Genomic DNA, 106,756 nt, shown 5'->3' with positions numbered 1-106,756 from the left:
CAAACTAGAAGTGGCAGGGTCATTAGAACAGGCTTTATATCGTACGGGCTTAATCTTTGTCTTCTGCTAATGAGGGTCGAGTTTAGTTATACTTTCAGGCAATAATTCGAGCTCCCCTAATAGGACACGCGGGCCGTGGCAATCGCTCCGGCTAACCCACTTTAAGTACGATTCACACGATACATCAGGCTTCCGTCACCGGTACGGAACGTCAAGATTAGTTACATGCAGTTAAATGGAAACATTCACACACAACATCAACGGCACGGAACGTTTTGACGTACGGCACGTGTGAACGGGCACAAGAAAAAAATATTAAACTTATCCTGACGGAACGGTGACGTTCCGTTTACGTTGACGGAAGCTGATGTATCGTCTGAATCGTCCTTTATTCCATCCTATAATCTCTTTTACTTCAATATGTTTCATCAGCATTCAGAACTTCATCTCTTGCGGGAGACAACTTAAGAGAGCAGAGGTTTAGTTGTTCTATTCTATTCTATTCTAACCCTTACACAGCCAGCATTGAAAAGCATCCTGGAAAACACTGCAGTTAGTCTGTAGTGTTTTTCTTGTGAATATTAGTATTTGAAGTATATTTTCATATGTCGCAAATATTAAAACGGCCAGGCCTACTGTGCAGAGTTGGGTTTGAAGATGTTTCAAAATTAGACGGCAATTAAATTATTCATTTAGTGAATATTTTTATTAACGAATTGTTTTGAATCTTACAGGAGGAAGAAACGAGGACAACGGACCATTTCAGTTTAAAGGGAATACAATAAATCGTTGGGAGTGACTTGGCAAAGAAGATTAATGTCACTCCTTTGATCCTTTGGGATGGGACAGAGGTATTTACAGAGGTATTATTTGCTCTGGCTAACGAGCCTAGGTTAAAGCGCCTTTACTCATTTTTAAACTTACCGTGCCGGATTAATTGCGTATAACGATCCTTATGGATATACTGCAGATAGTGAAAATAAAAAGTAATCCAATACTTAGAAGTAATAAAATCACTAACACTACAGAAAAAATTACATAACCATTTGAAAATATAAACAATATAATCAGAACGCTCTCACCGGTAATCGCAGATATATGACACTGCATTGTGGCCCTGTCGGCGTAGGTTGTGGATTGATGTCTCGCTTCTGATGACGATGATGAAGTGTCAGTTTTGCTGCTGGATCTTGCTAGCTGCGATGTATATTGTAGCCACAGTTGGGTCTATCAGTGGCGTTGATTTCGCTCTCATTGTACGATTACCGATGAAGCGAACAGCTCACTGCCATCCAGCAGTGGCCCGCCGGTGTCCGTATCACGCACCATCACGTCGAATCTACTCGAATGCCTTTCTAGTATCCTGTACGCTGAGATCACTTCCGAACACAGCCAGCCGCTGCTGGTTCTGCTCGTACGAGCAGCACAATGACGCCAAAATCGTTTTATTGAACTAGCTATTCACCGTATAGCACTTCGTGTTCCACCACCGAGAATTCGTTGGAAGTGGTCCAACTAATGAAGCTTCTGAAACTGCAGCAAAATGGTGCAGTGAAAAAAATTCCAAGAGAGCAGAGGCTTAGTTGTGAATACAAAGTATGTTTCCAATTTTGGATTATCATCAATCCAGATTCGGATTGGGACGAAGTCGAACCGGAAATCCCTCGACTAACTGTATTTATGGTTCTTTAAAAACTTGCACTTGATGATGAGATAAAAACTGTAACAACCATGTTTGTCCGTGCAGGGTCACGGCAAAGCAAATTGTTTACGCCTTCAATCCGTTGTTCGAAATCTGGGCAAGGCGACGTTAGGAGTGGAATAACTAAGTTATAAATGGCGGGCCATTTTTTTTCTAAGCTGAATGTTGTTAAGTACTAAAAGTAGCATGTATGTTTTTCTTCGACCAAAAAGAGATCAAGAACACCTTTTTATTTCATTTCGTTATATTTTTTTTTTTCAAAAGTGTACAAAATAGTAACTTTTCAGATCGAAGAATATCGCGACTAATCTGTGTCTTACGACCATTTCATTGCTAGTTAGTTCATTAAAATCGGTCAATTAGGTCGCCCATAGATTTTTTTAAATGCCAAACACTACCAACAATTTGGATCTTCCATCAAAATTGTTATTACTCTTAATTTCGGTGACCTGTTTGAGAAATTTTGACTCATTTCGTTACTATGGATAAACCACCACGTGTCGCAATCGATTGCCCAGCAGATGGCAGGGGTCATTGACTAGCAACCCCCTCGTTAACTATTTAGAACAAATCATTTCACCCATCCATCATTTTATATTTGCTAGCCATAGAAACTAGTGCTAATATTAGATACGACTAGGTTTAAACAAATTTATCAACCAAGTCATCGCCATTCTTGGCCCAGCAATAAAGTGCTCTGAAATGCCCTGCAAAGGTGTCGCGTGATTATTACTCCATTAGCGGCGTGGTTCCATCGTGGAGTAGCATACCACTTCCCCTTCTGATGTGTGCTGAGGCATAGTTTCGCCAAGAAAAGAAGCTCGTAAAGGATGGCAAGCCAGAATTAGAAAGCGAAAAACGCTTCACTTCAGACCCTATAGCACCGGTTATTACTGGACATCGCAAACGTTCGGTAAACTGCTTTCGCCATTCTTGACGTTCGTGTCTAACGGCAACAATGCTATCAATCTAGCTACAATATGTAGGGCATGGGCATATAGCTGGTTCCGCGTGCGGAAGCGGCCACACATACAGCACTCACATAACCATTTTCCAAAAGGGTTTCGCTTTTTAAATAGGCGTTCTATGATGGAACTGCTTGGGGAGTTTGGGGAAAGATGGATAAAAAATGTGATACTGGCAATTAAAAAAGCTGCCCTGCGGGAAGTATAATATCCACGTTAGCACGCAGACGTTACTAAGGTGGTCAAGCGACTAACCAATGAAGATTGGTTCTGATACTATTCCTTTTGATGCGATAAAACAAATAATCGTGCGACGCAAAAGGAATCGACCAAGAACATGTACTGGAAACATATTGTACCCTGAATTGAGACTGGTGGCGATAAAAAGGAAGACTTGAATTCCCAACAATAAAAACAATCAGATCTCAAATCTAATGGTAGAACGAAAATATCACCACAGCTTGCAAACACACCATCCAACCCCAAATTCCTTCCTAATCCACGGCGTCATCGTTTCTACCCCGACGTTGTTGTCGGCAGCAAGTAATTTAATGCTCCGACAAAGGCATATTCAGGTTATGTTCTTTCTTTGGCTACTCGATTCAACATGTACCTGTATACATGCAAAAATGGGAAACAATTTACAATCACAGAATGTTACCCCCCGGCGGCCAACACTGGGTGGATTGGATGGAAAATGGGATGTTCTAGGAAAATATGCTTCAGTCGCTTGATGCAGCTAGAAGTGTTGAAAATGTTTGCCACCGAGATTGAACACAAATAGGATCGAAATTAAAATTTTATTTAAATCCTAGAGTGCACAAAGACCCCCCCCCCCACCTGCTATGAGCTACGAATCAAGAATCAAGTGGTCCCTTCCATCAACGCAGTACAATCAAATGGTTTGATTTGTTCGGAACGGATGTCGGCGACGACATCCAGCAGCGTTGCCGTGTGCGGACTGCGGGTCTAACCAACACACGAAAGCCCATCACCGCGCGCCATAGCTTTGGTTCTTTGGTTTGGGATTCGCTGGCTGTTATGACTACCCGGGTGTGGTATTTTTAATGCCCTACAATAGCTATCCCCTGCACCACCCGATCCCCCGCCCAACCCAGGACTGATGGTGGCGTGGGGTGGCATGGACAAAGAAGTTGGTGGTCAACAAGTGTGATGGGGTGCCGGCGGGGAAAACGTAAATTAAGGATCCAAGTTCCGCTTCCAAGTGGGGCCGACTGTAACAGTTTAGTCGCGAGTTTCGTGTGGACTTTGGTCAGTTTTGTTGTGACCGCGATTCGAAACGGTAGTCTTGAAACAACGTTCTCCCTCGGGAGTGGGAAATATTCAGGGCCATTAGTGCTGCTAAACTAGCTAATTGACTCTGGAGGAGAAAGTGTTGTGTCTCGATGCAGTTTATGGTTAATTAAATTCAAGTTCATGGTGAAGTACATGCCGTAGTCCGGAAAAGAAGGTGATTTGAAGGTAATTCCGTTCGATTTTATAATTTAACAAGTTAAGGGCCTCTGATTGCTTCTGATAAGTACCGAACCATTTTTGTTAGTCTTACTCATTAAGTCATAAAAAAGTTGTTGCTTCCCTTCGGTAGAATAAATTATTTTTGATATTGGAGAGGGGGTGAATAAGATTAATCTAGCGAGAAAAAGCTTTCTGAATTCTATTGGAGTACATAGAGTGTTAGTACACTCAGTGAATTTCCATGCAGAGGTGTAATAGTATTTTCTTTAATTTTCATTTCAATCCATAGTGGCTTTTGCCGAAACCGTGCGATATATTTATTACACCTAAACTGTCGAATTTGAGCTAATAACGACTTCGTAGAAATTTTTATCATTTTTATTACTTTTTCAATGTCATTCTGACAAGCTGGGTATGTTCCGTAACACGGCTTGAATCATCAAAATGAACCACTTTCTATATTACAACATTGGCTGATCTTGTGTATTTTCATAGTAATTCGGCAATTTCTGAAAAATATAGCATGGCTGGACAGAGAATGGGCAAAAATCTGAAACGAAAAAAGCAGTTTTTTCCACACCGTGTGTTAGATCTTCATAAAAATCAATCAGCTTATGTAGAATATTGTTACAGTACTGCTATACACATTTTTCATAAACGCATGATTTTTCCCATCTCGAGTATTTTCAAAGATATTGGACATTTATTGAAAAACAATAGTTTTTTTCAAATCATCTATAGCTCTACTGGAGACAACGAAATTATTATTATTGAGGTTTTTGAGGATAATATAGCACTTCCAATTGCAACTAGAGGCTCTAGTCTAGAGCTGGCTGCCCGTTCAAAATTTATTACATTCGCGAATTTCATCAAAATTTACCCAATAACTTCTAAGTCGCATGAGCTAGTCCAATCCTATGATACGTAGACAAATAACTTTCTGGAGCATGCTGAAGCTTTATTTACAATATTTAAGAAGTTATGTGAAAACAAGTTTTTAGGGCGTAATTCACAAACATCCTTCGAGTGTACTACAAATAGTAATTTTTGGTCTTCAGTTCCCTAACATTTCCGGAGACTTCATCTTATGTTTCGTTATTTGAAAAAAATGTATCAAATATCTCACTTGAAGGGGGAACAATTGAACAATTTTTCGTGCGATTTCGGCGATAAAACCACTGTGCAATCTATTGAAAATTAAACGAGTGACAGATGATCTTCTGAGGCCTCTCGAAAAAACAAAACTGTTTATCTTCGATATTTCAATTTTTGTAGCATTTAAGAGCCAAAAACACAACATTCGTTGAGCAGGTAAACTGCTTTTATAAAATGAATAATTATTCAAAATCTTCTCTCAGAACTATTTCAAGAAACATCTCTTCCAATGATTTTTTTTGTTATTTTTGTGTACAATTTTAATCATATTTACACTAAACCACTGGGCATATGCAACGTATTGCTAGTATAGAAGTTTTGTTTTTGATTAGAAACATAATAAAGTCAAAACGTGGCTTCGTTTAACGAAATAATGCATATAATCGAAGACTCCATATCAAGAAGACTGGCAACTCTGTCCAGAATCCGGAGACAGTAACAGCAACGCCACTTGCGGGTAAAGGTGGTACTTTCCATAGTGATGCACACACACATATACATTTTTACATAAAGCTTCCTCCCTTCTTCCAGTAGAGGCGCTGTAACCTCTGTCGCTTCTCGTTTGTATGGGGGAAGGAAAGAGATATCAGTCTTCTTGATATGGAGTCTTCGATATAATGCTAAGACTCGTGACTAAACGATTACCTTTTAATGTAGGGGCCCCTTTTTCCTAACGAGAACATCGAAATCAAGCCATTATGAATGAATAAATGAATGTTCTTTAGAGCACAATAACTAATTAAGTGGAAAGGGGCCATACACTAATTACGTAAGGGCATATGGGGAGGGGGAGTTTCAAAATATCTTACAAATTCTTATCTGAGGGGGAGGGAGGGTTTGTTATTTCTTACGTAATATCATAAAAAAGTTTAAAAAATTAAATCCATAAGGAAAATATTCTTTTTAATAAGAACAAGGAATTATTTTCATTTGTACCATATAATCCTTGTATATCAAGCAATATAAGTAATTTTTTGGCCTTACAATTTAAAAATGTTGACACCCTTCGTGTTGTTAAACCGACTTTGTTATTTTCAAACGTTCGATTCAAACCCGAAAGGTATCTGGAAAATGTTCTAACATGCGATTGTCAAAGATCTTGAATGTCGAATATTTCCAGAGTGTGAACTGTATTTTAATTCAAGAAAATTCGAAGATGGTTAACTCGGAGCTATGCGTACGATAAGCGTCACAGCTGGAACTCAGAATAAATTCATGCCAGAAGAGGTTATAAATTCTTTTAAATTCTACATCACAAGAAAATAGATTCAAAGCAAGTGGAATATAGCATAGCAGGTGATGTGAACCAAATTGGAGTTACTGAATATCTGACAACAGTTATTCTTTCTACTGGGCGAGATTGGCATGCAATTAAAATTCTGCAGATGATTACAGTTAAATTTTGTCATGAGTTTTCTTGTAATAATTCCATATATATCGTTTTCGCTATCTTATTATTTGATGAATTAACAATTCGAATTTTTAATTACGATAATCATGATAAGATCTTATGTAGGGAGAGGGGGAGTTCACCAAAATCTTACGAACTCTTTCCTGGGGGGAGGGGGAGGTTGAAAAGCTCTAAAAAAGCCTTACGTAATTAGTGTACGGCCCCTAAGCGGAGGGATTTTTGTTTCGACTTCATCTCACTAGTACCTGGCATTGAGTATTCTGTCTAAGAATCGAAGCCTACCAAATTAAAAACCTGTTTTAATCCACCTAGTGGTGCAATTGGGGCTTTCTCATTTTTGACATAGATGGTTATGAACAATATAAGGGGAAATGTCTATTACATTCTTATTACACTTCGCACACATTTACAAGGGCACGACTGCCACGAACTTAATGAGTAAAATGTCGTCGATTACGCACTTGCAACAAAAAAAACGCTTTTAATCCACCTAACAGTGTGATGAGACATTTCTTATAACTCTAATCCCTCTCTTCGGATATATAACATTTAGAACTTGATGCTTCGCGATGTTTTTGATAACACATACTACATGGGATAGTGGCAGGACTCAGAGAATCGCTCAAATCAGCATAGGACAACATCAGTGCTATAAAATCTCAAATCAAATTAATGGGAAAGCGAAAAAATGGTCCATAAAATAGACATACAAACGAATTATTGCTAATGCTCTGTTTATAAAATATCTAAATTCCTAAAAGGGTTATGTATATTGTACTAAGCCAAAAAATCGATTTTTTTTTTGAATCGATTTGAAGTTTATACTTTACTCAAATTTCCAACGCGACTGAGAACTAAGAAATCAACGCTTTTTCTTGAAAAGGGCGATACTAGCAGGGACACCATCCAAAGAAAATCAACAGTGAATATTTCCAGACTATTTGGTTTATTTCCTTTTTCAGAACTATTGTGTTTTGTACATCCTAGATTGCATGATTCAGTGATCGAAACCCAAAACTTCATGAAGTATTTGAAATTATTAAATTAAAATTTGTTTGCTATTGAAATTGACAAAATGATAGTATCGCCCCTTTGGCGATTGTTTACTTTTTCGGTCCCACCTATCAGCATTGAAGTATCGCCCTTACGTTTTTTTTACAATACCAATTTTACAGGTGGTGGGGTGAAAATAGATCTTACTGTCCAAGCAGCATAATTCCGAAACTGTAATTTTTGAAGTTTTAAAATTCTGCAGAGTTAATTTTTCAGAAAATAGTAACAGAGTTCGTGTCTAGCGAATTTGTTGAGACTTTATTGTAGTCATGAATATTAACCTGAGAAAATTCACCATAAATACTTCATGGACGATATACCGTCAAAATAATTTTATCAAATGATGCGCTGTTTAACGTTTGTAAAACTCATCGAAGATACTAAACCTCCGAAATTGGCGGTTTCAAAATGATGCTATCTTGACCTTAAATTACTATTTTTGAACATTTGACCTATACATATAATTGGTCATACAACAAATCGAACAGGACCTGCTAGAATAGAATGGAAATCGTCATTTTTCATAAATTTCTTTCTACATTCGGAAAGTGTTATCCTCGTTATTATATATTACGTTTTCGTCTCAACTCGACGCATTCCCAAAATAAAAACCTGTTTTAATTCACCTAGTCATGCAATTGTGCTTTTCTCATTTGTCCAGACTACGATTCCATGGCTGGATCGACAGCCACGATCTTGAGATACTATGTGATACTGAAACATCACTTGAAACCAGCGGCGAATCATGGAGAAAGATCCGGGAGGTCCAGGTCCAGCCGAAAATTTTCAACTTGTTAAGAAATTTTAAACTAGTTTTAATTTTAAAGTAGCAACCCCTCACTGCATACTCGCTCCGGGCTGGTATGATTGACGATTTTTAGAGTGATTACATAACCTTTCTATATGAGAAAGGCAAAAATGCACCAAAGTCCAAAAAATCAATTTTTGTCAAACATCTCCATGTTTCATGCATTTTAAAGTCTTTTGGCATCAAAAATACAAATTTGATTTTGAAAATTTTTCATTTCAGTTTATATGGGAATTTGCTGCGTGATCGCACTCTTCAACTCGTAACTCCGGAACCGGAAGTCCAATCAATAAAAATATTCAATAGCAGCCGATGGGAAGGTTGTACCTTTCATTTGAGACTAACTTTGTGCAAATCGGTCCAGCCATCTCTGAGAAACAGAGGTCACATTTTTTTCCATATACACACATACACACACAGACATTTTCCGATCTCGACGAACTCAGTCGCTTGGCATATGACACTCGGCTCTCCGGGTCGGGATTAGATTGACGAATTTTAGAGTGAATGAGAAAGGCAAAAACATTGTTAGCAAATGTTGAAAGTTATGCATTTTTTTGGTGAGCAGTTCTATGTTTCATAGACATTAAATCAATTTTAACTTCACTTCCTATTAAATAAAGACCCTTACTACAGTACATTTCTACAAAAGCGAGCTCAATTTTAAAAGAAATCTGAGGATTATGATTGATTACAGAACTCTGGAATTTTCTATTGGAATGTTTTCAGGCAGGAATTTGATATTGATGCTATTAGACAACTGTGAAATCAAGACCAATAGATCAGTTACATATCAGGACCCCATTCCGACAATTTATCAAAAGTCCTCATGATGTTTACAACAACAGGTTATTAATCCACGGATCAGATAATTGTTATTGTAAAATTTAATTAAATCAGTCTGCATCAATAAATTTTCAACTTCAATCCAATATTTTTTTTTGGGTGTGGTGGGGGTTAAACCCCAAAACCTTCTTTTGGCTACGCCGTTGCTTGGAGTTATTTATTTCGATTTTCATTTTCCGATATGTTTCAGGTCGATACGATGGTTATAAGTTAGAAAAATTGCAGTCAGAGGGTTCGCACAAATGAACATTTTTGTACTGATAAGTTATCAAGTTCCTTCCAGACAACTTGGAAGTGTTCGGTGATTTTTTCTAACGGTTATAGATAGTAAAATGAAATACAAAATTAGTTTTATCGAAATAATGTTTAGCTTATTTCAATGGATTATTACTATATTGAACAATAAATAGGCGACAATGAGTAATCAACAAACAACAAGCCATAACTTTTAAAGTATTCAAAATAGATATTTAAAGTCTTTAGTAAAGTTATTCGCAAAAGTAAGAGCTACAAATTTGCTGAAGACATCATTTCGATATAATCACTTCCAAGATAATTTGTGAAAATATCTCACTCATAGGGGGATTAATCAGCAAAAGTACAATACCAAAAGAAAGGGCATATTACCTCCATTAAATTCTCCGAAGATATTATTGATCTAAAATAAGCCGTTTTGGCGTTAATAATAGATTACATTTTTTGGTCATATTTCTGGCAATGGGAAATGATGAAAATCTTTCGTCCGCATTTAATGTTAAATATCTATTTTGATAATAGTCCGATTTCAACAATCTATAGCTTGTTCGAAAGGTGTTCGTTAAAGCTATCTAAAAATATATAAATTGTTAATCTATATTGTCAATTTCGGCAGATAATTTAAAAAAACTGCAAAAAACGCCATTTCTACGCATTCAAACATTCATATCTTGGAAACTAAACATCAGAATCAAAAATAAATTAATAGCGTTCATACTGTTTTTTAGTTCTTTCATTTAAAATTGGTTTGGATAAGATCGGTTCAGCCATTGCTGAGAAACACGAATGAGAATTTGTCCGTTACATACACACACACACAGACACACACACACAGACATTGTCCCAAATCGTCGAGCTGAGTCGATTGGTAATTGAAAGTTTGAGCGAATTCTATACATTTCTTTTATAAGAAATGTAAAACCGTGCAAAAAATGTATAAAAACCTTAATGTATACGAAACGAAAAAACGGAAATCTTTTTGAGCGAATCAGTTACAAACTTGAAGAGGTACGAGAGTTTTTAATCGTGATTTCTGACTCATTTTCAATTTTTATTTTCTCGAAAACATGAAGGCAATTGTATTGCGGTGTTTCATCTATGGAAAACACTCTTTAGTCTTGAAAAATAATTTTTAATGAAATACAAAGTTCTCTTTAAAACTCTCCACCGCCTCCAGGAAGTTGACAATTCAAAAATAGATGGAATGCGGTATCAAGAATTGGCACTCGTAGGACCGCCGGAAAGGAAAAATTCAAATTTTTTTATTGTAAAATGGCGTTAATCATCAATTTTCGTAATCAATTGACTAGTTCCTTTCAAATGATATTCATACCGATAATGGTAATCCGCGTTTCGTGGATAACGGAAATCCTTATCTTGTATTTCAAAATGGCACCAAAATCAATTTTCGTTTACTGAATGGCTGGCGTCCAAAAAGGGCTAACCCGAGCAAATTCTCGTGGGTTTAAACACCATACAACCCCATAAAAATACCATTAAGATGGTTCACGCCAAATTTTACAACCATCAACACACCGTGAAATGGTCTCAAAAACCCATAAATACACCAGAATATGGTTTTTAAATGGGATCTTCCGGACCATGGTTATGGTGTTTTCGTAGGTTAAACCCATTCCAAACACTATCAATCCACCATGCAATGGGGGTGAATTCGGATTATGATCATGGGGGCATTATGGGCTTTTCGTTTGTTCAGGATGTTTACAACAACAGGTTATTAATCCACGGATCAGATAATTGTTATTGTAAAATTTAATTAAATCAGTCTGCATCAATAAATTTTCAACTTCAATCCAATATTTTTTTTTGGGTGTGGTGGGGGTTAAACCCCAAAACCTTCTTTTGGCTACGCCGTTGCTTGGAGTTATTTATTTCGATTTTCATTTTCCGATATGTTTCAGGTCGATACGATGGTTATAAGTTAGAAAAATTGCAGTCAGAGGGTTCGCACAAATGAACATTTTTGTACTGATAAGTTATCAAGTTCCTTCCAGACAACTTGGAAGTGTTCGGTGATTTTTTCTAACGGTTATAGATAGTAAAATGAAATACAAAATTAGTTTTATCGAAATAATGTTTAGCTTATTTCAATGGATTATTACTATATTGAACAATAAATAGGCGACAATGAGTAATCAACAAACAACAAGCCATAACTTTTAAAGTATTCAAAATAGATATTTAAAGTCTTTAGTAAAGTTATTCGCAAAAGTAAGAGCTACAAATTTGCTGAAGACATCATTTCGATATAATCACTTCCAAGATAATTTGTGAAAATATCTCACTCATAGGGGGATTAATCAGCAAAAGTACAATACCAAAAGAAAGGGCATATTACCTCCATTAAATTCTCCGAAGATATTATTGATCTAAAATAAGCCGTTTTGGCGTTAATAATAGATTACATTTTTTGGTCATATTTCTGGCAATGGGAAATGATGAAAATCTTTCGTCCGCATTTAATGTTAAATATCTATTTTGATAATAGTCCGATTTCAACAATCTATAGCTTGTTCGAAAGGTGTTCGTTAAAGCTATCTAAAAATATATAAATTGTTAATCTATATTGTCAATTTCGGCAGATAATTTAAAAAAACTGCAAAAAACGCCATTTCTACGCATTCAAACATTCATATCTTGGAAACTAAACATCAGAATCAAAAATAAATTAATAGCGTTCATACTGTTTTTTAGTTCTTTCATTTAAAATTGGTTTGGATAAGATCGGTTCAGCCATTGCTGAGAAACACGAATGAGAATTTGTCCGTTACATACACACACACACAGACACACACACACAGACATTGTCCCAAATCGTCGAGCTGAGTCGATTGGTAATTGAAAGTTTGAGCGAATTCTATACATTTCTTTTATAAGAAATGTAAAACCGTGCAAAAAATGTATAAAAACCTTAATGTATACGAAACGAAAAAACGGAAATCTTTTTGAGCGAATCAGTTACAAACTTGAAGAGGTACGAGAGTTTTTAATCGTGATTTCTGACTCATTTTCAATTTTTATTTTCTCGAAAACATGAAGGCAATTGTATTGCGGTGTTTCATCTATGGAAAACACTCTTTAGTCTTGAAAAATAATTTTTAATGAAATACAAAGTTCTCTTTAAAACTCTCCACCGCCTCCAGGAAGTTGACAATTCAAAAATAGATGGAATGCGGTATCAAGAATTGGCACTCGTAGGACCGCCGGAAAGGAAAAATTCAAATTTTTTTATTGTAAAATGGCGTTAATCATCAATTTTCGTAATCAATTGACTAGTTCCTTTCAAATGATATTCATACCGATAATGGTAATCCGCGTTTCGTGGATAACGGAAATCCTTATCTTGTATTTCAAAATGGCACCAAAATCAATTTTCGTTTACTGAATGGCTGGCGTCCAAAAAGGGCTAACCCGAGCAAATTCTCGTGGGTTTAAACACCATACAACCCCATAAAAATACCATTAAGATGGTTCACGCCAAATTTTACAACCATCAACACACCGTGAAATGGTCTCAAAAACCCATAAATACACCAGAATATGGTTTTTAAATGGGATCTTCCGGACCATGGTTATGGTGTTTTCGTAGGTTAAACCCATTCCAAACACTATCAATCCACCATGCAATGGGGGTGAATTCGGATTATGATCATGGGGGCATTATGGGCTTTTCGTTTGTTCAGGAACCCACATTTTTCCGAAATCGATATTTTTGCATTTTTCGATAGTTCTAAGTAATCTACGTGTACCGCCAGTTAGGAATTTTGAAAATAATTTTTAGATTTTTTGCTATTACCAGTCAAAGTTGACCATGGAGGTACCCTGACTTTCAAAAGGGGCTAACCCCCCATGTAGTCTTATGGAAATTCAAGTTTTCTCGTTCGTTTCCGAGGTTTTAAGAAAAAAAAGTAGTCAATCGAGGCGCAATCATTAAATTTTATGTTGTAGCTCACATATCGGTGAACTCTATATAATACTGGTTTTAGTTAGATTGAATTATACGTTGACGTTTCGACATAAATAGTCGTTCCTGAAGTTAGGGGCAGTTGGCTGTTTTCTATCTAATATATATTTCTTGAACAATTGTATATTATTGAGCATATTTTTTCGAAAATCCCAATGAAGTTGTCATGTCTCTACATTGAAAGTTCACCGAGCAATAGGGGATTAAGAGAAAAACGGTACATTGTGGTCGGAAAGTTTAAAAACGTCGAATCAATTATCATCTTTCGTTATAGAGTTATGGTGTCTTCGGAATAGTTGCTGTATGGCACTTAGTTCTGAATTCAGTCGCTAGAGCGGCGATGTTATCAACTTTTTAATGAAGCTAGATAGAAATGTGGTGTCTTCGAGAAAGTTGTAGGTGCTATTATTTTAAATATATCTCCTGAAGATGCAAACTTTGTAGGTCCTGTACGTTTTGAGATAGAGAAGGTGTTAGTTAAAACATTTACTTATAGGTTATGTTTTCAAAAATGCGGGATATTTCAAAACGTCTAGGACCTACCAAGTTGGTTTCTTTAGAAGATATACGTATAATTACCTGGTATACAACTTTGCATTAAACGCTATCTTTCTATCTCGTTTCATTAAAAATTTAATAACGGCGCCGACCTAGCGGCTGAACTCTGAACTAATATGAAATGATCAAATAAAGCGCTAGATGTCACATAGCAACTTTGCCAAAGACACCATAACTCTAAAATGAAATATAAGAAAAGGATTTGTGGATTGTGGGTTGGAGTCTTTTTTGGAGTCTAGGTACTCCTGGGGTTAGTTCCTCGAATTCCGAAAATCCTCGAATTACGAAAATGCTGGTGAGTAGTACATGTAATAATCTTTTTTTTCTAGACAACATGAGTCAATGAACTACTATTAAAATAATGTATTTCTACAAAAAAACAACGTTAATTTGGAAACGCAGAAGTTTTTTTCCATCTTCTGTAAAAAATGCAAAATGTTGGACGCCAATCATACATTTGCTGAAAATATATTTGTTGGAAATTACGTAGAGTTGAGACAAAAACCTAATATAACCAAGAAAAAAATAAAATTTCGGAAAGTAGATGGAAAATAATGAAAAATAACGTTCATAGATTGCCTCTAGTAGGTTAGGGTCGGTTTTTTCGAGCATTTGATTGTTGTATTATCAATAATATGAGTAGCCGGTAAGCAGGATTGCTGTTAATAAAAAAATTAATATATTTTAAGCTATTAATGGTGTATATTTGAGTGCTGAAAAATGTTGTGTGTTAGTGAAGAATAGTGAAGAAAAGTAACATAAATGCTCGATAACTTTTTATGGTCATGATCACTTTCATTCGAAGCTGTCAAATTTCGATGTAAAGTATCATTGAAAAAATTTACAATGGAAAACAGCACGTCTTCTGATAATACAATTTTGGTGGGTTATCCTTCTAGAAGTAATTATAGATAATTTAATCTTAAACAAAATTTAGCTGGTGACTTAATGTCTTCAGCAAAGTTTTCGAAAATTCTATTTCAAACAACTTTGTTGAAGACATGAATACGCTATATATTCAGTGTATCGAAATATAGTTGACGATATGTAAAAGAAAACCTTTAGAATGAATTAATTTCATATTAATGTATTTGATAAATCCTTCTGCAGCTTATAAACAATACGATTCACATTGAACTTAAGGTATGAGTCTCTGAAGCTTATAAAAAAGTGATATCGAAGAGAATTTGAAAAAAATTGCTAAATGTTGCTTTATTTTTCGATATGCTGCATGCATGTAGCCTTCATATTTTCAACAAAATTGTTTAAAATAACATTATCAACAACTTTGCTGAATGTACCAAGTCTCTTACTATGTGTGAAGAGTTCTCCATAATTCTCCATAATTACTTCTAAAAGCATTAACCACTAAAATTTTTATATCAAAAAATGCGCTACTTTATGTTAGAAAACTTTCAAAGTTGATTTTTTCAAAATTGTGTGACTTTGACCGTTGAAAAAAAATCGAATATTTATTCCCCTTTAAAGGTTGCATTTTTTGACTTCTTTGACATATTATACAAGAAAATAATTTATAGAGGTTTGAAAACTGTTCTATGTTGATTTTCCTTGTTAGTAGACTGGAATGGCACTTGTTAGACTACTTATGGATCCAAATTTTCAATATCAAACTAATATTAAATTTTAACATTTTCAAAAAATCAACGATTTTCATCAAAAACCCCCGAAACTAAATTTCTGTCTGTGTCACTGGATCTGTATATCTTCAAAACCTTAATGAAGTCATGGTTGCAGTTTGACTTCGTCTCAACTAATTTATTGCAGGAATAATTTAGCGCAAAAAAAATCGTTCTAGGGAGAACCAAAGAAATCAACTTTGGGAGCAATTTTGGTGTTTACTCAATTTTTTGTTCTTAGGGGGAAATATAGCATAGTCCAAAACTTTGGTCTCAGTAGTATTAGGACTTCAAACTTTTTAGTAACATTTGCTAACTTAGTAATCTCTAGGCAATGAAAGGTCGTTTTAACCAAGTCACATTTTCCCTGAAATTAGCACTATATGCATCCGACGAGACAGGATTCCCATAAAAGCGGACTAGGGGAATCGATCGTGCTTTCCAGTGATTTCTGCACGCAAACTAGCCGTTCCAAACGCGGACTCGAATTTCTATTTGTCACACTAATGACTAAGCGCTTGTCAGGCTTCTGGGTTTATCCGTCGGAGGTCATTAGTTGCGCCCACTTGATTGGGCTCTCATTTCAAACTAACGAACCACCGGGTTTCTCTATCGAATGCACAGGTTGGAAGCCTTCCTTGGTCAATCGGCATAGTTTTTTTCCGGTGACTCATGGGTTGCGATAAGATTTTTTTTTCCACCCACCATACTTTGGCGAGTTGCAAATATTTTGATTGCATTGCTCAGGAAAATTGCGAAGTATAATTAAAATTCCGTTAATTACCTTTCTTTTATTTTCTTTCCAATGATTCTAGCTTCTGCAAACTTCCAGTAGCCAAAGGGGAAATTCGAAAAAAAATATCACCAACATTAAACAAACAGCAATTTATTAAGTGTCAAACAAGCGAAAAAGTAACAGTGAAAGTGAATTAAATTGCACTTTGATTCGAAATTTGCCAGAAAAGGTGAAAAACTTTCTGCCAACTGTGTAAAGGGAAAAGCAACCGCGAGAAACGTTATTCCGACAGGCGAAGGAAAAGTTCAGCGAAATAACAATCGACCGCACCAGGAAACGGCAATGGGTTGCGCCAGCAGTTCACCACTAATCAACGGAGGTGGTCCCGGCGGTATTGTGGAAACGGTGAAAGAAACGGCTGGCAAAACGGCCACCGAAGTGCTGCAGGCCGGGGAAACTGCTATCCACGGTAAGTAGCGATTTGAAACCGGCGCGCGGAAGATCCGGACTCAGCGGAAGGGATGTAATGTAGGTTTAATAAATATTCTCACGACTGAGCAGCACGAATGGTGCTGGGGGAAAAGGCAATGAGAATTAGATTTGAATCGTGGGCATCAGACCGACGGTTGGGATGCAGATTTTATGTGCGGGTGGTAATTTGCTCGAATCTAATAAATTGTTCCAAATTTCTATCCACCGATCCAAATCGTGTGTTATCGTAATACTTTTCTTATGGGAATAAAGTGAGGACCCATTTTAATCGCGTGGAGGAGTTTGAAAGTATTTTTTGTAGGCATTTTTTTACCTTATATTAATGTTTATTTCAAGGAACTTGGAAGAAAACATATACTGAATTCGCTTTTGGATTCGAGTGGACTTAGATTCGCTCTAGTGTTTACGAAATCGAAATCAAAATAACAGTTCCGTATGAACCTAGAGCTAATCGGATCCAAAAATTAATTCAGCAATAGTTTATTATCTATTTAACCGGCCGAAGCATGTCGAGTGCAAAGAGTGTCGTCTACAATCGTGCAGCGAATTAAAAACGAACCATGAAACAACTTAGAAGAAACCGCGAAAATAAACATATCCAGATGGCAAAAACAATTGACGAAGTTCGATTGTGTGGTAATTGGCGACGGATCCTTCAATCAGTTTCTTGGATAGATGTTGCAAATGTATAGGGAAAGATGACTGACAGTTTGAGCATATCAAACTGTCGAAATTAACTAAGAAATATCTATATTGGTTTGGCAGACCATTTGTACCTACAGTGATAACGTTCAGTTGGCACCCAAAGACAACAACTACTCAACACGCCACAGATCCGCCCAATCCAGGCCACGATTTGTCCGTTTTATATTTTGTACGTTACTTAATTTAAATAAAAATCAAGTCGGACTAAACTTTTCCGAAAGGTCTTACTCGGCTGCAGTGTCAAGATCGATGTAATCAATAACGTTTCAAGGTCGCCAATGTTTTTACAGTCTTCAAAATTAAAAGTGAAAATATGTTGTCTCAAAATACACAAATTTAAATTCAAAATCTATTCAGTAGATACTTTGCAATTCATTCCCCAAAAACAGCTAAATTTCTGACCTCGCGAGTAGAGGACCCTCTGAAACCGTGACATACAAATCATGACATTCATTTTTATTATCGAGATACCAGCTCAGCAAAGCTCTCGCTTAGAATATTATCAATCAAAAACAAGCCAATATAATCATTCACTCCTGGAAACCTGGCAGTACAGTTGTTCCAACGAGGGGACCGAACTATGTTATCTCAAACCTCAACAATGACCGCAACTGCTAAAAAAACAACCAAGCGTGCGTAATTCACATTTTTCCACCAATTTAACACGTTGAATTACCTTCCATTTGCAGCGTTCATATTTAAACAAAAGCTTTCAAAATTAGCCTCCCCCTGGGACAAATCATTCGTTTCAGAGGATATGGATAAGAAATAAAAATAGCACGGTCCTACGCTACCCACCCCGCCATCCGGTAGCTTTACTTGCGTGTTCGCTTTGGCGGTTTTTTTCTCTCGCTTGGATGACTTTAATGTACCCGCATCGTCCCCGTGAATTACGCCTTACGAATCAATTTCGCACACGTGCTGAGAGGAAAGGGAAGTTGGAAAAAGTCGTAGAAATAAGCACAATAATGTTTGGGGCTATATACATATACATATACATATCCAAAGAAAAGTTTGTTTGTATGGATAAGACTCAAAGTTCTGCGGTTGCTGAAAAGGTTGCTCTGTCCTGTTATCGGTGTTTTGGCGCTTGCCTGCTCAAATCGATAAGTATTGCCCGGGGTGTTATAAGAAGGAAATGAAAATGAGTTGTGTACTCTTTAAGACGATACCAGACTGGGACAGTTATAGTGAAGAAAGTTTGCTTTGCTGTGATAGACATGCAATTTGGAAGCATTTTTCAATGTTAAGGCAAATACTAGGCTCACTTTGAATTAGGTATTACACGATTTGATGTGCATGTGGTACGCTTGTAGGATTAACCTTATTTCGGCACAAATATTTTTTTTCTGATATAAGCTTCTGCATCGACTGCTTTAAATCTAAGTACTAAGTGAAACTGAAACACACTTCTAAGAAAGGGCTTAAATTTTTTTTCCAACATATTAATTATTTCAATATTATCAGTGTAATAACTATCGTTATCGCTTAATTTTTGGTGCGAAAATGTAAAGTGAGAATAACCACACAAAAATCCGTATGAGCAGACGTTTTTACATTTCTTACAATAGAAATGTATAGAATTTGCTCAAACTTTCAAGTTTTTTTCCGAGGCAAGGTCCGCAAGGTCGAGTCCAGGGCCGGCGAAATGCGTGGGCAGTATGGGTAGTACTACCCACTCGAAAATTACCAATGGAAGAATTACCCACTCGAAAGTTTGGAAACAACCAAAACCTGAGGTTTACCACGTATGTGTCTTGCGCACAAAATTCTTGAAATCCTCGATAAAAAACAATTTCATATTTTTATTCATATGCAAATTTATTTGCTTTACAATTTAAATTTCTTGAGAATATGGGATAATAATGATTTGTTTGAAATTTGGAATTATTTTTTATATTTATACTCATGGGAATACATTTTGACACATCTACATCCTAAAACGGGTGTACCCCATTAGGCATAAATAAGTTAGGCATACGGACGTTTGGCATACGTACGTTAGGCATAATGGACGTTAGGCATAAAGACGTTAAGCATAATGGACGTTAGGCATAATATACGTTAGGCATAATAGACGATTGGCATAATGGACGTTAGGCATAAATTATCTTGTCGAAGTATCGATTCAGGAAACTTTTTTCTTAAGGTGATGGCCTCGAGTGGATGCGTGAATGTTTGAACTTTTTGATGTTGTAGAAATACTCTGGAAGCTGATCCAACTTTATCAATATTTATTCTGCTGTATATACTTGAACAAATCTTTGCTCAAATACATGAAGTTTGGCATGCGGAAAGTAAAATAGAATTACAAAGATTCCATTGTTAAGGCCTGAATACAGCGGCATAGCGTCATGTGAAAATTTCCAGTATATGGGTATACATTTGGCATCCCACAATGAGTGCATTGCGGCTAAAGCGGTATTGTACTAAAAGTTGGAACTAACTCAGATAGCGTTAAATAGCAAATAAATTGCATATGACTAAAATAGGCTCAACACGCTTGTTTAAAAACAATTTCATTTGTATTAAGGCATGAGTAACGCACATTAACTTAGATTAGTTCTTAAATTCATGCATAGTGTAATTTTCCAAAAAAAATATGCCTTGAAGAACAGCTCATGAAAGAAAGAAGGGTGCATTTTATCATTCATTCAACGAATATATTCATATTGCTGTTTTTATATTATCAAATATGGAATATAATATAGAAGAAGCCATATTAATATATTCATTGAACTGTATAATATGGGATACAGTTCAATGATTATACTCTTGAGGTCATCAAACGTAGAATTACGGAAACTGTATGATACGAGAGAATTTTTTCGTGTACTGTGACGAGTTACCGAAACAAAAAAGGGATCACCACAAACGTAACAACCTTAGCCTAATGCGGATGCTGCCCATAATACTGCAAGTTTCCATAGCTCCAAAACTTAATTTTTGATAATTATTCAGACTTTTCGATTACAGTTATATTGGTAATATATCCAATAGACTTGGAATGTGATTAAACCAAAATTGTTGATTTAAATGAAGAAAGCATCCAACGTACGTAAAAAATAGAAAGAAATCTACACTTGAAAGGGATAAATAAATGACCAGACAATATGCTTAATGTCGCGATAGCTGTCACCCCAAGCACAGAGAACGCTCTCCATGATCCCAATACGCCGGAGATGCGCATTCAACGTATAATGATTAGACATAACCCGAGATGCCACCCAAAGGAAGTCACGACCTTCATCCTTCCTTTTTAATCAAGGTTGGTTGATGCCTTTGGTATTCCAAAACTTCCTTTATCCCATGAACTTTGCCAATTTTCGAGAGTCCTCTGACAAGAAATATTGAAAAATTCGTTAAAGCTGCCCGATCTTTCACAAATATTACCTTCTAATGCCTAAGTGTCCGCCTTCTCATTACCATTCTAATCTAAGTGCCACTTTTCTCATTGACCGGAATAGAACAATGCGAAAGAACTCAAACTAATATTTGTATCAGGTAATCGGGAACGATTTTAACATAAAAAATCTAGGAACACCCGTATTTTCTCCAGAAAAAAAACAAAGAGTGCTTTCCATGCTCCAATGAGCGAAACACTTATATGGAACTGTAACGATGTGGACATGGTCGTAGATAAATATAAAACGATAAGTTTTGTGGGGAGAATGCTTAGGGCGAGTATCTTTCCTTTCAGATAAATTTTTGTGTTTGAAGAACAATTATTACGTTTATATACATTATTATAATTTCATCGCGAAACGTCTATCATGTTGTCGCCAATAAAGGATTCTTAGTTCCGTGTATTACGATCAAGGGTCGAATTGAGTACACAACGTAGGGCTCAGCTACCAGACGAAATACTGTTTCTTCGTTAATCCGTTGACGAACCGGTGCCAATAACCGCGTTTTTCAGTTTTCATCAAGTTATTCATTTGCGTTTCTATCGTCGCGTATATTCGGAAAAATTTGGGCGATGCGACGTTCAAAAAGTCCTCATAGGACTTTTTCGCATACAATTTTGAGCACTCTTTGCCCACATCGGAGTGGGAAACCGTCGACGGTTGTTCGCGCTGCCCGTCGTGATTTCACACAATTACCATCGCCGGGTTTATGGCTTTAACTTCTGCCCATTGATTTTGTAATAGTCTCCTGCAAGGTCGAGTTGCTAGTGATGGAATTCTTTTTCGGCTCGTGAAGCATTTCATTTTTTTGGGTATGCCTGATTCTTACCACGTTTTCCCCTAAATCCTTCAGCTTCAACTCTCTGACCTTCTTGAGCAGCGCTTCGAAAACCCTTGGCGCCTTCTGACGGGCTGAGGGTTTTCCTTTCCACTTCTGCTCATCTTTTTGCTCCTCCTCCTTTTTTTGCTGCTTTCCGTGTTTCTCCTTCCGACCTATAACGTACTTCCTGTCGGGCGACGTACTTTCCTTCGGAAACAACAGCATCCTCGAGCGTCTGCCTCTTTGGCCCGCCTGGTCTTTCGTCTTCTGGTGAGGATCTTGTCCTCTCTGGAGTCATAGGAACTGGCGTGTTTTCTCCAAACTGCTCCTCCTTACCCTGTTTCGGAGGGGCTAGGAAGATAATAGCTTTATAGCCAATACTCGCCCAGCTGCTTCCGCCCTTCACGGCAGACAGTTGCGCCTTTATGATTCTGATGACCATCACCTTAATGTCCTTATGGACATTGTTTTTCTCGTCCACAAACTTGTGGAGCTCCTCCACCAAGTACTTCGCTGCCACTACTTTTGGCGCTTGTGGGGTGAAACTCATCCCGCTGTGCTCTGGCTGCTGCTATTGCTGCTACTTCCTCTCTTCCTGGTCTTGCTGAATGATTTCAGCTGCTCCTGGTGGTGGTGACCTTACCAAACCACCTCTGGCGAACGGATTCGCCACGCATGTTCGGCATGTATGGGTTGCTTTGTTTTGCTCAATTTTATTGGGTCTCAACTCCAGGCTGCTATTGTACATAGTCGCTTCTCGTCATCCCATGATTGTCTATACTACTAAAATCTTTGCAGCAGAGAGGTTATGCTAGGGTTGCCACTATCCTTCATAGGGAGTAGTGTTCAGAGCCGGATCGGCGTAATATCGGGAATGCTCCGACCGAACCTAGTACCACTTTCTAAATGGTGACAAGTTTTGAACGTACCTGGAGTCCTGCCAGGGTTTTGTTGGGATGGAAGCAGCAGCGCTGTAATAGGGCTTGGGCGGGGGTGTCGTTAAGGCTCTAGACTCCTGTCCTTCCTATCACTGCTGCCCCCAATGTATGTTGTGTATGTGGAAAAAATTGTAACCTCTGTTTCTCAGAGATGACTGAACCGATTTGAACAAACTTAGTCTCAAATGAAAGGTACATCAGCTGCTACTGATTTTTTTTATTGATTGGACTTCCGGTTCCGGAGTTATGGGTTGAAGAGTGCGGCCACGCAGCAAATTTTCATATAAACTGGTACCACCGTGATATCCAAATGATGCAAAACTTATTAAAATGGATGCAAAATCACTTGGATTGATTTCGATCACCCCAATACCTCTCCCTAAATAAAATCAAATCTATATGCATGAGTAAAGGTCAATTTACAAGTAGCAATTTATAGAGGAATGTACGAACTAGGTTCTACCGTGATAAAAAACGAAAATGCTAAATCAAATATCATGTTGGGGTAATTTGCGGAAACAAAATATAACATGAAATTGCATTCATATTAATATTTTCATTGTGCTATATTTCTCGGTTCTCAAATATTTTTGTGCTTCATTTAAATTTGCGGAACAAATACACTACCCGTTACATTGAACCAGATTTAAATTCAATGATTTACATTCATATCCCATAAACATTCCGTGTATTTAAAAATATTTGGAAGCATGAAGTTGACGCTACGTGCGACATTCTTACGATATACCGAAAAAGAAAAATTAGATTAAAGGACAGCGATTACGCTATTTGCAATAAAAAATACAACGCGCTTACACCAACCGAAAGCTCAATCCATCAATTCCTGTTTCATTTTGCTCTGACGTCTATCGGAACAATAACATGCTATCGAAACTTTTCCACACCAATTGTAGGGATTATTCCACAACCACCAAACCAATTTCATTCTATGTTGCTCTGTTGGATAAATTATTTTCTCATATTAAATTTGCATATCTCCAGGATCCAGCCGAAATACGGCTCGAACCCGGTCAACAATATAGCACCGTCTGGCATAATCTCATGGACCAGACGGGTGGAATGCAAATCGTTGACGAGCCTCTCCTCCCCCCCCCCCCCCCCTCCTTAGAACCGGTCGGCGCCCCCTAACCCGCGGAGAAATCGTCATCGACAAACGTGACATCCATATCCGAATAAGAAATAGAATCGAACCGACTTCAGCGAGTGCTCCCTTCGTATCGTGTGGGTGGAAGTTTGATTGATCGGTCTCTGCGGTCGTTTCCCCATTTTCATGCTCACCGAGCAGAGTTCATTATTAGCCCGTAAAACCGACAAAGGGTCAATGCTTTTGCGTCTTTATTTTTAGCACCGAGCTTATCAACCGTCTGCTGGCTGGTTCGAAGATTCATAAGTATAGTGTTGTGCTTACGTGCCACCCTTCTTTTCATCCTTCGGTTTGTTTAGGGAAACCGGTGGAGAAACGATGAAATAGCGATCGAGATATGGACCACGTTAAACATATTCATTTGGCATGAAAAGGGTTCCAGAAAATCCATGCCATCGCCCACATATACATAGCGTTCTGGTGTTCGATTAATTAGCTGGTTCGATATTTCGTTGAAAAAGAAAATGAGAAGCAATTAGAGTCAGTCAAGGTATTCGGATGAAAAATAATGGATCCAAGTCCAAATTTGATTGATTTTATTGACCGGGTTTTAACCTAATAGTAGCAGAGTTAAAAATAATCGAAGCTCTTTGTTGACGGCTGAAAATGAACCTGTTGCGACTCGCGGTGAATAGAAAAAATATTCATTCAACTATCCATCTTATTCGTTCAGTTGAATATCGTACAATATATTCATTAAACTAATTATCTAGGAAAATGTTTTCAAATGTCGATAAAGCATATGAAACAACAATCATCATCGCTTACATTGTGCCAGGGCCTACTTTGATGCGTTTGATTCGTTGCTGCACGGTCGCTTCGTGTAATAATCGGAGCCGAATGAAAATCTGCATGGATGAATGGGCGGTTTGTTCGTTTGACATTTTCAGCTGCGTCACTGAATATTGAAAATGAATGCAGCTGAATATCTCGCGTGTTTTTTGAAAAGGGCCAATAAGCATGCTGTCAAAATTCACTTTGAGGGGAAATTCCGGACAAACCATTAGCCGCAGACTATAAATCTTAGCAGTAGACGAAAGAGAAAACTTTTTCCTTCCATAAAATGTTAATATCCGTTCTCGGAGAGTTACGGTTTGGCCGCAATTTTCTCTCAAAGTGAATTTTGACAGCATGCTTATTGGCCGTTTACAAAAAACACGCGTGATATGATCAATTTTCATTCAATGAATTTGAATATTTATTATTAAGCACAATTAATTGATTGTTTGACTCAAATGCTTGCTTGTTTACTGTTTACAAATTAGATTTTTAGCAGACAATAAAAAGTGCCGTAAAAATAACAATTCTGCTACAACATTTTTCAGAGAACTGCATGTAGTTAGTAAGTTAGTTAGTAAGAGTATGAACCTCTGCTGACCAATCACGCCTTTTGACGGGGTACTAGAAGCTTGTAGAATATTTAAAACCCATAGTATGTTGGCATAGTATGTTTGTACTACTGGCCAGATTTGACTATCCGTAGGGTGCAGAAAAATTTCACTTCGGATAATCGAATCAAAACAAATGTTTTTTTTATTCGTGTTTGTTATTTGCTGAAAAACAGTATCTAAGGATTTTTTTTGTCAAACTGTTCTAATAAGTGAAACGAGTATCGATCACTTTATATTCTATTGTGGCGTGTCCGACATTAACGCCACCATACTGAACATGAGGGTAACCCTAATAGAATCCAACACATACACATTATCAATTACACATCACACGATACTATATATTGTAAATATATTTTAGTTCTGATAAGACAACCGAACGCGACAGTCTATATCGTCCGAACGAAGCCCGTAAACCCTTCGAACCGTATACCTACACTATAAAGTAATAATAAGACATGTAAGACAAATAAGTTATATACTACGCATGATCGCATATGTGTCCCATTTTCTATAGGATTTCCTATCTTTATGGGACTGACTTGCGATCATAGGCAGTATAGCCAACTTATTTTATTTTAAAGTATTGTATTCGATTAAATTGTATCAATATATTTTGGTCTAATAATCAAGAGGCTTGAAACTAAATTCTCTGCGTGAAACTTCAGTCAACTTAATGCTAGTTTCGGTAAATTCAGACAGAAATAACAGCTGAACTTTAGACTACGTACCACTGGTTTGTATACAACAACAAAACTTTGCGAATCCTCTAAGAGAAGCAACACGCTAGAAAATTTGCCCAAAAATAGTTTCAAAGCCATCCAACACAGATCCAAAAATGGACATCTGCTGAACGGTCAGCTGGGCGTCGCTCAACGTTGGTCCAACAAAGGACCACCATTGGACTATTTTAAAACATTTCTTAGGAGTATTAATTTTGCACACATTACAAGTAACAAAAATGCACAACTTTTTATGGGCACGACACGACATCGAGGATCGTGTATTGTTTAATCAGCAGCAACATCACCCTCGTCAACATGCGCTCTAGAACTTTAGCGAGCAAACCAGAAACTATCTGAACCTTAGTTTCTGAAAAATTTTAGCTTTAAATATGCTTGTTCAATCACATTGCTTCAGTTTGTCATACATCGTCGTACAGTAAACTTTTTTCTCTTGTTTGCTTGGTGGAAACATCACCCAGGATCTTCATTTGGCCATTGTTCAGTGCTCTACGTAACCGGGTCGCTTAAGGTCCAACTGAGAACGCCTCGATAAGCGGCTATATTGGAAAACGAAAGAAGCATTTTTTTGACTCTGTTGGGAAAATTTTCATGAAAATGAATCAGTAATACTCTACCAATGGACCCGAGTACATTAATTAATTTTCATTGGAGAAAAGAACTTCATTATTCGTTTTCCAAGATGGCCGCTTATTGAGGCATTCTCAGTTGAATCTTAAAGGCTGTATCTACTTCGTAAAGAATTATTAGCGCTGTTCTCTTCAGATCGGCGCAATGTACTGACCACAGTGAAGATCCTGTTTTATTAGTCCCGTGTTTGTCCGCCTTCGAATTTTTCTGCAACAGATTTTGTCAGCTTTTTGACCCGTTTTTTGCAACCAAATTTAAGACAAATTAATTCTGATTTAATTCTCCTATATTACATGATGGAATTAAAGCGTGAACATTTTGCTTAAGTGTGTTAAGAATTCAAAATGTCTTGAAGTGGCCTGTTCTTAAAGTGATTAAAAAGTTTCGATTTTTTTTTAAACTGATGCGATAATAGACGGACTCCTAAGATTTTGTCAGTCTTCAATACATAGTGGAGCTGACAAAATCGGTCCTTGTATTCATTCTAAAAATTACAGAGATAAGCACAGATTTTAAAATTTTGTTCTTCCAGTAATTATAACTGGCATTTACGGGAAATTGTAGCTAATGGATTAGGTGCATGAAATTATTACAATTTTTATATGAGTTTAAAATTTTGTGCTTCCAGGAATTGTAGCTGATATCAATTTCTGTCGATTTTTGTCGAATTCAAAATTTTATGATAAGTATGTCAAATTTCTGTATTTCATTATTTTTTAAAAATATTTATTCTTTCAGAAACTGTAATTGGTATCAAATAATAAATTATAGATGTGTAATGTAGCTTGAGAAAAAATAATGTGCGGAAAATCGAAACAATTTCTTTGGATGGTCGGACTACGGATCGAGTCGTTTTCTACGGATAATCGAGTCTACGGATAATCGAGACTAAGGAAAATCGAATATTGCCTGTACTACGAATACCTCTTCACAACATTACCACTTACCATACAACAACTTGTTTACTTATTAAATTCATTTTGTTGAATATATCTGACGTTGAAATTTAAAATTTAACCCCCTCATGCCCATGTCTTTTGTGCACAACAACGTTTTTAAACAGCTATAACTTTTGATTGAGGCAAAATTTGCTCATAAAAGCAAATAAGGCTAATAAATGTCACAATTGGTTTTCATTTTAACATTAACAGTTACAAGGGTCAGCTCTTGAACTGAACTGTAATTACAACTAGTCTGATTAGATTTCGTTGGAGCAGTGCTGCCAGGGACAATATACGTTGACGGCGGAAAATGAATTTTTCATGTATCTTCGCTATGGTGAAATGTTATTGAAAACTGAAAAAAACTTATCAATTTAGACTGTCTTTGGCTACGTTTACCGCGCAATTGGACTATTGTAAATATTCAAGGAGAATTGTATTGAACATTTGAAGTTAAAAATTCAGCAGCGTCAAGCACTGCAAGGGAAGCACCGATCTTTATGAAGAAGGGCGTTTCGTGTTACTTGATTCCACCGTTTTCAGAGGAAAATAATTTTGATGCCCTATATGCACTAGAAAAAAATTGGGCATGAAAGGATGAAGGAAATCGTGAAAAAAAAAAAGATGGGTGGGTAATGTCTGCGACATAACCGGAGAGATGTAGAATACATAAGGAACACGTTCTTCAAATATGTTGATATTCATTGGAATTTTCGGACAAAAGGTGATTTGGGCGAGGAATATTTCAAATTATTCTTTACAAAAATGATGGTGGTCCTGACAAGGACCGTTTTTGTTGGCGTTGTTGGCCTTGGTGGGGAGATGCGCTGGCTTCGATTTTCGTTGGATGCTTCTGACTTCTTACTATTTCCGGGCTTAGCTGTTGTCCAGGAGGTGATTCTGACATGATTGGTGTAGGTGTAGGTCGTCAACCGGTTATAATTTTTCAAGCGTTGTTTACATTTGAAATTAAACCACTGGATCAATTAAAAAAAGTATTGGTCTGTGATATGAAAAGTACGAAATATATCTTCGGGTTTCTGCATTGACGTTTTTGACAAATACAAGATCAATGCATGTGCCTGCAAGTGTAGTTGCTTGTGATGGATCAGAGATCAAACGAAGCTTGAAACATTCATTCATAAAATAAACAAATTTCAAATTCTCTTGTTTTGAAACATCTATGTTGAAGTCGCCTGAAACGACCATTGGAACATTCTGATTTCTAGACTAAATATTCTACATTAAAAGATGGGTGGGTAATGTCTGCGACATAACTGGAGTGTCGTAACTACACTTGTGACGTTAATCCAAATCTAATGATATGCAACGAAATTACGTTTGCATGTGAAATTTTCAAATGATTCGTTATAATTATGGTTAAAAATTCTAATTGGGAATTCTTTTCCATCACCAACTATTTTTCTTTTTTTCGAATCTACAGCATTCTTTGAAAATATTGTTGAAATGTTATTGATGAAAAACTGAAAATGCGTTTGGCAACACTGCTCACTAAATGGATGGTGGGAATACGCACATTCGTTTTGATTATGCTAGTATTAGTAGCAGGAAAGAATGAAAAGGAACATAGCCCGAAAACGAGCAAGCGAGAGAGCGATAGTAATTCGTATTCGCTCTACTAAACTAAAAAAAGATGGGTGGGTAATGTCTGTGACATAACCGGAGCATCGTGACTTCACTTCGAGACGTTAATTTAAATCTAATGATTTATGCAGTTAATCAAAGGAGGCTGCCAAAAAGTTCGAATAAAAGCACGCGACTAGTGTACTTTGCACGTTCTATATTTTATCAACACTAGAGAGAATCGAAAAAATAATTCAAAGTGTAATAGCAACATGCAATTGTGGCAACACTGGCCATGGGATGGTGGGGAACACGCACATTCGTTTAATTTATGATGTATTAGCAGCAGAAAGGAATGGAAAAGCAGTGCGCGAAAACGAGCGAGGATAATTTAAATTCTCTTTCTATCCACATATCGTATTTCTAACCTACTTGCTGAAAATTGTTAAACACCTCAAATGGATATTTCAGTTTAACTCTTATTAGAACACAATTAATTGGTCCTGAAAAGAACCGTTTATTGTTTTATTGCGGGAGCATAATTCAGACGCACTCCCCGCGACACGGTGAGCCAGTTTAATATATTTGGCCTGAAAGTTATGCGTTTGGTGCAGTATTTTGCATTCTCGAACAAACCAGGCGCACTATTTTGCATTCTCGAACCAGTAGGCTCGTTGGCTTCTCGGGGCATCATTACGACTGAGGTTTGTAAGCATAGCTCGACTTTGCAGTCCTGTACAATCTCACGAACCAGACGCTGGAACGATAGCCTACAGATTAGTTGCCCTTTAGTTGGGGCGAAATTCTTGCAGGGCGACAGTTCCGATGAGTCACCAGTAGCTGGGGCACTGTTTTCGTCCATCGCCATTGCCAACTGCTTTCCTTCGGTGGACTGGCTGCTTGCTAGTGCTTGAACGAATACGAATGATGAGAAAAACCGACTGACCAATATTCATATATAAACACACGAGAAAGCACTACTATCGCTCTCTCGCTCGTTTTCGTTCCATTCCTGCGCCTTTCCTTTCCGTTCGGCTACCAATACTAGCATAACCAAAACGAATATTCTGTCTTTCCATCGCCTTCAATGTAGTGGCCAGTGCTAGCAAACTTGCATGTTCAGTTTTTCAATAACAACATTCAAACAATATTTTCAAAGAATGTTACAGATTTGAAAAGAAGGAAGGAAAATATTTTCACAAATTTAAATTCTTTTGTGTTATTTGTTAGCGCTGATAAAGGCTATTTAGTTTGCTACTAGCAAGGAGCTGCACAAACAAATCGATTTATGCAGTTAATCAACGGAGGCTGCCAAAAAGTTCGAATAAAAGCATGCGACTAGTGTACTTTGCACGTTCTATATTTTATCAATACTAGAGAGGATCGATAAAATAATTCAAAGTGTAATAGCAACATGCAATTGTGGCAACACTGGCCATGAGATGGTGGGGGAACATGCACATTCGTTTAAGTTATGATGGTATTAGCAGCAGAAAGGAATGGAAAAGCAGTGCACGAAAACGAGCGAGAGAGGATAATTTAAATTCTCTTTCTTTCGTTCCACACATCGTATTTCTTATATAGACGCTGGAACGATAGCCTACAGATTAGTTGCCATTTAGTTGGGGCGAAATTCTTGCAGGGCGACAGTTCCGATGAGTCACCAGTAGCTGGGGCACTTTTTCGGACCGTCGTCATTGCCAACTGCTTTACTTCGGTGGACTGGCTGCTTGCTAGTACTTGAACGAATACGAATGAGAAAAACCGACCGACAGATATTTATATAATCGCGCTAATATGCACTACTATCGCTTTCTCGCTCGTTCTCGTGCCGTGCGTGAGCCTTTCCTTTCCGTCCGGCTTCTAATGGCCTAACCAAAGGAGTATGCCGTCTTTCCCCCACTAACTGCTCTCGTCAAGCAACCAAATACGAATAATCATAAAACAAACATGTAGTGGACCTATATATAAACTTTTCATTATTTTATTGTTCGGTTGGTCCACCATTTTGACGGCTCTGTGCGGGATGGGCTGAAAATTTTCACTTTTCCGAGTCGTTTTCGAAAGATTTTTCAAAACACAATTTTTTGTTATTAGTGCATGTTATACATACTTAAAATTTTAATACAGCATAGAGGAACATATTTTCAACAAATTGGCCTAAAAATCAAATCATTCTGTTAAGTATGATAAAAGTTATTAACGTTCAAAATCTGACGCGGTGCCGCAGCCGATATTTTGAAACGGGACCCCTATATTGAAAGCTTAAATGTATTCTACATTAAAAATTTGTCTTCCCTCTGGTCGCACAAATCTGGGACCGCGCATGCGAAGAGGATCTTCTTTATTTTTTAATTTCGATTATAGAAGTTTTAACCTTAAGGTCATTCGCCTCTTCGGTTTAGAAAAATCTCTTATGAAAAATTTCTAACCCTTTGTGCGGGGTCGGGACTCGAACCCAGGTGCGCTGCGTACAAGGCAATCGATTTACCAACTACGCTACGCCCACCCCTTGGGGGTCTTTTTTTCCCTCCAAATATTCATGTTATTTTGCAGGGGAATATCCACTTGCAAAATAATTTCAAGAAAATGTTGATGATAGTGCTGTGCCCATGCGGCATAAAGTTCTGCGGATAAGGTACTGATTTGTACCGAAAATAATGGAGTGCAAACATGACACGAATTATGTTATCGTTTGTATGAGCTGTGTAAAACAATATTAGCAATAGCAGTTGAGCAGAATCAAAAAATTTAACGTGTCGTCGTTGCATTTTGCGTATTTGTTTCTGCATATAGGAGACACTTTTCTGGGTTACCACAAAACCAATAAAATTATAATTTCTACGCAGAATTCTTCTTCAGAAAATTCTTATCAGGGCTTAATTTTGTCAGCGCTTCAAAAAATTAATTTCATTAAAAATTATTGATTGCAAAACTTGGAAAACAAAATGACTTCATCTAGGCACTGCGGGTAAAACCGACACCCATAGCGGTAAGATCAACACCTCCTTTAATTTATTTTCTGTTTAATTTATTAAAAATTTTATCTTCATTAAAAATGTGATATATGTCTGAAAAATAGAGTGTGAATAGTTGTGATGCAAATATGTGCTTTTTGTATCTTCATCATGTAGTGAGTGGAAAAGAGTTCGAAAGCGTAGTGTTATAAACAAGAGTATTTTATGCTCTAGGGTTATTTCGTGGTATGAATGTTTCCAAGTAATCCTTACGCACATCATTGCTACCTTTAGTGTCATTTTATTTCATAAGAAAAGATTTGCAAGTGTTATACATTCTGCTAATAGGATTCATTCACTTATAAGTGACACACACTTTTTAGTTAAACTACCTGCTAAAAGTGATCCTCAACGTTTTACCGGGGTCAGTGGCGGATCCAGGGGGAGGGTCTTGGGGGTCCGGACCCCCCCCCCCGAAAATTTTTAAGTTCTTGAGAAATTTTAAAATGGTTTCTATTTTAAATTCATTCCAAGTTCAAAATCATTCAAAACTAGATTCGATTACCAAACCTGATTTTAATTAAATGAGGGTATTTCATATTACGTATTGCACAATGAACATTTCAAAGTTGAAATTTTGGACCATATCCGAAATTTTTTTCTGGATCCGCTCCTGACCGGGGTATACAAAAGATCATTATCTCACTGTGATAAAGTTCATCTATGACAAACCAAGAGAACACTAGAAATTCGATTTGAAGAGCTTTTTGAAGAAATAGCAAAATCTTCGAGAATCTTATAAGCAAAAATTCTAATTTTTTAAGGAGACTTATAAGAAATGAGCACAATAAAAGTATTTGTATGTATTTCTGCTATTACTATAGTGTGCTAATAGTGTAAGTGAAGTGTCACACAGATCCGCAGCCTTTTGCAATGAATAGCAAATAAACACAACCAACATAACAGCGTGTCAGTTTTACCCCAACCAAAGGGTGTCGGTTTTACCCCAACAGCGAAACTTTTGTTTTTAAAAGCAATAAAAAATATTGAATCCCTCAAACTGCACCCAGTTGATCATAGGACAGGCAGATAATAATTGGTGCTGAAAAAAGTGGTGATTTGAAACATCCCTAACGATCTAACATCCCGACGATTATGAGCGCGGTTGTCGCATGTTTTGATTATTTTTATGACATTCGACGTACTAACGTAAATCCAATTTGTCTTCAAATGCTCTACATAATCGTACTAATAATAAAGTGTCATTATGAAATGAATAATTGATGATTTCTAGGGAAAGTTGTGGCGTGTCGGTTTTACCCAAAATCATCCTATATTCATCTAAGCAAAATGTAAAATATATTTCCCTGCCTGCTAATTCGGCAACTACTAATTCGGCGTGATAAAACTCGGTTGCGGCACGCCGCAGAAAAATTGCCACCAATAACTACCATGTCTCGAATTTGATCTCCACGCAACGCTTCCTTCGCTCCAATCGATTAAGGTAAACTGAAGAGAAATTAAAATTTCCGTAGCAATCAATGTTTCAATTGATGACTGTAATGCTAAATTTTACCTCCATGATTGAAGAATTTCAATCTGTGTAGGAATTTGCAAATAAAATTTTAATAAGTTTAAATTAAATTGTACTAACTTAAAATAATCATTTTAATTTTTTTAAATTGGATTACTCGTTTATTAAAATCGTGCGAAGACGAATTTTTCAACTTTTTGAGGGTATATAATATGCATATTGTCGTTGTGACCGAAATGTGTTTAAAACCCAATATTAAATTGAATTGTAACCCCACTTTTGTTATTCATCGATTTGTTGGATTAGGCGGATGAATCACAACGGCGCTTAATCGCAGAATCACATATCACGTTTGCCCTCTTTTGAAACTAAAGTTTGGGTAATGAAGTTAACAACCGATCTAGGTATGATTGTTATTACTGCAGCGTATTTGCCTTTTCAAGGAACAGCTGAGCAAACTAATTTTTTGAAAGAAGACTTACAAAAACTTACAAGAAATCGGTCGAAGTTCTTTATAATCATTGATTTATATTCAGTGATTTAACTAACGGATCCTGGAATAATGTGCAAAGTAATTCCAACGGCAAACTACTTTTTAATGATTGCTCTGCTGGTTATTATAAGGTTGGTTATGGTAAGGAATCCATCAACAATTGACTTGGTTTTGACAGATTAAAGTCACATTTGTAGCGAATAAATTACACACGCTGACTGTGATTCTGGTTATGATGTGTGGAGGTCGGTCAAAAACTTCAAAATTCTTTATTCTTTTATCTTAAAGTATATATTATCTTAATTTTTTTTCATAGAGATCCAAGCATTACAAGTAAAGTTTTATCGTTATTTATTTTGCTACTTTACGGTGGTGTGGCTTGAAACTTTAAACACGATTATCTCGAAAGAATATTTTTCCAAAAACGTCACACCATTTTTTCGGTTGTTCGTAATGTTACTGCCGTGTACTAGAACGATTCCATTTTTTTGTTTAAACTTTCATATCAATATTATGAAATTTTTATTTTATTTTTTCAAAATAGTGTCTTTTTTAGAAAAATCATCTCCTATAAATTATAAGCAATTTCCGGCCAAAATCGTAGCAATTATCAATTGCAACAATTTGCTCTCTTTAGAGTTTATGAGCTAGTTTTTAAGATTCGTTGGCAAGTAGGCTTAAAAATGTCTACCGCCAAAATCTCTTAACTTCGAAAGCGTATCTTATCTAAATAGTAATTAACCGCATTGTATACGAAATAGGAATCACAATAGGTTTCTGGCGTGCCATCGAGTACAATACGTTCGAGCAATTCGTCGTTTCTTTTTTTTTTTTTATTCATTTCGTTTATTTGATAGGCACAAATGCGTTGGCTTGGCGGTGCCAAATGCTTTTGTTTTTACATTTTGGATATCTTAAAACTAGGAGGTTACAATGTTGAAATATTTTTTTACAAAGGAAAAAAAGTTTACAGCTATCTTAAGACTAGAAATAAGATTCAATATACAAGAGAGGGCCAAAAGATTTTTTTATGAAAAAATTTAAAACAAGGGATTCACTTTGATATACAAGAGGGGGAGTGATAGTATTTTACGAAATATTTTACGGTTATCTTAAAACTAACAATATAGTTTAGTACACAAAAGGGGGAACAAATATTTATGAGAAACTTCACAGAAATCTTAAAACTAGGGATTCAATTCTATTTACAAAATGGAGGACAAGGGTTTCAATAAAGAGTAAAAATTATAGCTATCTTAAAACTAGGAATACAGAATACTAATTTGATTTTTTTAACTAAAACTTATGCTTGGTCAAGATATTCAGAGGGTGGCTTATTTCCGCATCAGTGTAGCAGCAGTTGTATCAAAGACAGGGGAGAGACAGGGAAAGAAGAGCAAAACTTGCAACTTTCACTCGAACGGGGGGGGAAGGGGGATCAGCGAAACAAATTTGCGCCTCAGTCTAGTAAGTCGTCGAGTACCGGATTGGCGGATGGTATTCTTCGGACCCGCGGGGAATCCTTCAAAAGTCATCGGACCTCGAGTCGCTCTCGCTTCAGTTTCCTTCTATGCAGGCGTAGTGGTAAGGGCGACGGCGGTTACATAGTGGCACTCTGGAGCTGATCGGTTCCACAAGGCAGGAGGAAACTCTAAAAACGAGAAATAAAAGAGAGGGGCTAAATTGGGATATTTATCGTTTTTATGAAGGTATAAATAAGGGACATATAGGGGAAATCACGAGTTGCCAGCATATCTCGGACTGGTACATTGGGTGGTCTACCTCGGGCCCGAAGGGATTCCTTTAACTGAGACTTGGCGTCACAATACCCGGCGCATACCCAGACAATGTGTTCGATGTCGTGATAGCCCTCGTCACAAGCGCACAGACTACTCTCCGCAAGCCCAATACGCCGCAAATGCGCATCCATGGTGTAGTGATTGGACATAAGTCGGGACATTACGCGAATAAAATCCCGACCCACATCCATCCCCCCGAACCAAGGCTTCGTTGATACCTTTGGGATAATCGAATGTAGCCATCGTCCAAGTTCCCCATTGCTCCACGAGGTTTGCCAACTGTTGAGCGTCCTCTGACGACAAATACTAAAAAATTCATTGAAGCAGATTGGTCTTTCGTATATGTCACCATTTAATGCGCCCACCTTTGCTAATGAGTCGGCCTTTTCATTGCCCGGGATAGAACAATGAGAGGGGACCCAAACAAAGGTAATCTGATAAGATTTTTCAGATAACGTACACAAGGACTCCTGTATCATCCCCAGAAAATACGGGAGTTGCTTTTTAGGCTTCACCGCACGAAGAGCCTCGATAGAGCTGAGGCTGTCCGAAACGATGAAGTAGTGATCTGTGGGCAGAGTGTCGATGATCCCAAGGGTGTACTGAATTGCAGCTAACTCTGCGACGTAAACTGAAGCGGGATCATTGAGCTTGAATGAAGCGGTGATAGTATTGTTGAAGATACCGAAGCCAGTGGACCCATCGAGATTTGATCCGTCAGTGTAAAACATTTTGTCGCAGTCGACTTCTCGGAATTTATTATAAAATATATTGGGGATCACCTGCGGGCGTATATGGTCCGGGATTCCACGAATCTCTTCCTTCATGGATGTGTCGAAGAATACAGTAGAATCAGAAGTATCTAGGAAACGGACACGGTTGGGATTGTACGAAGAAGGATTGATGCTCTGTGCCATGTAGTCGAAGTACAAGGACATAAAACGGGTTTGAGAATTAAGCTCGACGAGCCTCTCGAAATTTTGAATTACCAACGGGTTCAGAATGTCGCATCGGATGAGCAATCGATATGAGAGTTCCCAAAATCGATTGTTTAGCGGAAGAACGCCCGCCAGCACTTCGAGACTCATCGTATGGGTCGAGTGCATGCAACCCAAGGCAATGCGCAAGCAACGATACTGGATTCTCTCCAGTTTGATGAAGTGTATGTTCGCAGCGGAGCGGAAACAGAAACACCCGTACTCCATCACCGACAATATCGTTGTTTGGTACAACCTGATCAGGTCTCCTGGGTGAGCACCCCACCATGTTCCAGTTATTGTTCGGAGAAAATTGATCCTTTGTTGGCATTTCTGTTTCAGATACCTAATGTGACATCCCCAGGTACTTTTAGAGTCGAACCAGACCCCGAGATATTTAAATGTGAAAACCTGGTTGATCGTTGCACCCATTAATAAAAGCTGGAGTTGCGCCGGCTCACGCTTCCTAGAAAAAACAACCAACTCAGTTTTCTCCGTGGAGAACTCAATACCCAGCTGAAGAGCCCAAGCAGACAAATTGTCCAAGGTATTCTGTAATGGTCCTTGCAAGTCGGCAGCTTTGGGCCCTGTAACAGAGACCACCCCGTCGTCTGCAAGTTGCCTTAGCGTGCATGAATTGGCAAGACAATCGTCAATGTCATTCACGTAGAAATTGTAGAGCAGGGGACTTAGACATGAGCCCTGGGGAAGACCCATGTAGCTAAATCGCGATGTTGTTAAATCGCCATGCGAAAAGTGCATGTGCTTTTCAGACAACAGGTTTAGCAAAACGTTATTTAAAATTGGCGAAAGACCATGCTGGTGCAGCTTCTCTGACAGAATGTTGATAGAAACTGAGTCAAAAGCCCCCTTAATATCCAAGAAGACTGATGCCATCTGCTCTTTGCTAGCATAGGCCATTTGAATTTCGGTTGAGAGCAACGCAAGACAATCGTTCGTTCCTTTGCCTTTGCGAAAGCCAAATTGTATATCTGACAGTAAGCCATTTGCTTCGACCCAATTGTCGAGGCGAAACAAGATCATTTTCTCGAACAACTTCCGAATACAGGACAGCATTGCAATCGGCCGATACGAGTTGTGGTCGGAGGCTGATTTTCCTGGTTTTTGGATGGCGATGACCTTCACTTAGGTCATTAGGGACAATGTTACCCTCAAGAAACTTGTTAAATAAATTCAACAAGCGCCATTTTGCAGTGTCAGGCAGATTCTTCAGCAAGTTGAATTTGATTCTGTCTAACCCTGGGGCGTTATTGTTGCACGATAAGAGAGCAAGTGAGAACTCCACCATCGAAAACGGTGTTTCGTTCGCGGTATCGTGAGAAGACGCGGCGCGGTACGTTTTCTGTACCGGGACAGAGTCCGGACAGATCTTCTTGGCGAAAGCGAATATCCAACGGTTTGAATATTCCACGTTCTCGTTGGTACTATTATGATTACGCATACGTCGAGCCGTACCCCAAAGAGTGCTCATCGCTGTTTCTCTCGTTAACCCGTCGACGAACCGGCGCCAATAACTGCGTTTTTTGGCTTTCATTAGACTCTTCATTCGCCTTTCTAACGACGCGTACTGTTGATAGCTAGCGGGTAACCCGTCTTCCCGGAAGGCCTTATATGCAGTGGACTTTTCCGCGTACAGCTCTGAGCACTCTTTATCCCACCACAGGGTGGGAGACCGTCTATGGGTATTCGCGCTGGGTACTGGTTTAGTCTGAGCTTGATTCGCACTGTCGAGAATCAAGCCAGCCAAAAACCTGTACTCTTCCTCCGGAGGAAGTTCTTGAGTGGATTCGATTTTAACGGATATCGCGGTCGCGTAACTCTTCCAATCAATGTTCCGTGTGAGGTCATACGATACATTGATTGTTTCCGATGGTCTTGAACCGTTAGCAATTGAAATCACGATAGGCAAATGATCGCTACCGTGGGGATCAGGGATCACCTTCCACATGCAATCTAACTGTAGCGATGTCGAGCAAAGCGATAAATCCAACGCGCTTGCGCGTGCTGGTGGTGTAGGAATCCGCGTCATTTCTCCCGTGTTTAAGATGGTCATGTTGAAATTATCGCAAAGATCTTGGATTAATGTTGATCTATTATCATCATGAAGACAGCCCCATACCGTACCGTGCGAGTTAAAGTCTCCCAGAACTAGCCGCGGTGCCGGTAAGGATTCCGTGATATTACAAAGCGTTCGGTCCCCTACCGAGGCTCTAGGAGGAATGTAGATGGAAGCAATGCAAAGGTCTTTACCTTTGATTAAAACTTGACAAGCGACAATTTCAATGCCTGGTGTCGAAGGGAGGTTAATTCGGTTGAAAGAATAGCACTTTTTGATCCCCAAAAGTACTCCTCCATAGGGGTTTTCTCGATCCAGACGAATTATATTAAAGTCGTGGAAGTTGAGATTTATATCGGAAGTTAACCAAGTTTCACATAATGCGAAAGCATCACATTTTAAACTATTTAGTAAAAATTTAAAGGAATCGATTTTCGGGAGGATACTTCTGCTGTTCCACTGTAGAACAGTGATCGAATCGGTGACCTCGTTCGATGACTTAGCCATCGAAGGATACGATCGCTGCAAGGAGGGGCCATTTAGTAGTCAACTGCTTCAAAAATGTTTGCACTATAGGGAGAAAACGTATCAGAAGGCTTTTAAGAGGATCAGTAACATTGAAAGCTGTGAAAATTAAGTCCACTATGTCAGAAAATTTCATTAGTCCGCTACTGGACTGAGTATCTGTTTGAAAAAAGGGGACACTTGGGGTTTTGGATGTCCCTGGAAGTGGTGGGTACTCCTTGTTAGAATTAATATTTCCAAGTCCTGGAGCAAATTGCTTCGGCTTTTGTGCATCACTTCCGTTGGATTTATTGGTTGTAGATGGCGCACTCTGAGTGGACGACACCTTGGCACCCTTACGAGGCAATGTAGGGGAGGCTGGATTTCTCCTCTTCCTGGATTCCCCTGGGTTAACCAAAGATGTTCCCTCTCGTGGGTCGTCAGATTCTTGCTTAACGTTAGCCAAACCAGCATAGGGATTTTCGGACAGGACAGATGGCGAAGCATTCTTTAGCATTTCTGCATAAGAACGCCTTGAGCGTTCCTTAAGGGAGCGCTTAATTTTTTTTTTTTTTTTTTTTTTTTTTTTTAATAGCCCGCCTCTTACCCCCACACCAAAAAGCTCACAAACGGAGCCCCCTGGTAGTGGACACATCAGTTCTCAGCGTACAAAAAAAAAGGTCAGCACAACAAAACAAAGTTACGAATCGCGGAAACGCTGAGAACAAAAAAAAAACAATACGAGACCGACAAAACACAAAATTTGACAAGAAGCTACGGCGAGTACCCAGCGGAAAAGAATCCTTTTAAGGGTCCCATCGTAGCTTTGCAGGAAGCTCATAATAATTTAAATTTATTTATTACTTATTGCTATAAAAAATGCATTTATCAATTGTTTTTATTTAAAAAATGTTAACCAATTATAGCTAAAGGAATAAGCTCGATTGGTGGTGAACGAAGTTTATATTAAAAATTCTCCTATTTTATTTTTTAATTTTAATTTTATCCCCGCGCTGCTTGTACGCAGGACACGATTTAAGAGCATGTGAAGGGCCCCCGCAGCAAATACACTTTTCAGTTTCTTTGTCGCAAGAGTCATCCTCATGCTCTCCTTCGCATTTGCCGCATCGTTTCTTATTTCCACAATATGTGGCTGTGTGGCCCAACTGCTTGCAATTGCTGCAGCTCATGACCCGCGGTACAAACAGGCGAACTGGTAGGCGAACCTTGTCAAGGAGGATGTAGTTGGGAAGAGAGGACCCGGCGAATGTCACCCGAATCGAGCCTGATAGAGAGTAGGTAGTCTTACCTCCCTCGGTGTTTGCGGTATACAATTGTTTGCATTCCAAGATCTTAATCTGTTCAAGTGAGGGGTCCTTAAAGCAGCCAACCCCGTGCTCCAACAGTTCTTCGCATTTCAGGCCCGGTTCGGACTCTACCCCATCGATTTCACAGGCCACACAAGGCACATATGCTTTAAATTCCCGCGTAAAGCGCTCACAGCAAGCAATCGCGTTTGCCTGGCCGAGATCACTCACTAGAACACGTATCTTGTTTGCCCGAACACGTGTTATCTCTACGGTCCGAAAATATACCACCCATGGCCCAGAGGAACCTTCTGGGTACTGCTTTATACGGGGAGCAATGCGAGTATTAGGGGGATCAGGGACTTCCATGATTACATCAGATGGTATTTCGCCCTCGGCCATTTAAGCACGAGGGCAGAGCGTTATATAAACGGGAATGTGTCTTATTATTTGATTACAAGGTAGAGTAAAAGTAGGGAAAAGGAAAGAAAGCAAACGAGGAAAAAAAAATAAAGCAAAACTTATCTGCAAACAACGTCGATTGTTCCGCACCAGCGAAAACAATGTACTGGATTTACTGCCGGCACCAGCAGAATGACAGCTAACGAACGAACAAAGGATGACCTTCAATCACTGAAATTTACACAACGAGCACCACTGTGAAATATAACGATCCGTTCCGTTCAAAGGTTGGGAGACGTATGATTCGTCGTTTCTTGAACAAAGCATAACAGACATGCCATCATCGAGATTACATCTACAAACTCACGCAGCGCTGCCATCGCCGGGACGTCTGTTATACAGTACTACAGAAGGCCCCGAGCGCTCCGACGCAGTCGCACTACTAGCCAGCGACCAGCTCAATCGTCCCCGAACTGCGTTAGGAGGTCGTGAGGGGGTCTTCAGTGCTCCCTTCTCCGGAGAGTATTTTGCTTTACATGACAGTTCGCTTTCTGAAAACCACTCGGATTCTAGCGTGGCATCGAGTACAATACGTTCAAGCAATCTGTCGGTTCTTCAATAAAGCATAACCAGTCAACTGAGGAAGAACGTTCCTGTTTCATCAGATGGTTGCCGACATCAACAACTTTAGATAATGTCAACGGTTACTAACCATCGAAATCGAACCCTGGATCTTCTGTTTGTTAACGAGGAAGCTTCACCAAACTGCACTGTTTTGGAAGCACACGAACCATTAGTTGGCATTTATTCACATCATCCTTCGCTACTAGTTTCGCAGACATGTCTACCGCAGGTTCGATTTGGCGAATTGACTGAAGACAGAGAGTTTAACTTTTCGAAAACCGACTTTACTGGGCTTCTTATTGCAGACAATTGACTAGGTGTCTCTGTTAAATCATGCAACTGATATGGACCTTGCAGCTAAGGAAGATTTTCGCTTGTCTTAAAACAGCATTTCAGTGTATATATTCCTGCACATCGTGCACGACCAAAACGACCATGGTCAAATCGACGACTACGAGAACTAAAACACTCAAAGGCAGCTGTACTCCGACACTACACTAATCGACGCAACCCCACGACAAAGCGGAAGTTTACACACGCCAGTAACAACTATACATCGTACAACCGCTTCTTTTACTCTAGACACGTATTGCAGACCCAATCAGACTTCAAGCGGTATCCAATACGTTTCTAGTCATTTTTGAATGGAAAACGTAAGGAAAGTTGGCTCCCCACCACTCCTTGCAAATAATCAATCAAGTACATCTGGTGCCATATGTGACCTATTCGGCATTCGCGAATCATTTATCAAATGTATTCAAAACAGCTTCGGCTGACTACAACCAGATAGAATGCGGCCTTCGCGATGTTCCCTGCGATTTCATGAATCTTGGAAGTATTCATTTCTCAGAAGAAGACGTTCTTGTTAAAATTAAAATCTTCAGTGTCAACTGGCCCAGATGGGATTCCATCTACAATTATAAAAAGATGCGTGAGTACCCTGTGTGTCCCTCTTCAGCCCATCTTAAACCAATCGCTATCGCAAGGGAAGTTTCCTACGCATTGGAAAAAAAATCGGCCATGTTTCCCGTTTTTAGGGTTGCCACCTCTGGAGAGGCTTTGACCCGGAGATTTTCACTGATCTGGGGGGTGGTGGATTTTGAGTGGAACGAGACAGACATTGGAATCAAAGCGATTGCTATGCATTTAAGAGCACTTTAATCACTTTTTATTACCACGTTAAAGTAAAACTGTAAATTTTTCACGCTTGAGAACGGTTTTTTCGGTTTAATATGGTGTAGTATTTCACTTCCCCGACTAAGTACCAAGAATACAAAAGCACCAGCTACTCTCACTGTGGAGGTCGAACGAGCATTGCTCTCCTCCACAACTAACAGGAAAAGGAGAGCAAAGGAGGCAGAGCTGCGACATCACACTATGTGGTGTCGGTTATTCGTCACCAACAAATTTTAATTCCGCAGCAAAGGGGCAAAACTCACCTCCCTAGCCCCTGTTAAGGATCGCTGCTGGAGTAGCAACAACACCGCAAGAACTCGTTTGATGTTGACCTAGTCAGTTGAATTAGAACAAATCTTCCAGACCTTTGTGCAGCTGGTGATAAGCACCACCAGCACCAAAGTGAAATGATTTGGTAAAATTGCAGTAAAATAACTTTTTTACACCATTTTGAGCGACTTAGTGGAATGCAACATTTCAATTGTAGCACATAGCGAAATATTACTTTCCTTATCCCTCCGAAAGTCGCGCATATGGCTTACTGAACGAGCAGCCGCTGGTCCCCTAAGACGATTTCGCTAGATTTTCAGAGCAGCGTGCACTCAGTGTACTAGCGCGACTTCCGGAAGGTCAATTTGTAGTAAATTTTATTTGTTTTTCAGTTTCATTGCTTTGTGAAAGAAATTAGCAATATTTGGTGAACTCTTCGCCACCTTGAAACGAAGGGTTAGTCGGGAAAAATAAATCTGAACCAGAGTAATAGTTAATTTAGACTTTTTAAATATGTTGTAAAGAATCAATTAAATCCAACAAAATTAACCTATGCTTCTTCCAACCAAACCCAGAGAAATTGATGTAAAATCCGGAGACTCGGAGATCGCCCCCGAAAACCGGAGTCTCCGGGTCAAACCCGGATGGGTGGCAACCCTACCCGTTTTCAAAAAAGGAGACAAACAAAATGTTACAAATTACAGAGGCATAACTTCGCTTTGTGCTGGATCGAAACTGTTGGAGATCTTAGTAGGAAATGTTCTTCTTCGCGAAACTTAGGCATACATCTCAAGTGAGCAACGTAGTTTTTTTTCCTGGTAGGTCAACAACTACTAATTTAGCTCAGTTCACTTTGCATTGCATTAAAAACATAGAAAATAGTGCGCAGGTGGATTCCACATATACTGATCTAAAAGCGGCTTTTGATTCTGTTGATCATTCTCTGTTGTTGGGAGAAATAAAGCGGCTATGAACATCGCCTAATTTCATCGAATGGCTTGAATCGTACCTCAGAAACCGTTCCCTTTCTGTGAAATTAGTACACAAAGAGTCATATACCTACACCAATTTTTCGAGAGTGACGCAAGGAAGCAATCTTGAGCCTTTGCTGTTTACCTTGTTTTTCAATGACGTTTGCTTTGTTATTCCGGCTGGAGGCAAACTTGTGTACGCTGACGACCTCGAACTGTTTCTCATTATACGATCCACAACCGACTGTATTGAGCTGTAGAGACAACTAGATGCCTTCTGCAACTGGTGTACTAGAAATGTACTGACTATAAGACTATCTAAATGCTCTGTGATTTCCTTCCCCCGCAGGAGAAACCCAATCTTATGGAACTACATCATCAATGAGGAATCACTCAAAAGAGTGTCAGTTGTCAGAGATCTTGGTGTTCAGCTGGATTCTCAACTATCTTTTCAAGATCACTATTCCCACATTATAGCACAGGCAAACAGAAACCTTGGTTTCATTATGCGAATTGCTAAAGAATTTACTGATCCATACTGCATTCGAGCGTTGTACTTCTCGCTTGTCTGTTCTGTTCTAGAAACTAATTGTATCATCTGGTACCCCTATACTGAAATTTGGACTGATCACCGTACGTTGATCGTTGTCGTTTATTGGATATGGATACCGTAGCCAAAAGATGAGAAATATCTCGAGCCGTCTTTGTTGGAAATCTTTTAATTGGTCAAATCGATGCTCCTTGTATTCTCTAACAGATCAATGTAAATGTGCCCCCTAAAAGTCTAAGATCATGGGCTTTTTTGAAACTTATGGCCAGAACGAACCCATAAGGGCAATGTGTGATTTATTTAACAGATTTTATGATATGATTTTGTGAATCTAGTAATGCTTTTAAAAATAGTTTTAAACGAGTCAAGACTATAAGATGTGATTTGTAATGATGTTAAGTAGAAACTAAGATGTACTGATGTGTAATTTAAGACTATGTAATTGATGTGTAATTTACGGCTAATGTACTTTGTCACAATAATTTTGTAAAGCACTGTCTGTACTATCGCAAAAGATGGCTGGGTTTTGACGCGCATTTGAGGAGTTCCTCAAATGGGCTTTTCCCGACCAAAAAATTTCATGGAGACCATCTTAGGTCAGATGAAAAATAAAGTAAATAAATAAATAAATAAATAATATGAATAAGATATATAATGTAAACTACATAAAATAACCAAAAAGGACGACAATATAATAAAAAGAAACTTTCACTATAAAATACTTTGCTCGAATTGGATAGTTGGTTTAGGTTTTTTTCCAGTCCTACAAGTAGAAACATAATTGCTGAACTCAAAAAGTTTGTTATATTGACTTAAAATAGTAAAACATCAAAAACTTGTCTATACTCTCACTAAGTTTTAATGTCAATGGACCCTACTTGCCTTTTACCGTTACAACTTTAACTAGTCGTCACAAACTCTTGTGAGTTCAACAGATCCCATTTCAACTTCAAAACCCCTCACAGCACCGGAAATAAATTAGTGAAATTATACAACTTGTGATTCGAATAAATTCTGCAACCACCCTACGAAACTGTCACTTTCTGCGATGAAATCCAACCATTTGTAGCCATGTCAGTGTTCGTGGTTATCAATTTGTATTGTTCTATACCAAATCCTACCGTGTCCTTCAACGCATGATGAGCCAAATAAAAAAAGGAAGGCACGGCAAATAGCGTGTCCAGGGGAAATTGAAAACACCTGATCAATCTATTATTGATTCATTTGGGTAGACCATTTCGTGAGTCTGAGCGTCATTTCTCCGATTCGATTTCTATGCTGTTGACCTGTGTTGACGTTGGGAATTTTCGATTAGGTTTTATTGATTTCCTGCAATCGTAACGATGTATGGTATTAGTCGGTATTGGATTCAAGGGCACGTAAGAATGTAAAGTATGAACGGTACTTTTGAGCAAAGCAGTCACAACAAAGTTCGACACATGTACTTTAGTTTTACTTTTTAACAAAATACAGAATGACAAATAATTCACTACAAGGAGGTTTTATGGAAAAAGATATACAACTCAAAATTTAATATTTTTGAGATTTCTATGACAAATTATAGTTAAAAATTCATCCTGCCGTAAAACGGGGCATATTTGATCGGTGTTAAGTCAGACCGGACTAAGTCGCAAAACATCAAAAAATGAGATAATGATAACACTGGATAAAGAATTTCTTCAGCAACATTCGACGTTTGCCAGATTTGAAATATGTAACCGTAAACAAGAGTAATGGCAAAAAATAATTTCCAATTATAACGTAGAGGATGCTGCGATTCAAACTTTAAACCCGTTTTTCTCGAAATCAATATTTTGTCACTTAGTCCGGTCTGACTTAACACCGACCATTTGATCGTCGGTGTAAGATGAAACTTTTTTCAGCAACGTACGATAAGATGATTCTCTGTACCCAAATCATCGAAACAAAATACAAACCATACTCTAAGCATCTATCGGCAACGATTATTTTGTCATTCAATGTACCTTTCATGAACACAAATTCAAATTGAAAATGATACGACTCTCATGCATCGTTTCAATCTGTTCAAACAATCACTTATATGTTAATGATATCAATCAACTTCAACTCAACTGGTCACTTTTTTAGAAACCGTGAATATTTTTATATAATAATACTATTTTAAAATCCGAGATTTTTGTTATTAAATATTTGATTTCGACTATTTTGCTGAAAAAGTTTGATAAGAATCAGCTGTATCCTTCTAGCCAATTTTGTTCTCGTTCGAAACGCCACAATATCAGGCCTTGAAATTGACTGCAGATATGCAATTTACACAACATTTGTAGCGTCATTTCTCATCTAGATACACAAATTTTGCTGATCAAACTTACCCCGAAAACAACGAATGAAAATTTACAATTATAATTATTAAAATACCCATCTATTTGATCATTTACAATCTATGGGTATCAGTTCTTAGATTTGCTGGAATTAAAGATAGTTATGCGAAAACTTTTCGAAAAAGTGATCAACGCTCCCCCATTTTACGGTACCAAATTTGTTTCGACATTCATTCCGCAATACATTAGTATTTGACTTTTTATGAAAATGTTTACAAAAGGGGAATTAAGGGCGCAACCTAAAATTACTTAAATTAAGAACATTACCTTCGCCAGAGCAAAGTTAGGCATTTATAATAGACATAAATAATTTTGTTTTTTGGTCTGTCCTTTTATTATCGGTTTTGAGTTAATCAAACATTTTTTTCTCTTTTATGTTATAACGACATTCAAATAGCAAGGGATGCGCGTTAAGTTTTCAGTTATAGGGAAACTCTAAGTTTACTCATATGACCGTATTCGATGCTTTTCTAAAAGTGTCTTCCTTCTCCTTCATGCTCTTCCTTGAGTACTATGGCTCTTAATATTAGAAATATATAGAAAAAAAAACTACATATTATTTGCACCATGTAAAAGTTTTGGAATCTTAAGTTTTAAACTCATTCATAAATGATTAAAAACGATTTCACGACTCATGATTTCACGATTTGATTAAAAACGTTTTCACACTTCATAAATGATTAAAAACGATTATATAATACTATTTGTTACTTAAGTAGTAAAACAACCAGTATTTAAACTGGTATTGTCACGAGTCACTTTTCCACTAACCACACAAAACCTAACGAAACGTTAATGGCTACCGTACACTCGGGAACAAATGTACCCCACGCCAACTTTGGCACCTGCTTCCACGAAGGCTATAATCAAACTGGCTATACCACCTTTTCCCACTCTTACTAGGAACTCTAAATTGAAGTATGGTTAGGGTCCCAGGTCGATAAATGCCGAATTCTCGTCTTCACACGGCTCCAAATAAGGCATGGTGTACATTTATACCCCAGTGCATACACACACAGTATACAGCATTTCAATAACTTTACAGAAATATTTTACCTTAATCTTATAAACTAATTCAATCCTCTAAGTCTATTCTTGAAAACATCTTAAGTTTTAATCTCATTCGCAGATTTGATATAAGCGGCTCCGTATACCAACATATACGTTTGGCTAAGAAAGTAAAGAAAGCTAGAATCATAACCCTCCGTGAAATCCTGTTGGAGATGGGGCTTTTCTTTTACTAACCATTTCAACATAGCGTGAAAATCTCCCACTCATTCAAAGATTCAGGATAATTATGTGATTATCTCATATAGGGGAAGATAGGGAAAATGTGTTCCTCACAAAGATAAACTATTAATCCTTAGTTTCAGAATACGATTCGCGAAAATTTAATGAACATTTAGTTTCTTACAATTTCTAAAAGCAACTGAAAATTCTTTCAGTAAAGGTGGCGCAAAATACTTCAGTATAACCCTCGAGATAGAAATAGCAGAGCTATTTCGGTCTTGAGGGTTTCACGAGATATGTAATAAACAATGTTTAGAATAGTAATTGTAAATCCTAGGATTTATTTTCCCGAGATAAATTTGTTACAAAAAAATGCAATTCAAAATTATTTGAAAATTTCACAATGACGCGACAGTATCACCAACTATATTAAAAATATTTAGCACTTAGAATCCATCAGTATAATGGTAGTAAAATCTTTTATATTCAAATTTATCCAAAACCACAAACACATCAGCAACAAAAATTTAAACAACAAACGTGTTGGTATTGCTCTTATTATAAACTGCATTTCGGTTGTAAAGTTTTGATATTAAGGTTCAACTGAGAAAGCTTGGAAAAGCGGCCATCTTGGAAAACGAAAAAAGCAGTTTTTCCCTAACCATTCGGAAAATCTTCAGGAAAATGAATCAGAGTATTCGAGGCACTGCTAGAGTACTATTGATTGATTTTAATGAAGATTTTTCCAAAGGCGTGAGAAAAAACTGCTTTTTTCGTTTTCCAAGATGGCCGCTTTTCCAAGCTTTCTCAGTTGAAGCTTGAAGTTGCTACCTATAAGATAAAAAGTAAATTAATAAAGATACAACGATTTTCTGGTTGGCATCATTATTTTAACCAAAATTTCAGCCCCTTTAAAAAACAGTGATTGCAGTTTGCCCAAGCTACATTGTACCCAATCTACCCGTAAATGACTGGTAATTACACTGGATCGTTCCGCACTTATCTTGGCTCTAGACAAAGCCTTTTTCACCACAGTCACAATTATTCCCACCCGAAACCGGTGTAGCGTGAAAACCACTGCCGGCAGATTCAACAAAAGACAATGGCTCTGTGTTGCAGACGTTTTCACGCCGAGATGCTTTGCATCGTAAGTTTTTATAAAGCGAAAGGAAAAGAAACGAATCTTGCACAATTTTCCCCTAATGAACCGCAGCTCGTGCCTCGTGGTCGATGTTGGCTGGCTGTAATAAACGGCGAATGAAGAAGCGAAGTTTCTTTTTCGTTAGTATCAAGAAACTTGGTTAGGAAGGAAAGCTGTTCTCCTCACAGGATGCGGCTTGTTTGCATCACTGATCATATTAGAATTTCTATCATAATTTTATGCTTCCTCGTAACGTTTATGATAGAAAAGTGGTAATGAAGTTTCTTTTTGATTGACACATTTTATAAAACAAAAGATTGAAAACAAGACAAACAAATACTCAATTTTAATAATTTAATTTTAAATGGACAATTGATTACATAGCCTCTACATGCACCTGTGGATGAAAAGATTTTGTTTAAATTTGTGTCAACAGAAGAAGGATCTACTAGTAGGCGCAATCAAATATCAAATAGCAAAGATTTAAGCAAATGCATATAATGATTATATAATGATTATACCCGACCAGGAGAAAATAACTGGGCAATAACCCGAGCATACTATTTTTTGGTATTCATACCAAAACTTAGTATTAATTGATTATTATACCTCATTGAGGTATTAAGCAGGTATTGACGAAACATTTGTCAATACCTGCTTAATACCTCAATGAGGTATAATACTTTATTTTAGTATTATTTATGTATTCCAGTTATTTTTACAAATACCAAAACAATACCTTATTGAATACCTCCATAGAGTGAATTTTATTATTGGAAGGTTGAAAAATGTTTTATTATTATTCAGGTATTATAATAACTCGTTTCATGATCAAATAGTTATTTGTAGAACATGTCTGTGTTATTTTTTTTTTTTGGTATTTTACCTCTTATGTAGAGCTCATTAATACCATATTGTGGTAAACGGTCGTTGGTATTGATACCTAAATTTAGTATTCCGCAGTTATTTTCTACTGCTCGGGTACTGCTTTCACAGGCGTATTTAGAATTCCGGAGTGAATTAACTTTTCTCCCAAAACCCAACATAGGGAAACTGTGGGTAAGACGGACATGTTAAGGACATACTCAAATTTAACATAGTAAAAGCATGTTTTTATCAACATGCAATACTCTATCTTGTAGTTCCACATATTGGCTTCCAAGTGTTCAAAAAATCAAGAAGTAACTTTTTTAAAAGAAATAGAAAACGAAGAAATATCTGCACTTTTTCCAGACTGCGGGTGAAACGGACATATTGTGGGAGCAAGACGGACATGTTGGCGATATGATGATCACAACAAAAAATATCTTAATTTTCTGTTCCTAACGGATGTTTTTGAGGATTTTGTGGTTCTTATTAATATATGTGTTCAATTTGAGGCGAAAAAATACGTTTTGGGATTTTATTTTTTTCATATAACCATGTCCCACTCTAATATTCATACGAACAATTCCTCCAAAAACACCCTGTGAATATATTCGATGATTTGGCCTCTAGTGAATTAAGGTTACGTTTTTGGCGTTTCCGACCACTGCTAGGTGCTCGCCCAAGCTAACATCCCGAATGTAGTGGTAAAAGTTCCAATGACTTGAAAAGCAAGAAGATCAGACTGATTGGTCTGAAGCTCTTTGCCTCCTCAATAGTCACGCTAATGGAATATATCCTTTTGCAGGACTACATATCAGAATCCTTTAAAAATATCCTTAAAATAAGATTTGGAGTACCGGTTCTACCGTTACCGAAACCCAGCGAAACCATTCAAATATCCAATGCAGAAATACCGATTTTATAAGCATAAAATTATCGCTATTATCGGATTTAGGAAAAATCATCTAAAAATATTTTATTATAATTATTATAGAGCTCTCGAAACCGTTCAAATTCCCCTTCAATTTCGAGTGTTTTAAAATATTAAGATGACTTGCCACTTTCATGTTTATATAAGCAGTGAAATACAGTTCGATATAAGTAGTCCTGGTAGCCAAAAGACTCGTTTAGACTTGAGACATTTGGGCAGAGATTTTTCCAACCACTTCGCCCAGAGGACCGAATTGTATTTCTGTATACTTTGAGAGCCAATCCCTGCCGTCCATGCGACTGCGATTCCAAGCTCTTCTACATAACATTTTGAGTCTAACCAGTTCGGTATTCCACGATGTCATCCATGTCACTTGGAGATTCAATCGTCAGAGGCAGAGAGTTACAACTAACACCTCCGCCCTGTCAGATCGTTCAAATTAGGTTAAGTAACCTAACCTAATTTAGGTTAGGTGATTTAAATGCCTCTCAAAATGATATCTGACCTGCCCCAAATTATGTGGTAGGCATTTGAGTAGAAAAACTTTTTTGTCACTGACGATACAACGCTTTTGAAATCATCAGAAGGTGATAGTTTACAATAGACGTATTTCCTGTTTATGTCATAGACAGTCATATTGAGTATGACAGCATAAACATCCACAAGTCGTAAGGTCGGATATAAGACATATGTCCACCATAAACAAGTATACCTGCACGAGACATTTCTCGTGCAAGTACTGCAGAAATAAAATAATTTTAAATATGAAATTCACTTTTCATTTGCTAAGTTCAAAATATCAATTTACGGACAAATGACCAACACAGAAGCATATCATATGTCACAGTAACGTGCAAGAATTAGAATCAGGAATCAGATGATATTGGCTCAAATAGAACGTTTACTGTGTGTAGTCGGGAATTTGTGGCTCACGGCAACGTGCACTCGCTGTGTTTTCTATTTCGAGTGTTTTACACGACTGGCATTGAAATGAATTGTACCACTCATATTAATAGTATCGAGTGATTTCCATGTATCGTTATGAATACGTTTTAAAATTTGCTTGCTTAACAATTAAGGTATTTAACATTTGTACATTCGAATGGTGAAAATGCTAATCATTGTTATTATTCAAGTTTATCTTCCGCCGGTTTTTTCCCGCCTATCACCAACACCGGAGAGGCGTCCATTTCAGTTAAACACTTAGCCGCCAGCGCCGTCTTCGAAATAGCAATTTGTTGAATTTGGAGACTGATATTATTGCTTAAAATGTACATGTTCGCTTTCTTCGCCTGCACGAACCGGTCAGAATACACAAAACGTCTGACAGAATATGTAACAAAAATTTACCTCACCAACAATTCGTGCAAAGAGACAATCTTTCAAAGAATCGTTAGTTCTATTCCCGTAGCAAAAAATGCGAACATCCAAAATTAATGAATCTTAATACGAATCACGCACATAGGTTCAATATAGTATCGATTGATTTCAACTGCTGCAATGTTCAATATTACCATCTCTAAACGAAGTGGAATTTTGATTGAAAGATAAAATGTAACTTTTTCAGAAGTTGGAAATAGACTTTTTCCAGTTTCATCGTATCAAGAACAGCAAAAAGTAAGTCTCGTAGTCTAATTTCTGAAATACATACGTTTCATGGCATTATAATGTTTGATTCGTAAACAAAACAAATATTTACAAGTTGAATCTTATTGGCATATTGATACATATCTTTAGTAAATTTTCATAGTGTAATGTCACGAAAGTTATAGTGGTTCAACAAATGTGTGTGTCGTGAATATTTCTAAAAAAGGACATTTAATAGCTCTAGACCCTAAAGAAGAATACTTAAAAAAAACTACTGAAAATGCAAACGAAAAATGGTCATAAGTTATTTTCCAAGCCTTGATAACTGCGTGTCGATTTAAACGTTTGACGATTTGGTGATAGTCTGCGAAAAGAGCATTGTTTGCCCATCTGTTAACGAAGTTTGATAGTTACTGACATAAAATGGCCTCAGTGTTGAGGAAATCAGATTTAACATGTGTAAACTACATGAAGTGTGCTTGAAATTAATAGCAGCAGTGCGATTCATTTAAGGTTTCCCGTTATGGAGTATGTACGAAGATATTTTCACTAACCTGGATAACATTCAAATAATGGATGTTTAACCCGCCCTACTCCACTATTCCTATTTCTTGACGTAGGTACTCAAACAACGTCTTACAATTATGATGGTCAGACCACATCGTCCTTTGCCACTATCGATCAGGTCGGTCAGAAGTGCTAATAACCTTTTAGGATTCACTCAAACCTTCTTCCGTTTTTCGACCGTAATTGGACATTCACATCGATACCTACAGTGATGGAAGTCTGACTTTGTGTTCATTCTCCATATATTTTGATTCCCACAGGGTGAGCTGCAGTAAAAATGGCCGCTGATGCTGGGGATCATTTTTGATCATCCTAATCTACAATAGCTTATACCTGTTCAACAATAGGGACCCCTTAGCTCAGCAGTACCCAGGGGCCCCGAATGGTCTTACCCTGGATTTCAGCCCTCCGGATACTGCACATATCCTCGATTAGTATATTAAAGTTGCATATCCAGCTCCCTTTCAATGTTTGAGTAGTTATTGTACATTTATTTTACAATATAAGTATAATTAGGACAATACAGTAAACAGTTTCATAAAACTTTTGGTATTTCACTAGTAAATATGTCGAACAGGTCTCATGCCATGTTTATACAGTTCTTTAGCTCTTTTCCTTTTCCCATCTACTAGACTTGAATCAAAACTTTAAACCAATTCTACATTTGTTTGCGCCTCCAACATGAATTGAAATGCACCGCAATTAAAACAAAAACAATGTGATTTATGTTCCTGGCACGAAAAAAATAACTAAAGTTCAGTTTTGACGAGCCGACTCGTTTGATCCAGTTTATCCATTTCCGTTTCGTCTGCTGTATCCCTCAGCCTGACTTGCTTCAACAACGGAAGGAAGGAGCAGCTATTAGTTTGCATGTGTCCGATGCGGAACGAGTGGAGTGTTTTTAACCGAATGACCGCTGACCGACCAGTGTGGAAGTCATAAATTGCCACGTGTCCTGTCATTTCCAATTGGAGTGGGTTGCCACGAATGAGGTGAAATAGGGTAAACCGAACCAACAAATATAGATTCAAGCTATAACTATACATACATATAACCCAAGTTATAACTACCTATATATTCGCATTCCATCGTATTGCTTGTCCTGCTACATTTTCATGGAAAACAAAAAAAAAATTACGGTAGCGTTTTACCCTTCACCGCATTTTTTCGCTACACAACTATTTTTTGTGCCCAAGCAGATCAGCATCACTTTTTACACGCTTCGGTTCCTTAAATCACAGCAATTTCGAAATCAACAAACCTTAACTGCATTAATTAACATTTAAGTGGATTTTCTCCCCTTCAGTTTCGGTTGTATTTCAAACGGTGCTTTTGGTTTGCAAGTTCACTTTTTTTCTCCCCCAGCACAGAAATAAGCATAGGCAACATTTTACGGTCATATTTCCGCTAACGGGCTCTTTTGGTAACCGGGAACCAAGCTCGGTTCCTTTCGAACACGGAATCACTGTCGCAAGTTTTCAGCGGATATGTTTAGAAGCGGGTCGGTCGTACAATAGAGTATGAAAATAAATATGTAGGTCGGTTGGCATTCGCCGCACCAACTGCTGCACAGCAGCGGAGCGAGCGGGAATTTATTTTCCTTTTTTCGCACATGACCGAGCTAAGAGTTTAATATTTGGAAGATGCCGGCTACCCATGGTGATGGGAAGGGAGCGCTCCGCGTGTTGTACGGTTTGTTGGAAACTGCTTGGAAAGTGCACGTCGGAATAGATGATGATGGCTTCCTCCGAACTATTCATTTCACCGGTTATGTAGGTTTTATCGTGTTCTGATTTGTTGTGTTGTGAGTGGTGTAGACGTTGCATGTTAATATTGATGTAATGTAGCTATTTACTAACCCATGAAAAGATTGTACAGTCAATCAGGTTAGAGGTTTTGGGTGTACAAATGCATTTGGTAGAACCAAATTTATTTTGGGCATTTTTGTAGTTCTCGTCATTTAAGAGATTTATCTTTTTGTTTAAATAACAGCTAAAATGGTGCTTATATAGCAACGACGGGATTTTATTGTCCCTATGGTCTATTTTAGACTGACAAAATCGGGGGTACCAGTATTGCAGGTTAAATCGAATTGTCGGAAGGGAAAGCTTCCCCATGTAGCATAGTATCCCCCCCCCCCCCCGTTTCAAATCAAATCAAACGATAAGAAGATTTATCTCACATCTGATGAAGTATTTGTAATTGTTAAGTAGCATCACACAATTAAAGAGATTTCAAACCTAATACATGCTCATTCCCATGTTATTATGCAAATGGCTATCAGAACTAATCTCAATTATAGAGACTTCCTTCAATTTCATATTCACTTATTTTGCTCAAATGCCTACATAGATCCAAACAAAACAAAAAAATAAAACACAACATAAAAAATTTATAAATTTAAAAATTGTGAAGTTCTAGAATTTATAAATTTAACGATTTGGAAATATTAAAATCCCTGATTTAAAAAATTTGAGTATCCAAAAATTTAACCATTCAAATATTTTTAAATTTAAAAAATTATTAAATTGAATGCTTAAAAATTTAGAAGTGCGAAAATTTGAGGATTTGAAAAAATTACAGATTAAGAAATTTAAAAATTTTGGCATCGAAAAATTTTAAAATATTTGAATACAAAAGTTTCAAAAATCTATTCAAAACTATTAAAGTTCAAATATTTTAAAGTTTTAAAGTTTATAAATTCGAAGATTTAGATGATTTTTTTTTTAATTTCAGAATTCAAAGGAAAAATTTTAGAATTAAAAGGTTCTAATCTTAAAAAAATCAAGAATTTAAATATTAACTGATAAAGTTCTAAAAATTTTAAATTTTAATATGTTCAATGCTCATATACCAATGGATTTTTTTGAGTTTTAGGAGTTTAGTTGATCTATTGGTCTTCAATCGTGATCACTGCAAACCTCTTAAGTAAAAAACAGTTTCGGGGATAAAGCCAAAATTCCGCCAATTATCAATATATTTTTATAAACTTATCCTTGTTTATTTCACTAAAAATGTATTACAAAAATACTATAAGTTTGACATAATAAAATCATTGCTTCATACCTTTACGAAAATTCAAACTTTCTTTACACACAAAAGCGTTACATAGCTTAAACATTTAAAATATTTAGAAAACAAAAATTTAAAAATATAACAATTTAAGAATTCAATAATCTTAAAATATATATTTTTTTAAATTCAAGAATTATAAGATTTCAAAATTTAAAAACTTAAAAATTGTAAAATTCAAAAAAAAATATATTTGTAAAATTTCGGAATCTAAAAGTTTAAAAATTCAATGATTTAAAAATTTAAAAACTTAAATAGTTCAATTCATAAATATTTAAAAGTTTCAATATTTAAGAATTTTAAAATGTAACGAATAAAAAACATAAAAATTTAGTAATCTTGGTAATTTAATAATTTTAAAATTTATTGATTAAAATATTATAAAATTGAAGAATTGAATACTTAAGAATTCATAATATTCAATACTTAAAAATTTAATAAGTTAAGAAATCAAAAATCTAAAATTTTTCAAAATATTGGAGCATTTAAATTCATTCATTTATTTAGTTCAACATCAATTCCATGATGGCACTGAAAAACAATTTGCCTCCACAATACTCGATTTGTAGCTGCAGCTCTCCAACGTCGGTAACGCCCAGGAACATTTAAATTCAAGCATTTAAAAATATAAAGATTTAACAAGTTATTAGGTTAAGAATTCAAAAATTTTAATGTTAAAATATTTAAAAGTTCAAAATTTTAAAAATTTGAAAGTTTAAAAATTTGGATTTCATAAATTTAAGAAAAAATATTTAGAAATTCAAAAAATTGAAAATTTTAAAATATTAAAAATATAAGAATTTAAAGATTTTGAAAATTTAATAACCTAGAATTTTAAATTTCAAAAAACTAATCGTTTCAAAAAAACTTTAAATTAACTTTTAACTTTTAATTTAAAAACTTAAAAATTGTAAAATTCAAAAAAAAATATATTTGTAAAATTTCGGAATCTAAAAGTTTAAAAATTCAATGATTTAAAAATTTAAAGATTTAAAAACTTAAATAGTTCAATTCATAAATATTTAAAAGTTTCAATATTTAAGAATTTTAAAATGTAACGAATAAAAAACATAAAAATTTAGTAATCTTGGTAATTTAATAATTTTAAAATTTATTGATTAAAATATTATAAAATTGAAGAATTGAATACTTAAGAATTCATAATATTCAATACTTAAAAATTTAATAAGTTAAGAAATCAAAAATCTAAAATTTTTCAAAATATTGGAGCATTTAAATTCATTCATTTATTTAGTTCAACATCAATTCCATGATGACACTGAAAAACAATTTGCCTCCACAATACTCGATTTGTAGCTGCAGCTCTCCAACGTCGGTAACGCCCAGGAACATTTAAATTCAAGCATTTAAAAATATAAAGATTTAACAAGTTATTAGGTTAAGAATTCAATAATTTTAATGTTAAAATATTTAAAAGTTCAAAATTTTAAAAATTTGAAAGTTTAAAAATTTGGATTTCATAAATTTAAGAAAAAATATTTAGAAATTCAAAAAATTGAAAATTTTAAAATATTAAAAATATAAGAATTTAAAGATTTTGAAAATTTAATAACCTAGAATTTTAAATTTCAAAAAACTAATCGTTTCAAAATTAAAGTTTTTTAATTTAAAAATTCTGAAATTCCAAAATTTTAAATTTGAGATTCCAAAATTTTAAGATCTTGAAGACTTGAACTTAAAAAAATAAAGCATTTGAAAATTAAAAGATTTTAAAGCCTTTATTTTTTTAAATTCAAAGATTTTACAGTTTTAAAATGTACAATTGTAAAATTGGTTAGCTTAAAATTTAAAAAATTTCGAAATTTGTGAATTTAAAGAAAATAGGAACCAAAAAATTTTAAAATTCAAGGATTTAAAAATCATAAATTTCTTAAAATTTTTAAAAATTTAAAAGGACAAAAATTTTAAAAATAGAGCAAATTGAAAATTTAAATTTTTAGAACTTTGGAACTAGGAGGATCAAAAATTTAAAAAATATTAAATTATTTGTGTTATTGTTGTGTGCAAATTCCGAAATTCTTATTTTTGAATCTTAAAATGCAAGAATATTTGAATTTAGGTATTTTTTAATCCACGGATTGTTACAATTTTCGATTATTTGAATTTTTGTATCGTTGAATTTTCAAATTTCTAACATTTTATATTTTTTTTGAGTTTTTTTTAATTTTCGAGCTTTTGAATGTTTGAATCATTAAATATTAGAATTTCTGAATATTTAAATTCTGAATATCTAAATTTTAAGTGGATGCATGATTTTAATATTTAATTTTTCAAAATCGTTAAATTTTCTAATAGCTGAATTTTGAGTTTTTTTTAATTTTATGAATTTTTGACATATTAAGTTTCTGATATTTCGGGCTTCGATCTATTGAATTTTGGAAATTTTCTATTTATTTTCTTATTTTTTAATATTTGTATTCAGTATGTTTCAATTTTTGAATCCTTGAATTTTAAAATTTTTGAGCTCTTTGTTTGTTGGAAACTTTTAATTTTCAAATGATTCATCTGAATCATTAGAATTTGTAATTTTTTGTACTTTAGTATGTTTAGTATGTTATATTTTATTATTTTTGTCGTTTCGGATTTTTGTATCTTGGGTTTTTGTAATTATAAATACATAATTGGGGTTTTGTATTTGTGTATTACTTTTTTGAGTTTAAATAATTTTGCATTTTTTATATCTTTGTATTTTCGCATTTCTACATTTTTGTATTTTTGGAACTGTATTTTAAATTTTTGTATTTTTGTGAGTTTCTATTTTTGTAATTTGTAATTGTTGTAATTTTGTAGATTTGTATTTTTGTGGTTTTGTAATTTTGTATTTAAGTATCTTGGTATTCTCGTATTATGTATTTTCATAGTTTTGTATTGATATATTTTTGTGTGTATAGTTGAATTTTTTAATGCTGTATTTTTGTTTTTGCGTATCTTTTTATTTAGAATTTTTACATTATTGTATTTTTGGATTTCCGTATTTTTGTATTCATGTAAGTTTTTTGTGATTTAGTTTTCTGCGTGGATTGGTTATATTTTAGAATTGTTGTATTTTTACAATTTTGTATTTTTGTATTTCTGTATTTTGTAGTTTTGTATATTTGTAATTTTGTATCTTTTTGCTTTTGTATTTTTGCATTTTTTCAATTTTTGTAATTTTTTTTTAAATGTTTGTATTTTTGTATTTCTGTATTTGTTGCAATCATGGTTTTTTATATTTTCGCATCCTTGTATTTTTGTGTTTTACAATTTTCGTGTTATTGATTTTTGTATTTTTGAATTTTTGTATTCTTGTATTTTTTTTTATTTTTGTGGTTTCGCACCAAAATCATTGTCAGTATGTTCAATAATATCCGATCTAGAGATGGGCATTTTGAAAAATAAAATCGATTTTGCTACATCGCTCTTTTCAATTCGAAAAAATTGATTTAGTCAAACATCGAGCCGGGAAAAATCGATGTTTCGAGGTAAAAAGATCGATTGTGGAAAAGTCGTACCTTTTTCAATGGAAATTTGGAAAGAAAAATCGTTTTCACCAAATCGATTTTATTGAATCAATAAGACATGTGCGCTATTCTGCAAAATGTTTATTAAGGTTTCAATCTAAAAAAATAAAAAATATTCTAGTGTAAGGTGTCAAAAATGGCGTCGAAAATGGCGGCTTTCTCGGAGCAAGATTTTTCGAATCTGCGGACATTCTCGTTTTTTAACTATTCAACCAATCAACCTGCTGCTTGTAGACGACGAATTGTGACCTGTATCGTGCCCGCAGATGAGGTCGGTTTTCACTCTGATCTCTCATCAATTGTCGAAAAAATCTTTCGCCTCTTACTAAAGAGGTCGGTTTTCAAAACACCTTTTGCTGGAGCCGCCATTTTTGATACCTTACACTCGAAAATTTTTATTTTAAACATTTTGCAGAATAGCGCACATGTCTAACTCATTTTACCTTTACAAAAAAATTATCAAACATTAGGTACTTTTTGTACAATTATATATGACGACCCTCTTAACGCCTGATCAAAAACAATCAAATCAAATTTGATAGATAATAAAAAATTATCATTCTCTATGCTCTTACAGATGTCGGCGATCACGTGAAGGGTGCCGTCCAGAGTGTGACCAATGAAATCGGAAATGTGCTAGGCGGTGGCAAGAAGGACCTATCCGATCGCATCAACGAGAACGATTTACCTAAAATTAACGGACACGATAGCGACGGTACGGACTACAAAATAATTCCGCTGAAGGATCCCAATCAGGGTGTTGTCGATGAGAATCTGGAAAACATTAAAAATAATCTGCTCAAAAAGGCGCAAAGCTTCGGAGACGATGCGGATCAGATGGCGGACGATATTATCAAGGAGACGGAAGATCTCATTCGGGATGCGGAAACTGGCATCGCTGATTGTGGCACCGAAATAACCACCCGGATCACATCGCTCGAGGATGGCAGCATCGAGATTCTGAACTTGGAAGGAGGTAATGTCACTAACACACCGACTCATTCCATTGATAGCTTGATAACCTCTTCACCAGAGCCGGAAATCGAACGGATACTGGAGAACGAACCGAAATGTCCACCTACACCGGAGGCCACCATGAACAGTTTGCTGTCGTCCGAGGACACCACAACTGAGTCGGAGACCGTTGATTCCGCGACAACCGTGGTCGAGATGCAAAGCCAGGAGAACGATAGCAAGCGGGAAGCGTGAGTACGGCAACGACACTGACAAGCAAGCGATTAGTGCAACGCACCTCCAACACCTCCTCATCCTGAAAAGAAATGCAAATTACCACTTTACGGCAACTGTAGTTGTCTGTAATTTTTGTACAAATTTTTGAAGATACATTTTCGTAGCAGAAGGTATTTTTACACTGTAACTAGATAGGGTTAGGGCGACCTGATTGTAAATACAGAGTATTATTTTTAAGTTGAAATTGTTTGGCTCAAAACTGTTGTGTTCATTAGTTTCCTATCGTTTTGTTGTATGATATAGTTGATATTCATTTATTTTAATGCTGAATGAAAAAATAAATTATCGTCTTTTACGTGATTAAGGAGACTAAACTGCAATGCAAACTTTGTACAGAAAATTGAAGTTTTAATATCAATAAAATTCTTAGTGTTGTAAGCCACTGTACAGATACTCAATCTAGTAAGACATCACATCCTTTCCTATAGTTAGTAATACATTTTGTCCGCTTTGCATTTAATTATATATGATTATTGGGCAGGCATTTTTGTTTCTGGTGTGTGTTACAACTACACTTGTCAACTTATAAAATTGCTTATGTTCAGAAGTAAAATTGATGGTTTTTGAAATTCTAAAATAATATAATCCTACTATTTTCTGTATAACAAAAACACCCATCGGCTCCGAATTTGTTGGCATCCCAATGAAAAATAGGTGCTAGAACAAATAAGATAGGTTAACTAGCTTATGCTGTAATGCTATTCCGCTCATCCTCATATATAATGCAGAAGTTAGCTTTACCGCTGCTGGGTAAGTTCTACAGCTCTCACGAGAAAACATATTCTTTCGTGCACGCTTTCGGTCAACTACTGCTTTCTCTGAATAACAGCGCAATAGTTTTAGGCGGAATAAAGCAGTGCTCCGTTACAGAATGGTTGTTTTTGCTATAAACGTGCGATAAATTATTCATGCGAAAATAACAAAGGTTACACTAATGATGCTCTCTGAGATGATTATGGATGACCTCCGTCTTGATGGCATAGTTAGTGATTAATCCCGCAGGAAGTCAGATGTTTGCTGCCATTTTTTTGAATATGAAAAAAATAGAAAATGCTTCAGAAACGAAAATCTTTATAAAAGAACAAACACTTCTATTTACAATACTCTCAAAGTTAGGGGACGTTGTTTGCAAATTGTATCACAATCGGTCATAGGTTATAACTAGATTTGGTTTATGAGTAATATGCGTAAAGTTGTAGACTAGTATACGGACAGAAAAACTATTTGATAATGACATAGCGTAAACCGAAAATGGAATTCACAAAAAAAACTAACAAACCCCACAAGTAAACGCAAGTGCTTCGGAAGGAAATTGAACACAATTATAAAATAAGTGATTTTTGTTCATGGTACTGTTTTCGTTACGTAAAAATTTATCGGAATTCATGGTTAAATTGAAACCGGATATAATTTCTCAAAAATACAACAGAAGAAAAGCGAGTACTTCCTCGGGACTTGTTTGTCTCATTTTGGTAAAAGCAAGCATGTTGGGTATATTTGAGTACGCAAATAATGGGCGCGAAAAAAAATTTCGGCCGCTGGCTCGGCGTCGGCGTATGTTAAAAATGACAGGGGCTCCCCGTCAGAATCACACACTACAATTGCAGACGTGAATGTGATATTCTATTGTTCAGATATGAGACTTCACGGTGGCGTGTCATCGCGAACAGCTCGAGCATTTGTACGTCAACGCCATGGAAGGTGTTGTTTACTGGATATGAGCTTTATTTGTTTAGTTTTTTATTTTTTTAGCTTTTGTCCAATTGAATGTATGTTGATAGGACAGAGGGAAATGATTTCCGGACCTGAACGATTCATGCTCGCGCGAACACGGACCTTTGTAGGTTCGCGTTTGAAAGTTCGTAAGTGGTAAAACGATATAAATTATATTACCGGGGTGTTATCAAATTTGCGCGATCGCGGGCGTAGGTGTGCGTTACTGATCACGAAGGGCTGAAGCGTTCGTATGTTAACGAGTTTGTCGGGTGTGTTCGCGTGCATGTGACTTCGCGTGTAAAAAAATCGATTTTTTAAACGTGTGGCCATTCACAATGAATGAGTTACTCCATATCACTAGAGTTCCCGGTCATGTCACCATGGAACGTGTTGTTCAGTGGATATGAGAGCTTTCTTTTATTGATTGGTCCAATTGAAGGTATGGACCTAGTCTGCTGATACCAAGGATAGAAACTTTCGGAAGTGACCGATTCAAGACCGTGTGAGCGCCGGAGTTTATAGTTTCACGCTCAAGACCGCGTTTGAAAATTTATAAGAGCTGAGACATTCACCTTATCATCGGGATGTTATCATGTTTGCGAGATCGCGTGTATAAGTGCGTGGATGGTCGCGAAGTGCTCAAAAATTGTATGTTGAAGTGTTTGTCACGTGTATGTGACTTCGCGTGTATTATTTCGATTTTATAATCCTGTGGCGTGTATTCTTGAATGATCGCGCGTGAACCGTGAATCTGATGCTGCATTTAGGCTGCTAATACCAACGATAGACTACCGGATATGACCGTTTCATGATCACGCAGATGGTAGGTTAATGCTTGAGACCGCATTTGTAAGTTTTAGGTGTTAAAACGTTTACTAACCTACCGGGGACCGGGTTATTTTAATGTTGGTGAAATCGCGGGCGTAAGTATGTGTAGATGGTCGCAATTGCATGGTTGCATTTGTGACTAGGTTTGTGTTATCGCGAAGGTCACGAGCGTTTGTACGTTTGTATCTATATGAGTATAGTATAAAGATTTAGCAATAAAAGGAATCATAATATACCGAACAAGGAAAAAAAGATGCAATGAGATTGATTAGAAGTGTATAAATTGACCGATACTATTTTGGTATACATGAATAATGGAAAGGCAAACTAATAGAAGTACAAAAGAAACAGACTTACCGAAGAGGCGAATGACTTCAAGATTAAAACCTCTATAATCGACATAAAAAACAGACTTATGTAGTAGAATAGAAAAAACACATGCAACATGCAATCAAACTACTTTAACTTGCCTAAATGTAGTAAAAGTTGTTTATTTGCCATAAACAACAATTACATTCTGTGGGAATTTCATCATGCTATGCTGACCGGAAATGGATGATTCACGTGCGTCGGTAAATTAATTGTACCTTAATTTATTTAATCCGCCCTTCCCGAATGTATAGAATCGAACCAAAGTATTAGCCGCTAATATATCATATACGCCAGTTCTGCATCCGTTCCCTGACCCAACTGTCACAAAACTCAACTCCACGGGGTTCCTGTTCCCATGTCGTAAGAGGCGACTGAAAACAGGAGTCCTCAAGTCAAGGTGTTTCTCCGTGTAGAGGACGGAATGGCCGGCACAACTAAAATATGCCAGTCGGGCACGGAGTGTCGTGGGTCTTACCCTTGCTATGTTAAGCGAATCTTTGGCACAGTGGATGTTTGTTTCTTTGCAAATCGTGCGATTCAAATGATGGTCATGTCCCTAATATCCATTTCGGGATTCGCTATAGGCGATTATTAGCCAACGTGTTTGGTATCTTCTAGTTGCTGTACAACAAGAGCTGATGATGAAATGTATAGTACTGTAATCGAGTATGGTGCTCCCTCCTTAGAGTAATGGTGCTATTAACGCATGTCTTATATCCGACCTCACAACTCGCGATATTTGTGCTCTCACAGTCAATAAGACTGTTGACAACTTAAACAAGAAATACATCTATTGTTCGGCATATTTGCAGCATTATGAACCATCACCTTCGGATGATTTCAAAAAGGTTGAATCATACTGTGGCAGAAATTGGTTTCCCCTCATAATCGGCAGTGATGCAAATGCTTACCACATAATTTGGGGCAACTCAGACATCAATTTGAGAGGCACCGAATTAATGAAATGCTTAAGTAGTACATGTGAGGCTGTAGATAATTTGAACACGGTCGTCTCAAATCTCTCGAGCTGTATTGAAAATAATTTTCCAGCCAATTACGGCTCTGTAACTCAAAGGGGGCTGTTTGTCAAGCGACATCCGGAGAATCTGCCCACTCCGAAACGATGTCGCGAGAATAATGCTAAAATTCGCGCCACTGCAGCCGCTGTCTGTGGTACTAGAACCATTCAGCGGGAAATCAGAACAGTTGCGGATGAGCGGGAGCAGTTTTGGGTCTATTTGAGTCGTCTTGACCCGAGCCATACAGTGGAGGAAATCGTTGCCATGACCCAAGAATGCCTTGGAATAAGCGATTCACCCGAAGCAATTTTGTTGGTCAAGAAGGACACCGATCTCACGAAACTCAATTTTGTTTCTTTCCGAGTTGAGCTTCCGAGCGAACTAAAGGACACTGCACTCAAAGCGTCTACTTGGCCGACTGGAGTACTCGTTCGGGAATTTAATTTCGACCAGCCAAAGCAGGATAGATTTCGTTAATGGGATACCGAGATGCACCGCAGCTTTTATTATGGAAGCCCTCGATTCCCCCGCCACAGTCCAGCTACTGCAGCCAACGTTCACCAGTCGTCTCGGTCCTGTGTGCGGGAGTGGAGAAAGGGTCTTCCAAACTTCCCCCTGCGGCAAGTACCTATCCTTTCTAAATAATTCAAGCACTGAAATGATTCCAGTTCTCCTTTAATTGCACCGTATCAGCACCAGATGCCGTTCTTCCTGCCTGCGAACTGCAGCTGTTTACGAGAGACACCTAGTCCAGCTGCATTGCATACATCCCACGTAATGTCGTCTCTTCGGTCACCGGGACGCACACTTGCCGCCAGCCGTGCGGAAGCCCTTAGTTCCCCCACCACAGTCGAGCCCTTCCTGCCAGCGACCAGCAGCCGTCCCGGTCCTGTGGTGGAGATGGGACGAGGGGTCTTCCGCAAACCTACCTCAGGCAAGTACAATGCATCTGTGAGCTCTTCCTTGCCTCAAAGGTATTCGATTTCCAGCATTGGTCAACGACGGGCTAAGCTGCTGCTATACTACCAAAATGTTGGTGGTATTAATTCAATCGTTGAGCAATTCCCGCTTGCAGTCTCCGATAAGAGTTTTGACATCATTGTCTTCGTCGAAACATGGTTGAACGATGACACGCTTTCCAGTCAGGTGTTCGGTACTGAATACGAGGTGTTTCGCTGTGACAGGAACCCCAGCAACAGCCGAAAATCCACCGGAGGCGGCGTATTAGTAGCGATTAAAACCAGCTCGAAGGCAAGAATCGTCGAGAACACTTCTTGGGTTTGTCTAGAGCAGGTTTGGACAATTGTCGAGCTTGGCGACCGTAAGTTGTGCTTGTGTGCTTTGTATGTTCCACTAGGGTGTCCCAAAATGACATCATGTTAAAAAAGTCATCGCGCTCACTTCTTAAATGAAAGGTTAGGGTATTAGGACCACTTTCTTCTTCGGAGTGAGTTTGCTAAAACGCTTCCTACTGGTGGCGAATTTTGATTTTTCGAAAAATGGGCCGATTTTGGTTAAAATTTCAAATTTATGCCTGTTGAAGTGGTCCTGAACTGTCTTAGATATTTTTTCAGCATTTTTTATTTTTTTGGAGATCCAAACGGAAAAGTTTGGTTAGTTAGTTTGTACAAATTTTGAATTATAAGAGCGGCAGAGCCATTAAAACTCAGTAAAAAGTGAAATTTTTGGTGCTTTTCAGTATTTTTTCTTCAAAATTGGGTATCTACAAAATTTTAAAAGTACAGAAAACACTTTATATAGTTGAGCCGAATTTAGGGGCGTAATTTTGCTGAAGAAAGTGTATAGCTACGGCCAATGGGGTATAAGTTATTTACATTTTTGTTAAATAACCTTTTGACATTTTATGATATTCATAAAAAATAACACTGTTCTACAAAATAAAACAACTTAAGTGGGCTTAGTCCGCATATTATTTTTCGGAAAATAGAAAGAAAATGATGAAAAATGGCGTTTTTCGCTTGTCTCTAGTACATCAGAATCGGTTTTTATGAGAATATGACGATTTTTTTTAAAAAATATTTTCTGTATTAATAGCCTCCTAGCGGGCTTGAAAATCACTAAAATTAAACAAATATGTCGAGTTAACGGCAAGTTATAGCGTATATTTGAAGGCTAAATTGATTAACGTACTTACATTTTGTATATAAAGTCTTATTTTCATGTTAGGAACTTTGAAGTGGAGAAAAATGCAAAAGAGTGAGGTGAGTGTTGAAAAACTGATATTTTCTGTTTAGATCACATAATTCCGATATAGTCAAATTTGGGGCAAATATCCTCGAAAAAGTTTTACAACAGAATACAGCGCATTTTCTGACACAATCGTTTTGTTGAAGATGCCTCCCAGAAGTAATTATGGAGAATTAACTCTTCAAAAAATAATTAGAGACTTGGCATCATTAGCAAAGTTATTTTTATAATTTAAATTACAAAAAAAAAATCATCAGATGCTCATTAAACCTCGTCCTGACATACTAAAGACGTACAGAAAACGTCATTTTTCATTATTTTCCTTCTATTTTTCGAAAAAGAATGTGTGGTCAAAGCACATTTGAACTGATTTACTTTTTGGAACAGTGTTATTTTTGATAAATTGCTAAAAATGTCAAAGGTTATCTAACAAAAACTTAAATAACTCATACCCCATTAGCCATAGCTATACACTTTCTTCAGCAAAATTACGCCCCTGAATTTGACTCAACTATATAAAGTGTTTTCTGTACTTTTAAAATTTTGTAGATACCCAGTTTTGAAGAAAAAATACTGAAAAACGCCAAAAATTTCACTTTTTACTAAGTTTTAATGGCCCTGCCGCTCTTATAATTCCAAATTTATACAAACTAACTAACCAAGCTTCTCCGTTTGGATCTCCAGAAAAATGAAAAAATGCTGAAAAAAATCTAAGACAGTTCAGGACCACTTCAACAGGCATAAATTTGAAATTTTAACCAAAATCGGCCCATTTTTCAAAAAATCAAAAGTCGCCACCAGTAGGAAGCGTTTTAGCAAACTCACTCCGAACAAGAAAGTGGTCCTAATACCCTAACCTTTCATTTAAGAAGTGAGCCCGATGACTTTTTTAACATGATGTCATTTTGGGACACCCTAATGTTCCACCCGACCGCGCTCGTGATACCGAATGCGTTGAAGCACACTGCAGCTCAGTTTTTACTATCCTCGAAGATGCTAACGCTGTTGATGAGATCATGGTACTAGGAGATTTTAATTTTCCTACCATTTCATGGAAATCTTCCCCTAATGGATTTCTTTATCCGGATTCGGACCATTCCGTTCTCCACCCATGTGCAGTGAGGCTACTTGACAGCTATAGCTCAGCCACGTTACTACAAATCAATCCTATTGCCAATGAGAATAGCCGCCGCCTCGATCTTTGTTTTGTCAGCGATCAGGTTTCCGCCACATCAATAGTGACGGTTCCCTCTCGCCCAGTAAAACCAGTGGCACATCATCCTCCACTGATCGCCACGATTGATAGCTCTGTGGTGCATGACTTCGATATATTACCGCTTTCTGTCTCCTACAATTTCCGTAAAGCTGATCATCGCAGTATCGCAGACCTTCTTTCCACCATCGATTGGGAAAATATTCTGGACCCCGAAGATGTCGAAACCGCAGTTCAAACCTTTTCAAACGTTTTGGTGTATGCTATTGACAGGCACGTTCCAAAAAAAAGTTCACCATCGACAAACCGGCCCTCCATGGTAAACGAGTACACTGCGACGGCTGAAGTCTATAAAAAGAGCTACCCTGCGGAGGTTTACCAAGTATCGCACAATATCACTCAGAGACTATTACGTCAGTCTCAACCATTCATACAAACGAGCCAGTCAACACTGTTTCTATCGATATCAGCAAAATATTCAGCGTAATCTCAAATCCTAAACGTTTCTGGAAATATGTGAACGAGCAGCGCAAGGAATCAGGCCTATGGGGGTGGGCGTAGCGTAGTTGGTAAATCGATTGCCTTGTACGCAGCGCACCTGGGTTCGAGTCCCGACCTCGCACATAGGGTTAGAAATTTCTCATAAGAGATTGTTCTAACCCGAAGAGGCGAATGACCTTAAGGTTAAAACCTCTATAATAAAAAAAAAAGAAAGAAAAGAAGAAGAATCAGGCCTGCCGTCGTCTATAACTTTCAATGGGAACACAGCTACCACATCTCGAGACATATGTGCACTTTTTTCGGAAAAATTCGCGAATGTATTCACAGATGAGGCACTAACTATTGAGCAAATCGAACTCGCCGCTAGCAGAGTTCCACTTGTAGGCCAAGCTTTGGGTGTTATCGATGTCGATGCAACGATGATTACCAGAGCTTCCTCTCGGCTTAAGTCATCTTTCAATCCGGAACCCGACGGGTTCCCCTCCGTTATCCTGAAAAGGCACATTGAATGGAACCTCTTCAGGCTCATTGTAAGCAGTACCTAAGTGACGATCAACACGGCTTCACGTCCCGGCGGTCAACAGCGTCTAACTTGCTGTGTTTAACGTCCTTTATAACAGAGAGTATGGAACATCGTGCTCAAACCGACGTTGTGTACACCGACTTATCTGCCGCTTTCGATAAGATAAATCACGATATCGCAATCGCAAAAATGGAGAGATTTGGAATAAATGGTAGTGTTTTGGAGTTGTTTCGATCCTACCTCATAGACCGAGAGATAGCGGTTGTCATAGGAGATTGTCAGGCCCCCACCTTCATTTCTACGTCAGGAATACTTTAAGGAAGCCACTTGGGACCGTTGATGTTTCTGCTATACTTCAATGATGTACATCTAGTTCTGAAGGCTCCACGATTGTCCTTCGCAGATGACCTCAAGATATTCCGCCTAATTCGGTCAATTGAAGATTGCAGATTTCTCCAACAGCAGCTTGATGTCTTTGCTGATTGGTGTAACACGAACCGCATGTGCGTGAGCCCGAAGAAGTGTTCGGTAATATCGTTTTCACGGAAAAAACATTCGATTCATTTTAACTACCGTCTACTAGAAACAGACATTGAACGCGTCAGTCACGTTAAAGATCTGGGAGTGACTCTGGATCCTCAACTTACGTTTAAACAGCACGTCTCCTATGCAGTTGGTAAAGCATCTCGAGCACTGGGATGCATCTTCAGAATAGCCAAAAATTTTACGGATATCTATTGTCTCAAATCGCTCTACTGTTCTTTATCGCGATCAATTCTAGAATATTGCTCTGAAGTTTGGAGTCCAAACTACAATAATGGCGTTGAGAGAATAGAGTCCGTTCAGCGTCGCTTTTTACGTTTCGCGCTTCGTAGATTGCCGTGGAGAGATCCTTCCCGACTACCTCGCTATGAAAACCGGTGTCAGCTAATTCAACTAGAGCCCCTACATGTTCGAAGGAATACTGCAAGAGCCTTGTTCACCGCTGACACTCTGCAAGGTCGTATAGATGCCCCAGCTATTCTGGAACAAATCAACATAAACGTCGCTCCTCGAACACTACGCAACAACATTATGTTCAGATTACCATTTCAACGCACTAACTATTGTATGTATGGAGCCATTTGGAGTTTGGATTTTCAATTTACTACTTCAAAAATGTTTCAAGGATTTTTAATCATTTGTGAAATGTAATGAGATGAAAAATTAATTTTATTCATGTTTTTATCAAATTAAGTTGTCGCACAGTGATCACCTTCCATACAAAAGTAGGACAAAACTTCAAAGGAGTCTGAATTTGGTGAAAACTTCACTTTGGGGTAATTGTACGTCGCTGAATTCAATTAATTTTTTTACCTCGAAACCTTGGCCCTCAGGGTGGTTTGAAAATTCAGCATTTGCGAATATAAAGTGAAAATTCATTTAAATAAAAATCGTTTAGTGAATTTTTAGCAGAATTCACATTTTTTCAATTGTTGATAATGCTAAGAGCCATTTATAAATTATATTATATTGCATAATCAACCATTACCATGCGTCTCCTTCAGACATATCATGAAAAATCTCCAGAAAGGGGCAAAACAAGACATTTATTTTCGAAAAGTACACTAATTTTCAAGACCCATGAACTACAAGCAAACTTTTCGAACTGTTTCGAAAAAAAGTACAGCCACTTTGAATAAATAATTTTAATTTAATGCACGATTTATTATTTGTTCTTCAGAAAGAGTGACTGAGAAGAAAGCCTTGTATCGACTAAATTGAATGGCAAATATAAGTCCTCCGAATAACCTTACTAATGAATTCAGTGCGACCCTAATCGGAATCTTAAGCATATGGGGGATAGGCAACTAGTGAAAAATTGTTCCCAAACTTGAGGGGTAACCCACCAGTAAATGAGTGTTTGGGACCGTGAATAAAAGGTGGAGCTAGTGTTCTGGGGAAATTGTCGGATAAACGTTTTTTGAGGGGATTCCCTGATAGTGTTATGTCTGTTAGTCTGTGGTCAAAACTTAAACAATTCACTGCATGGTAGTGTTGATTTCGCTACTGGGGCTGTTATCTCTTCATTCAGAAAATTAATTAACAATTTTTCAAGAGCCACCTACCCCGAATCTTCAAAAAAATCATGACAAATTAACTATTATAGATAGCCCTGTTTATTCAGTAAACTTGCTTCATTTTATTTGAGTTATTATGTTATTGTGGTGTGTACCCCATTGGGCATAAATACGTTAGGCATACGGATGTTTGGCATATGTACGTTAGGCATAATGGACGTTAGGCATAAAGACGTGTAGCATAATGGACGTTAGGCATAATATACGTTAGGCATAATGGACGATTGGCATAATGGACGTTAGGCATAAATTATCATATTGAAGTATCCTATAAAGAAATAACTTTTTGGTGGTGACAGCCTCGGGTGATAAGAGCTCAAATGTTTGAAATTTTTTTGAATTACTCTGGAAGCTGATAAAACTCGATCAACATTTTATTCTATTGTATATACCACAAGAAATCTTCACTCAAATAAAAGATGCAGAACGAATGAACAAATTGCACATCTCTAAAATAGACCAAATACTCTTGTTGAAAATCAGTCTATTTTGTATTAAGGTATGAATAAAGCACATGCCCATGTTGTTTTTAAACAACAACGGTTTAAACTGCTAAAACTTTTGATTTAGGTAGAATTTACTCACAAAATCAAGGAAGACCAGTAACTGGGACAATTAGAACTAAGAACTGAAGTTATCTCTATTAGTCTGATATTTACAGTTGGCGTTGATAAATGAAATTTTGATATATCTTCATTATTTTCCATTATTATTGAAAACTGCTAAAGCTTATCAATTTGGACCGTCTTCGACTATCTTTTCCTAGCATATAGAATATTGAAAATTTTCTAGGAGAATCGTGTTAAGCACCGGAAGGTAAATATTGAGCAGCTTCCAGCACTGCGAAAGATGCATCTTTCAAAGCGAATTTTTCATGTTTCTTGAACCCTATGAATGCTACAAAAAAGTGGGACATGTAAGAATTAACTTAGATTAGTTCTTCATGCATGCAAGGTGTAATTTTTTAAGCAGAAAATATATAACCTAGAACAACAGCTCATGAAAGAAAGAATGATGCATTTTATTATTCATTCAACGAATATACGAATATTGCTGGTTCTATATTGATTATCTTTCTTTATTTTTAAGCACAATGAGTATATTCTCGAGGCTATCACAAATAGAGCTACGGAAACTCTTTGATGTGAGAGAGAGTTTATTCCTGTTCTGTGATGAGTTACCGAAACGAAAAAGTTATCGTCACAAGCGTAGAATCCGTAGCCTAATATTGATCCTGTACTATACACTGCCAATTTCCATTGGATCAAAAACTTAATGTCTGTTAATTATTTTTTTCCCTATTTTTTTTGTTAACAACCTATTGAGTCAAAAAATGCTGTTAATTAGCAAGGGACTGGAAGGTGAAGTATATTTTTCAATATTAAGAGCCATAGTACTCAAGGGAGAGCAAGGAGTTGAAGGAAGAAAATTTAGAAAAGCGTGGAGTGGGGTCAATGTGCAAGCTTAGAGTTTCCCGGCGACTTAAACCATTTGCTGTTACCGCAGGAGTTAGGATCTTTTGGCATTAGAAATGCGAATCACCTGAGTCGGCGGCATGTCCGGACGAGCGTAAAGTAACTTTGTATTTCATGCTGTCGGAACCGATCTTCAACTCCTTGCACTCTTTTGAGTACTGTGACTCTTAATATTGAAAAATATACTTCACCTTCCAGTCCCTTGCTAATTTAATGCCGTTACAACAGTCTGTTAATTATTTTGCTTTTTTTAAATATTTGGATGCAACTGTATTGGTAATACATCTAGAAGGCTAGAAATTTGCTTGTATCAAAACTGAAAGGATATTTTCTTCATCTCGTCTACGGAAAAATAGAAAAAAAACTCTACACTTGTAAGGGTTAAATATATCGCATGGTATTTTTCATTTTGGAGTCTCTCGCTAGAGTTATGCGAAGGTATGGTATAGCAAAGCATCATTTTTTCCTAACCTGAAAAAAACAAGCGAAATCTCTAACGAAAGCTTTGCGATTATTTTTATATTTTTGTGAATTATGCCTATCGTCAAGGACCACCCCAATTCCATTCACTTGAAAAAAATCGTCAAAAAACTAACAAATTTGCCAAAGACATCATAAAGCTAAAACAAACTATTTGGGAGCTATCAGTTTTGTATTCCTAAATACGGGCTTTCGATATGTACTGAAAATTTAGTGCCAATTTTTGTAGTGACGTCGTAATAATCGAAAGAGAAACAGGCTTGCAATGTTACTATGTTCTATTGAAAATTTTCTCCAGAACTAGTCTTATTATGCAGTGTAGCGCATTCCTCTGTACTTGACTCTTAAAGTTCACAGACTCTGGGTCTTACTATAAAAATTGATTCCGTCAGAAACTAGTTACACTGTCACCACTTATATTATACATAAATAATACATTTCTATGCTTATAGTAATCATTAAATATGACACTATAGTGCTGTTTTAAAACAACATTGCGAAAAATATCTCAAAATTATCACAGTAAAAAATTGAAACTATGAGAAATTTTCACAAAATTAAAAAAAAATGATTTGCGCTTTTGAGGGTTAATAGACTCCCATGTTTGTAAATAAAGTCAAATGTGAAGTAAATTGATACGAAAAAAAAATCTACTGCACATTTTTCATAGACTTATTATGTACAACAAGAATGTTGCCAAAAACGGAACCCATTTGTTGCCAAAATTGGAGTGCGCCAAAACGGGAGCATGCCAAAAACGGAATTTTACTGTATATACTACTAGTTAATGTAAGCTTCCCATGTAGTCTTAGAAAAAAACATCGCTGGGTTTCCAGCGAATCGAATCCTTAACAATGTTATGAGTACTTGTAAACAGCAATACTGAACTTCAAAAAATGTGGTAGCTAACTTGTCGATACGGAACTGTATGCATGGATTACTGAAATGAGAAAATTTCAAATCAGAACAACTTTCTAAAATAATCTCATTTCCTTGGTATGCTTTTTCTCCTAATGCAAAAAAATCTGACGATATGGCAATTGTAAAATATTCATTGATATATGATCATAAACAATCTTAAGCTTTCTTTAATATAGCATCGTAAATTTAATTTAACTCCCTCGCAAGTTAAACCACAACATGAACTTTACCTAAGACGCCCACGCTTCTGTCGCTATCACCTTTGCCAGCGATCCAACAAACATACCCGCCACGCCTACGCGGCCTACCGGTGCTAGTGGCTTCATTACAACCATAGACACAGCAAATTGGTCCATTGAATAATGAATAATTTAATCAAATTTCTTTCTCCCTTCCTATTCTCAACCCTGCTGGGACAACGCCTAATTACCACGTTGCAGCAGTTCAAACATCACGGGCACGAGCTGGGAAGATAGCACCCAAGGCAACAGCAGTAATGATATTGTTAATGGCGATAACAACCACAAGGATGCCAGTTGTTTAGAACCTCGAGCGGGGGCTTTGGTTGAGACGATACCATTTGTGGAAGAGGTCGATGCGGTCGACTCACTGGAGGCATCCGTTGACGAAGGCACACGTAAGAACGATAGGCTTAGCAAGAACTTTGCTCTGGGTTTGTGTATGGTAAACGACAAAATTGGCTACAAGTTTGCCCATGGTGAGGCATCGTTTCATCTAGATAGGCTAGTGAATTGGCCTATTGCAATAATTGAATGACCGACTAACTTATCGAATTGTAGAAGTATTGCAGTTAGGAATCAAATCAAGCTTGAGCAGTTTCTCATGATTCGTTTAGGTCAAATGGTTGACGCCTGCCGGTATGTTAGGGAGTTTCAGTTTTTAAGGTGAGAAGTATAACTTTTCTTACGATTTTAAATTTTCCAAAGATAAAAATAAACACATGCATGCCATTAACGTGAACTATAGAACTACATAACTGCAATACTCTACAGTAGATTAAAAAAAATACTAAAATCATATTTAAAATCAATATGTATTCGGTTAACTTATTGACGTGTATTGTGGGATTTTTGCGGACGATTTAAGTAATACAACTGCATCGTCGTATAATCCCCATCGCTATTGTTGCGGGAGCAAAGGGCACTAATTCAACTCACCTCGGCATTCTCACTGGAAAATCTACGAAACGAACTACAGACAAAAGTGAGCCCACAGTAGTATAATCCCTTAGTGCTTTGTGAAGATAGGAAACTAGCTAGGATTTAATTTCGAAATACCTTTGAATCAATCCAATTAATATTAAATATAAGAGCAACCCAAACAATGAACTGTTATTGAACTCGTTTCAGACTCAAAGACGTTCCACGATATAACTAGCACAGCTGTGAAAGACGATTCCTGCCCAGTAAGCCCATCCAGTACGGAACAATGGATTCCCAAACATCCGTTTACATTCAAGCTAAATTCAATTGAGCTGAGTGTCATTGACGATAGAACGGACGAAAACAGTAGCGCCAATCAGTTGGCAGAAATAGGCCAAGTGGGTGTCAGCTCAACGGACCGAAGCGTGCACCCGTTGGTCGCTAGTGAGGAGGAACAGTTCCCCCCGTCGGTCACTTCGAACGGAAATGAACACCTTGGGGAGGCGGAAAATGACACCGACTGCCAGCTTGCTGATAATGATGGTGATGATGAAGCCGATGATGATTCAATTGATCTGAGTTTGAAAGGTTACGAACATGTCGAAAAGCTATCGGAAAAAACACCTTCAGAAGTAAGGATGGAATCACTAACTAGATTTCAATCTCACGACGAACTACCGGAGAAAAACATTCACGCCAATAGTGAAGAGGTAGAACTGCAGCCTCCGCACGGAATCAGTCGGAAAAACTGCAACCGACCAACTCAACCGGAAGGCAAACTTTCTACGCTCGACGGGGAGGAGCTGGAGGGCGTGGAAAACAGTGACGACGAAATTATTGTGGCTGATGAAGCGGCAAATGACTTGGAAGTGAGAACAGACCGTAACACCGTGTCACTGAAACCGACGCCGGAAGGACAGAAAACAGAATGGGAGAAGCTGCAGGATATGTTGCAGAAGGTGCCACGACGACGAAGTGTGTACGATCTGTTTTACGAAAGCGACGATGATGATATCATTAAAAATTTGTTCAAGAAAAAGAAACCGCAGCTAATATTCCATTTCAGCGAGAGCTCGGATTCTTCGACAGATTGATGAGAATGAGAAATGAATTGCGGCCACGAATCAGTATTAAATTGTTGAATTGTTATATAAATTATTGACTCCAGTATTATTAAATTATACGCACAAAATTAACCAAATAAGAATCACTATCATTAATAAAAGAACTCCGAGCTTGACTTATAAGAATTCGAACAATCGGTGTAAAAATCATTCTTTCATCAAAAATATTCGCTGCACTGATAGAATATATTCGTAAATCGCTACGAATTAGTTTCGTACAGACAATTTTCATAAAATATACGAATTTTTTGTACATATGGTGAGTCATTCTTAGTTCTATTGAAACACTTTTTATCACGAATTTTTCGTAAATACCACGAAACAACTTTTGTTGGCTTATTACGAAACCATTATTATTTACGAGCACCATTCGTCAAACCGTCACACAGTGGCCGGAGGCCGGACAAAATCTATGTTTAAAAAATTGAATTTTTTTTACTAGGTTATGTATTGAATGACATATCCTCCAAATTTTGTTGCAACCGAATGAGAATTAGATTTTTAATAGCAATTTAAACATCAATTTTCGAAATAATAGTATATATCTTCAGTTCAAAAACATGTTTAAAGGGCATTTAAAGAACTTTGTTGCTCATTACAACATGTTTGCCAAATTAGACTAGAACTATGTAATAATTTAATTACAAATATATCTTAAGTAAATTGATAGGGAATTCTTTTTTCACAAAGGTATTCTGTACAATCAGGTGAAACAGTTCGGAAGTCAGTCACTTATTATACATTCTATGGGAAATCATCTCTACTTTTCGAATTTCAAGGTCTCGTTTTGCTCCTTTTTATCCATTTAAAAATGTCGATTTTAAACCCCAACCCCATCATGGATAAGTATTATTGCTCTGGGAAGCCGGCTGTCGAGATTTGCTGAAAATTTATAATACCTAATTTAACATATCTTAGTCAAACAAACAGTGACTTGATATAAGCAATAGAAAAATATACAGTGAAGACCCGTTTTTTAAGCCCCTTGCTGTATTTTAAACCGACAAAATGGGAATATTGACGAATTTCGCGCCAACTCGAATAAATTTTGGCAGCACCCTCTCAGATTTTAATAAAACTTTGTCACAAAAATCCACTTTACATACTCAGTTTTTCCAAAAATGATCTAGACTGTCTTTGGAAAAGGGTCAAACTTTTTTTTCCAATTTTTTTTCAAATGGTTATAGTCCAAAAATGACAAATCCTACAAAAAAATGTGCTAGGACTGGTAGGAGTGATTTTCACAAAATTAGTCAAATTTTTGAATAAAAATATTACGAAAATTCTTCATCCACTCCTATTCTCAAAAAAATCGATTTTGAAATTTTTAATTCGATTTACAAAAAAACCTCTTTGATTTGGATGAAATTTTGTTCCAAGATAGATAATTATTTTCCCTACCTACCTTCAAAAATTCAAGTTGGGCATTGGGCAAGGAAAAAAGTTATTTGAAATAAACTTTTCCTTGCTCAAACTGAATTTTTTTCAGTGAATTTTGAAAACTAAACCAATGAAAGTAATAATCACCTCAGAATCCAATTTCCCCACTGCTAGTTGCCTGATACATGCAAAAAGTATCAGTAACGAATTTGGCATTTGTTTGGCATATTACCCTGGATACCTGTACATTACCTGCATCAATACTCATTTTATCAAATAACAGTACTATAAAACTAAGGCCTTAAAGCTAACTAGTAACAAAAGTTGTGAAGAGCAGTTCTAGTAAAATTATCATTATGGATCAATTGTATAAATCAAAGTTAAACAGTATCAAGTGCTGTTCAAGGATAAACAATCTGAAGTGTAATCATAATAATTCACGTACGGAAGTCGCCATCTTGGATTTCAACATGGCGTCAGACATAAATTTTGTGGCACCTACTCGTCAAGACCATTCCGAAAATACCCAGTCAGTCTAGATTCCAGCCTGTGAAATCTGGACTCTGCACTCTTCACGGTGGATTCTGGACACCGGATTCTGCCATCGATATTATGAACTCTGGAATCTGCACTAGGGACTGGACTTCTGGATTCTTGGCTCTCCCCTCGGGACTCTGGATTCTGGGCTCTGGTCTCTGGACTATAAACACTGAACTTCAGATTCTGGAATCTTCACTCCCATCGCTGGATGATGGACTCTTGGATTCCCGACTCTGTTCTCTGCACTCTGAACTCTGGATTCTGAGCTCTTGCCCCGAGATTCTGTGCTATGGACTCTGGACTGTAGACTGTGGTCTCTGAGCTATGGGTTTTGGGTCTTGATTCTGGACTTTGGACGCTGAACTGTGGACTCTGGACTCTAAACTCTGGACTCTGCACTCGGGACTCTGGATTCTGGACTGCGGACTCTGGGCTATCTCCTCGGGTCTGTTTTCTGGTAGCTGGGCTATGAAACCTAAACTCTGGATTATCGAATCTAAACTCTGGATTCTGGACTCTGAGCTCTGGAATCTGGACTCTAAACTCTGGTCTCACTATTTTGGGTTAAGGGCTCTGGACTTTGGGCTCTGGATTATGTGCTGAGGACTCTGGGCTCAGTATTTTGGGATAAGAACTCTAGACTCTGGTTTCTGGTCTCTGGGCTCTGGACTCTAGGTTTTGAACTCTGGGCTCTGGCATCTGCACTCAGAACTCTGGATTCTGGACTCTGAGCTCTGTCTTCGTAATTTTGGGTTATCATCGTTGCACTTTGGACTCTCGACTCTACATTCTCGACACTGAACTCTGGATTCTGGACCCTAGACTCGCCTCAGTATTTTGGGCTAAGGACTCGTGACTCTGGATTCTGCTCTCTCTCTCTCTCTCCTCGGGACTCTGGACTCTGGGCTATAAAATATAGAGTCTGGGTTCTCTACTCGGGATTCTGGGCTCTGGTCTCTGGGATATGGACCGTGAATAAAAATACACTAAAAGAAATCAGTTTGGACAAGGAAAAGTTTTTTTCGAATAACTTTTTTTACTTGAAAGTGCTCAGCTTGAATTTTTGATGGTGGGTACCTATCTTGGAACAAAAAGGTATATCAAAGGTTGACTTCTAATTTTGTTCATAAATTTAAGAACATTGTTTACGGTCCAATTAAACGACGTAAATTGATTCACGATTTATTATATTTTGACCATGATCTCAATCATCTTAAAAAATCAAAACAACCTGGATATTTTCTCGTGAACTTTTTCACGAAACTTGGAAAATTATTCAGAAATCCATTCATGCATAACTTAATATGTTATTCCTAATATAATAGTCACGATTCACCATTCAGAGCTACGAATAATATCCACGGTTTCGTGAACTGGCTCATAATTTCTGGGGTTTATAATGGGGTTGGGTATGGGGTTTAAAATCGACATTTTTAAATATTTGCTGATATTGAGGTGATGGTGATTAGTGCAACATAACAACGTAATAAAACGTAAACGAACACTTTTTTATAGAGATTGAAAGTAGCTTTATCCAATTATTACGTTGTTATTAATGTAGCTAATCAGTAAAAAAATATTTATCATAAAAATGGTATTATGCTAGTAAGAAAGGTTCGACAACACTGAATGGAAAATTAATCTAATATTTTATGACTTTTGATATTAAAAATGAGCTCAGCATCCCAAAATTACCTTAATACGTAATTTTCAGCCAGATTGGGCAATATTTTAGGTTTTGCCGATTTTTGCTCGAAGACCCGCCACTATGCGTCAACACCAAAGGCCTTCATTAGAATCTGAATATGGTGTACTTGTTGTTAATCGTCAGATAATTGTTGATCATCACGACGATCTCGGTTTGATTATTTAGTAACCACATCCATGTCCGCCGGTTTCAGGAAGATTTCCTGAACCTTCTTCGCTTCCACTTGAACTAAAATCCGGAGCAGTACGGCTTCAGTTGAGCCATCGTGAGCTGTTCGTCGGTTTTGTATGAATAAGTTTGCAAGGGGTTTCCAGCAGCATTGATTACATGTCACTCCCGAAAAAAATACCTAGATTACTTCATGGTTATAAATATTACTACTTCGAAAAACGATTATTAATTAATTACTCGATTACTGTAAAATTCCTCGATTACTCTGGATTACTTCGAAGCAAAGCGAGTTCCTGTTGGAATTACTTTGGATTATTCAATTATTTTAAGCTGAAACTGTTCATGCTTAGCAAATTTATCGCTATTTTATTAGATACAGTCTAGTTCTGCTGGATTATTCTCACTGCAACAATCCCAATGCATGTGAGCCGACAAAAAAAATTCAAAACGACGATTCAGATAAATAGAAAGATTTCTTGCTCTTTTTTATCATTTCACACAATTTTTATAATATTAAAAAAGGCAAGCGGCATGCGTCTTCCTCAGGGTTCATCTCTTAGCCCCTTTTTGTACATTTTGCTTGTAAAAGACATTTATGAATATCTTGTAAATTTTAACACGCTAATGCAACTTTCAGATGATGGAGAGGTCTCCGTAATAGGATTCAAAGCCATCGATCTGCAACGTACTTTAGATAGTTTTTTTTTGCTTGGACTTATCAACCGGGTATAAGGTTTTCCATGAACAAAACAAAGCTAGTCGTATTTTCAATAAAACAATAACAACTGCTTCAGTTTATGTCTCAGAATTAGCCGTTATTTAGGATATCCTTGGGATCGTTGACACCCTGCCTGTAGACCATTATTTCATCGTTACGGATAGTATAAGCTGTATAGAGTCTCTCCGTTTGATGGAGCGTGGAAAACACTCTTCGTATTTTCTGGGGAAAACACGGAAACTCCTGAGTGTTTTATCTGAGAAGTCATATCAGATTACCCTAGTTTGGGGCCCTTCCAATTGCTCCATTCCGGGTAATGAGAAGGCGCAAACTCTAGCTAAGGCGAGTGCATCAGAAGGTAATTTTTATGAAAGATCAATTCACTTCAAAGAATTTTACAATATATTTTTCACTTCAAGGGACACTCGAAAGAAAGCAAAGCTCGTGGAGCAGTAGAGACATAGGAAGGTGGCAACATAGTTTAACCCTAAAAGTGTCCACGAACGCCTGCTTTAGGGGATAGATATGGGTTGTAATTTAATTCGGGTGAAGCCCATGTCAAATCATTATATGTTGGATGCGCATTCCCGGTATATTGGGCTTGTGGAGAACGGTTTATGAACTTGTGGCTAGGGATTATCACGACATCGAACATGTTGTCTGGTCATGAGACAAGCATTGTGGCGCCAGATCTCTTTTGGGTTCTGGATGTGCTGGCGATGAATATTCAAAAATAAGTTATTTCTTCTCTTTTTTCTATCATTCTCTGATCTCGACTACAAGACTAGCAGAAAATCTATTGCTGCACTATTAAAAACCGAATGCAAATAATGGACTGGAAGTCGGGCTCCTAAAAAAAAAGACCAGTCAAGTTGTCTTCCGTGTGCCATAATGATGCAAGTTTGTCTTCGTCTTGTTTCTGTCATCGTTGTCCGCTATCTCTTTGCTGTTCCTAATATGCTCTCTACTACTAAGTTCCCCGAATGTCACTCTTTTGAATGACCCCGTTGTGAATGTATTTCCAAAGAATTGATCCCCGATGTGAATGTCTTTCCAAAGAATACTTTGCACGCCTACCAATTGCCGAAAAGTGTTTCTCCTAGTTTTAAATGTTAAATCTTGTTAAAATGCTAGGATGTATTCAATTGTTTATGATTGATATCTTAGGGCCTAAGAAATTCAATTAACAATTTATGTATATTACCGATATTCCTAGTTTTAGAATGGCCATTGCATTAATATAAAAAAAAATTAAATTCCAAATATATTTGGAGCTGAAACGCACTAGATTTAAAAATATTGAATTGTAAAACAATAAAATTGTTGGCACCGACTTTTTAACGTAAACGTGCCAGTTGAATAGAGCACCCAAATAAACACTTCATATGCGTCAGGGGACATTATATGCTACCGATTGTGTTCATTGTTGCGTTGTTCCCAAATGCATTGTCAAAAGTTAGTAATTATCTTGAAACAAATTAATAATAGCTTGAAAATTCAAATACACCGTATTGTTTAGTACCCATCTGCAACGTGGTAACATTCTGAAGCTTTAAATAAATCAGAATTATTGATGAATGCAAGAGCAAATAGTAGATTCAATATATTGCTATGTTGTCCCCTAATGCGACATTTCAGCACTGTATTTGTTACTTTCAAAACACCATGGAGTTATTGGGGACGATTTGTTAAAAGCAGCATGAGGTGTGCAAACCTTTTCCTCTGTAGTTTCAATAAGTCTAGTAAGAATCGAAAACGACGGATTAGATTTTTTCCTAGAACTTTATTGGAATAGGTAAATAAATAAAAAATGGCCGAATAAGTGTGTGTAAATATGAGAATAATGAGAATTAGTGGATAAAACATTTTAAAGTAAGTAATTTTCATGTGACAACAGCCCCTTTCCGCCAAAAATTAAATATGATTCGAAATTGAAAAACACAATGGGGAATGCATGTCAGAATGACCCATTAACAATTTATTTAATGCAAAATATGTTAAGTAGGCACAATCCTGTATTTGATCACATTGTTATATGATCCAGTTTATCAATAAACCCTTTCTTCCGACGATATATATAAACTATAATATTTCTACTCTTGGAATTCCCCGAGAAATGATTTAGCCAACGGGCGTAGTCTGCTAAACAGAACACGAGAGAGTACCATGTAGGCAGCATTGAGGATCATTATTCCTCAATAGTCATTACGCTCGAGTTTGTGGCCCAATTATTTTGATATACTCTGAATTACAGGTTCCGACTGAAATTGTAGTAGGGGAGAGTAAGATGTGGGTAAGATGGACAACTTCCGTTTCTTACAAACTGGAAAAAAAGTTAAAATATACTGAACCTATCTAATTTTTAGAGGATATCAAATGATTCTGGAAGATAATGCTATTATCTAATACGCGAATTATCAGATATTTAAGCAAAACAATACTGGTGTAATTTTGGATATGACAGACACAGTAGGGTAGGGAAATATGGGCATATTTATTGGGTGAAACACAGCGGAATGCTGTTAAATTGTTTCAATCTTTACCAACGCCGTATGTCCATCTTACCCATGTCAGGTGTCCAACTTATCCATAGCACTTTTGAAATGACGATTTTGTGCTTCATTTTCACAACCACTTTAAACATCTTTCAGTTTGAAATTTTATTAGCATCAGTTACACTGTTGATGCAATATGATCTAAAATTATGGTTGGTGTACAATTTGCGAGAACTGCATGAATCGATGAGTCGAATTTGCTATTTAATCATAAGCTGTTCGTCTTAGGTACAGTTCCCCTAAGTCGCAAGTAAAAGGTATTGTGAAATTCATATGTGGAATACCAAAAAAATATTTAAAAAATGAAAGCAAAAATGTGAAAATCAAAATAGAATTGATCTTGTAGTAATGAATTACTTTGCGATTACTTTATGATTAATTGATTACATTGTATTTATGGTTGATTACGCGAATTATTTTAATAATACAGACAATTACCATGCTTATTATTGATTACCAATGTAATCGACGGATTACCGAATTATTTCGAAAATCGAAGTAATTCTTGATTAAGTGGCACTATTTTGGCTTGATGGAAACCCCTTGGTCAAATCGACTTAAATAATTCAATTCCAGAAACTTGCATACATAAAGATCGAAAAACTGGGTAAAAACTCGCCTAAATATATATTGAAAAGTAACGCAATAGACACCATTCTTTATTTCATAACATTGGTTCCCTACTAGTTAGAGTTATCTTGAACATTTCCTGCAATGGCAATGGCTTCGATTTCAACCGCGGCTCCAAGAGGCAGTTTCGCTACGGCATAGCAGGTTCGTGCTGGAAAGTTTTTGCTGAAAACTAACAAAAGCAATTGTTATTATTTTACCTATACAATTCATTCGCCGAACCAACGTATGTATAGGTTCGATATCAACCTTTTTTGTACTCCTCGTTCACGGCAGCATAATCATTCATGTCGGACAGTAGCACCGTAGTCTTGACGACCCTGTCAATGCCGGAGTCGGCTTCCTGCAGAAGATTTGATAGATGCTCCAGTGCTTTGGCCGTTTGGGCGGTGGCTCCTCCCGATACCAGCTTCGGCTCATTCAATTCAATGCCGATCACTCCCGAACAGTAAACGGTGCGGTCCGCGACTACTGCTTGGCTGAAAGATTGGGAAGTTGTTTAGTTTTTTGTTAACATCTCTGAAATAAATTGTTTTCATATCATCACGACTCAGAAGAATTTGATCAACTTTTCACCACTGCGGATTGTTATAGGCTGATGAGCCTATTTGCGCCATGTTTCTATTATCACCCTACCCATTTGAATCCGTTGGTTAGAGCAGTGTCTGCCATCTTTGTTCAACGCATTGAGTCAAATGGTAGCGCAACATCAGGGGCACTCGATTCGAGTTTTCATTATGCTCAAACACGAGAATTTTACTGTTTTCAACGCATGTGTGTTATTATATTGGTTCTTAACAACGAAGCAAAGAGGTTGATGTCAATTTTTACGCATTCCATTGATTGTAAGGCAACAAATTACCGAATCAGTGAGGCACCTTGCTTAGCATGGTGAAAATAGGCTCATCACCCTAGTTATGATTTTGATCGTAAAAGTTTACATGGTTGAACGAATCTAAGCAAGTTTTGTGCGTCCGTTGTGGTTAATTTTCATCAGTCTGTCGTATATAATTATCAGCCGGTTCTTCATCGTGCAACTTGACCTCTTGATGGGTATGTGTGATTTGATAAGAACTTATCAGCTGGTTAAATATTGAATAACATCGTGAATATTTTTCTCTTTACCTACCTGTACGGAGCTAGTGGCTTTGGACATTTACCGGAAGACACGATCTTACGGATTACCTTAGACATTGTTGATAAACAGTTCAGAGACAGTAAGTTTCGAGCACTGTATGCGATCCTCTCACCACGACTGTTGGAAGATTACTGCCTATGACACATCGCAGAGTCGTTCATTCTGATATGACTGAACGGCACTGTCACTGATATGGCAGTAAATAGTGATTGTTTACGAATTGAATGTTCGAATGAATGCTGCAAATTTCCTTTAGCGACGGTCATCATAAAATTATCACTATTGCATAGACTTACTCATTGGTTTGGAGATTGTTCTAATTATCTTTCGTTTATTATCAATTTGCACCGTGAGGTTCATGCCAGATAGTGCCGGCACAACTTTCGCAGGTTGTTACTAGGTTAGATAGTGGTATTCTAGGTAGATCTTTGCATAGCGGGTGACCGTGCGCAGAACTACCACTTTTAAAACGTAATCTTTTTTTGGAAAATGCGATTAGCGTGCCTTCGCAATATTAAACTGCTATTATTTAGTGTGTGAGAAAGTCGTTATTCCAGATACCAATGACTTTCTAAAGAATATAACGCTGATGCCAACGAAATACCAGTGGGAGCCGAAATCTACCCTAAAATTCCAAAACCCTTCCCACATGCTAACTATGTGTAAATTTTACAAGCAATTTTGCGATATTCTTCGAGATATCGTTTTTTTTGTTAGGGGAAACTTTGACACTGCGACCACTATTCTTTTATCTTTTGTGGCTGCCCCTATTTGCTCTACATGTTACAAATTGCCCGAAACCATGTGTCGTCCAAATCGGGTAGAACATTGTAATGTAGTTGAGGATCCATTTGGGACAGGTATGCCCTACCTCGTGAGGCATCATGTGATGCGTTCCGAAGTATCGCTCCCCAGGGCCGGCGGATAGCGTGGGTAGTATGGGTAGTTACCCACTCGAAATTTTGGATATTTTCATAAATTTGAAATCTGCCACGTATATATCTCGTGCACACATTTGAAAATATCGACGCACAACAACTTCATTTACACAAACACACTGCAAGTGATTTAATGTAAATGTAGTGCAAGCGTGTGTTTTGTGAAAATGGGACAAATCCCTATTCTATTACCCTCACCCTATGCTTATTACCCACTCGTGCAAAAAGTGTAACGCCGGCCCTGTCGCTCCCTCCGAAGAAATAGTACTGCTCAATGACAGAGAATATGATCCGAGCTCTCGGGCTCGTAGTTACAAAAACGACAAATGTCATCTTGTCTTTTGCTAATTTAAGGACAATGTCCCGTAAATAAACCTGTCATTATACGTAAATCTTCTTGTTTAAGATCAATTAGTTTTTTGGCTCATTGTATCAGGATATATGAATTTCTTAGCTTGTTGAGTACCTACTACGTCACGCCTGTCGTTTAGTAGTTGATCTCTAGCCCAAGCCAAAAGTTCTAGTTTGATGGCACAGGTAGATATCCCTAGAAATGGCTCTCGTCCAACAAACATGTTTGATAAACTACGCCAGCCCGTCGGCCACTTACCAGCGATAGCTTGGTGGCCTGGTACCCAGAATATCATTACATTATTCTGCGTTACCACTTGTAAAGATGTGATGCACTCCCAAACCGGTTGGGACTCACATTTCGACGAGTGCAATGCCAACAGTGCTGCTTGGCTGTCCTAGAAGATTGCGATTTTTGCATGCCTGTTGTTTCGTTTCATACAGACCTCTGAACATGTGTATACAGAGCCGTAGCGTGCGGTGGGCCGGGTTGGCCCCCTCCAAGGGCGCCAAGCTTAGGGGGGCGCTGAAACCGTGATCCGTGATAAATCATACAATACAATAAGTTAGTGTGTGCCATTTCCTAGCACACACTAACTTATTGTTCGAAAATCGAACTGAAAATGAAAGCCAATGTAACCTTAAAAGTAGTGCACAACTGAGACCCAAAGGTGCTAAAAAATTTCGCTACGTTGAAGTCTTCCCGATGCCAGGAAGAGCTTCGCAATATCACAAAGTTGCAAGTGATCAACGAGTTTGGCACTAAATTGAATCTCTGGTTGAAATGACATGACAGTTTTGGAGTTCCTAGAAACGTTGGAAATTCCTTATTTTATCTCCAAGACTTTGTGTCAGAACTTCCTCGAGTTAAAATTTTTGACGGCCTCTCAAGAGAAACATTTAAACCTTTATAAGTAATCTTACCTGTCTATAGTTTTGGAGCAGTAAAATATGCTCATACATGGAGATAATAAGATTCACGCCATTCGTTTTCGAGCTCTCCATCGAGACAGAGGTTGCTTTTTTACTCCGTAGTGCTGTGTGTGGCGATAAAGAATAGTGTTAATCCGCATTCAAGGTTATTTTGCCAGTTCGGTTCGGTCCTCAGTCTTTTGTTCGCGTGTGAGGATTAAACAATAGCCAGCTGTATAAGCTGGATCGGTTCGTCGTTGGACACCAGTTTAAAGCTAAGTGGTTTTTGTTTTTGTAACACATTTAAGGCTTTCTTCCGTCTGCGCGGGCGCTGACCCCGTGCGTTGACGTTTTCTATGGAAGTTGAATCGGGTTCAACTTCTAAGGCCCAAATGCTATCCAGAACTCTCAACCGGTCCATTTGTGGTCTTCTTTCGGCCCAAGACTAAATCACTGAATCTTCTTCAGATTTCTAGAGACCTGACGGAACGGTTCTCGGCTGTGACCGAAATTTCAAAGGTCCGCTCGGACAAGATAAGGGTGTTGCTAGCCAACTCAAAGCAGGCAAACGATATTGCTTGCTGTGAGCACTTTACGCGGGATTATAACGTGTATATTCCGGCTGTAAGAGTACAATCCGAAGGCGTCGTAACCGATGAGAGTTTGACGTGCGAGGATCTGCTGAAGTACGGGGTTGGCCGATTCAGAGACCGCTTACTTCAGCCAGTTAAAATACTTGAGTGCAAACGTTTGCACTCAGTAGTAGTTGCGGGGGATGGTTCAAAAACGTACCCCCAATCAAACTCTTATCGGGTGACCTTCGCTGGTACCGCTTTGCCAAATTTCGTCCTCTTGCACAAGGTTCGTCTGCCTGTGCGTCTGTTTGTGCCGCGGGTCATGAATTGCACAAAGTGTAAACAACTGGGTCACACAGCCACCCATTGTAGCAACAAGGCCCGCTGTGGAAAATGCGGGGAGAATCATCTAGATGATTCGTGCAGTAGGCAAGCCGAAAAGTGTCCTTACTGTGCGAAGAGTCTGCATGATATCTCGGCATGTCCCGCGTACAAACTACGCGGGGATAAACTGAAACGTTCCCTTGCGGGACGATCCAAACATTCTTTCGCAGAAATGTTAAAGAATGCTACGCCACCATCCTCAGCAAACATCTATACTCACTTGCCTCCTGACGAGGGCGAGGCTGGTAACCCACAAGAGGGAACATCTACTAGGGTGCCTAGAATTTATAGAAAGAGGAGGAACACTTCCTCTCGTAAAGTTCCTTGTAAAGGCCAGAAGGTGTCCCTTGAGGGGGCTCCGAAAGTGACATCTATTGGAAGTGTTGCAACCAAACCGAAGCAATTAGCTCCTGGTCTCGGAGGATTAAGCTCAGAGAAGGAGTTCCCAGCACTTCCAGGAACATCAAAAATCCCAAGTGTTCCTTTGTTTCAGTTCGAGAGTAATCGCAGCACTGGAATTATAAAACTCTCGGACATAGTGGACTGGATAATAAAAACTTTCAATATTACTGATCCTATTAAAAGTCTTATGTTAGCTTTTCTCCCTACAGTGAGAACATTTTTGAAGCAGTTGACTGCTAAATGGCCCCTCCTCTCAGCGATTGTATCCTTCGATGGCTAACTCATCGAACGAGGTCACGGATTTGATCACTGTTCTACAGTGGAATTGCAGAAGTATCATCCCGAAAATCGATTCCTTCAAAATTTTAATAAATAATTTGAGTTGCGATGCATTTGCATTATGTGAAACTTGGTTAACTTCCGACATAGAACTCAACTTCCACGACTTTAATATTATTCGCCTGGATCGAGACACCCCCTATGGAGGAGTGCTTTTGGGGATCAAAAAGTGCTATTCCTTCTACAGAATTAACCTTCCCTCGATAACAGGTATTGAAGTTGTCGCTTGTCAAGTAACAACCAAAGGCAAAAGCCTTTGCATAGCTTCCATATATATTCCCCCCAACACCGCGGTTGGGCACCGACGGCTACAAGACATCTTAGAATCCCTGCCAGCACCGCGACTAGTTTTAGGAGACTTTAACTCTCACGGTACAGCATGGGGTTGCCTCTATGATGATAACCGGTCTTCCTTAATTCAGGATCTTTGCGATAACTTCAATTTGACAATTTTAAACACGGGTGAAATGACACGGATTCCTGCTCCTCCAGCGCGCTCAAGCGCCTTAGACTTGTCCCTTTGCTCAACATCGCTGCGGTTAAATTGCACGTGGAAGGTAATCCCTGATCCCCACGGTAGCGACCATCTGCCGATCGTAGTCTCAATCAACAACGGCTCGAGGCCATTGGAAACAATCAATATTTCGTATGACCTCACACGAAATATCGATTGGAAGAGCTATGCTACCGCGATATCCGACAACATCGAATCTACTCAAGAACTTCCTCCGGAGGAAGAGTACAGCTTTTTGGCTGGCTTGATTCTCGACAGCGCGAATCAAGCTCAGACTAAGCCAGTACCCGGCGCGAACATACAAAAACGTTCTCCCAATCCCTGGTGGGATAAAGAGTGCTCAGACGTGTACGCAGAGAAGGCCGCCGCGTTTAAGACCTTCCGGAACGACGGGTTACCCGCTAGTTTTCGACAGTACGCGACGTTAGACAAGCGAATGAAGAGTTTGATGAAAGCCAAAAAACGCGGATATTGGCGCCGGTTCGTCGACGGATTAACGAGAGAAACATCGATGAGCACTCTTTGGGGAACAGCCCGACGTATGCGAAATCGAAACAGTACTAATGAGAGCGTGGAATATTCAAACCGTTGGATATTCGATTTCGCCAAGAAGGTTTGTCCGGATTCCGCCCCGGCACAGAAGATTTACCGCGCCGCGTCTCCTCACGATAGCGCGAACGAAACACCTTTTTCGATGGTGGAGTTCTCACTTGCTCTCTTGTCGTGTAACAATAAAGCTCCGGGGCCAGACAGAATCAAATTCAACTTGTTGAAGAATCTGCCTGACTCTGCCAAGAGACGCTTGTTGAACTTATTTAATAAGTTTCTCGAGGCTAACATTGTCCCACTCGATTGGAGACAAGTGAAGGTCATCGCCATCCAAAAACCAGGAAAACCAGCCTCCGACCACAATTCGTACCGTCCGATCGCAATGCTATCCTGTATCCGGAAGTTGTTCGAGAAAATGATCCTATCCCGCCTCGACAATTGGGTCGAAGCAAATGGCTTACTGTCAGATACACAATTTGGCTTTCGCAAAGGCAAAGGGACGAACGATTGTCTTGCGTTGCTCTCAACTGAAATTCAAATGGCCTATGCTAGCAAAGAGCAGATGGCATCAGTGTTCCTAGATATTAAGGGGGCTTTTGATTCAGTTTCGATCAACATTCTTTCAGAGAAGCTGCACCAGCATGGTCTTTCAGCGACTTTAAACAACTTTTTACTAAACTTGTTGTCGGAAAAGCACATGCATTTTTCGCATGGTGACTTATCGACATCACGATTTAGCTACATGGGCCTTCCCCAGGGCTCATGTCTAAGCCCCCTTTTATACAATTTCTATGTCAACGACATTGATGAATGTCTTGACAATTCCTGCACGTTAAGGCAACTTGCAGACGATGGCGTGGTGTCTGTTACGGGACCCAAAGCTGTCGATCTACAAGGACCATTACAGAATACCCTGGACAATTTGTCTGCTTGGGCTATTAAGCTGGGTATCGAATTCTCCACGGAGAAAACTGAGCTAGTTGTATTTTCAAGGAAGCGTGAACCAGCACAACTACAGCTTCTATTAATGGGTCAAACTATCGCTCAGGTCTTCACAGTAAAATATCTAGGGGTCTGGTTCGACTCGAAAGGTACTTGGGGATGCCATATTCGGTATCTGAAACAGAAATGCCAACAAAGGATCAACTTTCTTCGTACAATAACCGGAACATGGTGGGGTGCCCACCCAGGAGACCTAATTAGGTTGTATCAAACAACGATACTGTCGGTAATGGAATACGGATGCTTCTGCTTTCGCTCCGCCGCGAACATACATTTCATCAAACTCGAAAGAATTCAGTATCGTTGTTTGCGTATCGCCTTAGGGTGCATGCAGTCGACCCATACGATGAGTCTCGAAGTGCTGTCGGGCGTTCTCCCGTTGAAAAATCGATTTTGGGAACTCTCATATCGATTGCTCATTCGATGCGATATCTTGAACCCGGTCGTGATTGAAAATTTCGAAAGGCTTGTTGAGCTCAATTCTCAGACCCGTTTCATGTCCCTGTACTTTGACTACATGGCGCAGAATATTAACCCTTCTTCTTACAATCCCAACCGTGTGCATTTCATAAATACTTCTGAATCTACTGTTTTCTTCGACACATCCATGAAAGACGAGATTAGTGGAATTCCGGACCACATACGCCCACAAGTGGTTCCAAACATTTTTTATAATAAATTCCGAGAAGTCGACTGTTCTAAGATGTTTTATACTGACGGATCAAACCTCGAAGGATCCACTGGCTTCGGTATTTTCAATCAAAAGTTCACCGCCTCCTACAAACTCAGTGACCCTGCTTCAGTTTACGCCGCAGAACTAGCTGCCATTCAGTATACCCTTGGAGTCATTGAAACATTACCCGCAGACCATTACTTCATCGTTTCGGATAGCCTCAGTTCCATTGACGCTATTCGCTCGATGAAACAAGGCAAGCACTCCTCGTATTTTTTGGGGAAAATACGGGAGCTACTGAGTGCTTTATCTGACAACTCTTTCCAGATTACCTTGGTATGGGTCCCTTCTCATTGCTCCATTCCGGGCAATGAGAAGGCAGACTCCTTAGCTAAGGTGGGTGCCTTAGAAGGAGACGTTTACGAAAGACCAATTTGCTTCAGCGAATTTTTCAGTATTACTCATCAGAGAACCCTCGAAAGTTGGCAAACTTCGTGGAGCAGTGGAGAGCTGGGAAGGTGGCTACATTCGATAATCCCTAAGGTATCGACGAAACCTTGGTTCAAGGGGATGGATGTGGGTCGTGACTTCATTCGTGTGATGTCCCGACTCATGGCAAACCATTACACGCTGGATGCACATCTCCGGCGTATTGGGCTCGTGGATAGTGGTATCTGCGCTTGTGGCGACGGCTATCACGACATCGAGCACATTGTCTGGGCGTGCACCGAGTACAGTTCCGCTAGGTCTCGGCTAATGGATACCCTGCGGGCCCGAGGAAGACCAACCAACGTCCCGGTTCGAGATGTGCTGGCAAGCCGCGATGTTCTCTATATGTCTCTTATATACACCTTTGTGAAAACCATCAATATACAAGTCTAACTGCCCCTTGTTATCTCCTTATCATTCTCAGAACGCTCTTCCACCTGTATCAAACCATCTGTATCGAATGAGCCAACAAACACGGGACCTACGGCACGAACATAACACGCTTAACTCGAAATGTAGCCGATCCACATCTGAGCCGTACTACGAAATCGTCTGGAAAAACTCCTGCCATCTTGAGGAGGACCACCCGGCGTCCCAGTACATGATTCCCCTGATGAAGGCCACTCGAGTTTGTAATCCATCCGTTGATCTCACGATGCCTGAAACTGAAATAATTTTCTCTCCCTGCCATCTTTGTCTACCCTCCCTCCCCTGACTCTTATACCCAGAAGTAACACCCCTACCCCCCCCCCCCCCCCCCCCCCCCCCAATATCATCACGAAGCATTTAGCTCTTCTTGTCTCTTCTAGTTTTAACTATTATATTATATAATCTCGTTGAAATTGCCCAACTCTACTACCCACAAAAATAACTATAATTACGAATCTTTACAAAATTCAATCATGCCCTCTAGTTATGCCTAGTTTTAAGTTAGTCGTAAAAATTGTCCCCCTTAATTAAACATTATTTGCTCCAATAATCTCACTGATAAAAATGTCAAACCATATTGCCACAAAAATTAAATGACCCCCTAATCTTACGAAAACAATATTATCCCCTTGTGTAGATATATAAGATAGCTATAAAATTGCATTAGTTTCATTTTAAAAAAATCAATATGTAATCCCCTAGTTTTAAGCAATTTAAAATGTAAAACAAAACAAAATTGGCACCTTTAAGCTAACGCAACGTGCCTTATCAAATAAACGATTTGAATAAAAAAAAAAATAAGATTCACGCTCATTTATAGCATGCTACAATCTAAGTTTTAAGAGGTTCTTTAAGAGTGCCTTAAAACCGCAATTGTTACTTGGGCTGAGTCAAGTGAGCATAATGATTTGTGGTCGTGAGTGGCGTAGCTCTTTTTAGTATTTCTGTAAAAGAATGCTAAGAGCAGTTAGGTTCAATCACTCGGAGCCGCTGGTTGTCATCAACACAAGCTCCGCGTTTAGAAACCAAAACTTTTGCTCGGTCTCAGCCACCGGTGTACATCCAGAAGTTCGGCTTCAGCCACCAGGGTAATATAGTACCCTTCTTTCGTTCGGCCCGTTTCCGCGAGTGTTAGATCCAGTGTGTCGTCGTCAGTGCAAAGACTACTTGATTTTTTTTAGCATAAACAAAATCGTTTCTTTTCGTCACTACCGATACCAGGAGCTCAGACGCCGAAGGAGTTGGGCGCCAACGCGCCTCCACCAAAACAACAATTTTCAAACTCTGAACAACCGTCCGTCTCCTCTACGCGCATCGGAGAGTAAAAACAACCGTCCGTCTCCACTACGCGCATCGGTGACGGGGTAGTGTAGTATTTTGCGTTGTTTTCCCAAAGTGTCCACCCTACGAGGCACAGACACCCTCCAACCCAATGGGGGATCCCCCCCTTCCCCCTGAACAGGGGAACAACGCCCCTCCTTTAAGCCGCACGTTGCCTGAGTACCTAAATTCAGGTGACATAATCAATAAACAGACTCTGCTTTTGAGAGCTATATCATCGGACGGTGAGTCCGACGCCCGACTGACTACAAACCCGTTCACGATTTTGAAATCGGTACAGGGCGTACTAGGATGCGATCCGACAAAAGTAGTTTCGGCCACGAAGGAGGGCAGAGGAGCTCGGTATGTCCTAAGAACGACCTCGAAAAAGGCATATTACGCCCTGCTGAGCATGAAAAAGTTAATCGACGGTCAAGAGGTTGAGGTGGTCTCTCACCCCACGCTCAACATCACTCATGGTGTGATCTACGACATCGACACCAAAGACATGGCCAATGACGACCTTCTAACGGAGCTAAAAGGTCAAGGAGTTGTATCGGTTCGTAGGATCACCAAGTTATACGACGGGGTTTTAAGCAGTACCCCCCTAGCGGTGATATCATTCAACGGTTCTTTTCTTCCCGAGTACATATATCTCGGCCTAGTACGCACTAGTGTCCGGCCCTACTACCCTTCCCCCATGTTATGCTACCGTTGTGGTAAATACGGGCACGGTACTAGGGTGTGCCCCAACGAGGAAACTTGTTTAAACTGCAGTCAGAAACACTCATCCGACCGAAACAACCCATGTAAGAACGTCTCGAAGTGCATAAATTGTGACGGCGAGCACACAACTAAATCAAAAACGTGCCCCAAATATATGGAGGAAGAGGCCATCGTTAAATTAAAAGTCTCCAAGAATATTTCGTTCCCTGAAGCAAAAGCGCTAATCGCCCAAACTCGCAGAGGACCCAGCTACGCCGAACAGGCTCGAAGCAGCACGGACCCGAAAGGAGACGAGAAGGACCGCACCATCGCCAAACTAAAGCAGGAAATAACAAAACTGAAGGCAGAAAACGACCGGGACGTCGAGATTCTACGTCTGAAAAACCACCTGACGGACGCTTTCCGCCAACTCAAAATTGCCAAACAACAGCTACTTGAGGTAACGAGCAAAACCAACCAACACACTGGAGCAAAGGGAGAGCAGGAAAACGCCAACAGAGCCAGTACGAGCACCGTGATTCAGCGAGACTCCAGACTACGTGAGGTAACGAACGGAACGAGCAGACCTAACCAACACACTGGAGCAAAGGGAGATCAGGAAAACGCCAACAAAGCCAGTACGAGCAGCGCGACCCAGCGAGACCCCAGACTACGTGACGAACGCAAGCAGCAAAAAAATCGCAATCGAGCAGGTGATGGGGAAAAATCTAGAAGCCCGATAAAAAGCACCACAGACCCAACTCCACCCAAAACACAAAGGATAACCCGATCGAGCTCCCGCAACAACAGCCCTTCATCAGTCGGAACTTGGAACATCTCGGACACCGAAGCACCACCAAACCCCGTGCCCCAAGTGTCCCTCGATATTTCCATATAACTGAACTAACAACAGGATGTTAATTGGGATGACAACAAATAACACAACATTCAACCGTAATATAAAACAAAGCCTACCTGTGTCGACCCCGACCGGGGAAGTTCCGGATACGTCCGACGCACCCCCGGCGGCTGTTGACACAGGACCATTGGAGCACCAACAGGGAAGTACCTTTAACATCCCCATTAGCATTCAACTTACGCATTCACCATCTATCTCAGGCCAACCAGACAGAAATCTAGAAAATCCACCAACACAGCAATCCCAAACGACGGGAACCACGACCGCCTCCAGCGCCCCGCATCTTGCCGGGCCCCAGAGTAGGCGATCTTCCCGCCTGATCTCAAAAATGACACCAGTATCAGGAAAATTAAGCGAACAACTCCTCTGCAACGAGAACCGGTTCAGGTCTCCCGATATCCCCGCACCTGGCGGACCACCGGGAAGAACACTCAGCCGGGAAACTCCTACTCACCAACAGCAACGAGTACGACGAGACCTCAGCCCGGTTCCCGGTTGCTCTTGGCATCCGGTACGTTTTAGACCATCCAGGAATCCAGTAGTCACCAATCGTGACGCCCACTTCCCCGTGCCGGCCCTGACCGGGGACGTTCCGCCTTGCAGCGATGCTCCCCCGGCGGCTGCTGGTGCGGGAGGCCCGGGCTCATCCCGGGTAAGTACCTGTAAACCCAAGCCCGATCGAAATCCATCCGCCGGCAAATTTTCGCCCCCAGGTACCACTGCCAGAAAAGGTTACAGCCCAGAAGCACTCAGCGAACAGTCTACCACCCAACAGCAGTGGCAAACTAATCCTTGCCAATACGGGAGCAACGGTACCCTGGCCGAAGACACTACTAGCTCGACTAAAAACGTAAATGGCCTAAACACGAGCGCCCGCTTCCCCGTGCCGGCCCTGTCCGGGGAAGTTCCGCCTATCCGCGACGCGCCCCCGGCGGCTGCTGGTGCGGGAGACCCGGCCTCTCCCCGGGTAAGCTCGTACGATACACTCAGTCCGGAACTGTCTGCTGTTTGTATATCCCTCGCAGGTACCTCCAACAATGCCACCGAAGGTTACGGAAACACCTCGCCGATCCACCAAGAAGCATTCGGCGGAATCGAAATAAGAAGAGAAGATGGTGAAGCGGATTTGGACCAGCCCTCGTCTAGCCCCCAGTCTACCGCCTCTAACATCAATTCAACGACACTGGCCATCCAGTGGAACACAAATGGACTGCGAGGATGCCTTGGCGACCTGCAAATGATTATTGCCAAGACTCAGCCCATCTGCCTGGCATTGCAGGAGACACACATCCGGGATCAGACGAACCCAGCATCGTGGTTCGGACACCGGTATTCGTGGGACGCCGCCAGCGGGGACAACATCTACCGGACGGTGGGGCTCGCCATTCGGGTCGATATACCGTCCCGTCCGATAACTTTGGATACCGAACTAATAGCCGCTGCCCGAAGGATCGAATATCCAGTTCAGTGCACCGTTATATCCCTATATATTCCTGGCGGAACTCGGAACGTGGGTTGCAAACTCCAGCGTCTCATCGACCAAGTAGAGACACCATTCATCATCATGGGAGATGTAAACGGGCATCATACGATGTGGGGCTCACGTCTGTGTAATAGGACAGGAAACGACATCGCCGGAGTAGTCGAAAACAACGACGCGGTCGTTCTCAACGACGGCAGTTCAACATTTATCCGCGGACAGACGGAATCCGCCATCGACGTCACTATCTGCTCGGGAGTGCTGGCAGGATGTTGCGGGTGGACTGTTCTTGCCGACCCATGCAACAGTGACCACTTCCCTATCCAAGTTACGTACGCCCAGACGCCACCTGCTACAACCCGTCGAAGGCGGTGGTTTTACGATCAGGCGGACTGGTCGCGCTATGAAGAGATCGTCGACGACCTTATGAATCGGGACGAGTCATACACTCCGGATGAACTCACCAAAATATTCAGTAAGGCCGCTGTTTCCTGTATTCCCAGGTCAAGTGGTAACCCTCCCCGACAGGCAGTGCACTGGTGGTGCCCAGAAGTCAAGAGAGCCATCAAAGCACGCCGAACTGCGCTGCGGACACTAAAGAAGACTTCTATGGACGATCCACACCGAAGCCAGCGAGCTGATGACTTCAGAAAGGCCAGAAACGAGGCCAGGAAAGCGATAGAGGAGGCAAAAAACACCAGCTGGACTAGATTTTTGGAAGGCATATCTCCTGACTCATCGACTACAGAACTCTGGCGGAGAGTTAACGCTCTAAGCGGAAAGCGGCGGCATAGTGGCTACGCCATCGCCGTTAACGGGTGCACGACGATCGATCCCACGACCATCGGTAACGAACTAGGTAAACACTTCGCCTCCCTATCCGCAGACACCGCCCTACCAGCCGCGTTCCTGCGAATCAAGCGAAGGGCTGAGAGCAGGCCCGTTCGTTTCGAACCTGATTCAGGTCAAGTATACAACCTACCTTTCACCGGAAGCGAACTATGTACGGCACTAGAATCGGTACACGGCAAGTCTGCCGGATTGGATGACGTTGGTTACCCTCTACTTCGACATTCCCCACCAGTAGCCAAGCGGGCGATTTTGGACAGTATTAACCGCATCTGGAGCGGGGAACCGATGCCCGCTTCATGGAAACAAGCCCTAGTAATCCCCATCCCAAAGCGATGTCAGGGGAGCAGAACGCCAGATGATTTCCGCCCAATCAGTTTACTCCCCTGCTTTGCCAAGACAATGGAGCGAATGGTCAACAGACGGCTGGTGGACCTACTGGAGGAGCGAAAACTTCTGGATCATCGCCAGTTCGCGTTCCGACGTGGAGCAGGAACCGGTCTCCACCTCGCCAGCTTCGGAGAGGTGGTACGCCAATCCGTAAACGACGGCCTGCACGCCGACATCGCGATACTCGACGTTGCGAAGGCATATAATACCGTGTGGCGTCATGGAGTACTGCAACAGCTGGCCAACTGGGGGATCACCGGACAAATGGGCCGCTTCCTAAGCGACTACCTATCCGACCGTACCTTCCGCGTAGGAATAGGGGGTGCCCAATCCAACGCCTTTCCGGAAGCCAACGGCGTCCCCCAGGGATCCGTTCTCGCTGTAACATTGTTCCTGGTGGCCATGAATACTTTGTTCGCCAACCTGCCGGCTGGAATATACGTTTTTGTCTACGCCGATGACATCGTGTTGGTCTCCATAGGAAGGACAATCGGGCGAACCCGTCGAAAACTTCAAGCTGCCATAAGCGCGGTGAGCCGATGGGCAGTATCAGTCGGTTTTAACATGGCACCCGCAAAAAGCGTAATTACACACTGCTGCAACAAAAACCACATTGCAACAGGGAGACCGATCCTTCTGGACGGGGCGGTCGTTCCTTACCGTAAGGAACCGAAGATCTTGGGGATAACCGTGGACCGTCGGCTCACTTTCGCGCCACACTTCCAACGTATCAAAGCCGACTGCCGGAGCCGGTTGCGACTAATTAAAACAATCTGCTCCCGGCACAAGCGCTGCAATCGATACACCGCATTGAATATTAGCCAGGCCCTAGTTCACAGCAAGATATTCTACGGGGTTGAGCTGACATGTTGCAATATGGAAGGACTTACCAACATTTTAGGCCCGCTATACCACGGAACAATTCGTGCCGCCTCTGGTCTGCTACCCAGCACGCCTGCTGAGGCGGCCTGCATGGAAGCCGGGATTCTCCCCCTTCGTTGGGCGGCTGCACTCACCATAGCTAGAAGAGCATTGGCATTTTTAGAACGAACCTCCGGAGAGGACTGCTTCCTGCTACAGACAGCTAACGAGATCCACCAGGAATACACAGACGTGGATCTGCCACCGATCGCCCGCTTACACCGAGTTCGTGACCGGACCTGGCACGTCCGCGGACCCAACCTAGACACAAGTCTGTCTGCAGAACTGAGGGCCGGCGCAGCTGGCAGTGAAGCCAGAGCCAAATACAATCGTCTAATGGCTACCAGGTATAGCAATCACGTGCGGATTTTCACCGACGGCTCCAAGATTGGCGATGAGGTCGGTATAGGAGTAAGCGGAATAGGGGAAGGACTCTCCTTTCGCCTACCAGCACAATGCTCGGTTTTCTCAGCGGAGGCGTCAGCTATCGCCCTCGCTATGGTCCAGAAACCGGAAGATACACCCGTCGTCTTGTTGTCGGATTCTCTATCAGTCATCTCCGCCCTCGAGTCGGGAAAATCCCGCCACCCCTTCATCCAGGCTATCGAGGCCGAGTACGACCCACTCACAACAATCTGCTGGGTCCCCGGTCACTGCAGCATCGACGGTAACGAAAGGGCTGACCGATTGGCGGCCAGAGGGAGACACGCCCGCCGACACCTCACCAGACTCGTCCCAGCCGCAGATATATTAGGCAAGTTGAAGCTAAAGATAGCCGAAAGTTTCGTGCGTCATTGGCGCAGCAATAGCGGACACCTCCAGCGCATCAAAGGCTCGCTCGACCGCTGGACGGATCGGATCGACAGAAGAGAACAACGAGTACTGTCGCGACTCAGAGTTGGGCATACAAAAGTCTCCCATGCCCACACCGTATCGCGTGTCCCTCCACCAACATGTGTCACATGCGGAGTCCGAACCACGGTGGAACATATCTTAGTGAACTGTCCGGAGTACAGTGACCTCCGACAGCACCATAATCTACCGAACTCCATTAGAGAGATTCTTGCCAACGACCACGCCCGAGAGGAAGTGCTACTATCTTTTCTCAAAAATGCGGGACTTTTCGACCTTCTCTGAGGAATCAACCACACCAAGCAACAAAACCTATATAACAAACTTGTAAATGTATATAATGCGATGTTAATTAACATATTTTTTCTTTCTCGCAAGGCGAATGACCTATGAGGTTAAAGCCTTTAAATAAATAAATAAATAAATAAAATAAATGCTAAGACCATTTTTTAAGAGTCACATTAGTCGGACGCTTTTTGTACGCGGGGATGGTTATGTGGACTCTCCTGCCAAAGGTTACATGACGAATATTGAGAGGACACTACATGGGACAACATGTCCAATGCAATTGCCTTTCAAAATCTTGGCTCACTGGAGTGTTTGAAACAACCCCGTGCTTCAGTAGATCCACGCATAACAAACTTGAATCAGTGACAACACTGTCGATTTCAACTTTGTGAATGGGTATGTAGACGTGGCAATCCTTCATAAAAGACAGGAAATTTTGACACAATTTTGAGCTTATCTGGGTAAAATATCTGTTACCCGCTGAATAAATCGTTTTACTTTCATGCGTAAAAAGATGGGTGGATAATGTTTGGGACATAACCAGAATGTCGTGATGGCACTTGGACTGATGATTCGAATTTAATGATATGCACCGTGATGAGTAATTCATGAACAAGGTCACATTTCCTTAAAATTAATATCCTTCATATATTGGTCTTGATATATAGATATGGCACATCGAAAAAAGTCCCTATCACTACTATATCCTATAATGTCATGAAATATCGAGATCTAGAGTATGCCTTTCTGAGACATTAAAATTTTTTAATTGAGATACGACCTGAGTTTGGAAATGTAGCTTTTAATTTTTTGTATGTTTTAGATATGCATGAAACGTCAAAGTATGGTGACAATTAAAAGAACCTGTTTTAATCCACAGGTACAATTGTGCCTTTCTCATTTGTCCAAATTACGATTCCATGACTGGTTCTGTTTAATATAATGGAGGAAATGTCTATTACGTATTCAGTACGATTTGCACATACATACAATGGATCGACAGCCACGAACTTGAGATGCTATGTGTCGACGCTGAAGTACTTGAAACTGATGGCGGATCCAGGATGATTCGGGTGGTCCGGACCGCGCCAAAAAAATTTAACCTATTAAGGAATTTTAAAATAGTTTCAATTTTGAAGTAGTTTCAAACTCAAAATAATTTTAAACCAAATTTTTTACTGGTTTTTATAAAATGCGGTTATTGCGTATTACGTAATGTGTTCATTTTAAAATCTAAATTTCATACCCACTAGGAAAGTTTATTCTGGAGGCACCAGGAAATTTTATTCGGAGGAGGGTTTCACGGGAGGACTTGATGGGGGAAGGGGGATTTAGAAAAGGGTAGTGTGTGATGTGTGTCTGCGGGGAGATGCACTTACCCCTCAACGCATACCCCTAGCTACGCCCCTGTCAAAACACAGAAAACCTAGATTAGTCAAAAAAATTTGCCCTGGATTAGGTTGACGATGTTCAGAGTGATTGCATAACCTTTCTATAGGAGAAAGGCAAAACAATAATTTTGATATTTTTTTCGAAAATCCAAAAGTTTCAGAGGAGAAGACCTTTACAAAAATCACGATATGATACAAGATTCGACGTTTTATACATTCCTAATGCTTTTTGCATCAAAAAGAAATTAAATGCTACCTATACAAACTCCAAAATTTTCCAAGTCCCGTAAAGGCATCCACAAAATCTTAACATTTTTTGACCATCTATGCCATTTTGCATCAAAACTGATTTTTTTTTTGAATATTCAAAGAGTTCTTGGTGTTTTTTCACGGGTGAAAATTATCTCAAAATTGACCGATAAACCCAACTCTTTTATCATGTCTGATTGAGCTAAAGTTTTGCATGGACACTTTGGAGGTGTCTGGTTATGAAATTCGATGGTTACTTTTTCCCAGACGTGCCATTGCACTAGAGGCCAAACCATCGAATATATTCACAAGGTGCCTTTGGAGGAATTGTTCTTGTGAATATTCCCCACAATCTTATAATAATTGAAATGAGGCATGGCTTACTATGATCGAACTAAAGAAATTAACTTTTTCTGTTGATGAGGTAGAAAGTTGGTGTCTTCGACAAAGTTTTAGAAATGCTCATAGTGAAGAATTTTGTTGAAGAACTTGAGCTTGTAAGACTAAAGGTTATCGAGTTATAAGGCGTTTTCTATGGCAACCCCCTTAAATCTAGTTTTTTTAATATAACTTTTTTCATTGTGACTTCTCCTGCAAACTATGTTCAAGACAAATGCGTACGTATCAAAACTACATAATATTGTCGAAGACTGTATGTAAAAATACTTATTCGTTTTAAAGTTATTGAGCATTTTTACATTTTTTAGACCAACTTCAACTACGTATAAGAAAGAAAGGTGCAAACCAAAATGCACGAAAAGGCACTTTTTTAACTGTCTAAACTATGCACAATAAAGCTAAGAAGATTTGGCACGTGGCACTCTAGAACCCTATGAATAGGGTAAGCTTACTTTATCATGTTTTTTGACTTTTCCATACAAAAATAGGCAAAAAACATTTTTTTAAGTTTTTTTGCCCCAATTTTTGAAATTCTTGGTTTGATATTCAATTACAAGTATTATTTTCACTTATACCTGAATATTTCACATTTTATAAACGTGGGAGCAAAAATGTGAAGTTTTTTATATCATTGGAGATCCCAAACTACTATATACTCAAATAGACATGTCATAATGAATTTAATGCTTACAAATGGATGTCATACAATTAATTACTAAATTTTACGGAAAAAATAAAAAAAAAATTTTTTTTTGCTGATTTTTGTATGGAAAAAGTAAAAAAACATGATAAAGTAAGCTTACCCTATTCATAGGGTTCTAGAGTGCCACGCACCAAACCTCGTTAGCTTTATTGTACATAGTTTAGACAGTTAAAAAAGTGCCTTTTCGTGCATTTTGGTTTGCACCTTTCTTTCTTATACGTAGTTGAAGTTGGTCTAAAAAAATGTAAAAATCCTCAATAACTTTGAAACGAATGAGTATTTTTACATACAGTCTTCGACAATATTATGCAGTTTTGATGCCTACATATTTGTCTTGAACATAGTTTGCACGAAAAGTCACAAGGAAAAAAGTTATATTAAAAAACTAGATTTAAGGGGGTTGCCATAGAAAATGCCTTATAAATCAATAACCTTTAATCTTACAAGCTCAAGTTCTTCAACAAAATTTTTCACTATGAGCATTTCTAAAACTTTGTAGAAGACACCAACTTTCTACCTCGTCAGTATAAAAAGTTAATTTTTTTTAGTTCGATCATAGTAAGCCATGCCTAATTTCAATTGTTATCAGATTGTGGGGAACATTCATACGAAAAATTCCTCCAAAGACACTCTGTGAATATATTCGATGGTTTGGCCTCTAGTGAATTAAGTTCACGTTTTTGGCGTTTCCGACCACTGTGCATTGGCACCCTCATATACAGTCTCCTGAATAGATGCTCACACAAAATGTGTGGCAGTTAAAAACGAACGAACTTCGGTTGCTATGTTACAAACTCTCGTCGGTAATAAATATAGCTGTTGTTGAAGGGTTGAACCGCAGAGGCGGGTCGAATTCCCTAAATCCCTCAGATCAATACACAGATATACACATACAGTCTTGCGGAACAATCCTCCGTCCGTAGCCTTTAAATATCAAGGGTCTACTGATTTTTAAAAATCTCCCGAAAAAATACTTCGTCCGTCGCTTTCAAACGCATAACTTCGAATGATATTAGAGACAAATTCGCAGTCAACTTGTATTTAAAATTTCACAAAACTATAGTGTTCTGTTTATTGTATGATTTCCATCGATCTGTTTAAGGAAAAAAGTCTAAAATTAACCATCAAATATCAAAAATTGTTAGTTTTTTTATTGACCAAAATGTTTGGCGTTACTGCAAAATTTATTGATAAGTTCAACTAAAGATGAATGTACACTAGATTATTCCAATTAATCAAAAATATGCAGATAAGTTGTTCCTTTTTCAATTGCAAGATCACTTAGTTAATACAAACAAGTATAAACAAATAAATTGTAAAAGAATCGTGACGGAAGATGAACGTGTTTAGAATAAAATTAATGATTGTTTAGATGATTTTTAAAAGAAAAAAAATTCGAGAATTTACTAATAGAAGTCTTATATAAGCTCAATTATACCCCGATTTTAAGGTAGAATAGTTTCAGAAAAAAATGTTCTTGCATGGCACTAGCTACATTATGATTATTGGCGATTTCCATGACAGGGGTTGTCACCGAGAGGAATTTGGAACTGTGGTATTCCTCGTTTCGTTTCATGTAAAGATTTATGCCGAAAGATAAACTAATAATAGGAGATCCCGTGCCCAGTTCGCGGAAGGCGTATGTTGGCGGAGTTCCTTTTTCTTCTTTTGTATTTGGCATATGGCGCTGTCTCTCATTTTTACCGCAAATTATGTAAAATATGTTTTGATATGTTGGATTCATGGGTGGCAGTTTTTGAACGTAATAAGCGAATTTCCTTAATTTTGTGGAGTTTGTGTTATTTACGGTGAGCTTAAATATAATACGCGAATGATTTTATTTTTCAATATTCTACAATCTACTTAAATTAAGAAGATAAAAAATGAAAATACCGCCAACTAGCCCCGGACTCCCCTACTCTTTCGAATCAAATCAGTAAATTTATTTATTGAAAATCGAGTTCGGATCAGGTATGGTTTTTAATTTTTTTAAGGCGGGTGCAGGTCGTGTACGGGTCGGATTCTTTTTCATGCTCGAGTACGGGTCGGGTTCGGGTATTATGTTTTTACGTGAATAATATTCGGATTCGGGTCGGGTACGGGTACGAATAATCCCATACCCGCGCATCTCTAATTGGCAATATTCATCAAAAATTTTGATGATTCAGTAGACAGAGCTGGAATCATTTATATCATGGCAAATAAAAAGATGCGTAAACTTGTTTTGTAGTGATCTCTTGCATATCCATTGTTGTAGTCCTCGTGATAGATAAATAACAGCTATCATATTCAAAATAACTTTTGAACACTGCTTTTGAAAAATTATCTGTGGTTTATCGTAACATTTGCGTTCCAATGCACAGTGTATTGGTGACGACAAATCTCGGTTATCACACTATATACTTTGGTTGGTTTGGGGTTTTTTTTTACAAAAAACATAGTTACACGGAAAGTTCATAATTTACAATTTTAACGACAAATTACATTCAGCACTTGGAAATCAAGTAAATTGGCCATCCCAGTTCTCAATATGAAATTCCAATTTGAATTTATCTACAGTAAGGTAGTGTAACGCTAGTTGTAACGACTAGTTAGAGTGAGATGAATTTCATTGAGCCAAACAACCAGTGTTACATAGGGTTACTCTCCGAGCCCC

At 38.5% G+C, this 106,756-nt stretch overlaps 2 protein-coding genes across 2 annotated transcripts; one reads left to right on the top strand and one right to left on the bottom strand.

Annotated features, from left to right (window-relative positions):
- Positions 1 to 3,889: 3,889 nt before the first annotated feature.
- LOC131690780 (uncharacterized) lies at positions 3,890 to 61,878 on the top strand. Its single transcript, XM_058976785.1, has 4 exons — positions 3,890 to 4,149; positions 16,667 to 17,056; positions 60,901 to 61,299; positions 61,357 to 61,878. Exons 2-4 carry the CDS (start codon positions 16,930 to 16,932, stop codon positions 61,530 to 61,532), a joined length of 702 nt encoding a protein of 233 aa, XP_058832768.1. The 5' UTR covers positions 3,890 to 4,149; positions 16,667 to 16,929; the 3' UTR covers positions 61,533 to 61,878.
- A 23,057-nt stretch (positions 61,879 to 84,935) lies between these two features.
- LOC131690781 (rutC family protein UK114-like) lies at positions 84,936 to 86,254 on the bottom strand. The gene is made up of 3 exons (XM_058976787.1): positions 86,069 to 86,254; positions 85,189 to 85,418; positions 84,936 to 85,111 (listed from the first exon to the last, which is right to left on the bottom strand). The coding sequence occupies exons 1-3, from the start codon at positions 86,131 to 86,133 to the stop codon at positions 84,993 to 84,995; spliced, it is 414 nt and encodes a 137-aa protein (XP_058832770.1). The 5' UTR covers positions 86,134 to 86,254; the 3' UTR covers positions 84,936 to 84,992.
- Between the last annotated feature and the right edge of the window lie 20,502 nt (positions 86,255 to 106,756).

The sequence above is a fragment of the Topomyia yanbarensis genome, chromosome 3 (assembly GCF_030247195.1).
Source record: "Topomyia yanbarensis strain Yona2022 chromosome 3, ASM3024719v1, whole genome shotgun sequence".
Classification (NCBI taxonomy): Eukaryota; Metazoa; Arthropoda; class Insecta; order Diptera; family Culicidae; genus Topomyia; species Topomyia yanbarensis.
The sequence above is the reverse complement of the archived record's forward strand: the minus strand, read 5'-3'. Positions and strand labels throughout refer to the sequence as shown.

What these genes read in the sequence shown, in the direction of transcription:
- LOC131690781 (XM_058976787.1), bottom strand. Translation starts at nt 86,133, where the DNA reads ATGTCTAAGGTAATCCGTAAGATCGTGTCTTCCGGTAAATGTCCAAAG. An exon ending in AAGCCACTAGCTCCGTACAG is followed by an intron (nt 85,419 to 86,068) that starts GTAGGTAAAGAG and finishes CCAATCTTTCAG; the next exon opens with CCAAGCAGTAGTCGCGGACC. An exon ending in GAACGAGGAGTACAAAAAAG is followed by an intron (nt 85,112 to 85,188) that starts GTTGATATCGAA and finishes TGCTTTTGTTAG; the next exon opens with TTTTCAGCAAAAACTTTCCA.
- LOC131690780 (XM_058976785.1), top strand. Translation starts at nt 16,930, where the DNA reads ATGGGTTGCGCCAGCAGTTCACCACTAATCAACGGAGGTGGTCCCGGC. An exon ending in CGGGGAAACTGCTATCCACG is followed by an intron (nt 17,057 to 60,900) that starts GTAAGTAGCGAT and finishes ATGCTCTTACAG; the next exon opens with ATGTCGGCGATCACGTGAAG. An exon ending in GATTCTGAACTTGGAAGGAG is followed by an intron (nt 61,300 to 61,356) that starts GTAATGTCACTA and finishes CCTCTTCACCAG; the next exon opens with AGCCGGAAATCGAACGGATA.